The 125,089-nt window shown below is 44.8% G+C and overlaps 1 protein-coding gene across 1 annotated transcript; it reads right to left on the reverse strand.

The window, feature by feature from the left end:
• Positions 1–16,902: 16,902 nt before the first annotated feature.
• FRMPD2 (FERM and PDZ domain containing 2) lies at positions 16,903–84,923 on the reverse strand. Its single transcript, XM_055538236.1, has 28 exons — positions 84,782–84,923; positions 83,022–83,179; positions 79,424–79,615; positions 77,436–77,568; positions 76,617–76,704; positions 75,855–75,981; positions 73,736–73,807; positions 71,414–71,588; positions 70,255–70,405; positions 69,480–69,618; positions 60,970–61,122; positions 56,018–56,203; positions 47,864–48,008; positions 47,277–47,288; positions 43,663–43,873; positions 40,600–40,700; positions 38,934–39,026; positions 38,160–38,267; positions 37,951–38,067; positions 34,938–35,143; positions 32,615–32,719; positions 31,484–31,577; positions 30,641–30,726; positions 28,664–28,811; positions 26,836–27,050; positions 24,389–24,487; positions 20,640–20,983; positions 16,903–16,951 (listed from the first exon to the last, which is right to left on the reverse strand). The coding sequence occupies exons 1-28, from the start codon at positions 84,921–84,923 to the stop codon at positions 16,903–16,905; spliced, it is 3,849 nt and encodes a 1,282-aa protein (XP_055394211.1).
• Between the last annotated feature and the right edge of the window lie 40,166 nt (positions 84,924–125,089).

Genomic DNA, 125,089 nt, shown 5'->3' on the forward strand with positions numbered 1-125,089 from the left:
TTATGCCTTGCATTCAGTCTCCTGTTGTCCACCAGAAAACATCCTTTAGGACTTTCACTGGCCTCCTGTGCCAAGCCAGTGGCTTTAAGTCAGCAGATGAAGTGACACATCACAGTAGGTCTTGATGTTACAGATCTTTTCAGAACATGTTCATGGGGTACCCCTTGACCCAATCGTTTACCATACACTGTGCCCAGCGCTAGCTATATAGTCCATTGTCCCTTCTAACCAAACCCCTGTAAGAGGCTGCTGATCTGGTAAGGACAAAGTGGAATCACACTACTCCCTAAGCTTTATTTCCCTCTAAATGGTATTGCAATGCCAGGACAAATTAAATGAATATCACTGGTCAGATGAATCTGAATGAAATCAAAGTTGTTTTCTGCACTGAGAAGAAAACTGATATGTTTGCTTCCCTCAGAGAGGTCATAAAAGTAGGGAAAACAAAGATGATCCCTGAGTTAAGAGCATTTTCAAACTCAACCTAAATCCAGCAGCAGAAACCTCAGAAAATGATTTTAGGGGTGTCAGTCAGTACACACACCACCATGGCTGCACTACCAGGCATTAATTTAGGTTTATTAAGTATATTAATTCGTGTGATCCTCACAAGAACCCTATATGTAGGTATTATTTTTATTTCATGGATAAAAAGGAACAGAGGTTAAACATGAGTCTGAGTGAACTCCGGGAGTTGGTGATAGACAGGGAGGCCTGGTGTGCTGCGATGCATGGGGTTGCAAAGCGTTGGACATGACTGAGCGACTGAACTGAACTGAAAGGTTTATTTATGGATTAAGGACTTTTGTTAATTACATTGCAGTTTAAGTTGGCCTTTCCAGAGGAAGGTGTTGTGTCTGTTTTTGTTTCGTTGTTATAAAATTTAAAATACACATTTGTTCATAAAATATATATATATATATATTTTGCCCAAAGTCACATAGCTAGTGGGTGGCAGTTTCTGAATCCAGTCAACCTGCTTCAGTCCATTATCTTGTCTACTCCACTACTATGGTATAGATGAGTGATGCCTAAGTTCTTAGAAAAAAAAAAGTTGAAATCTGCAGCAGAAACTGGATATCAGACCATGTGTACCTAGGGCAAGTTACTTAACGCCTCTGAGCCTACTTTTGCATCTGAAAAATAGAGATAATAATAGTACCTGCCTCGTTGAGTTGAGGTGACAATTCAACAAGACTATGCATATAATGTGCTTCTAAACAGTGCCCGGCACTTTTAAGAGCTGTCAGGGTCAGCCATTATTATTATCTGTATCATAATACAGCCCAAGCAGTCAGGGAGAAATTACAACCTATGAGGCTGAACATTTTCCCTGCTGATCTTAGATCTGTGGATTCCCATTACAGCAGAGCCAATAAAACAAGTAATAATAGATAGTCACAAAATCTTAAACTGTCACTGAGGAAAACCCCCAGCCCCTCCAGTCCAAGGTTATGAGTTGGTCTGGAAATGGAAAGCTCTATTTGCTATAGTTTGGCTCTTTTTAGAAAAACATGCTCAAGTATCAAGTTGTATAAATGTAACCGCACCAGGAGCTAGACTTTCAAGTAGCTGCAGACTGTGGCGGACTTTGGTTAGAGAATATGTCACAGGAGAAGATTCCCCTCCGGTGGTAAATGTCGCTTTCCTCAGTCACATTTGTATAAACAAAAGAAAAACAAAGTAAGGATTCAAACAGGTAAGAGTCACCATATGCTTGCGACTGTACTAAACGTTTTCCATGTATTACCTCACCTAGTCTTCACTTTTCCCACCCACAGGAAGCCAACAACCCCACTGGGTTAATCTCACTTTTAAGTTCATGACTACACATCTCAAACAGGCACTCAGCGCTGCCTAGCAATCCAATTCTATTTCCCTTAGTTCACTTCCCCACTCTCCAGAAGGGCTATGTCACAGGTATCTCCTAACGCATCTTCTCCTCTCCCCTGCTGCCCTTACTCTCAGCCGGTGGCTGCCTTCATAGACAGATGGCGCCTCTGCCACCCGTCTGCATCTGTACTTTCCTCAGCTTCCCCTCTAGATACGATGGAATATATGTTCCTATTCATTTCAAACCCAACTGCTCACCAGCACTGGGGTCTCCTTTCTGAGGTATTCAAGTACTTCCCCTGAAACGTTCCTCTTTCTCATCCGCATCATTTTCCCCTTTCTATGAATTCAATCCCACTAGCACATAAACGCGGAGAAGGCGATGGCACTCCACTCCAGTACTCTTGCCTGGAAAATCCCATGGATGGAGGAGCCTGGAAGGCTGCAGTCCATGGGGTCACTAAGAGTTGGACACAACTGAACGACTTCACTTTCACTTTTCACTTGCCTACATTGGAGAAGGAAATGGCAACCCACTCCAGTGTTCTTGCCTGGAGAATCCCAGGGATGGCGGAGCCTGGTAGGCTGCAGTCCATGGAGTCACACAGAGTCGGACACGACTGAGCGACTTTCACTTTTCACTTTCATGCACTGGAGAAGGAAATGGCAACCCACTCCAGTGTTCTTGCCTGGAGAATCCCAGGGGCAGGGGAGCCTGGTGGGCTGCCGTCCATGGAGTCGCACAGAGTTGGACACGACTGAAGTGACTTAGCAGCAGCAGCAGCGGCACATAAATATATTCTAGTTTCCCCTATCTTAAAAGAAAATTCCACTTGACTTTAAGACCCCTCTATTCTACCAAAGTTTTTCTTCTTAAAATGATGAAAATCCTCTTAATTGCCAAACTATTCTTGCATATTCACCGTGGATGGCCACCATCTCCCTCCGGCTTCCCTTCCTCTTCTCTATGTACACTCCCAACCTAGGTGGTCTCACCTAGTCCTTTAATTTAAATCCCACCCATGTGGTAATGATTCCAAAGACCGATTCTAGCCCTAAAATCCCCTAGGACTTTAGACTCAAATTTCCAATGGCATATTTGACATACCACCTTAAAAATCAACTAAGTGGTTTATATTACATGTTTTACCACAATAAAAAAAAAATCTACCAGGTGATTGACAGAGTGACGGAGAGATGAAAAACAAGCATAGCTAAATATTAATAGTAGGGTCTAGGTGGTAAGCATATTCACTGTAAAATTCTTTCCAAGTATATTGTTCATATGTTGTATGTTGGGGGAAAACCTATTAGGAGTCTCAACATAATATATTCAAAACAATCTTTGATTCCATCCACCTACAGCGTTCTCCCATCTCATTAAATAGCAATGCAAAAGCCCCAAACTCAGCCTTGAGTGGCTCTCTCCCACCTGGAATATAATTCCATGAAGGCAAGGACGCTGCTCATCTAGAAAAGTCCTAGCACACAGGAGGTGTTCAAAAATATCTGTGGAATTAAATGCATTAATACTCTGTTTCTAAGTCCTACAAGCCTCACTAGTCCTTGCGTGAGAATGGAGCTCTTGGCCTCCAAACCTCCCCAGCCCAGGGAGCAGAAACTGTGTCCTAAGGCCCGATTATGGCTTCTTACCAATCATAGCAGTTCCGTGCTCGTCAGCCAGAGTTCAACGCCCTTCTTTACCACAGAACCAACGTGACTCCTGTCCCAAACCTGCGACACACAGGACCCATGACACATGTCACAGCACAGCTGGGCATCACACGGCCCAGGCTATCTTCCCCCAAGGATTCAGAGGACTCTGACCTCACTTTGCCCAGGGCCTGCCTGCCCGAATCCCGCCCAAAAGACCTCCCTGCCGTGACTGGGGCCACAGTCCACTCTTCAGTGGGCACCAGTGGCATCTTCCTCTCAAGACCATTGGCTGGACCCAAGTCCGCCCTCTCACGCTCCTGTGCAGCAGCCCCTCTGCCCTCCCCATGTCCCACCTGGCCCCCACCACCTGTCCTCACCTGGATCTACCCCGCCCAGCCTGGCCCCAACCGCCCCGCCCGCCCTCAGCCCCCTCCCTTGCCAGTTGGGTTCACGCGGGAGCTCTCAGGAGGGGAGAGAGCGGTGCCATCCAATCCTGGAGGCTCCCGTGGGCCTGCGCAGGGAGCCTCGCCCTGCTCCAGAGCCTCTGCTAGCGGTGCTTCCCTCTGCTGGCCTTCCGAAGCACTGCCGCGATCACCGCGGACCCGGTGGCAGATTTCCTGTGGTCCCCGGTCCACTGCCCTGTGTATGCTCCTTCCCAATGCCAGCAACTCTCTGAGCTATGCCCACATCCACTGAACCACTGACGACTGTGTTCTCTGGGGGTGACCGCCTGGTTTACATCTGCCCCTAAGCTTCCTACTGAGTTGGAGAGGAGCCAGGATAGGGTGCTGGTTTGCAGTGTCAGGATAAGGCAGGTGGGGTTTAGGCACTTCCGACAGGATAGACTATTGCAAAAGGAGTCACTAGCCTGTGCCAGAATGCGAGGTCATTTAGCTGCTAAGTCGAATGAGACAGTTTCAGCTAGGGTGGTCAGTGTAGGGGGAATTCAACATACAAGCCAGAATCGTTTTATCCTAACAGCACCTCTCTTCATTTGGTCCTGACCAGAGCCACTCTGGTGAACCTAGTTCCCTTAAGGCATGATGAGACCTGCCTCACTTAACCCACAGCCTGGTCCAGGGGAGCCATATCATTGAACTGAGCTGGGACTGAGTAAAACAGGTCACCCTCTGTCCAGGCATAGGGGTCAATTTCCTGCTTGGTGAGTCACAACAGCTACCTACTGCCCACCAGAGGCCTGTCCATCCCTCAGCAGCCAAGGCTTCCTCCAATCTCAGGAAAGGATTCCTCCTTAAAAGATGGGCTCCCGTTTGATGCTTCTGTTGTTTCTGATAGTGTCTAATGCCAAAGGCTGCGCATCATCACTGTTTCACTATTCCACAAATCTGAGCAGCACAGATGAATCAGAATGTTCTGTTGATGAGTTCCTACGTATTATGTGGCTGTCATGGGGAAACAGAGACAGGTGTCACCCATGGCGTAGGGAAATCACTGAATAGAGACTGAATGAACACTTGGTGGAAGTGGTCCCTGAGGTCTCATCCTGTCCCTCAGCTTTCTCTTAAACCATATCCTATTCCCAGTGGTTACATACCCAAGAGGCTGCTTCTGTTTTCACCAGTGAAAATTTTGAAGAATTATAAAGTTAGTTTTTCATCAAAATTTCTGCCATTCTTTGGCAGTCTTGCTATCACCATAGTACAAGGTACAAGTGCAGGCCAAGATTTAAGTCCCTCCTTTGCTACTGAGAAGTACCCTTTCTAGCCTGACTGAGGAGTAGCTTGGTTGTCCCCTCCCTGCTGCCCCCAGATACCACCTTTCCATATCCCGCTCGGTTCCAGGTCCACTGTGGATCCCTCGGAAGCTCAACGAGTGTAGCAGCAGTGACCAGCACAGAGGTGATGCAGATTCTGGAACCTCAGTCTGCATTCCTGACCCTGGTCTGAGCACCCGGCCTCCCTCAGGATGGACTCCGAGGGCCAGGCATACTTCTGCTCTCCATTGAGCTGAGACCCATCTGCTCCTTTCAAGTGCAAGAATTTACTGCCCAAATGGCCACTCATCTCAAGCTGTGAGTCTCCAGACACAGTCAGAGAGGACCCTTGAGGGCCTCCCAGATCCCAGTAAACAGCTTGCACCCAGAACCTCAGGACCCAAAGTCATGTCTTCACAGCCCCCAAGGCCCATGTTCAAGTTCAGGGTTTTCTAAACCTTTCTTGGGGACAGGGAAGAGCAGATAATTAAGAACAAGCAACGCTGACCAAAAAAAAAAAAATCATTTCAGCCACACTACCCTTCCACAGGCTCCATCGTGGTACAGACCTCTGCTTTACAGCCTGGTTTATTTTTGGATGGTGCTCTTCACACCCAGCACCAAGTGTGAGTCAATGGGGACTGTGAGCTTGGAAGAAGCTGTGGGCCTTTTCTGTGTGTTTCTTTCTCTCTGTTCAGTTTTGAGATACTTCACATAAAAGACTCTATAAAAATAAATTGTGGAAAGTACAAGGCCAGTAAAAATCCCAGGGAAGCTGAACACTAGTTTATTTAAAAAGCCGAAGAACACGCACTTACCTTGTTCTGGAGTCCCAGCTGCCTAGTTCCTGGGCCTGGCACATGGTCAATGCCCCATAAATATTAATTGATCAATCCATTAAGTTGGTTGCTCACCCATTTGCAGAGCAACAGTCTACCGCTCTGCTTGCACACAGACACAAGCCTAAGGAGAGAGTCCTTAGGCTATGATGGGAGAGTTGCTAAGTTGGCAGGGGAACTGCCACACTGCCCTGCCTTCTACTTCCAGCTCTGCTTATTAAGAGTCAAATAACGATGTGGCAGGAAGTGAATTGCAAACATTGCCAAATTCTAAGAGAGGAGCTGGACACATGCCTTTCAGGCCTCATGTATTTGGTCCTCTTGGTCTGTGCCAAGCCCTGTGCTTTGCAGCAAAAATCCAGATGCTGCCATCTTACTGTATCTTATTAGCTGGACAGAATAGGGTGCATGCAGAAGGCAACTTCTTTGTTCCTTTCTAATGTCTTTTGAACTCAGTGCTCACATGCAAAAACCTTGGGCAGGTCTAACTTTGAGCACCCAGAATAGTCCTTTTCAGTGTAAGACTCCTTCTGACTTCTTATCTAACTCCTGGGCTCTCTCTATCTTGAGGCCAGGACTGCTTTGGGCTAGAAATTGGCATGGGAAATGGGCACTTCAGTTTCTCCTTTCTTACCCAAATTCACACCCACATTCTACCCTCCAGACCCAGAATCTGACGCCTCTGCATCTGGAATCCAACACAGGGCCCTCTGCTGACTGTTTGTCCTGAGAAAATCCTAGGCTTTCCCTAAGAATTTCCCCAAGAATTCCTTTTTGAGATACCTCCAAGGGCAGCTCCGGGGCTTGGGTGATGTTGCCATTCGCCAGTTGTTTATTATGCCCTCCCTCTTTTCAAATGAAGAAAGGGCCACCTTCAGGTCATTCTGAAACTTCCTATAGAACACGCCCTGCCAATACATGAGCAGTCATGGCATGGTTGGAGCAGAGTAAAGAAGACCACTTTTCAAAATTAAACTTTTTTATTTTGAGATTATTGTAGATTCACATGCAGTTATATGAAACAATACAGATGATCTCCTTACTCTTCACTCAGCTTGCCCCAATGATAGCATCTCACAAAACTAGCAGGACATCACAACCAGGATATTGACATTGATGGATCCATCCTCTTGTTCAGATTTCTTTTGTTTTGTTTATGTGTGTATTTTAAGTTCTATAAAACTTAAAATTTACATACATAATACTGTACATCAGCTGTGTTTCAATTTTTTGAAAAAGCTCTACATAATTTTATCATAGGAGTAGGTTCGTGTTTCCACCACCACAGTCAAGATATGAAACACTCTATCACCGTCAGAATGGTGCCCCTTTATAACCACACCCACTTCCCTCCTACCTGCCCCTCCTCCCCGCTTCCTCCTAAATCTAGAGTAACCACAAATCTATTCCCCATTTCTATAACTTTGTCATTTTAAGAATACTATATAAATAGAATCATGCTGTGAAAACTTTTGCGATTGACTTTTTTTTTTTCAGCATAATTCTTTGGAGATGCATCCAAGCATGAATCAATAGTTTACTCTTCTTAGTGTGAATGTACAAAGTTTGTTTAACCATTCACCTGCTTGAAGGGCATCCAGATTATTTGCAGTTTTTGGCTATTACAAATAAAGTTGCTACAAACATTCATGTACAAGTTTTTGTGTGAATATGTTTTCATTTCTCTGAGATAAATGCCTAATATGCAGTTGCCTAGTCTTATGGTAATTGCATATTTATGTTTTTATAAGGAATTGCCAGTCTTCTAGCGTGACTGTACAATTTTATATTTCCACCAGCAATAACCAGTTTATCCATATCTTCACCAGCATTTGATATTGTAATTATTTTTTATTCAACCATTCTGATAGGTGTATAAAGATATCTGTGGTTTGACTTTGCATTTTTCTAATCACTAATGAGATTTAACATCTTTTCATATGCTTCCTTGTCATTTATATATAATCCTCAGTGAACTATCTGTTCATTTGCTATTTTCTAATTGGATTTTTTATATTCTACTGTTAACTTTTGAGAGTTACATTCTAGATACTAGTCTTTTGTTGGATACATAGCTTGCAAATAATTTCTCCCAGTTTACAGTTTGTCTTTTCATCCTCGTAATAGAAACTTTCACAGAGAAAAGGATAGATTTTTCATTTTTCCTTTTATGGACTGTGATTTTGATGTCAAGTGTAAGAACTCATTGCCTAGCCCTAGAACCCAATCCAGGGTTTCCCAGGTGGCACAGTGGTAAAGAATCTGCCTGCCAATTCAGGAGACACAAGGGATCCAGGTTTGATGCCTGGGTCAGGAAGATCCCCTGGAGGAGAAAATGGCAACCCATTCCAGTACTCTTGCCTGGAGAAGCCTATGGATGGAGGAACCTGGAGGGCTGCAGGCCATGAACTCGCAAAGAGTTGGACACGACTGAGTATGCATGCAACGCAACAACACAAGAACCCAATCCTTTCCTTTTATTCATCTAAAATTCTCATGGCTTTACATTTATATTTGAGTCTGTGATCCATTTTGAGTTTGTTTTTGTTTAAGGTGTAAAATCAATAGGGTTATCAATAGGGTTAATGGGGGATTTCTGTTGTTTTGTTGTGTTGTGGTTTTTTTTTTTTTTTTTTTTGGTCTATGTATGTTCATTTATTGAAAAGCCATTTTTTTCCCATTAAATTTCTTCTGTACCTTTGTCAAACATTAATTGGGAATACTTGTTCAGGGTTATTTCTGCATTCTTTATTCTGTCCCATTGAACTATATGTTTATCACTCTGATAGATTATACTGACAAAGTATAGATTATACTTCGATTATTGTGGATACATAGTTTAAGCCTTATTATTTAGTACAGTGATTCCTACTTCAGTCTACTTTTTCAAGATTATTTTAGCTGTTCTAGGGTTTGCACTTTTTCAGAACATTTTTAAAAATAAAAATATAAAATAAAATTTATAAAATGGATTTCAGAATAAGCCTATCTATGTCTACAAAATGCTTTCCTGGGAATCTGATAGGAATCACATTAGACCTGTAAATTAATTTGGAGAGAATTGACATCTTTACCATGTTGAGTTGGGAAGGCCATTTTTGCTCTGCAGTTTAGTGATTGAACGTGTGTATGTTTGAGCAACCTAATACAAATAGTGTGCTGGCAGATAATAGAAGCTTAATAAATATTTTTGGCAGAAAGGAAGGATGGGAGAGCCTGGCAAAATCTTGAAAAGCTTGCATCAGTGGTTCCCAAATTTGGCCACACATACAATCCTCTGCTGACAGTAAAAGTACAGATTTCTGGGTTTCACCTCAGCCTACCCTGCTGGTTCCGATTCTCCAGGGTCGAGGCCAGTGGACCTCTATTTTTAACACTATCTATAATTGATTCTCAGGTACAGTCAGGTTTGAGAACATACGATACAGAAACTAGACATGGAAGCAGTTTGCAGGCAATGAGCTGAGTCCCTTAGGACCACACTGTTCTTTTTGATATTTGCCCTAAAACAAAAGAAGTGGCAGCTGAAATCAAGTTCATTTAAGGCAAATGAACAAGACCTTCAAGAAATATGGCTCAAAATGAGTAAACAGCCCTGGAGGGAGGGGGAAGGTCCTTTCCTATAAGGAGAAAGATTAAATTCATTTTGAAACTGTAGCCACCCATTTCTTTTTCAAAGACAAAATAAGAAACCAGAGTTCAGAAGACTGCAAGCAGTTGCAAAGTTGTAAATACTGTTATTTATTCACTGCATTTCCTACTTGATTAATCCCCTAACCTTGAGGCCCATGAAACTGTGCATTAGGGCCCCCAGGGAGCTGACTCCAGCCCCCAGAGCATTGGAAACAAGACTGTTCAGATGCCTGCAAACTTCTTTCCAAATAACCTATCAGACTTTTCTATTATAAAAGAAAGTGAAAGTGAAGTCACTCAGTTGTTTCAGACTCTTTGTGACCCATGGACTGTAGTCGGCCAGGCTCCTCCGTCCATGGGATTCTCCAGGCAAGAATACTGGAGTGGGTTGCCATTTCCTTCTCCAGGGGATCTTTCTGATTGAACCTGGGCCTCCTCCTGCATTACAGGCAGATTCTTTACCTTCTGAGCCACAAGGAAATCCCTTCTCTTATAAAGAAAACAGGAAATTAGAAATAAAAGTACATAGAGAAGAGCTCATAAATTAAATTTTTAAGCACAGGCTTCTTTAAACCTTTGTCATTGTTTTTGTTTGTTCTTTCTCTCTGCTGCTTTCAATTTTTTTTTTCAGTGTAAAATTCATTACTTAAGTAATAAATATATACAAGTAAAGGAATTTTTAATAAAATATTCCCCTAATTCCATCACCCAAACACTGGGCGATTTCTACTAATATTCCATTGGTTCCCCTTCCCTGCTCTTCACTGTATTCCTCTGTGTGCGTACATGCTTTTCTGTTGCTTTTTATTCAGTTCAGTTTAGTTGTTCAGTCGTGTCCGACTCTTTGTGACCCCATGAACCCCAGCACACCAGGCCTCCCTGTCCATCACCAGCTCCCGGAGTTCACTCAGACTCACGTCCATCGAGTCGGTGATGCCATCCAGCCATCTCATCCTCTGTCGTCCCCTTCTCCTCCTGCCCACAATCCCTCCCAGCATCAGGGTCTTTTCCAATGAGTCAACTCTTCACATGAGGTGGCCAAAGTACTGGAGTTTCAGCCTCAGCATCAGTCCTTCCAATGAACACCCAGGACTGGTCTCCTTTAGGATGGACTGGTGGGATCTCCTTGCAGTCCAAGGGACTTGCAAGAGTCTTCTCCAACACCACAGTTCAAAAGCATCAATTCTTCAGCACTCAGCTTTCTTCACAGTCCAACTCTCACATCCATACATGACCACAGGAAAAACCATAGCCTTGACTAGATGGACCTTTGTTGGCAAAGTAATGTCTCTGCTTTTGAATATGCTATCTAGGTTGGTCATAACTTTTCTTCCAAGCAGTAAGCATCTTTTAATTTCATGACTGCAGTCACCATCTGCAGTGATTTTGGAGCCCAGAAAAATAAAGTCTGACACTGTTTCCACTGTTTCCCCATCTATTTCCCATGAAGTCATGGGACCGGATGCCATGATCTTAGTTTTCTGAATGTTGAGCTTTAAGCCAACTTTTTCACTCTCCTCTTTCCCTTTCATCAAGAGGCTTTTTAGTTCCTCTTCACTTTCTGCCATAAGGGTGGTGTCATCTGCTTTCAACTAGCATACAATTTGGAGTTCTTATGTCAAACATTTTCCTAAGTTGTGACTTTTCAGTATTTACTTTAATTGTTTGTTGGCTATATAATATTCAATAGTGCTAATATACCAGAACTGCTCTCTTTCACCATGTTGTCTTTAGTATTACCATATTTTATCCTATTACCATTTCTATTCTATTCTTTTTTTACCAAAAACAATTGTTTTTATATTATTACTGATATATTCTAAGGCATTCCACCCATTTTTAGTTTGTTGTTTTAATCAAGAATAATGAGATGAACATCTTAAACAGATATTTTCTTATTCTGAACTATTTCTTTGGGATAAATTCTCAGGAATATCATTGTTAGGTCATTGGGCATAAGTATCTTTATGGCTTTTGATATTTCTTAGAATACCAAAATCACCAAAATTTTGCCAAAATTGGATAGTATTTTTTAAATTTTGCAAATGCAGTGGATGCAAATGTATATATTGGCATTCATTATTTTTTATTAGAATGTGTCTGCCATTTGTATTTTTATCATATACATTGTCTATTTAAATACTTTATTACCTATTATAATGACCTTTCTATATATTATAGATATTAATCTGTATTCACAATTATGTAAATGTTTCCCTATCCACTGCTCCTATTTTTACATTAATTTTGTCATTGTTACTAAACAGAAGTTTTAACTTTTCCAATATTGTCAACTTTGCAATTCTTGTTTGTTATACGCCTTGTCTATTGTGGGCTACCAGAGAAAGTTACTATGTCTCTGTAGATCTGATAAAACCAGAGTCTATTTTCTACCAGTTTTCCTATGCTTTTTTTTAAACCAAACTGTATGTAGTTTTAGTGGATGAAGTGAACTTGGAATCTAAGTCATCTCTTCCAGCTGTTTCAGTTCTGCCTGTGGAGCTGGCCTCTTCCCCCGCCCTGAGGCACTGACTGCCGGAAGCCCCCTGTCACAGAGCACTCGGTGTTCCTTGGCTCACACTGTGGTCCACCAAGCCTGTTTCTTCTGTACACTTGATAGCTCCAAGTTTTAGGACTTTAGTTTTTGCTATGGTGGTGAGTATCTGGTAATAGTGGATCTGCCATTTCACTCTTCCTTTTTTCTTAGAGGGTCCCATCTTGTTTTTCTTTCCTATAATTTTTAGAATCAGAGCCCCAAAAGGAAAATGTTCTTAAAAGAATGTATAACTATTTGGAATTGCATGGGAAAAACACAGACAGATAACAAAACATATTACTCCCATGGCCTTTCAGCCAAGTCTGTCATCAGATTCCTTCAAGGAATCTGGGGGCACTTTGAATACCATGGAAATTCCTTCAACCAATGGAGAACCCAAAAGTACCAGCTGCAACAAAGCATGTGTCCCAGAAAGTGTGACCAGTGCACACTTGTGGTACAGTGAGAATGTACCCTTTACTGGTTTATCTTGATGTGAGAGGTTGATTCTCAAATTCTTTCACCAGAGGAAGTCCCACTTTGAGCTCGCAGGGGCACGTGCATGCACCTGCCTTCACACACATACACGCAGAGCTTTATTCAACATAAACCCCAGAACTAAAGAGGGCCACAATCACTATTCAAAACATGAGTTTCAGAAGTGACAGGCATGCTTTTTTTTTTGAAGTTACTTCTTAAGTGGGCCAGACCTTCCATCCCAGGTCACCTTCTTAGCTGGCCTCCTTCCTGATTGTAGAGTATGTGGGTACATTCTTTAGACCAACATCTGAGGCTCTTCCATGTGATCAGGGTCAGAAGGATGTCCAGGCAGAAACTCTTGGGTTCTGCCTCTGGAGATTGTCCTACTTTTTCTGTTCACCTAAAACAATAGCAGCTTTTATTGGATTGCTTTGCCATTTGGCCAGCAGCCTTCCCTAAACAGAACAGTTCAATTGTCTTTTTAATCTTACTGGACAGCAGTGGTTTTTTTAGCCTCGGAAGAGAGAAGCAGGAGGACGCATGACATGTGATGGAAAGACGTGTGTGTTATACAAGTCCACGTGGACAGGCACATTCTAGGGGAAATGTAAAAATGCACCAAAAGGGTAATCAGACAGCAGAGGTGTGAATCTGCCCCTCATGGCTGCATGATCTCAGACAAATTAAATAAACCTTCTAAGCTCCTTTTAAAAAAGAGGAATAAGAATACCACTCAAAGTTGAAGATTCAATGAAGTCATTTATAGAAAGTACCTATATACTATTACTGTCTTAATATCTAAAAGAACCAAATAAAATAATTTGTTACACAATTTGAAAGGATGCATGACTCCATCCATAAGCAAAGTCCCATTATACTCTCCAAAACGTCTCCGTACTTCCAAGATGAAAGAGAAAAATGTATACAACAGAGACCCTTAACCTTTGGGAGGTTTATTCTCCTGGAGAACTTGGAGAATGTTAAAAGTTACTTTTTCCAAAGATGCAGCAAGTCAACATTCTAACTGTAGAGCTCCCCACCTGCCTCGAAGCACACCTGTGGGCAGCTCCATGGAGCCCAGGCTGGGAACTCACGCCTTGAGCCTCACCGCCCACAGGCCCACCTTCTGTCAGCAGGGAGAATAAGTGACCACGACAGGACTCGGCTTAACTACATCCCAAGCCATCGTCCATCTGAGGGCTATTCAGTCACCCTGAATCTTGACATCTCTGCCATAAGCCAGCGCTTCTCCTCACCCCACCTCACACCCCATGCTCGGGCACAAGCTCTTTGTCTACAAGGGAAAAAAGACAGTGTATTGAATGCATTAATAAGGCTGCATCATCTCACTGCTGTAATTTCCTCCTTTATGATTAAAAGCAGCTAGCACTTTTTGAGTTCTTACTACCTGTCACACAGTGTGCTAAACACGTGACTCAAACTGTCATCTAACACTCCCAGGAACAGCATGCGGTGGATTTCATTATCTCCACGTGGCAGTCAGCTAGCTGCATCTTAGATGGTTTAAAGGGGCTTCCCTTGTGGCTCAGCTGGTAAAGAATCCACCTGCAATGCAGGAGACCCGGGCTCGATCCCTGGGTTGGGAAGATCCCCTGGAGAAGGGAAAGACTACCCACTCCAGTATTCTGGCCTAGAGAATTCCATGGACTCTACAGTCCATGGGGTTGCAAAGAGCTGGACGTGACTGAGCGACTTTCACTTCACTTCATTTCACTAGATGGTTTAAAGTCACTTGCTGCAGGGCATCTAGTCAGTGAGTGGCGGAGCCTAGCTTGGAGCTGTGTTCTCACGACTCTGATCTCTGCCTCCTCCCTTCAGGGCACTGCAGATCTCCTAGGACATTCCATAAGTACTGACACTTTCGGTCCTTAACTGTTTCCCCATGGATCACCAAAGCATTGCTCACCCTATTTTCTTTTAGCTCCCCAGCCCTAAAGAGCCCCCTCTAGGAAGATTGCCCTCCACGTATAAGCTGCTCTCTGCTTGCTTTACACTTTTGTGAACCCATAATGCATCACTCCTAAAGTTGTCAGAGTGTCCAACTTTCCCATAAATGGCATGCAGGGTCTTCAGAGCCTCAATGTCGTCCTCTCTATTAACGCATTGCTTCCTATTTCAGATAAGAGCCAGCCCATTTGTCATATTTGAATTTCAAATATCCACCCACCTTATCAGCTTGCCTGCCACTGTCCGTTGAGAGTCCAGTTCAGTCATTTGTGATGAAAATGTAGCTGGGACACAATATAAATGAAAGTGAGAGAGTGTGCTTCAATTACACCTAAATCTTCACAGCCAGTGCCTTGGTAAGTTTCAGTGTGTCATGAAAATGTGTTGATGCCAATGTTTCTTGAACATTCAGCATTTTTCAAATACTGGAACTACCTGTGTGGTAGGCACATGAACAGAACTCAAGAGTTTCTGTGACACTTACTCCTCCCGTGTCTTCATCAGTCTGATCTGACTCCTGCCTGGTCATCCCAGCTTCTGGTAGCAGTTCGTGTGAACAGTTTGGCTTTCTTGATCAAGAAAGAGCTCACTGTGTTAAAACCACAGGGGCTCTTGAGAGGGGCCACATCACATGTCACCAAGACTCTTCTCTGAAATACACTTAGCCCACGGGAAGGCATAAGCGCACAAAGCAACCCACCGAGAGACAGCGCTGAGGAGGGACAGTGGGCCTGGGCACGTGCTGCAGGCAGCAGAGGCCCGTGAAGGGGCCCTGAAGTGGGAGGCCTGGGGCTGGATTCTGACTCCATCACTTGCTTACTGATGACCCCGGGAGAGTCCTGAATGTGCCATCAGAATAGCGTGAAGTGTCAGGGCATAGGGCTGTCGCCTTGGAACATGGAATATGGTAAGTACCACAAAGAGGTGTGACCCCAGAGGGGAAGCAAGGGGAATGCTGTAATGCCCATGGACCATCACCCAGCCAAAGTAGAGACACGGACTCCCTCTAGAAGAATTTAGCCCAGTCCCATTCCACCCAGAGTGCTACCCACCTGAGGGGGCCATCATCTGCGTGCTCAGCCTCCTCGAAGTCTTCCCACTAGCTCTCACTCTCATGGGACACTTCTGGAGGCAAAGACTGTGAGAAAGTACTCCAGGAACAGAACTGTGGTAAGGGAATGGTCCCTGAATCTGCCTCCAAACATTCTCCACAGGGTAGCTGGTCTCCCAGTGAAGGGTTGATAGTAAGATACACTTCATCCTCCGAGGTAGGAGAAGGGGTCCCAGGTGGATGGTGCATGTCCCGTTCCTCATTATCACTCTACAGTTCAGGACTAGAAAACAGAAATCCACGTTTCTTCCAGGGTTGATCACAAATCCCGCTCCCCACCTTGCCTTGCCTTCAGGGTGCGGTCGTGACCTGTCACAGGCAACTGCCACAGGCTTCAGACAGCTGCTGCCAGAGCCTCCTCTGGGGCCAGGAGGTGAACAGTGAACCGGGTGCGGCCCTTGACCTTGAGGAGTCCGTGATTTAATGAGAAGAGTGAGCGGTGAGCAGACGTTACAATCAGGTAGTTAGTGCTACAGTACAGAATGTTATGAGGGTGGACAAGCTCCTTACTGAGTCCAGGAGATGGTGGGGGGACTCGCCAGAGGACACGGATCAAAGCAGAGCTCTGACCCACACTTCATATGGGAAGACAGTCAGACCTCAGGCAAGTTTATTAACTTCTCTAGAGCCTCAGTTTTTTCATCTGAAAAAATGGGAAAATCAAGAAACTTATGGGAGTGTTGGAATGCTTAAGTTAAATAATTCTGATACAGCCAGCCATGGCTCCTGGTACAGGGTTAGTTCTCGGTAAATGGAGGAGGCTGTGATCACTACTATGATTATAGTTCTTTCAACAGAAGAATTAGATGGAAAGGGCCAAAGCAAGAGGCTCAGAACAACTCCAGCAGGTGATCTTCAAAGCACTTTGTGCAAATATCAGGTCCTTTTCTGAGCATTGCAAAAGTGCTTATTTGGAGAGGCAGCTAGCTGGAGTGACATTTACTCCCTGCATGACATAGGAAGCAGGTGAATGGCGAGGCTCATTGGTAACAAAGATGCAGAAGCAATGGTGAAAGAATAAGTCTTCCAGGGGTTTCCAAAAGTCACCACACACTCCTTTTTGATTAGAAAGAGCAGTCCATGAAGATGACAGAGCATTTTGCACAGGGCTTCCAACATGCAAAGAAGGTGCTCAGAAAATGTCTGTAGACAGTCTGGTTAGAGAAGATGAGTAGGAAAATCTACAAGAAATGCAGACAGGTTGGTCTTTGTACCAAATACACAAGTCCTTGTTTATCAGCCTCTTTACCCACCCCCATATCAACAGGTTGGTTTTGTCAGTATCCCCTGCCCTCCCCTTCCCTTTCCTGCAATATGTCTTTCCCTTAAAATCAGTGCTGGCATCTCCCTATAGCCAAGAGCTCCCAAACACCCATACAGGTGGCCCTCCTTCCGGTACAGCCAGAGTAGCTGTCTCAACCTGAGTTTTGCTGTTAAAGAGACATCCATTCTGCTCATGAGAGATACAGGGTTCAAGTAAATGTGCATTTCATGTAAATATACAGACACATGCTTAAAAAGGGACTATATTCTGTAAGGACATTCACTTTAAGGAAATATTTTAAAATCCCTAAGCACTTGAAGAAATTGGTTTAAAACCTTAAGCTACTCAACCAAATTGTGTAGAAAACTGTGTTTCTTTGTAAGTATAGGGAGGGAACATCATGGAAGCTTTACCAAAGGGCAGGAAATCCAGCCTGGTGCCCAGGCCCACTCTGTCCCCTCCCCCAACCCCCTAGGCAGCCAACCTGTGCCACCTTCCCTGTGCCACCTTCCCTGTGCCACCTTCCCTGCGCCAGCTTCCCTGCCAAGAGGCAGGTGACAGCAGGGCCACGCCTGGCTGTCCACACTTCACCTCCCACGACTGTGCTCCTCCAATCTTTCTAATGATCTCCATGCTCTCCGGATTGGATCTGGGGCTCTCGCTGCTGGCCCCACCAGGAGAGAGATCCAGGGAAGCCATCAGCCTGAGGAGCAAGAGGCAAGGCTGCTGGGTGTCTGGAGAAGGGTTAGTGATTGTCAGGAAGCATTTAACAGGAGGCTTCCTGTGTGCTGTTTTGGATCTGTCAGGAATTCTCTGCTCCTTATTAATTCCTGAATATTCAGGAATTAAGAGGAGAGGCAAGCCTCTCCTGGGACTGAGGAATCCAGGCATTTCCTTCATTTGTTTTTCTATGCGGTGATAAGCACCCTCTTCCTTTTTATGAACCATATGGTAAAAGTGGTTATTTACAACTCTCTCTTTCATATGGATGTTGCTGAAAATAGCTATCCTGTAAGACAGTATAAATACCTACATAATGTTGAATAAAACACCTTTGCTCCATCAGAGCTCTGGTCCCCGTGTCTTTCTCTCTCTCTCTCTCTCTCTCTCTCTCTCTCTCTTTCTCTCTTTCAGGCTAATCCCCTGGAGCACAGAGGCTCTCTGAGTTCACTTTCCTGCCCAGGCTTCTAAGACCCTCTCGAGAAGGTGCTCTGCACCTTCACCCCATCGAGAGGGCGCCTGAGGCCTCCATGAACAAAGCAAGCCCCGTGCAGGGGCTTTATTGGCTTTCTGTGTAAACCAAGGAATATCAGCCTCTTTCTCTCCTTTACTTTCTTATCATCAACTCTGGACCACCAAGTTCTGGTACATTAAAGGAGCTCAACAAGTGATCTCCACGGTGACATTCTGGCCATTCTGGTGACATTCTTACCTCAGGGAGAATCACTGCCTTTCCATCCACCCTTCCACCCAGGCTCCCGACTGCTCCTGGAGCTCTGACCTGGGGTTTGCTTGTGGATGTGGGGAAAGAGAGGTGAGGCAAGAAGAGGCATAGGAAGTCAGATACTGTGTTGCTTTCTTACATGTTTTGCAGAGACCTACTACTATGTGGCAGCAGTATGTGTACAGTGTGGTAAAAGAAGAGAACAGGGCAAGAAAAGGAGAATTTCATCTTCTCCATGAACACTCTGGGTTTGCAAGGGTGCTGGCAGCCACTTGACTGTGGAAAGTAACCACCTGGTAGATGGTAAGATCTGGCAGTTTGCTGGGAATTTCAATTGATTGGGATCTGTCTTTAGCTGGAAATGGCTGAGGAAAGAGAAGGAAAACTGACTGGTGTTGAGTTCTGGTGTGCCAGGCTCTGGGCTAGCGCTCTGCATGTGTTATTTCTTTTGAAGGCCACAGCACACTTTGGAGTTACCGAGGTCTTCATTAACATTTGAGAAGCCTCAAGCTCAGAGAAATCAATTCGTCAGACACGCTAGTAAGTAGTAGAGCTGAAACTGAGGCTATATGATCAAGAAGTCAGTCATCTTTTTGATCTAAACCACTGAAAGAAAACTTCACTCATGGATGCCAGAAGCAAAGAGGCAGTTACCTGGAGCAGTCGCTTCAGAACTGAACTGCGGACATTCAAGGGAGATCCACAAAGAACCACAATCCCACCTTGGAATCCTAATTCTGACGCTGCCCAGGAGCTGGGGGAACTGTGTCCAGAGATTGCTGGTCGTGTGCCATGGCTTTCCTCCTGTAGGGGGAAGCCACTAACTATACGTGCTTTAAGTGCAAGCTAAGGTTCTCTTGGAGGAGAAGCTAACACAGTTGAATTTTGTTTGCCTGGCACAACACAGTATACTTTTAAAAAATTCTATCTGGATGCTTCTAGGAAACATGCCTGGCTTCTGTCTGTCACAGATCGAGCCCTGTCTAACTGCATTACCCCAGCTGCTTTATACTTCGTGTCACTACTAGTCCCTGTAGATTGGCCCTTATCAGCCTTCTAGGATGCCAACAGTTAAGAGCCACTTAATGTCAGTGGGTTTATAAAATGTCAAATATGAAACATTGTTCCCTGTTGTTTGGCTGCTTTGTGCCCGTGCATCTAACTAACAACATGCCTAGGAGCAATATCGTACCCTCTCTCCATATCCGTACCCCTCTCTTTGCTCCTGACAGGTTTCCAAGCACCTTGGATATGTGTAGTAAATACTCATCAAACTGAATGAAAGAGTTTGTTTTCCCTCAGAACAGGACTGAGAAGTGGAAATACTTAGGGGTGGATGAGCACAAAAATGCAGACTAAGTTAAAAACAAATGGCTATTAAAATGAACATCACAGGGCTTCCCTCATGGTCCAGTGTTAGGAATCTGTCTTGCAGTGCAAGGGATACCGGTTTGATCCCTGATAGGAAGATCCCACATGCCTCAGAGTAAACTACAAGCCAGCACTCTGGAGCCTGTGAGCTGCTACTACTGAGCCCATGTGCTGCAGCTACTGAAACCCAAGTGTCCAGAGCCCGTGCTCTGCATGAAGAGAAGCCACTGCAATGAGAAGCTCTGCATACCGCAGGAAAGAGTAGCCCCTGCCTCACTGCACTAAAGAAAGCCTGCGAACAGCAACAAAGATGCACCACAGCCAAAAAATACTATTAAATAAAGAAATCTTTTTTTAAAATGAAGGTTTCGGTCTGGTTTTGAAGATGTAGTTTTTTTTTTTTAAGCTTCTATTGATTATAAAGCATCATATTAGCTGTAGAAGTGATGATGCACACAAGGGAAACTCTTTCTTATCACAAAGCTTCAAGAGGCCATGAGGGACGCAGAACAAAGGTTTGTATGCGAGGAAGAAATCCCAAGGCCTGCCATCTGCAGTCCCCAAGGATACTGGAGGACCACTGGGTGGGGTTTGCTTTCCCAAAATCTCACAAGTTGTGATTACCTCAGCTCCAGATTTCATGTTTCTCTTCTTTCATCCTCCCCTCCAAATGCGCAGAACCCTCCTGGCCCAGCAAGCATCTGAGCCATGTTATTAATTGTTTGCTTGTAATTTCTAGCAATGACATGCATACAATTTACAATATGTCTGCAAATGGACTGAGCCTTACCTTCCAAGTCTCCTGATATCACAAACTGAATCACAGTTTTGCCTCAAATCCTTCTCCAAAGAGGTAGCCAATGTTGATGCCTCCATTTCTTGGTGAAGTCTGCATAGATGAGGGAAGGAATCCCGAGGATCAGTCAAGGAAGTGGCCCAGGGTTTCTCGGTGTCTTGGTCCCGTTGTGCCTCTTGGGTGGCTTGTTGGAAAGACTCTGGCTGGAGACCTACGCCCTCCCCTGTGTCTGGGGAGGCACTGTCCCTCCGGCTGTCCCCCTGATCCAGGCTGGGGCTCTGCTCCAAGTCAGCACATGCTGCCCTGGAGAATTCTTTGTCTGCTGCGAACACAGGTGTCTATTGAAAGAAATACTACGGATTATTGGATCCATGGTGCACATTGAGCAAAATCTAAATGTTGCTTTCGTACCAGTGGGTACCACAGTTGGTACCAATCCACCCCTTTTCCGTGCTCTTCAAATGAGTGCCTAGACTTGCTATTTCTGTGTCCACCTCTTCTTCCTTGCACCCACCCGAACCAGGCTTCTGACCCATCACTCAACTGAAAGATATCTAATTAGGATCTCTAGTTACCTACATCTTTCTAAAGCCAAAAGATAATTCTCTGTCTTCATCTCTAACTCTCAGCAATGTTCAACATAATTGGACCTTCCTCCTTCCTGAGAATGTCCTTTACTCGTTTACTCTACTTAAACACTGAGTTTACCCTAAGCTCCACCTTTATCCAAATCACCTCCAAGGCTCCTTCTCAGTCTCATGCGTTATCTCATTTCTTTGGGGTGTCGCGTCGCTCACTTCTCAGCCCTCTTCTTGACTTTTTTGGGATTCCTCCCCGAGAAGATCTCATCAAATTTACAGCTCTCAGTGGCATTATCTGCTGGTAATTTCGAATTCACATTTTCCAGCCCTAGCAGATATCTCCATTGAATGCTCGATAAACATTTGTTTGCAGGCTATTAAGAACTACTGTTTCTTTCCACATACCTTAAACTGCTCCCTCCAAGCACATCCTGTCTTGGTAAGTGGCACCACCATTCATTCAGTTACTTGAGCCAACTTCACTCCCGGTCTTCACACCAATGTCTTGTCCAAAAATCATCCCATGGGCTCTACCTCCCAGAGTATCCTCAATCTGACTGCTTCTTACAGCTATCTGGCTACAGCCTGAGCCTAAGACACCATATGTTATGTGAATCACTGCCAGATTACCTGCTCCACTCCATCTCTCCCGGCAACCTAAGTGACCTCTCCAAAGTGTGGGCCAGATGAGGCCACATTTCTGCTTCACCCTTCATCCTCCCACCTCCCCAGCCCAGTGGCTTCCCATGGCAGCCAGGATGGGATCAGCACATTACCAAAACCTACAAGCCCTACCTGATGCAGCTCCCAACCCCCTCTACAACTCCTCCCCCTCCACAGTTCCCTTTATTAACTACTGTCCAGGCACAATCCTTATCTTGTGTCCTTCAAAAATCTAGGTCTTTCCTGTCTCAGAGCCTTTGCACTTGCTATTCCTCCTGCCTGAAATGACCAACTCCAGATGTTTACAGAGCTGCCTCCTTCTCATAACTATTCTAGTTCTAAACCAAAGTCTCCCTTCCTTGGTCTTCAATCAGAGCTCTGGAACCAAGCGAATGAATGAAAATTCTTCTTCCTTGTGGCCCTCAGGTATGAGGAGAGAAGAAGCATGCCCACCATTCCTCGCCTCAAACCCTCTCCACTGGACACTTCTGGGTTCTCTGGTAGAAGTTCTTCTCCAGGACAGGACAACTGTTTCCCTGGCATTTACCAGATATCTGAACAAAGACACAGGGTACCAGCGCCTTGGCCTGATGGTCTTTCAGTGTGTGAAATGTGACCCTCTCCCACCCTGTTCACTCGCTTAACACAATTGCTATCATCTACCTTCTTTCCAAACTAGCAGCTCTCTGGTTTCCTTCCTATAGCTCTTGTCTCACCAAAGTTGGTATAAAATGCCTCTTAGAGTCCAAGCATCAAGAATACGTGGGTCACCAAGTCCCTGTGCTGTCTCTACCAACTGTCACCCTCGGTGAAAAGTGACTGGTTATGACCGATAAGTGACTGATCAGCCATGGACACGGCTTGTCCACGTCTCAGATGAGGAATCATGAGACCTAGAGGAGTTAGGCAAGTGCCCAAGGTCCTTGCAGCAAACAGAGCAGGTACAGATGATTCCGGGTGTCCACGCACACCCTCCTCCGTGAGCGAGGTCTGCTGGTTGCTGGTGGCTCGCAGCAAGCCCCTCCCCAGGAATTGTGTTCCGCTTAAGGGAACTGCCTCAGCCAGTTAGGCCCCTCCCTTGGGCAGCTCATACCCCAGTGCTGTTTGGTGCAGATAGCAAAGGTACAGGCTCTTCTGCTCCAGTGAAGGACAGCTCTGAGGGGCCATCTCAGCTTCAGAGTTCCCTCTGGGGCCAGCTGAAGCCCCTATTGCAGCTGAAGCTCATTTACTTCCCCTTCCGCCCAGCCCTGCTTCTCTCACCCTCACAAAGGTGTTCCCAAGAGCTGTCCCCATCCACCTCCAGCACTCCAGTCTCTGTCACAGACTCTGTGTCCTGGAAGCTCAGCAGGTGGAAATGTGATGGGTAACACTAAGTGTCATCCTGGCTAGAAAGTGAAAGTGAAGTCACTCAGTCGTGTCCGACTCTTTGCGACCCCATGGACTGCAGCCTACCAGGCTCCTCCATCCATGGGATTTTCCAGGCAAGAGTACTGGAGTGCATCGCCATTTCCTTCTCCAGGAGACTACCCAGATATTTGTTCAAATACAAATGTAGATGTGACTCTAAAGGTATTAAAGAGAGTTGTCTATAAATCAGTAGACTTTGAGTGACACAAATAACCTTCTATAATGTGAGAGAGCCTCCTTCTGTCAGTTGAAGGCCTTAGGAGAAAAATGACTGAGAGCCCCAAGAAAAATGAGTCCTGCCTCCAGACTGCCAAAAGATTCACACTGTGACATCAACTCTCTGCTAGATTTCCAGTCAGCCAGCCTATTCCACAGAATTTCGACTGGCCAGCCCCACGACAGGGAAGCCTGGTGTGCTGCAGTCCATGGGGTCACAAAGAGTCGGATACAACTGAGAGACTGAACTGAACTGAAGCCCCATGATTATCTGAGTCAGTTCCTTAATCTCTCTCTCTCTCTCCACACATGCACACACATATCCTATTTGTTATATTTCTCCCAAGAACCTAATACAGGCATCAACATAACAATCTGAACTTTCCAGATTCCAATGCCTGTCTTCTCTGCACCAGACTAAACATGCCTAATCCATGTTTTAGAAGGCTGGACTTAGATCCTTCCTATTTTCCCCTCCATTTCATTCTTCAGAATGGAAATTCTTACCTCCCCTTTGTCTGGTTTTATATGCATTCTCCTTGTTCCTGGTTTCCCCTTTCTGATGCCTGGCTGCCTCTGATGCCAGAGAACCCAGCTCTAGAAGTTTCACAGTCAAGATTTAAGTATGTAACCAACTATGCGAAGACCCAAATATTGGGAGAGACAGAAGCAGGGAGAGGAAGAGAGAAACAGGGCCTTATGAGCTTGTCACAGACTAACTGAGGTTAGGGTGGTGAGCTACGTTCCTGCCCCAATGAAATAAGACGGCATTGAACCCTATTGAAGGCAAAAGTCAAGCTTCTCAGGACCCACCAGACAGGAAAGGGGTGGCTGAACATGATGCATGTGGATAGAGCAGAGGGCAGCACCCCTTACCTGCCAGCCCTGGTCCATCTCAGGCAGGGCACCTGGAGGGGGTCGGCAAAGCAGGAGCGTGACTTCCTGTGAGGCGCCTTGAAGTAAATGGAGCACCTCCTACCAGAAAGCAAAACCTATGGTTAGTTATGGGGCTGGCCTGGCTGTGGGGGTGTCCTCCTCTGTGTTCTCCACTATCTCTCTGGCCCCTCCTCTCCCTACCTCGTTCTGTGTCTTGGCTGCAGAGAACTTTGGAGAGCACTGCTGTGGGCCTGACTTCCCCAAATGCATGGATCCAAGGCCACAAAGTGATGAGCCAATGCTGAGCTTTAAACGACCAAGGTCTGCTCAGGGCCTTTTCATAGCAGCATCTGCCAATACTGATGCCTCTTCTTCAGAGAAAAAGAGTGATTCTAGCAAATGACTCTTCAATGTTCATTGCTTCTCTACCCGACTCATATCAGGAGCTATCGGTCACATAAACACCACCACTCCAATCTCTAAAGCCTGACCCTCAGCCCCGAGCTTCTGCCCAGGCTCAGCTCAGGCCCTCGGACCCTCTCACCTGTGACACCGCAGTGACCTCCTCTCTGCTTCCTGGCTCCTCCACCCTCACCCACCTCCCTTCCTCCACATTGCTAATGTGCAATCGTTCCAAAATGCAGATGTCATCAGGTTCTTCTTCTGCCGAACCCCCTCTCTGGCTCATCTCACCCTCAGCATAAGCACACCACCCAGAACCTGGTCTTACCTGCTGTCTCTCTCCCACTTTCTCCTCCCTGCACCCACATCTGTAGCTCCCACCATAGTGAACCTCTTGCTCCAAGCCATCCTCTCACAGCCCCAAGCGTGAGGTTGCCTGAGGAGCTCTTCTTATCTAACTAGACCAGGACTTCTCAACATCTCAGCACTACTGGCACTTTGGGCTGAATAACTTTGTTGTGAGAGCTGTCCTGTGCATGGCAGGATGTTGAGCAGCATCTCTCTACCCACTAGACACCATTAGCTGTGACAACCACAAGTGTCTCTGGGCTTCACCAAATGTCCCAAGAGGCAACTTCACCCCTACCTGGGAACCGCTGATCTGGATCCTACTCAGTGCCCCCAGCTACAAAGGACTGCCACAGAGGGGGCTCCTTCCCACTCCCTGTGCAAGCAGTGGAGCGGGGCTTTTCTCTCTCATTTATTTCCCGCAGTGAGTGTTGTTCTTGTCTATCCCACCAGCCCCATGAGCTCTGAGACCCTACACACTGTCCGTCTGTGTGTTTCCAGTTCCTGTTGGAACTGTTGCTGGCCCAGCAGCAGTTCTCAGAGGACAGTTCCTGGATCAGATGAAGGATGCAGGGCGGATGGAGACATCCCCCCTCTAATCTTGTTCCGAGGATTCTCCACCCTTCCCCATCCCTCCTTCATGAGCCTTGCTCTGTGCCCTGGAGATGGACCTGCATCGTGGGCTACAGAGAAGCTTTCTGCTGGGTTCAGCCAACGAGTGGGTGAGCAGGGGTCAGATCTGAGGAAGAAGGGGACGTCCAGGTTGGCTTTCCTGCCCATGCAGTTATCATGGAATCATGATATCTCTCAGCTAATTTCATAGCTCATGTCAGCGAGTCTACTTCACCCAGCTCACTCAGTTTCTGCACTTTGGTAACTGCTTCTACCCACTCCCTCTGGACTTGGGGGAGAGGGTCGATAACTGCATCCTCTGCTCTCAGCCCCAGGGCTCTATACTTTCCCTTGAGTTTCCCAACAACCTCTACACCTTTATTAAGCTTTCTCAAATGGTCCAATTTCTGCCAGGACCTTGACTGATATGTACAATATTTCACTGAGCTATTATGCCATAAACATCATTGTTATTGTTCAGTCACTAAGTCGTGTCCAGCTGTTTGTGACCCTATGGGCTGCAGCACGTCAGGCTTCTCTGTCCTTCACTATGTCCTGGAGTTCACTCAGATTCATGTCCATTGAGTCCATGATGCCATCTGACCAGCTCATCCTCTGCTGCCCTCTTCTCCTTTAGTGTCCACTTTTTACTTTCTTTTTTATTATGTTTTTTTTATCATAAACACAACAACCTATACAACTCTACATGTTAAAGCTGTAAATTTAATAGAGAAATGGGAAAGAGCGCAGAAAAGGACCTACCGTGGCCCACTGAAACTTCACGCCCACCTCTGGGAGTGAGTGTTAGGAGACCTTTAGCACAGAAGTCGGAGTTTTATCTCGAGTTTCATTACAAACCTAACTCGAAACAAGGCTTACTCAAGGTCAGATTCTTCAGAATTGAGATGAAAATTTTAACATGAGGATGTTCTGCCAGTTTCTCTCTTTATGTGATTCAAGCTCAGACTCCAGATTGTGATCTCCAGGAGCCCACAGTATTCCTCACTGAGGGTGGGTGGCCCTGAAAGGAATGTCCCCACAAACCTTAGTCCACAAACAGGACTGCATCCCTCACGTCCTCCCACCTGGAAGTCCAGGCCTTCCGTGGACCTTCCATTCACAGCCAGGATAATGTCACCAACTGCGATGGCCCCGTTCTCCTCCGCCGGCTGCCCCGGGAAGAGCCGCTTAATCAGCACGAGATCACTCTTGAGGTGGCCGCAGTGCTCGCTCTCCATCTGCACAAAACTGAATCCCAAACCACTGGCATTCTTTTTTAGCTTGACTTCAAACTTGGGGCCTGTATCATGGGATGTGAATGAGATCCATCCTTCAGTAAATTACAGATGAAATTTGCCAGCCTCAAAATGCAAATTGTCAAATAGATGAATTATTTCTGTTTTCTGTTAAAAGATTTCACTTTGTTCACTTTTATACAGAGTCTATTATACATTTTATAGGTCAATGCCATCCAGTAGAAATATGTGAGCTGCATATGCAAACTACATATGTAATTTCAAAGTTTAACCCAACATATCTAACGTATTACCTTTTCAACATGCAATCAATGTGAAAAAAATTATTAATGAGGTATTTTACATTCTTCTTATGAACTAAATCTTTAAAACTGAGTATGTATTTTATCAATTTGGATTGGCCACACCTCAAGTATTCAATAGCCACATGGGCAAGTGGCTATCATATTGGACAGAGTAATTATAGATAGCCAACAAAGGTATATGTAAAGATACAGTGTATAGCCATCTACAATAGACCCATATCATTTAATAAAACTTGCATCTCATATATTCCTGCTACCCTTTTAGAACCCCAGTCATCTTTTAGTGTACTTGAAAAAAACTTTTGAAATAACTAGACCATGACAATAATTATGGCCAACTCTACGAAAATGTTTTTGCTGCCATTTTGTTTGGCCCTATGAACTGACCAGAGACAAAACAACTGCTTCTGGGCACCAAGGTGGACAAAGACTCAGGAACTTTCATAGTCTGGCAGCCAAAGAGGTCTCTAGGCCTCCCCTGGTCTGCCTGTACCACCCCAATAGAGGGACAGAGCACTAATTTATAAACTCGGATTTGGGGCAAGAATGAAAGTGTCTGAAGCAATTAGGTTCGGGTGTGTCACATGACCGATTTCAGCAGCATCGTCATCTGACCACTGTAGCTCACTCTGTAGTCAGTTTCTCAAAGGTCCTCCATGGAGTGAGCTGAGGAACGATGAAAGAACAAACGGGCTTGTTTTACGCACACGCCTCCCCCCTCGACCACGGGTATTCAACCTGACTTATGCCTTCAGAAAACTCTCCATAAAGGGGTTGAAGAGTGGTTAAGCTCCAAATCATGATATTTTAAGGGAATAAGTGTATTCCAGCAGTAAACAAAACCATAGGAAAGTCAGAAAGGCAACCCCTCAGAAGATGTGCTACAGTGTCCCCGTAAACTGATCGTGGGTTTGCTTTTTTAAATGCTAATAACTAGGCTAGGTTTCTGAGCACCTTCCTCTCCTCACCCACCTCCGCATTCCTCAGATTTTGCCACAAAAATCTTGGCTGAAATATGGACATTTGATCAGAAAAGGCATGACCCTTTCATTTCAATTTCAACCCCAAACACTTATACACAAGCATTCCAGCAGCTGATCAGAAAACCTCAGAAGGCTTTGGGGCAGAATTATACCTGGTCATCATATTTTGGACAATGAATTTTTTTCCCTAGAAATATTTCATTAGGTTGCCTTCCATCACATCAGAAAGTCGGCCCCATTATAACCACCACTGCTCATTATCTTTTGAGAACCCAGATGAAGCCTTCCTGCTTTCCCTTTGGAGATGACAATTCAAAAGCAGCGCAGGATGACATGACAATAGTACCACTCGACTCTCTCTCCTCTCACCATCTGTCGCCGAGACCCTGCTTGCGGGCCTTCCAGGCAAGACTGTTGCCAAGGAAACAGCCGTGCACTCCTCTCCCATCCTGTCATTAGCAGAAGGACACTGCTGTGCAATCCTGGGGCCTCTTCTCTCTAAGACCAGTCTTGCAACCTAGAAGTGTGGGTGGATGAACTCAATTTACACCTCATATGGAAACCAGGAGGCTCTCCCTCCACACTGCAAATGCTTCATAATTTTTTTGGTACTAGTAGCTGCCTCATTTGAATCTCAAATCAAAATCTCCAATCTAGCCTATTTGTTGGGGTCCAGAGCCACATTTCCAACTGTCTATTGGACAAATGATCCTGGGAGTAATGCATGTACTTCCATTTCAGTATATTCAAGTCCAAATCATCTTCTTTGTCTTGCTCTCCCTCCCTACCCCCTCCTCATTCTGCCTAAAACACTCCTATTCTTGCCTTTGCTCTCTCAGAACCCAGACCTGTCCCTCAGCTAACCTCCCAGGGGCCACTCTTGCAGTAGCCCAACTCTTTTCCCTCCACCTTCCAAATACACATCTGGCTTCCAAGGCTTGCATGTTCTCCACCAGAAACATCCCCCACAATGTTCCCTTCTCCATTCCCTCTCCTGTTGCCAATGGCCAGCTGAACTGGAGCAAGTGCCCTCCCACTTGATGTCCTGGACCCTATCTCCTCTTCCTTCAGTCCATTCCCCTCAAGGTTGTTGGTGGATTAAAATAAGACAAGAGTTGAACATGCAACACTCTTGATTAAAAGTCTCCAGTGTTTTCCATCACCTAAAATTCAACCCCTTGGGACAGTATCCCAGGTGGCTTATGTCCATCCAGCCTCCCCCTTTATTTCTGGTTCAGTTTCCCACCCTCCTCCCCGACACCATATGCTCCCATTACCCAGAGCATGACCCCATCACCTGGAAGCTCTTGATTCTAAGCTTCCACTCAGGGAACCCAACCCTGCCAACACCCTCCTGCAGCAATGGTCATTCAGCACCAAGCCTGTGACCCCAGAGTGACAGTTGCCACCTGTCATCACCGCTAGTAGGTTGGCCAAATACATTCTCTGAGCACGCCCATTAGCAAAGTTCCAAAGAATACAGAATACTAATAAATGATGACTCTGTTTTCAAGATATGTCAACCATGGTCACCAAGACAAGTAAATCTCATCACAAACTAGAAGAATGCTTTGGGCAAGTAAGCAGAAGGAGGCCCTTCCTTGCCTCTATTTGCCAGTGGGGGTCCTAGGGGTTCTCTGCATTTCTGCCAATTGCTCAGTTGCCAAGAGGGAGGCCCCAGTTCTCTAGCTTAGGACACTGTGGCAAGCAGAAGCTCCCACTCCCAGGTGGAGGATGGGACAGAGAACAATAACATCCAGATGCTGCCTGGATACTGCACAGAAAGAGAACTTTGAAGTTAATGCTCTGTGCATCCTGATTTCTACGTCATTGTCGTTAAAGGGCCCCCAGACAGTGTGTCCTATGATTACAGAAGATGATGGGACTGCCACGAACCTGGGGTGTGCTAGGGTGTCAGTGCATGCCAAGGCCAGTGGTGAGAGGCCCTGAGAGCAGATGGAGGCATTGGCCAGCTATGGCTGGAGCTGAGGGTATGAGAGGACGGCCGGAGCCAGGCAGGAGAAATCCCTTCACTTCATCAGCTCAGTCCATCTGTCTGATTCCAGACTCTAGGCAAGTGACAGTAAGATTTTCAGGGCTCTCTATGGGAGGTGAGCTTCCCTGCCTGGGAACATCTGCCTGCTCCCTCCTGACTTTGACACCTCCAGGGAAAAGTGCTGCTAAATGGTAGATGTGAAAGGAAAAAAAAAAAGCAAACAGAAAAGAAAGTCTCATTTGTTTCCTGCCTACCCCTCTCGCACCCAGAGGCAACTGCAGCTTCCGATGTTGCCAGGAAATCTCTGGAGGGATGGGAAGCTCCACAGTAACCAGCAACGCTGCACTCACCTGTCCAGAGCTCCTGAGGCACTGCACGGCCTGCTTGTGGGTGAGGCCGCGCAGACTCGCTCCATCCACCTGCAAGAGCCGGTCACCTGGGAGGGGGAAGACGTCATGTCCCCGAGCTCCTCAAGCTGCAGGAAGGACTCTGGGGAGACCCTGCCCAGCACCTCTCCATGCAGCCTCAAGGAGGAACAGGGAGCTAAGCTGGGAGGAGCCCCAACTAGGCCTGAGTACTGGCCCCTTGTGAACACCTCCACACTCAGTGGTCCAGAAACTTCTGTCATTGGCTCAGAGTAGTTAAGCCAACTAACAAGCATGGCCTTGTCCTTTTTCTCAACTTCCCATGAGACTATTTTTGAAAGTTTTTGCAAGTCTCTTACAGGTAACATTCATATCTCCAGGATATTTTTTATTTCAAAAAAAGGTCAGGGAGACCCAGTTGATGCCAGGGACACTGAAATTCTAGTGGAAATGTATGTAGGTAAGATCTCAGTGCATTTTTTAGCTCCATTCTGGCCATTTTGGAGAGCAGTGAAAACTCTCCCCCTTCCTTCAGAGCAATGGGCTTGAGGAAGGGCAGATAGGAGGCTTGCTGGAGCACTACTCCCATGAAAGCCAAATGGCCACAAGCTTATTTAAAAATCTCATATTTTTAAATCATCTGTGTTTCCCAAGTATTTTGAGCCCCATGTTACATGTCAGGTAGGTGGGCTTTTCCAGGTGAAGAGGCTGAGCGCTAGAGAAACAATCATTTGCACAGGAGAAAGAGTGAGAGTTGGGCAAGCCTTGCAGGCTGCAACCCCCAGGCCAGGGATCCTCACACCACAGAATGCAGAGCCCATCCCTCACCCTGCAGGATCCGCCCTTCCTTGGCAGCTGGCCCTCCGGGAACGATGGATTTCACGTAGATACCTCCACAGAACACACTTGTGTTAATTCCTCCCTGGAAAATAGAATAAGAAAAAAACACACCAGCCATTTGCTCCCCTCCTAAAGGGGCTTCCCCAACCTCCCTGACTCAGAGAGCCCCCATCTGCCGTGCAACTCTACCTATCACGTCCTATTTATGTGACACCATCTTATATATTCACTTGTTCGTTTAGGCTATATTATCCCGTGAGCAGGAAGGTGAGATGCTCATAAGAAGTATAACAATATGAGCTGGATGAGAGATTTGTGCTGTATCCAGCCCAGCACTGGCCCATGGAAGATGCTCAGAAATGAATCATATCAATGTACCACTTTGTGTCTCCATAAGCAGAGAACAGCAAAAGTGGATACAGCTATGATCCAAAAGGCTGGTGCCTGGCCTGTCCCATATGCTTGTGTGTTGATCTGTGTATGCAAAGGTAGAATTCAACTACACAGCGTTCTGCAATTTACTGTTTTTTTAACTTAACAATAGATCACTAAGGTCCATACCAACACTAGACAAAGATCTAACCCTTTTTCTTCTAGTTTTTCCATGCATGTATGTACTTACATATAAAGATTCAGTGGGGTTATATCATTTATGTACAATTTTATCCTCACTCCTCCAGGGTCCGCCAGATGGAGCTCAGGAATCAAATGCAGTGTCCATCCTGAATAGAAGTCTTGCCAACCTGACTTTGTCTTGACCTTGGACATAGGAGCATGAGGCCCCTGCTGTGGATGACTGGAGACAACCCCACCCATCTTTGGCTTGTGTCCCTGAATCCCACCCTGCCACCCTCTCCTTATTGTCCAGAGTAACCTTAATTCCAACCGTGCTCCTTGGAGTGTCTGCTCATCCCAAGTTTGTCATTAGTCCCCCAGTTTCACCTTCCTATTCCTCACTGAGGCTCCCACAGATTTCCTTGGTTCATCACTTCTGGTATACTGCTTGTACCCAATGGGCACTGGGTTATTAGAGATTGGCATATGAGTGCAATGCCCACCAAGGCTCCAGATGAACATCTTTCAACTATTTACTTTTCAAACTCTCTTAGAAATTCTTACAGTCACGCTGAATCCAAGTGTCCCATCTTCTTTAACCAGCTCCACAAAGTAAATTTCACTGGCATTAGTTTCTGAAGGTGATGGAGGACAGGAAGAACAAGCACCCTGCCACAAACAAACAGAAAGAGAGAAGGTGTTAAGACACTGGCCCTGCCTAAGCAGATGGCATCTCTTACCCTCACTCTCAGGAGATAGAGAAAAAAAAATTGTACACTAAAAAAATCGTAAGTTTCAGGGTTGGGCCAACAGAGGATTCCTTACATGAAACTTGGACTTGTCTCCTGGTCTCTCCAGCCTGTTTCCCAACCCACAAGACTGGAATGAGAGATCTCCTTCTAACAGTGAGTATGAATGATGCCTGACACCTAACAAGGACTCAGTCGATTCCCTTCTGTTTCTACTTGAGATGCAAATATTGTTATGAGAACTGAAGTCATTCAGACACTTCCTACACACACGACACCATTCAAGTGAGGGCATGCTGGATACCAGACACATAGCAGCTGCCCCAGCAGAAGAAAACCTCAGCAGGATCTTCAGCCATCTCGAGCGAGAGTAGCTGCATGGGTCTCTACTCTACAGTGAGTGAACGCGTGAGGGAAGGACAGAAGAGAAAATCATCGACCTCATCCCAGGCATTCTGCTCTCTGCTGTGACAGGCATGATATGTTGAGTCACCCTTCCAATCATAACCTTCATTGAGCACCCACTGTATGCCAGGTACTGTAAAAGTTGGGGAAGTGGCAGTGATGAGACACGCCTGCCCATATTGAACAGTTCTAATGGGGAAGGATCTTCCAAGGAGCTGTGCCAAGAAGATGGGGCCACATACTCCCAGCCTTTTGTCCTATCTGCCTCCTTGACTTAGCTTCTTCTTGGTCTGCCTTGTCAGAAAATACAATCAGCACATAGAAAATAAACAGGCTGAAGTTAGCTAGAAAAAATCTTTGATACTAATATTTGGTCTTTGATTTTAGTTCCTGACACAGAGCTCTCAAATCGCTTGGAATTTTCTGGGTGAGGAGAATGTCTTTGGTTCTAAAGAGTGGACTCTGGCTTCCTGTACAGTTTCAGGATGGGGACTGGTGACCAGAAAATCAAACCATGATTAGAAGCTTGGAACTTTCCACTCCACCCAACTCCCCGTCCTCTGGGGAGGCAAGAGGAGCTGGAGGTTGAGCTAAAGACCCATCATGTCTGTGTGCTGAAGCCTCCATAAACATTTTAAAATTATGGGATTCATAGTTGCTGTGCTGATAAACCCATCTACACAGGAAGTATGGCACACCCACACTCCAGAGGGACAGCAGATCGTGCTCTCAGGACCCATCTAGACTCCATCCTGTACATCTCTTCATGTGCCCGTTTCCATTAAAAACATCCTTTACAGTAAATCAGCAATGGCTGATTTCCATTTGAAACTGAACCGTTTCTGAATGAAACTCTTTTCCTGGGTTCTGTGAGTTGTTCTAGGAAATTAACAAACCCAAGGAGGTGGTTACAGAGAACTCCAGTTTGCAGCCACGTCGGACAGGAGTGTGGGTAACCTGGGGACCAACGACTTGACTGTGGTCTGAAGTGGAGCCATTTCAAGGAACTAGTCCTTCACCTGTGGGATCTGGTGCTAATTCCAGCCCATTAGTAACAGAATTGCTCGATGTGGAAAATCCACAAAACTGGGGTCACGGTGTGTGAGATAAAGGAGAACAGAGTTTCATTCTAGACGCAGGGCTTTGAGGTGGAGTGAGCCAGAAGACACACAGCTGACACCACTCCACGGGGCCCAGAGCAAAAGGGAAAGAGATCTGTGGGGCAAGGAGCCCTTTCCGTCAGTGAAGCACAGCTGGAGGGTGGTGGCCCGGGAACTAAGGCAGACAGTTCTCTGCACCCCGAAGCCAGCCTTTGTCTTCTTCCTCCTTGGTGTGTTGTCAAGAGCAAAGCCAGTGAGTTGCAGCTTGAGGGCCAACTAGAGGCCAACAGTGCGAGAGGTCTGATTGTCCCTCCATTGGCCTTAGCAGCAGCCAGTCATTACCAGCCGCCGTTTTAATTAGTGGCTGGGGCCACTGAAACCTCAAACACTGAGCCCTGGCACTGCATGCGAAGTTTTCCCTTTTCCCTTTTATATTTTTCTCAACAACCATGTACTGTGAGCATTTATTTCCACTTTGAAGATGAGAAAACTGAGGGTCAGAGAGGTTAAGTAACCTCTATCTGCCTGACGTGGCAAATAGAGAACAAAGAAGAACTTTTGAGCCAAGGCCATTGGGCTCCACAGCCTGTTCTCTTTACTCCGGGCTCTAGAGTGAAGCAAGAGGATGATTACCTTTAACGGCAGAGCAGACAGCTGAGGGCTCAACCCGGGCATTATGCTCTGAGTCTGAGCCATTTCCAGTTCTTCGATATTTCTCTCCCGGTCTTGTGTGTGTGATGAAAGACTTCCCTGGTGCCCATTGCTCAGGCTGTCTGTAGAGCATACCCCTGAATTGGCTGTGCTGTTCTTCTCCTCGCTTGAGGTATTGCCACAAACACCTAGAAAAACAAGCCAAGGGGAAATTGACAGCCTGGAAAAAGGCTGGTGTCTCGGTGGCATTTCTATGTGGGGCACCGTGTTTTCCTCCAATGATGGAGAGGTCTTTCATAGCAGCTGGGAGCCGGGTGAGTTTAGCACCTCACAAAAGATGATGCACTTAGAGTAGAGGAAGGGAGGATTCTGGATGTGTTCTAGAAGCTTAGATAGAGCTCGTGTGACCCAATTATGAAAATGCAGGAGCCACGGACAGTTATAATGGCAGTTCCCCCTAACTAAGCTCTTGTCATGCAATGAGCACCAAACCCACACATACATATGTATCTTTCCATCTGTTTTACATGCCCGCCAGGAAGGTGTGACCCCAGCTCAAACATAAAAAAGCAAAGTGAAAAGGATTAAATCTTGCCCAAGACCCTGCCATGCGGCAGCACTCTTAAAGCTGGCCTCTTCCAGGGTCCCTGCTGATCGCACCTGTAATCACCCTATGATCCAAAGACCAAAGTGTCCAGTCACTGGGAGCAGCTTTGTACTAACTGATGGTGGACTCCTTTCGGGTGAAGACTGGGCCACTGATGCCCTTTTACCCCATGTCTTACCCGTGAGCTGACATATAGCAGAGGAAAGAACCTGAAGAATCAATAGGCAAAACCCTGGGCAAGGTGATTCACATTTCTGGACCTCAACCTCCTTCTATCTAAAATAGAAATAATATCAACTACTTCACAGGGTTGGTGAGGCTTAGAGATTAAATACAGAGAAAGATGTTTACATATGGAGAGAGAGGGGGAGAGAGATATTACAGCTTAGTACTTGGTACTAAGAGCCTGGATACATGTATTTACTATTCATACATTAGTATCAGTGATTCAACTAGATCCCCGTATATAGGAGGAAGGAACACAGTTAGATTTTCTTTAAATCTGGATATATAGACACATAAGTAAGCTTACGACTTTTGATACAGACTCATTACCACCCAAGAAAGTGCCCAAATCCAGTGAATGAACTTAATTTAATGAATTAGATTAGAAGTTGTTCAATCCTAAAGGTATTCGGTAGAGAGTGCTGGAGCCACCATTCAGTAATGCCTTATTTCTGGCCATTTTATTCAGATTCTACTGCCATTGTCCTCCGGCAACGTTGGCAGCATCTGTTCATTTTCTCCTGTACCCTTGACAAGAGATGAGGACAGGACTTATAATTGTATTAAAATGTCAAGCTGTGCAACGTATGTCCTGCCTAATGGAAATACAAGCTAGGAGACCTACGGTAATTAAAACTCATTTTATTGTAGATGGCGATGACTGCTCCTGAGGGAATGATATCTGTCTTGTTCCTGACCTCCAATCTAGAGCACCTCCCCCAGTAGCACCTCAATCACATAGAAACTCCTGGCGATCAAGCCTCTGCCCACAGTGACCAGCTGGAGTCTCTGTGAAAACATCTTCCTCCAACAAAGGTAGCAGCTGTGTCGAGGATCTCCAGCTGTGACCAGGCAGAGTTACTAACAGGTGACAGGTTCCCAGGATGAGAGTACATGTAATTCAGAGGCACTGTGGCTGCTCTATCATCTAAAATTCTGAGACTGTGATTTTGAGCCTCACAGATTTGGGGTGCCACTTTTGGTCACCCTCCAATCCTAGCTGGCACCCTTGTCACAAATGACCCCAGCTCAACTGCATTATGTTTCTCAATTTAAGAAAAGGATGGTTTGATTTCTCCTTTCTGTCCTTCCTGTGGAACGTGTAGAGGGAAACCAAGGACCTCTAAAGTAATGTGGGGAGGACAGTGACCCTATACAAAAGCCAATACAGCAGTGAGCTGCGGCTGGTATTTGGGGAGGGCTGGGCAGGCTCCTGGGTCAGCTCTAAACACAGGGTGAAAGGCACATGTCTGCGGCCCCAGCTTTGCCCCCTCTCCCACTCCCCGTAGCTGCTGGGCCGGGGTTGCTGCGGCCCCGGGAAAGCCATCTGGTGATGATGTGCACACATGCAGGAATGAGAGAGATTTTTCAGTGGGCAAGGCAAAGGGGCAACGACATTTAAGACATAGCATTGCTGGCTGGTGTGGCTTGAAGCATTGCTATAGATGAGAAGGAATTATACAAAGCTCCTCGAGTGTGAGCCTTGCTTTGTAGGCAGTCTGCTGGCAAACAGGATCATCCAACCAAAAAGCAGTGGAGGGCCTAGGTGACTGGGAGGGAAAGAGATGTTAATATCACCCCATTACTTCCATCAAGCCCCCACTAAATCTGCCCCAGATAAACATAGTAATATCCTTTTTTGATAGTAGATAGTCGTATAGTTATCTAAAGGATGAATAAAAACATCTTAAAAAGAGAAAAACAAACCTTTACTCTCTTGATTGATCTGTAACATGCTAAGCCTTGGTGAAGTAAGAACAGAATGCTTGTTATGTGAGTAGCCCCCACCCCCGTCTCCTTCCCTTTTGATTGCCACACCTATGCCCCCAGCTATGCAGAAACCCCGCAGCAGCAACTTTCAATAAGGACTTGAGTGACAGAAAGCAGATCCTCCCTGTCATGCAAGAAAACTGGCACCGAAACACACAACGGCTGCATCTGATAAAGAAACAAGGCAGGCTTCTCCCGTTCAGCAGGACAAGCAACGGTAGAGCCTGTGCTGGCCCTGAAATTGCGGAGTTTATTGATTTGTGCCAAAGCCATTACCACGGGGAAAGTAATGAACAAGACCTCCATGACTTAAAATCCCAGTCCCAGAAGGTAAAGATGCACTCCTGAGAATAAAGAAGACTCTCCAGCTTCTGAAAGCAGATGAAGACATACCTTTTGACTGAGAAATGATTAATTCTATGTTGTCAGGAGAATTCTGAATCATTCTAACAGCCATATCGAATGTGAAGCCCTCCAGACTGATGCGATTCAGGGCTAGTATCTGCCCTCCTGGAAGAATAAGACATCTCACTCATCCCATCAAGAAAATGAAAAAGAGCAATTCCTTAAAGCAGCATCTCTGGCAATTTAAAAAGACATACCTGGTTTGATCTTTTTGGCTTTTTCAGCTGGTCCCCCAGGTATAATAGAAGATATAAAGATGCCAGGATCGACTTTGCCTACATCTTCCCCCTCATTAATCACAAAACCTGTAGTCCAATTATATTAAAGAAGATGATGATGATTTTGCAGCTCAGAGAGGTTGGGTTATTTACTTGAGATTATGCAGCTGATATTTGTACCTAGGCCCTCTGATCTTCAAACAGCTCTTTCTACTCTGCCATGACGCATGGAGAAAAGTAGATGGTCTCCCTTTCAGAAGCACAGCTAAAGCCCATCAATGTACATGGATTTTGCTCCAGTACATAATCAGAGATAAGAAAAAGATGGTTTTTAATCAAGTACTTTCTCTCAGTGCCTTATTTCTTGTAAGGTTATAATAAGGTTCTTAGGGGTCTTCAAATGTGGTAAATGGTAAGAGGTGAAAGATATTGTCTATTCTTCTCCATCACTAAGAATTTCAATATACTAAGATATGGTGTGAGGTGAAAAATTGTTTTTCTACCTTGTTCTTAGATTTTCAAGATACGCACTCCAAAATCTTATAGGATCTAAAAAGAAACTTTTGTCCCCAAAGTCCCATTACTCATTAGGGATATTTAAAGGGAAGAAAAAGAAGTGATCACTGAAAACAGGCAAATTGGAAAAGGACAGGCAGGAAAAGGGAGTAGGAAAGTCTAAAGGGAAGATGGTACACACCTCCTTTCTGCCCAGAGAGAGAGAGACTGGGACTCCTCTACCGGGGGCCCTCTTACCAAAACCACGGTGTGGGTCCCGGCTCAGAGTCACATGCACAATTTCTCCATCTGGTTCAGCTATAAAGCTCCTTCTCCTGTTATTTCGTGATCCTAGATATGGAAACAAAGCCACACATTGTGCTTTTCCCCAAAATTTCTGAGAGGTAATGTGAAGGGTGTGAACAGCATTTCACACCCACATGCGTGTGCGTGAGCATAATACTGGGCACAGACCACGGGACACGCACCAGATGAGCTCCCTGGGCCAGCGGCGGCTCATCCAAAGCAGAGGCAGGCAGGTGGGCCATGCGCTTGTCCTGCACGACTTATTACAGCTGTTCTTTTTCTGCACTGGTCTTAGGATAAGACAGAATTTGAGCAGAGGTGACTTTGCTGACAGGGCTTCCCAGGGAGTACAATGGTAAAGAATCTGCCTCCTGATGCAGGAGATGCAGGAGACATAGGTTTGATCCCTGGGCCGAGAAGATCCCCTGCAGGAGAAAATGGTGACCCACTCCAGTATTTTTGTCTGGATAATCCCATGAACAGTGGAGCCTGGAAGACTACAGTCTGTGGGGTCACAAAGAGTCGGAAACGGCTGAGCAACTGAGCCTGTACAACCTTGCTGACGATGAAAGCTAAAACTAAAGTTGGAGCACAGAGATGACACAGCAAAGCCTTCCTCTTGTTGGCCCCTCACCACCAGGGGTGATGTGGCCTCAAAGTCCAGCGGAGGCACCCTGCAAGTTAGCCCCCAGCTTGGGTCTTGCAGGGGACTCAAGACAGAGCCTTAAGGGGCATTCCAATGCTGACCACAGAACACATGGAAAAATCCCCAAACGGTAACCCACCCCTCAACAATTTCCACATCACTCCCTCCCACAGGGCACCATAATGGGACTGGAACACAGGTCATGTAAAGAGCCTCCTGGTGGTATTCCAGATCCAGCCCCCAGGCTTAATGCTCATAAATAATATAAATATTAATATTTATTAATATGTATATTAATATCTTCATAACATAAATATCTTCTCTGACTCAGGAATCTTTATGTCCCACTGGGGACCTTCCTAGAGGATATATGACAAAGAGGGAGGCCGCCTGCCCTGTGTATGTTTTCTGATAAGAGAAAGTGAAAGTGAGAGTTGCTCAGTTTGACTCTTTGCAACCCCCTGGACTGTAGCCCACCAGGCTCCTCGGTCCATGGACTTTTCCAGCCAAGAATACTGGACCGGGTTGCCATTTTCTTCTCCAAGGAATTTTCCAGGGATTGAGCCCAGGTCCCCCACACTGTGGGCAAATTCTTTACCATCTGAGCCCCCAGGGAATCCCCTTTCTGGTAAGTAGTGGGAGATGATATTCTGGGACTGCATGAAGAGTTGTAACAAAAATGAATGAAGTATTTTTCTAACCATGCCTCTCCATGGCAGGTATTCCTCACACTGGACCAGAGTGCTCAGAATCTTGGCCAGTGCTCACACATTTCAGATCAATGTGCCCAGCCCAAGCCAAAGGTGGACAACAAGGGCTCTTCTCAACCATAAGTAGTTATGAGATTAATGGAAAAGCAAAAAGACTGTGAACATTGTTGGAGAAGCAAAATGAAGTGATGGCAAAAGACTGAAAGCAAGCTTAATGTGTAAGGCTTCCTTTACCCCTGCTTGGCCGATGGTTGGCCTGTACCTGTACACATGCTCTGAGCAGGCTGCCTAGAGAGAGGGTCACAAGTTGTTGACTTCTGAATCAAACAGAGGCGATCCAGCTGCTCGCGGCCAAGGCAGGGGCTGTGGGAAAAGACAACAAGTTTAGACAAGAGGCCCCTGGGAGGCAACTTCCCACCATTCAGAGTATGTGTGGTGGTCCCATGCTCTATCGGTCAGCAGATCTATAGATGCCATCAAAGGCTAATCTGGTTATTCCCTTTTTATGGAAAGTTATCAGTAACCTCTGATGAAAGAGATGGGAATACCAGACAACCTGACCTGCCTCTTGAGAAACCTGTATGCAGGTCAGGAAGCAACAATTAGAACTGGACATGGAACAACAGACTGGTTCCAAATAGGAAAAGCAGTACATCAAGGCTGTATATTGTCACCCTGCTTATTTAACTTATATGCAGAGTACATCATGAGAAACACTGGGCTGGAAGAAGCACAAGCTGGAATCAAGATTGCCAGGAGAAGTATCAATAACCTCAGATATGCAGATGACACCATCCTTACAGCAGAAAGTGAAGAAAAACTAAAGAGCCTCTTGATGAAAGTGAAAAAGGAGAGTGAAAAAGTAGGCTTAAAGCGCAACATTCAGAAAATGAAGATCATGGCATCCAGTCCTATCAGTTCATAGCAAATAGATGGGGAAACGGTGGAAACAGTGTCAGACTTTATTTTTGGGGGCTCCAAAATCATTGCAAATGGTGACTGCAGCCATGAAATTAAAAGACACTTACTCCTTGGAAGGAAAGTTATGACCAACCTAGACAGCATATTAAAAATCAGAGACATTACTTTGTCAACAAAGGTTCGTCTAGTCAAGGCTATGGTTTTTCCAGTGGTCATGTATGGATGTAAGAGTTGGACTATAAAGAAAGCTGAGCATCGAAGAATTGATGCTTTTGAACTGTGGTGTTGGAGAAGACTCTTGAGAGTCCCTTGGACTGCAAGGAGATCCAACCAGTCCATCCTAAAGGAAATCAATCCTGGGTGTTCATTGGAAGGACTGATGTTGAAGCTGAAACTCCAATTCTTTGGCCACCTCATGCAAAGAGCTGACTCATCTGAAAAGACCCTGATGCTTGGAAAGATTGAAGGCAGGAGAAGAAGGGGACGACAGAGGATGAGATGGTTGAATGGCGTCACTGACTCAATGGACATGAGTTTGGGTAAACTTCGGGAGTTGGTGATGGACAGGGAGGCCTGGCGTGCTGCATTTCATGGGGTCACAAAGAGTCGAACACGACTGAGCAACTGAACTGACTGACTGACTGATGTGAGTCATTAAGGGTTGTGAAAACCTGGCATTCATAAACTAAAAGTAGAGGAGATTACTGAGGACTCTGATTCAGCTTTCGATTGAGAAGGCCAGCTGCCATGCAATGTTGGCAGTCCCCTCATGGGCATGTCCACTAGTGAGAGAGTCAGTTCCTAGGCAGGTTGATAAGGAGTCTAGGGGTCCCCAAGGAGAGAGGGGTCTGGAATTCTCAAGGAGGAAGAAAAGACAAACTTTTTTTCTTTCTCCACATTCCTTAGGATTATATAACAATAATGTATCCTGCCTGAGGACAGTCTCTGGATTAAACCTTCTGACTAATTCTGTTATCTTAAAATGTAAATTATGGGAGGTCTTTACAACCTCCAGACATTCTTTGGATTATATAACTTCATTGTTAACACTAGCAAGCGGGTACTCTTTCTGCCCCCTTCTGATGCCTATGTCAGAAGCTTTCTCTATCTCCTTTATACTTTAATAAAACTTTATTACACAAAAGCTCTGAGTAATCAAGCCTAGTCTCTGGCCCCAGATTGAATTCTTCTCCTCCAGGGGCCAAGAATCCCAGTGTATTCACGTGATTCAACAACAACCTTTCACTAGCAGGTCACTGGAAGGGTATCTTGCAGTCAAAGCATTCTCAGATGGCTTCAAGTCAGTCATGGCTTCTTTGAGCTTTTAATCTATCAGATGAGCTGAGCTCACCGTCCCAGTCATCCCCAGCAGCGGGCTGGGCATGTAAATAACACAGTCTTGGAGGCGTCAGACCAGTCCAGATGAGTACCATCAAGAGGAGAAGAATCAGCCAGCCAAGCCCTGCCTTAAATTTGTAACCCAGAAAAGTGTGAAATAGAATAACACAATGCTTGTTATTTTAAGCCACTGTGCTTTGGAGTTGTTCGTTACACAGTAATAGATAGTTTGGCTTCATCATTACTGACTGGGTTTGCAGTATATGGTGATGCATATTTGCATCAACAGATTGGGAGCCATAATTTTCTATGAATTGCTTTAAGATATAATATATGCATCACAATCCAAATCAACCACCCTTTCCTCTTGCTGAAACAGATGTATAACTCATTCCAAAGAACAGCTCCTGTAACATCTTCATTGCTCCTATAACATCACATGCTGCCTGTGAATCTGTGCTATTTTTATTGCACCATGTTAGTGCAATCCAGCTGATAGGCTATTTTAAAATTTATGGATCATTGTGTTATACTGTAGAGTTATGTTGATAAGCTCATTATTTTGCAAATTAAATCACAAGTGATTCATCAACAAAGAAAGCAGCGGTAGTGTAGCAGTTAGGAGTGCAGATTCCGGGGCCAGTTGTGTGTGTTCAAGTCCCCAAATGGGAGAAAATAGAAACTACTTTGTAGGGTTGTGAAGGCTAAAGTCTTTGATGGGTACAGTGTTTAGAACAGTACCTGGTTCATGACAAACCCGAAAAGGCTACTACAACTTGTTTATTTTGTCCTCATCAATTTCGTATCATCACCTAGCTCTTTCTCCGCCAAAAGATAGAGCAGCATAGCAGGGGGACACGGGATATCGGCCTTAGAGTGTTTAGCATAGATTTGGCCCGCAGACAGCCTTCGGGAAATCTCTGTGGAATTAATTGGTAATTACCCAATGAACGCGTACTTCCCTGAGACATCTGACCTCCTTTAAACAAGGTCTTCACGTAGGGATTGCTCCAGAGCACCAAGTACACGGCGGTTCAGGCCCAGAGAGCAGACGTGTCAAACCCACCTGCCTCTGAGTCCTTGGGCCCTTGTCCCCTTGCTGGTGTCCATGGTGAAGTTATCCAGTGACCTGCGCAGCAGGCCCCCCGCGGCATCCTCCAGCCCGGGTATGAACAGCGCATTTTCTGAGCACGACAGTCTCTGAATCCAAGTGAGTTGGTTGGACTGGGCCAGGTGTGCAAGACTCAGACTGGCCATTTGCACACACTTATCGAAGTCTGAAATGTGGCAGAAACAGATAAACATAAATACCCACAAGAATGATGCTGGTTCCATCACTCTCATGGCAGCAACACATCACAGGCCCCAGGTGCTATCCTGGCTTTACTTTGTCTGCAGGGAGGGACCTATTTTTCCTCATGCTGGCTCGTGGAGCTGCTGTGATGAGCCCTGAGAATGCCAAGTCTGCCTAGTTAGCACTCACTAAGGAAAGAAAACTCAGACGCACAGGTAGGAAGAGACGGGATGCCCTCCCTGCCCCGGCAGCTGAAGGACTTTGAGGCACAGTTCACAGCAGCGTCACAGCGCCAGCAGAGCCTTGTGTAAAATTAACTGCCGCCACCCGTTCTGCTCGCTGCCTTTACAAACCATCCTCCAAACGTTAACAAATAGGTCTGCAGATTACCTGAGCTCGCAAGATTCCTCTCTGCCCTGTGGAACATAATCTTTCATCTCTACACAGCTTAGTTTCCTTACTACTAAGATTTAAGATCCGATTTCCTGAAATATGAATAGATCAGATGTGTTGTCTTCCAGTTTTAACAACGCCCTCCCTCCCTTCTTACAGAAAGAGGTAACAAATGATTTTGATGAAATCCCTAACGTGAGCCCAGGAATGTGAGTGACTCTCACCACTTCGTTCGTAAGAAACTGGATTTGATAGATAGATTCCTTAACTTAACTAGGATTTATACAAAGCCCAGTTTGTAATTTGAAAAAAGAAAATGATGACTATGTTCTGACTATCAACCGATGGCACGACCCTGTTACGACCCAGAAGAAAAGAATGCTCAGCACGTGGCGCCGGTGTGGCTCCAGCTGTGTGTGAGCGTGTGCCTGCACGCATATCTAAAGCAGTGAGGTGCCTTCAGGGAGAGCTTGTCCGTGGGCATTTATTTCCTCTGGTGGACAATCCCCCTAACGCACAAGGGCCCGGTTCATTGTCAGTACTGCACCCACTGAAAAAGGCAGCTCTTTTTTTTTTTTTGGCCTCGCAACATGGCATGTGGGATCTTAATTCCCTGACCAGGGATCAATCTTGCACCACCTGCAGGAATCTTAACCACTGGACTGCCAGAGAAGTCCCAATGTAGCCTTTAAAAGATATTTTGGGGGAACATTCTGTGTCTAGGAGGCATTCAGTACCATCATTCACGTACAGTAGGCAAGGGAATTGGAGAAGGAAATGGCAACCCACTCCAGTATTCTTGCCTGGGAAGTCCCATGGGCAGATGGGGTTGCAAAAGAGTCAGACACGACTTAGCGACTGAACAACAACAGGCAAGGAAGAAAAGAAGACTAAACGCAATTTGAATATGATATAGCAGCAATGATAGTAATATCCACACTAGCAGCCTACCCATCCTGTGTGCTTATCACATGCCAGGCACAGTGGTAAGCATGTTATCTGTATTGTCTCATTTAATCCTCACAAGAACCCTGTGGGTTAGATATTACTATACCCACTTTATAGATGAGGAAAAGTGAGTCTAAGAGAGAGTTGACAATTTGCTCAAGGTCCCCAGGGCTTGTAGGTGGTAGAGCAAGACTCACTCAGCTGACTTTACAGCCCATACCAGAAAATGGATGTACCGAGGACGTGGAGATAAAAACAACATGGGAGATTCATCTGAGGCGTGTCCAGCCCCCTCTGATTGCCAAGGTCTAAGGGGAGAGTGACCGTAGCCTTAATTATGGTGGATGTTTAATACTCACAGGGAGACACTGTAGAGAAAGAAAGTGATGACAGGGACTCAGCTCAAAAAGGTTTTGTGGATTTCAAAGAACCCTACGTACAGAGGTTGGCGGTACAGGAAGAAGAGGTGTGCCCAAGAGAGGAAGGCTCCAGAAGGTAGCAGAGGAGTACACGAAGGGCCTGGATTCCCAGCAGAGTTCTGTCCCCAGCAGAAGATGGAGAGCATTGGTGCACCAGAGAGGAAGCCACAAGGAAATGGAGAAGGGAACTAGGGCAGGACGGCGGCTGGTCACTGCAGGTCTGTGGAGTCTGACAGCCACAAGCTTGTGGAAGGGCCACAGGTACCCCTGAAGCTTTCGGCCATCTGTCTGAAAGGACGAGAAAAGGCCTGTGGTCCCCCTCTGCGATGCTGACAGATTCTCTCTGATTTAATCCTGAATTTATGCACTTGTAGAGGCTCGGTGATTTTTCTCTCGCCCCAGGGACTCAAATATAACTATTAAGTAATATGCTTGTTGAGACAATTCACAGAAGAATGACTAAGAAACATTTGGAAAATGTCCAACTTCCCAACAGTCAAAGAAATGCCAAGTGAAACAACACCAAGGAATCATCTCTCCCCATAAATGAGCAAAGATAAACATGAAGATATCTCTTCCAGCAAAGATGCAATGAAACAGGCACAGTGATACTGGGCATGGGAATGGTGCTCAGAAAACCCGCAGAAGCCCTAAAAGTGCCCCTGCCTTTGTATCCCAGATTTAAATGAAATCTAGCTTAAAGAAATAATACAAGATACAAAAAAGTTTTTCTTCCACTGATGTTTGCTGCAATATTATTTATGATATTGGAAACTGAAAACCAAATATAAAATCAAAATAGAGGCACAATTAATTAAATGATTGTATTTCCACACCAATTATCCATCCATTCATTCAAAAAACGTGTGTTAATATTAACCGTCTCACTTGATACACCTCTGTTTCATGTTGGAACAGTAAAGGCGGGGACCCTCTCCCTACCGTCTGGGAACTCCCAGCTCACTGAAAAGTGGAGGCAGACACATCCACAAATCCAAGGGGCTGAACACCACACGTGAGAAGGTGGAGCCTGCACGAAAGAAGGAGCAGTCATCTCCATCTGGGAAGGGAGCACAGAGGCAGTTAACTGGCAAGGACTGCAAGGAGCGGATTGTCCTTGAACTTATTCTTGGAGAATCAGACTTATCGTGGTTGTCTGAGCCTGGAAGAGCATGGCAAGTAGAGGCCATGCAAATATTAGATTCCCCAAAATTCCTATTATGGTCAAATCTGTAGTTTGAGAAAACAATGTATTATGAGCAAGACAGGCTTAAAAGGACTAATTTTGCTAGTAAGCCCATGGAGTCTTTATAAATATTTTATGTTCATTGATATCAAGCAATAAAATAGATATGGATGATGTCTCACACTTTATTTTAGCAATAGCAGGTAAAACGTAATTTACATTCATTATTTCTAGCTCCCTGGAAACATCATAGAAATGCTAGTCTGTGACTTCAAAGACATATTTATATATTTGTTTGGTTTTGCTGAAAATAATAGGCCACTTTTATTTTCTGTATTTGGTTCTGCATCTGAATGCTCAACAATTTTGTTTCCTATTTGATCCCCAAGCCCGGGATGCCAGGACCCAATGATGCAGCTCCCCTGTGAATTGACCGGTGCCAAACAAAACCCCTTGGCATGCTGAAGTCTATGGGGTCACAGAGAGTCGGACACGACTGAGCGACTGAACAACAAACAAAACCCCCACAAGCAAGAGCTGCCATAACAAGTCACGTGGAGCCATGAACATCCGACATTCATTCTAGATGAGTGAGAACAGCATGGCCTGTCCTGTTGGGGCACAGCACGAACCTGCTGGATGGGCAGTTGCTCAGTTGAGGACACCGAGGCCCAGAAGGGCAAGTGAGTGTTCAAAGTCACGCAGCTAGTAACTGGCATAGCTCTGAGTCTGCTGGACTCCAGGGTCCACATTCCAAGCCTGGGGTTCATCTGCGTCCAGATCACCTGGGTTCTTTTACAAGGGCAGATTCTGATTTGGGGGCCTGAGACTCTGCCTTCCTAGCTGGCTCCCAGGTGATGCACACACAGAGACCACTCTGGGAATACGAATGGTGAAAGCACTACATTATATTGCTCCCTTTTATAAATGAATAGGAAATAATGGTGAGAGCTCAACAGTAAACATGATACACCCAGCCTTCAAGCCCAGCTAGCTTTAGGTTGAGAACGCAGTGTGTACTCACCACTCGTAACTCCAGGAGAACTCATCTGAGCATTAAAGCCATGCTGGGCGCAGCACAGGCCCAGCAGATATTTACAGGTCTTGACTGAATCAGTGACAAATGTGTGCTTTTTCCCAGTGATGCTGCTTGTGATGATGAACTTCTTTCGCTGCGGGGAACAAACGCGAACTTTAATACATTGACCATTCTCACCCATCCATCGAAGCACAACTATCCAGAAAATAACCAAATTCAGGAGGTGTCAGTTGGATACCAATGTAGGCATCCAGAAGGGTATGGCAGATGTTGTCTGCCTATGGCCCAATATTTTTTCTTAGTTTAAATACAATCCCTCTTTCTTTCCCCCTTCATTCATAAATCAAATGTTTCTTTATTGAGCAATTGCTATCTGCCAAGGACTGTGCTAGGTGAAAAGAATATGAAATGAGTTCAGTACAGGCATTTCGCTCAGCAAGAAGTGAATATAATTTCCACGTGCATTGGGAAAGGCCATTAAATATACTTATAGTTTGCATTGTCCAAACTCTCGGACTTGGAAGGCAAAATCTCACCTAGCAGGTTTATAGAAAAGATAAAATCACATCAGTAATCTCATGTTTTCATGCTGTTATGTGCCAGGTTCTGCTCTAAATCCTCTCTGTGTCTTAATTCATTTCATCCTAGAAGCTACAGAATGAGAGCAGTCCCATCATTATCGTTACTCTACAGATGAGGAAGCAGACGGAGACTCCTCAGAATACAGCAGGAACTGAGGTCATATCACCAAGAAACACTTCCTCAACATTTATACCTTCAAGGCCCATGCACAAAGGGATAATTTTTGTAGCGTTCACTGAGATAAACTGGAGAGGAATATCTATATGGGGTTATCTATATGGAGCTTCCATGAAAAGATCCTTAAATGTTTGCAATATATAACTCTAATAAGAACAATGAAATATACAGTAATAGAAATGCTATTAAATACAAATTTATATATAACTTCCAAATAAAATCTCTATTCTAGATATTTCATAAGAACCTTGAGCTTGCTCCTATAAAGATAACTTTATAAATACAGGTTTTATGCTTGAAAGGGCATTCTGAAACTCCTGAACTCCTTTAAGGCTGCTGCTGCTGCTGCTGCTAAGCCGCTTCAGTCATGTCCGACTCTGTGCGACCCCAGAGACGGCAGCCCACCAGGCTCCCCCGTCCCTGGGATTCTCCAGGCCAGAACACTGGAGTGGGTTGCCATTTCCTTCTCCAATGCATGAAAGTGAAACGTGAAAGTGAAGTCACTCAGTCGTGTCCGACTCTTCGCGACCCCATGGACTGCAGCCCACCAGGCTCCTCCATCCATGGGATTTTCCAGGCAAGAGTACTGGAGTGGGGTGCCATTGCCTTCTCCGTCTTTAAGGCTAATCCCTTTTAATTTTTGATAATTGCCATTCCCAAGAACCTCCATCCACGCAATCAAATATGAACAGAGGGTGACAAGTGTTCATGCTTCCCCTTTAAAAACGCTTTTTTACCATTAACCTAATTTCAGATACTTTAAGCATTCTCTAGATATCCTTTACTTTTATTAACAAATTAATGTTGAATCTATACTAATGTGAATGGATTTTGAATTCAAGTGAATTATACCTAGTATTTTTTATTTAATGCATTTTCTCAAACATTAATAGATGCTATCTAACTATTCTTACTAATTTTTTCCTCCGTATTCAAATTATAATGTCTAAACTCCACTGGCTGATCATTTTATCCACACTTTTCCAAAGTTGAATATGTGCTTAGAATCCCATCTACTTTGTCAATATGCATTGACATGCTTATATACAGTCATGACAATTTTATATTAAATTCACTCAGGTATTAAAAATCTTAGATAAGTCATTTTCTAAAATTGAATAATTCTTCTTTAACAAATCTAAAAAAAAAGAGAGAACTGTTCACACGGGCACACATATATACCACATCTTTCTTTCAGACCATAAACACTTGCCAAACTATCGTACTTTTGGACCCCAGTGCCCGAAGGTATTAAACACCCCAGAGAGTAGAATTGCTATCTCATTTCTTGGCATGAAGCTGAAAATAGTCTTGACTGTAGTGGTTTACATTTTTTTTTTCCCACTTTGATAACATCATTTAATGGGAAATCCATATCTTCAAGCCAACTTTCACACAAGCAAACTGCTCTATGAATAAGATGATGTGTAACTTGAATCTCAGGGTTTTCAGCACAAACACCAAAAGTGTATTTACATCTGTGTTGTTACAGAATAAAAATACTTGGTGTTTCTGTAACATCATGTTTGTTTCAAAGCATGTTTTATCATTTCAAATATTTCTTCCCTGGTAATTTTATTGTTCTTCCTTTGCAGGCTCATTTATTTGTTTGGCTTGACACATCTTTGCAGGATAAGATTCTCTCAGACAGAGGCAGATGTGCCCAGCTAAGGAAGTTGAAACTCCAGACCCCTACTTGGGAAGGCCATTTCCTGGAAGGGGCCCAGCAACAGCTTCCTGTGTTTTTATAAAATGTAGAAAGAAAGATGCTTTCACCACAATCAATTAAAATCACTGACTCTTCTTTCCACTGGAACTCAGTCTTATTTTTCTCACCAGAGATAACACTGCATGATTTTTTTTTTTTTTTTTTTTTTTTTTTAGAATCAAGCCAGCAGGTGTTTATTTTCACGCTATAAATAGAGTTCCCTCTTACTTCCCATTTTCTTACATGATACATGAGATACAGAGAACCCAAATTTCATTTGATAAAAAAATCAACTGTGGAGTCTTAAGTGGCAGTGAAAGAATAAGCAGGACCAGGCACCGAATCCAAGGCCGACAGCGACAGTCCACTAGGAAGGTACTTCAGTTACAGAACCACGACACATCCTCTGACGGTGCATTGTCTTGGGACAGTCTGGCTCGACAGTTAAGCTTCACCCAAGCACCAGGGCCAGACGCTGTTCTGGTTTCTTTGCGCCTCCTTTGGCCTAGCGCCCAGATCGGTTTCCCCAGGAGGCCTCGATGGCAAGTCATCTGAGCTGGAATCCGGAGGGCTGTGAATGCAGGTGGCGGCCCCCGGGGGCTGGGGCTTTGCTGAATGGAGCCCTCCTTGCCTTGAGTTTCCCCGGCTGGGGTGTGGAGGCCAGTGCGGTGCGGAGCAGGCTGGCCCATGGGGCTGCTGCCTGTCTTGTGCTTTAGTGGTAGACGTCAGTGCTTCCAGGTGTCCCAGGGGGAGTCTGCTGATAGAGGAGTGTAGGAGAGGCGGGGAGGAAGACGGGCACTGCAGGCGAGAACGATCGGGGGACAAGTGGGTCGCTGTCCAGGCTGAGGGACAGACAGCTCAGCGGGGGCCAGTCCCACCTGTGCTTGGGCCCAGCAGCTGGTGGTGGCACACGGGGCTCTGAGCAGACTGGGAGCTGTGCGGGGGCCCGGGAGAGACGACCCGGGGGAGCGTTCCGGGCAGGGCGAGCCAGCGGCAGCTTCCCCAGGGGCGGGGGCGGGCCTACTGCTGCCCCGACACCAGGACGGCCAGCTCCTGGATGGACATGCTCTTGTTGACGTAGCGGTCATACTGCGCGGGGGTCAGCCGCCCGCTCTGCAGGGCCTCTTCAATGGAGAACTTCCTGCCGGACTTCCTGTCATGGATCACGGAGGACTCGCCTCCGGGGCCCTTGACGGAGATCTCCTCCCAGTCGCATTCCTGGCTCCTGAGCTTCACAAACATGTTCCAGTCGATGAGGCCGGCGCGGTGGGCCTCCTCGGGGGACAGCTCGCGGCCCGAGTCAGGGTCGATGACCACGATGGAGCGCCGCAGGTGGTTCTCCCTCTGCTCCCGCTTGACGGCCCCCCTAAAGAAGCAGACCCCACTAAGGAGAAGCGGAAATGAATGGGGCTGCTTTCAATGTACAGTTAATGGGATTTATTTACGTGATTTACAGTCTCTTCTGCAACAGTTTATTGCCAGCCATCCCAGAATACTCCTTCCATTGGACCAAGTCACCCAAAATCTCAGCATAAAGACAGGACCAGTAATCATGTAAAATTGACCATGCCCTACAATAACCAGCCTCAGAAGTATGTGACGTCAGCCCCAGAGAGGAATAAGATTTGAAATGCAGAGCCAGAGGCCAGTCTGCAGGAAACATTTTCAATCATCAGAAATGAAAACCTGTAATTTAATTCTCAAAAACATCGAATTAAGTGGAATTTTTATCCTATCAGGAATGTACTTTGTAATTGTACATATACTGCCTTATCAATACAGTGCACATTTTTTTCTTTTTGTTTTCTTGATGGGAATCACACAATATGAAATTTATTTGATTTTCCTGTGTTGGTAGCCTAGAAACCTGCAGTGGCGCTTCAAAGAGCAAGAATGTCTGTCGCAAAGCTGCATGTTTTATGGATCTTATCAACAATAAAAACAACTTTCAATCAGATGTGCTAGATTTCTCTTCTCTCTAGAAAAAAAGATATTACAAAAGTATCATCCTACGGAAAAGTACAAAGTGTGTGCCACCAAAACTTTGAAAGAGAAAGAAAAGAATTATAGAGTTTATCCAGAAATTCGTTAATAAGAATATTAACTTTTTTACTTTGGGGATTTTGCAGTAGTTGATCTTTTAAAATTCAAGAGTTGTGGTGATTAATTTTCTCATTCTACATAAGCAGTCACTTTAAAACCTTGTTTGTTTTGGAAATTTGTGTCCTTGTTTTTAAAGAGAGCCCTACAAATGCTGTATCCTCCCAGGCTTCGCGCATTTCTCTCCAGACATTTTTAACTACTATTAATATCCAAGAACAGTTATTAGCATGGGTAAGTTCATTATTTAACAATGAATGCTTTCGTGATTGAATAATCTTTTGAATCGATGTCTCTGTCACAGGCGGGCTGCCAATGTACCTACAAATCATATTCATTGTAAAAATGGCATTTTTTTTCTATTTCCTTGGCTACCTCTCTTCAGGATGACAAAACAAATGTTAGCAATTGTCTGAAGCATTCTGGCTTCCTCTAGTAATTAAGCTAATTTGAAAATAGTTTCCTAAGTTGTAGCATGAACAGCTCAAGTCATTTTCTGTGTAAGATGCTGGGTTTGTGGCAAGCAGCTGGTGATGTTACTTCCCATGATGACTTTTCCATAAAAAAGGATATTTATGTTGAGGAAGAGACTGGTCATCAGAACATGGAAATCCTAATTAGTGACTGGGTGTTTTTAAGCTACAACGTTTGTTTTGTGAACCAGATGACTTTCCAGCTTTAAACAAGAAATTCTTTGTGGTCATGGGGAAAATAAATATCTGTAAAAGTTAAACCAACTTAAATATAAAATACTTCAGGGGGCTGTTAAATTTATGGTTTCAAAAATTCTAGTTTTCAAAATTACTTGGTAGGTTGTCTGCACTTCTACAAATGTTTTAAAAGAAATTACACTGAGAATTGAGAATTTTGAACAATCAAATATGAGATAGAGAAAATAGGAAGTAATAACAGTATTGAATATTCAATAATCACAACCCCACTGTGGCCTGCCAGTCTCCTCTGTCCATGAAATTCTCCAGGAAAGAAAACCGGAATGGGTAGCCATTCCCTTCTTCAGAGGATCTTCCTCACCCAGGGATCAAAGCCTGGTCTCCTGCATTGCAGGCAGATTCTTTATCATCTGAGCTGCCAAGGAAGCCCTCATTGTGAGTCAGCTGTTCACATCAGGTGGCCAAAGTATTGGAGTTTCAGCTTTAGCATCAGTCCTTCCAGTGAACATTCAGGACTGATTTCCTTTAGGATGGACTGGTTGGATCTCCTCACAGTCCAAGGGACTCTCAAGAGTCTTCTCCAACACCACAGTTCAAAAGCATCAATTCTTCAGTGCTCAGCTTTCTTTATAGTCCAACTCTCATATCCATACACAACCACTGAAAAAACCATAGCCTTGACTAGACAGACCTTTGTTGGCAAAGTAGTGCCTCTGCTTTTTAATATGCTGTCTAGGTTGGTCATAACTTTTCTTCCAAGGAGCAAGGGTCTTTTAATTTCATGGCTGCAGACACCATCTGTAGTGATTTTGGAGCCCAAGAAATAAAGTCTGTCACTGTTTCCACTGTTTCCCCATCTATTTCCCATGAAGTGATGGGACCAGATGCCATGATCTTAGTTTTCTGAATGTTGAGCTTTAAGCCTACATTTTCATCAAGAAGCTCTTTAGTTCTTATTTGCTTTCTGCCATAAGGATGGTGTCATCTGCATAGCTGAGGTTATTGATATTTCTTCCAGCAATCTTGATTCCAGCTTGTGCTTCACCCAGTCTGACATTTCACATGATGTACTCTGCATATAAGTTAAATAAGCAGGGTGACAATATACAACTTTGATATACTACTTTCCCTATTTGGAACCAGTCTGTTGTTCCATGTCCAGTTCTAACTGTTTCTTCCTGACCTGAATACAGATTTCTCAAGAGGCAGGTCAGGTGGTCTGGTATTCCCATTTCTTTAAGAATTTTCCACAGTTTGTTGTGATCCACACAGTCAAAGAATTTGACACAGTCAATAAAGCAAAAGTAGATGTTTTTCTGGAACTCTCTTGCTTTTTTGATGATCCAGCAGAGGTTGGCAATTTGATCTCTGGTTCCTCTGCCTTTTCTAAATCCACCTTGAACATCTGGAAGTTCATGGTTCACGTTCTGTTGAAGCCTGGCTTAAAGAATTTTGAGCACTACTTTACTAGCGTGTGAGATGAGTGCAATTGTGTGGTAGTTTGAGCATTCTTTGGCATTGCCTTTCTTTGGGATTGGAATGAAAACTGACCTGTGGAGGTACGGGTCAGCAGTGGCCTGCTGCAGGGGCTCTGGGTGCAGCAGACCTGGGTATGGCATAAGCCCTCTTGGAGGAGGTCACCATTAACCCACCCATAGAACCACCAGAACTTACACAGGACTGGGAAAACAGGCTCTTGGAGGGCACAAACAAAACCTTGTGTGCACCAGGACCCAGGAGAAAGGAGCGGTGACCCCACAAGAAACTAACCCAGACACGGCCATGAGTGTCCAGGACTCTCCCGCAGAGGGGTGGGGCGTCAGTGGCCCGCTTCAGGGTGGCCTGCTTCAGGCTGCACTCGGGAGGCACCGAGCGCAGCAGTGCATCATGGGACCTTTTGAAGGAGGTTGCCATCATCTTCATTACCTCCACCATCGTTTGGCCTCAGGTCAAGCAACAGGGAGGGAACACAGCCCCGCCCATCAACAGAAAATTGGATTAAAGATTTACTGAACATGGCCCCGCCCATCAGAACAAGACCCAGTTTCCCCCTCAGTCAGGCTCTCCCATCAGGAAGCTTCCATAAGCCTCTTATCCTTCTCCATCAGAGGACAGGCAGAATGAAAACCACAATCACAGAAAACTAACCAAACTTATCACATGGACCACAGCCTTGTCTAGCTCAATGAAACTATGAGCCATGCTGTGTAGGGCCACCCAAGATGGACAGGTCATTGGGGAGAATTCTGACAAAACATGGTCCACTGGTGAAGAGAAGGTCAAACTGCTTCAGTATTCTTGCCTTGAGAACCCCATGAGCAGTGTGAAAATTAATTGTAACTAAATTCAAATAAATGATGTTCAAATGTTATTTCAAAAACTGTACATTTAATAGGTATGTTGTTATTGTAATTTTTTTTTTAATGACTGACAAATGTTTTCACATCTGTAGTCCATGGGAGACAGGCCAGATGCCTCCCCACCATGTGTGCAAAGGGAAAATTAAAATACAAGGAAAATGTTTCAAAAGCATGCAGACTCCATTGCACCTACTTCAAACTCTCCTTCCCCATCTGCCACTCCCAGCCTTGCCACTCCCAAAATCAATAGATTCCCCAAACTAAAAGAACTTCACCCAGAGGGAAGGTGGAGTCCTTTAGGCTAGTGGCTGCCTGTGGAGGTGACAGGGGCCTGGGTGGAGGATGGCAGAAGAAATGGCCTCCAGGGGACTCAAATCCCCTGGTAGACTTCTCCCAAACATGCCATAGTCAACGGAGTACAGGTTAGCTGACAGGCTGTGAGCTTAATTTCTTAGGAGAAGATCATCTGACCTATTGTTCCTTTAAAGGGGTAAGAAATCAAAGGAAAACAAAGCCAGGGTCATATCAACTGAGTGACACTCACATAAGCCAAAATCTTTTCAATTTCTCTCCACTGAAACCTTAAAGTTGCAATTCGGCTGTTGTTTCTCACTTCGTATACGATGACACCCTTGGCACAGATCCCCAGGGCCATTTCCCCTTCCGGCCGTGTCTTCTCTGGGAGAACTTGGTAAACCAGCACACCATATTCCGGGAGCTGCTGAGCGACCTAGAATGAGAACAAGGCCAGTTAAGAAGAGACAGGCACACTGGTCTAAAATAATGGATTTCAAACCATTCCGTGAGAAAAAAAAAAAAAAACCTTAACAGATGTTCTGAAAAAAAGAGTAAGATTGCCAAATAAGTTTCGGAAGCACTAAGCTAAACATATCTCCTTACTACAGCATTTCTCTGCACCTCTAATATGATGGTGTTGTTATATTTTATTAATAGAACGAAGGAATCCTTCCCTAATGAAGTACCTTGAGACACTAGGAACACTGATATTAATTATGAAAGGGATACCAGAAAATAATAATATCTTGAACAAGGTTGTAGAACTCAGACTCTTCTGAATCATCTCACAGGGATTTCTTTTTCTAAAGCCTACTGCAGTCCTATCTGATACAACCCCTTCATTTTACAGGTGGAAAAACTGAGGCCCAGGCACAGAAAGCAGCCTTCCAAATGATCAGCAGCACTATTAAAACAAGATAACATCCTGCAGAAAAAAAGGAGCAATCACTGGCATTTCTCACCATGTGGCAGTGATTTGGTGGGGTCCCCACAGCCCAAGATCTATCTTCAGTTTTCCAGTTTAGGAGACAGAATTTTGTCAGGAACCTGAGGGTCAGTCAGAGCTGGGAACTGCATCAGGCTAACCAAAATCTTCTGAGACTGGTGTATAAACCTAATCCAGATATTTTTTTTTATGTCTGAATGGTAATCACGTCTCTGTTCTGGTCTCTGCCATCTTCATCCTCACCTGGTAGACTCCAGTTGTTACTAGAAGACTGATGCACCCGGGCTCAAGGAAGGTGGGCTCAGAATGTGTGGATGTGTTCTCCACACATTTGAAACTCTCTCAGAAGGGTTTCAGGGGTGAAATCCGGTGCTCATCTCTACCCCACAGCAGAGGGGACAAAATCCTGCCCAATCTCTCTCATCCCCACAAAAATGAGGACAAATTATGGCTTTGGAGAGCTCCTTTCTCGGGCCCTTTTCTGTCTTTTCTCCCTGTACTGATAAGTAATCTGTGCAGATAGGTCACACTGCCTACAAAACCTACAGCCTTTTGCATGATCTTGATTACATTTCTAGAGCCAGAATCTCGCTGTTTCTTTCAACTTTGGAAAGAGCCTGTCATCGTCACTATCACCATCATCGTCATCATCATCTAGAACAGTATTACTGGACATCAGTGCTGAAATATCCAACGGCCAGACTGAGCATGTACCTAAAGTACAAAGCAGGGCCAACCCAAAACAATTGCATAAATTCGTTTAAAGAATTTGATGTGATATTTCTAAAAAAAAAATTAAAGCACTAAAATAGTCATCATTAGAATAGAATCAATAGAATAATAGAATATTCGATAGAATAGAATTCTATCGAATATTCATCATCAGTAGAAGATTCTATTCATCAATAGAATAGCCTCTATTAGACTTTCTTTTATTTTTTAAATTGTTTAGTGTTTATTTTAATTTTTAATTTTTTAATTATATAGAAAGGGATATGATATTGAAGTACTTGGAGCCACAAAATTTTTAAAATGGTTCAGTGCTATTCTGTAACAGAGCAGGACCCTACGGGGCTTTCCTGGGACAGACTTCCTTATCCAATCTCTTTCGCCTGCTTCTCGTTTGTAGAAAACCTTTATCTTCCTAGGCCTTCCCTTCTTTGACCTATCATTGCACTTCCGGGAATCTGTCCTAAGAAAATATACCAAATGACCAAGATCAAAACCCTTTGATCAGAGTGATGTTTGGTGCAGACTTCCAGAGTTGGGTTGAGAAAACTAGTTCCTTGCAATAAATGTTCCTAAAGGCCCCGCCTTATAGAGTACTTGGAGAAGGAAATGGCAACCCACTCCAGTATTCTTGCCTGGAGAATCCCACAGGCAGAGGAGCCTGGCTAGCTAGTTACAGCCCGTGGGGTTGCAAGAGTTGGACACGACTTAGTGACTAAACCACCACCTATAGGATCCTACCTAAAAGGTATCACCTAAAGGTAAGGGAAGCCGGTGGCTCAGAGGTAAAGACTCTGCCTGCAGTGCAGGAGACGCAAGAGATATCGGTTTGATCCCTGGGTCTGGAAGATCCCCTGGAGAAGGAAATGGCAACCCACTCCAGTATTCTTGCTCAGAAAAATCCCTTGGATGGAGGAACCTGGTCCAGAGGATCACAAAGAGTAGTACATGACTGAACAACTAAACACAAAGGTACCACCTTAAAAGGGAATATTGGGCAAGCTTTGCAAAGGATATTTACAAAGCATTTGTATTTGTCTGGGGAATGCATAGGTTATAATGCTAAGTGGGAAAAAATACAAGGTACAATCAGTATGACTTCAACAACAAAAAGAAAATATTTTAACAGCATATGGCAATCCCTAGTTATGTGGGGAAATGGCTCCATGGTTGAAGAAGTTTGGAAAACACCAAGTTAACCTTGAACAAGTTGTTCTGAGATTAATATGCTAATATAGGCGTGAATCTTGCCAGCAGCAGTACCCAAACTGGACTCTCGCCAAATCTGATGAACTAGCAGCATTAGTCATCAGTGAAGCATAGGCCAATAGGTGTCATCTGACGATGGAAAAGGGAGCCACAAGGAGCTATAATTAAATAATCCAGGAAATGTTTATTGGAGTAACTGGTCTCTGTGCTGAGTTCTGGGGATCCAAGGCCCTCTGGACATTTACAACCTAGAAGAAGGGACAAGAAATGAACAGAGATGTCTGTGATGTAGACTGTCAGCAATATATGCCAACAATGTATAAAATGTTCCTAACCTTTGATCCTGTGATTCTACTCATGAGAGTCTATCCTTAAGAAATTAAGCAGAAATGCAGCTAAAGACATATGCAGAAAAAAATATGAATCTCAGTGTTGTTTAAAATAGTCCCATATTTAAAATAATTTATGTGCCAAATAACAGGATACTGAGAAAAAATTTGGGGTACCTCATGTGTTGATTCAAAAGAAAGTTTCAATAGTGAGATGAGATTTAAAAACAGCCCACAAAACTGACTATATAATATAAATCCAATTTTAAACATAAATGCATGTACACATGTGAATGCACAGACAAAAGAGGGAAGGATGAATATATACAAATGGATTGTGCTGTCTCAATGGGGAAGAATGAAGTGAAAAGTGAATGTACTATTCACTCAGTTGTGTCTGACTGCAACCCCATGGACTGTGCCCGACAGGCTTCTCTGTCCATGAAATTCTCCAGGCTAGTATACAGGGGTGGATACCCATTCCCTTCTCCAGAGGATCTTTGTGATCCCAGGATCCAACCCAGGTCTCCTGCACTGCAGATGGATTCTTTACTGTCTGAGGCATGAGGGAAGCCTATTTGCGTGTGTGTGTGTGTGTATGTTAGTCGCTGAGACATGTCTGACTCTTTGCAACCCCATGGACTGTAGCCCACCAGGCTCCTCTGTCCATGGGATTATCCCAGCAAGGATACTGGAGTGGGTTGTCATATATATATATATATATATATATATATATATATATATATATCTCACTTTGCTGTATATACTTGAAATTAATGAAGTATTGTAAATCAACTAATTTGAAAAAGATATCCCCCAAAAAAGTTTCCACATTTTTCCTTGAGTTGGTGGCTTCCTTTACAACTACTGGTCATCGTTCAATGAGAGGAAGAAGGGACACAACGAGCCAGGCACACTAAGCCAGGGCTGCGCAGAGGCCTGCAGACCCAAATCCTTGGCTTCTCTGCTGGCTCTGTGGTCCTGCACCCTCTCTCCACCAGAGGTGCGCTCATGGCTTTGAAGTCCTCACTTGTTCATTGTCAAGGGAAGGCTGCATCCACTTAGCAAGGAACCGGAACAAAGGCTGGATTAGGGAACACACTGAGCGCCTTTCTCCCGGAGCTGCTCAAATGAAACACTCAAGTGTTCATATTGTACTAAGTGCTGCAGAAAGTTCCAAGTGACTGACCAAAAAAAAGCCCTCACCTCAGTCGTTCTGCTTTCAAAAGAGTATCTCTATCAAAAGCTAGAAAACACAGAATATTTTTGTCTCAGGAGACATTGTAAAAAGAAATATAAAAGCCCTGGAGTTCCCTTTTGAAACTGCTCCCCAACTCTAGAAGCCCCACCAGGGACATCACCCTGGGGATGCTCGGGGGCCTCCTCCCACATGTCTCTCCCCCACCCCCGGCTCTATCTGCACTGGCAGAGCGGCCAGCCCCTCCCGTCCTGAAGTACAGTAACTGGTACTGTTTCTGTTCTCACTGGGCAGCTATCAGCTCTCACAGTGCTGCAAGCCTCTGGGTCCCCTTCTGTGCTCTCTGCAAAACTTAAACTCCCCAGAGGCAGAAAGCACGTCCTTCATGTCTCTGTTTTCTGTAGTGCCTGGTCCACTGCGGGTGTTAAGTTGTGAACTGAGCAAAAGCTATTCACTGGAGGCTCTGTGCACCAACATAAGAGACTTTGCTTTTGGCTCACACTCAAGTTTGTGCTTCAGATGTCAAAAATGTCTCTACAAGAAATGTGGCCTGCCCCCACTCACAGAATATTGACCGTGTGAGCTCCAAGGTTGAAGAAACGGCCTGCCATGCCCACTCTGGTCCAGTAAATCCTGCTCATTTGGGGGATCATTTCCAATGCCATCTACTTCCAAAAGTCTCGAGCCCTGTGCTTGTACCTCCCTGTGGCTCTGAGCACACCCAGCCCCAGGGAAATCTCTGGAGGGATTGCTGACTACGTGCCCCCTCAAGAGTCCAAAGGCCTTACCCTCAAGAACTCCAACTCAGCATCCTCTCCCCAAAGCACGGGGCTCAGACGGTGCATCTCTGAGACTTCGACTTGGACCCGGAGAGCCGTCATCCTCTCAATGAGACTTGCGGGGATATAATCTTCAACTCGAAAATAGGCTTTGTTCTCTACCTGCTGGAAAGATGCAGAAAAAAAGGGACACAGCCAAGACAGCTTCTATAAGACTCTGAGCAGAACAGAAGCCTGTCTGCAGTAGCAACTCAGTTAGGGCCCCCGGGAAAAGATGCTCTTTTGAAGTGCCCACTGGATATCATATTCTACCATATTAGAGACTGAGCCAAACCACATAACAGAAACAGAAGGGAAAGGGGAAAGAAGCCACCTGTTTTTGACCCACTCTTGTATGTCTGAGGTCCCCAGAACATAGTAGCTCTTTCTATCCTCAAGGTAATCGTAAGAGGACAGTACCGTTATTGTCATTGCCAAGATGAGCCAAATGAACAAGAAAGAAAGGCATTTAACAGAGCTAAGTTCACACCATTTGGAAGTGACAGAAACAAAGCCCTCACCCCTTCCGCAATGTCACGCCACTTCCCCAATGGCACAGTGAAACCCTGGCTCTAAAGCTGTGTTCCTATATATTCACTCAGCACTTCTATCTGCATGCGCTACCAGCACGCCCCCTCTCACAAGGGAGGCCTTGTCTATGGCACCATCTCTTCACAACAAGGTGATCAAGAAGCGTCCCCCGAACAAGAGAAGATCTGGCACCAACAGCCCGCCCAGGCCTGAGCCTTCAGCGTCTACTCTTCTGGAAACCTGAGGCTGCAGCCCCACTGGCCGCTGCAGGAAGATCACTATGGCTCGTCGTCACTCACTGCCCAATACTGAGTTCCCTGGTACAGACTCTGGGGCACGGAGAGCTACACAGACTTTTGGAGGAGTGGTCTCAAGGTTCACAGTAAGGAGTGAGGAAGGTAGAGCTTGGCAGATAGAGAAGCTGGCCCTTCCCTGGTATTCTTGAATCAGTCCATCCTAGTCTCAGGAAGCCAATACCAGCCTAATCTTGGGCAAGACACAAGCTGAGGGCAACTGTCCATGTGGGAGGCAACTGGAAACTGGGAGCATCTGGCCACTGGGAGCATCTGGCCTTCTCGGGGCTGGGAATGGGTACATCGGTCTGATGACGGGGTCTGACAGGAACAGCACAGCATCCACTACATCCCCATGTTCCTGATCTGGCACAGGAGTCCCCATGTGGCTGGAGACAGAATCCTCCAGCCTAGGGCTGGCCCATGCCAGTTCTGAGCTCAGCTCAGAGACACTGAGGGGAAGAAATTGCTTGGTAATCCAGTACACAAAAAAGCATTCAGAATGCTGTTAGAATGGCCCCAACCCAGAAACTGACACCAAATGCTGGCAAGATGTGGAAGAGCAGGAACTCATTCAGTTACTGGCGGGAGTGCAAGATGGTTAAGCCTCTTTGGGAAGACAGTTCTTCAATTTTTTATGGAACTAAACAAATTTGTACAGTATGATCCGGTAATCATCTCTTTGGTATTTACCCAAAGGAGCTGGAAATGTACGTCCACACAGAGATCTGCACATGGGTGTTCACAGCAGTTTCATTCACAGCTGCCAAAACTCTGAAGCAAAAGAGGCCCTTCAGTTGGCGAGTGAATAAATAAACTCTGGTACACCCAGACAATGGAATATTATTCAGCACTAAAAAGAAATAAGTTATCAAGCTGAAAAGACATGGAGGAAACCTACATGCATATTACTAAGTGAAAGAGGCCATTTTGAAAAGGCTACATACTGTATGATTCCAATGATATGACATTTTGGAAGTGGCAGAACTACAGAGACTGTGAAAAGATCAGCCATTGCCAGGGGTAGGGGAGCAGGAGGGGGGAGCACGGAGGAGTTTCAAGGCAATGAAATTACTCTAGGGAATTCCCTGGTGGTCCAGTGGTTAGGCCACTGCCAGGGCCCAGGTTCAGTCCCTGGTAGGGGATCTAAGATACTGTAAGCCACGTGGTGTGGCAAACAAACAAACAAACCACTACTCTGTATGATTCTGTAAGAGTAGATATCTGTCATTATCAATTTGTTCAAATGTATAGAATGCACAACACTAAGAGTGAACTCTAATATTAACTGTGAACTCTGGAAGATAAGGATACATCAGTGTGTAGGCTTATCAACTGCAATAAATTGGAATTGATAGTAGGAGACTATGGTAGTGGGAGAAGCATATGTGGGGCAAAAGGGCACGTAGGGAATCTCTGCATCTTCCACCCAGTTTTGCTACGAACCTCGTTCTAAAACAGAAGTCTATCAAACATTTTTAAAAATTGCTTAGGACATATTAAACATTTTTTAAAAATTTAGGACCTTTGACCCAGCATCCCTTTGCTAGAACTAGAGAAGTCAGATCAACAGAAGTCAGCATGAAACTAAAAAAGCTCCAGCACAAGTATTTCCTTCTTTGTCATTTATTTGAAAAAGAAAATTTAGAAGCAACTGGAACAATAATAGTAGTAGTTATGAGCACTTCCATGGCGCCTCTAGGTGATGCCCCCGAGTGAGAAAACAAATAAGAAAGCCAAGTTCCGGCCCTAGTGAGGCATGCCACGTGGTTATCCCAAAAGCTCATTAGGAAGGCCAAGGGAAGACATACTATTGAGTGAGAAAGCAGAATGCAAATCAAATGTGGCAACGTTTACAACTGCATAAAATCCCCGTGTGTGATCAAAGGCTGGAAGAGAATGCACCCAGAGGAAATTTGTTCCGCTGCAATGATGTGATTAAGGAGATTTATTTTTGTACCAAACTGTCTTTGTCTCCCTTTTTAAAATGCAAATGTAATCATGTTACTTACTTCCCAGCTTACAATTCATCAGTGCCTCCAGTCTTTCACTGCAGTGGTTTCCAAATCATGTTTTTTTCCCCAGCACCACAACCATTTATCAGACAAAATATCCACCCCTTAGAAGGGCACACGAGGTTCCTTCCTGGATCTGCCTGGCAGCGCTGCCCAACCTCGAGGCCCATTAACTAAGGCTGCCGTGAAATCCTTGCAGCTCCGGACGGGCCAGCCTCCTCCTCCTGCTCACTCAGTGACCCAGATATAAGGAGTGACCCAGATATAGGGAGAGGCCTGCACTCTGAGACCTCCTTATGCCCTTTGATGTGCCCACCGCAGTGCTGGCACATAGTATAGCAAGGCCCTAGAAGTGAGTCCCAACTGTGCTCTCACTAGCTTACCTAACCTCACAGAGGCACGATTCTTCAATCTGCCTGCCAATGCCCAAGACACACTTTCTATCCCTGATCCAGGAAGATCCCACATGCCTCGGAGCAACTAAGCTCGTGCACCACAACTACTGAGCCTGTGCCCTAGACCCCGGGGGCCGCCACTACTGAGACCACGCGCCAAAGCTACTGAAGCCCTCGTGCCCTAGAGCCCGTGATTTGCATCAAGAAAAGCCACCGCAGTGAGAAACCTGTGCGCTAGAGAGTAACCCCTACTCACCACAACTAGAGAAAAGCCTGCACAGCAGCTAAGACTCAGGAGAGTCAAAAACAAACAAATAAAATTATTTTTAAAAATTTAAATAAAATGCAATGGAAATAACACCAACTTTGCAGGGTTGACACAGGCTTAGATGATGCAAGCAAGGAGCAAGCCCTCCATAAATTAGGGTTGAGTGAGTAGATGCTCAAATGAACAGGTATGTGTAATCCGTTGCTTTCACACACACACATGCATGCACACAGGCGTGCAAGAAAGGGGAAACGTCTGCCTTTAGGGGCCACATGGGGGCAGCAGAGAATATCTTGGAACCACACTGGTGGCCAGAACAGATGCAGAGGTGGAGGTGAGACAGGATCTCAAGTAGAAGCTGAAGGTGAAGGATGAGATCCAGGCTGAGGCAGAAACTAGGTGAGGCCAGTCAGAAACCGGGCAGCTGATGGGCACAAGGGGCACCAGAATGGGGTGCCCAGGGTGAGATCTGGGCCCGGATTGCAGAACGTGTGGGAGGGTCTGGGCCTGTGTGCTCCCGGCTGCCTTCAGTGGACCTGGTCTACTGTTTCTGTCAACTCTCAGCATTAGATCCAGGGTATCAGGTTGAAAACTGTATGTCTGAATCCAGAGACTGAAAGCTGGTCTTCGTTCTCCAGCAGAGCCCTCCTGAGTCCGGGGCGGGGCGGGAAATCTCCAGCAGAGTGCTCCTGAGTCTGGGGCGGGGCAGGAAAACTTGCGAGCAGCAGCTGCGACATGCGGGGCCTCAGCATGCATCACCACCTTCCACCCTTGCAGTAGTTCTGACCTACTCTTATCTCCTATTTCCATTTTGCAGATTAAGAGCTGAGACAGAGAAATAATGTCTAATGCCACGTGGCTACTTAACAAAAGAGGCAGGGTTTGGACCTCATTCTGTCTGACTCAAAAACTCCTTCAGTCTATGGAGCCTGCTAAGGTCAGCCCAACACTGGCCTGGGAGGCCACACTTCGTGTCTGTGGGAGCCATCACAGGGCTGGACTAGAGGCTGCAACAAGGATGGTGCTGTCGCCAGGGCTCCCGTGGCTTACAGCACCCTCCATGAGCCTGCGCCGTTCTCCTCCCAAGACCCCCTCAAAGTAGCAGCACAAGGGCAAGAGTGAGCAGGCCCAGGCGTGGATGGCACTCCAGCTCTGGAGGCGAGGAGACACGAAGGGGCTCCAAGCAGTAACAGGCCTGGAGTTTTGCCAAAGGGGCAGGGAGGGGCTATGTGGGCTAGGCTGGCCCTGGGAGACTGCCTGCCCAGGCAGGGGGTAGGGTGGGGATGTGCCAAGACAGAAAAGTGAGGTCTCAGTCCCTGTAGATGAAGTGGGAGCAGGAAAGTGAGGGTCAGAGAAGGGTAGGGTGTTGGGAACTGAACTACATTTCCCTGACAAGCAAGGTGCTGACTTTCCTGATGGATGACTTTATCTACAGTGTTATCCAGCCAAGAGCCTGTACTCGGTTCATTCACCCACTCCTCAGATCAGTTGGTCTTGAGCAAACTCCCCATGTTTGAGGCTCTGCTTTAGTGTGAGGGAAACAGCAGAACAAAACAAACAAAATCTTTACCATCTGGTAGATTCCATTCTAATGGAGAGACTGACAGCAAGACTTATAAGGAAATGGATACTCCATACCAGATGGTGAAAAATGCAAGGGGATAAAGAGGGACTTAGACGGCTCCAGACATAGAGGCAACTTCTGAAGATGTGCTGGGAAGACAGCGAGATATTGGTGAAGCCTGAAAAATGGTTTTCAAACTGCTGCCTGTAATCCATGGGTGACCTGTGAGTGCTTCATACCAGCACTTATAACTTAACTAGACTATAATCGGAAATACCAGTATGTATCACATAAGTGCATCTTATTTCCTAAACTTTTGCCTCACTTCTGTTACATGGACACATGTGTACAGGTTGAGTTATAATGTTTGTCTTTTTTTTTAACTGGGGTCATGGCACAAAACATCTGAAAGCCAGTGATGATGAGCCCAATAAATTAGTACATTACTGGTTGTAGGCAAGACTTTAGATTAGAACTACCTTACAATGTATAAACTTGACCTGTTCATTTTTGTATCCCCCAGAGCCCAGCAAAGAACACTTGATGGATATTTGTTGGATGGATAGGTGGATGGATGGATGGGTGGGTGGGTGGCAGTTGAATGCAGATCAGATCAGTTGCTCAGTCGTGTCCGACTCTTTGTGACCCCATGAATCGCAGCATGCCAGGCCTCCAAGTTCATCACCAACTCCCGGAGTTCACTCAGACTCACGTCCATCAAGTCAGTGATGCCATACAGCCATCTCATCCTCTGTCGTCCCCTTCTCCTCCTGCCCCCAATCCCTCCCAGCATCAGAGTCTTTTCCAATGAGTCAACTCTTTGCATGAGGTGGCCAAAGTAGTGGAGTTTCAGCTTTAGCATCATTCCCTCCAAAGAAATCCCAGGGCTGATCTCCTTCAGAATGGACTGGTTGGATCTCCTTGCAGTCCAAGGGACTCTCAAGAGTCTTCTCCAACACCACAGTTCAAAAGCATCAATTCTTCAGCGCTCAGCCTTCTTCACAGTCCAACTCTCACATCCATACATGACCACAGGAAAAACCATAGCCTTGACTAGACGAACCTTTGTTGGTAAAGTAATGTCTCTGCTTTTGAATATGCTATCTAGGTTGGTCATAACTTTCCTTCCAAGGAGTAAGCGTCTTTTAATTTCATGGCTGCAGCATTACTTTACCAGCGTGTGAGATGAGTGCAATTGTGCAGTAGTTTGAGCATTCTTTGGCATTGCCTTTCTTTGGGATTGGAATGAAAACTGACCTTTTCCAGTCCTGTGGCCACTGCTGAGTTTCCCAAATTTGCTGGCATATTGAGTGCAGCACTTTCACAGCATCATCCTTCAGGATTTGGAATAGCTCAACTGGAATTCCATCACCTCCACTAGCTTTGTTCATAGTGATGCTTTCTAAGGCCCACTTGACTTCACATTCCAGGATGTCTGGCTCTAGGTCAGTGATCACACCATCGTGATTATCTGGGTCATGAAGATCTGTTTTGTACAGTTCTTCTGTGTATTCTTGCCAACTCTTCTTCATATCTTCTGCTTCTGTTAGGTCCATACCATTTCTGTCCTTTATCGAGCTTATCTTTGCATGAAATGTTCCTTTGGTATGTCTGATTTTCTTGAAGAGATCCCTAGTCTTTCCCATTCTGTTGTTTTCCTCTATTTCTTTGCATTAATTGATGAAGAAGGCTTTCTTATCTCCTCTTGCTATTCTTTGGAACTCTGCATTCAGATGTTTATATCTTTCCTTTTCTCCTTTGCTTTTCGCTTCTCTTCTTTTCACAGCTATTTGTAAGGCCTCCCCTGACAGCCATTTTGCTTTTTTGCATTTCTTTTCTATGGGAATGGTCTTGATCCCTGTCTCCTGTACAATGTCACAAACCTCATTCCATAGTTCATCAAGCACTCTATCTATCAGATCTAGGCCCTTAAATCTATTTCTCACTTCCACTGTATAGTCATAAGGGATTTCATTTAGGTCATCCCTGAATGGTCTAGTGGTTTTCCCTACTTTTTTCAATTTAAGTCTGAATTTGGTAATAAGGAGTTCATGGTCTGAGCCACAGTCAGCTCCTGGTCTTGTTTTTGCTGACTGTATAGAGCTTCTCCATCTTTGGCTGCAAAGAATATAATCAATCTGATTTCGGTGTTGACCATCTGGTGATGTCCATGTGTAGAGTCTTCTCTTGTGTTGTTGGAAGAGGGTGTTTGTTATGACCAGTGCATTTTCTTGGCAAAACTCTATCAGTCTTTGCCCTGCTTCATTCCGTATCCCAAGGCCAAATTTGCCTGTTACTCCAGGTGTTTCTTGACTTCCTACTTTTGCATTCCAGTCCCCTATAATGAAAAGGACATCTTTTTGGGGTGTTAGTTCTAAAAGGTCTTGTAGGTCTTCATAGAACCGTTCAACTTCAGTTTCTTCAGTGTTACTGGTTGGGGCATAGACTTGGATTACTGTGATATTGAATGGTTTGCCTTGGAAACGAACAGAGATCATTCTGTCGTTTTTGAGATTGCATCCAAGTACTGCATTTCGGACTCTTTTGTTGACCATGATGGCCACTCCATTTCTTCTGAGGGATTCCTGCCCGCAGTAGTAGATATAATGGTCATCTGAGTTAAATTCACCCATTCCAGTCCATTTCAGCCCGCTGATTCCTAGAATGTTGACATTCAGTCTTGCCATCTCTTGTTTGACCACTTCCAATTTGCCTTGATTCATGGACCTGACATTCCAGGTTCCTATGCAATATTGCTCTTTACAGCATCGGACCTTGCTTCTATCACCAGTCACACCCACAGCTGGGTATTGTTTTTACTTTGGCTCCATCCCTTCATTCTTTCTGAAGTTATTTCTCCACTGATTTCCAGTAGCATATTGGGCACCTACTGACCTGGGGAGTTTCTCTTTCAGTATCCTATCATTTTGCCTTTTCATACTGTTCACGGGGTTCTCAAGGCAAGAATACTGAAGTGGTTTGCCATTCCCTTCTCCAGTGGACCACATTCTGTCAAATCTCTCCACCATGACCTGCCCGTCTTGGGTTGCCCCACGGGCATGGCTTAGTTTCATTGAATTAGACAAGGCTGTGGTCCTAGTGTGATTAGATTGACTAGTTTTCTGTGAGTATGTTTTTAGTATGTTTGCCCTCTGCTGCCCTCTTGCGACGCCTACCATCTTACTTGGGTTTCTCTTACCTTGGGCGTGGGGTATCTCTTCACGGCTGCTCCAGCAAAGCGCAGCCAATGCTCCTTAACTTGGACGAGGGGTATTGGGTGGATGCAGTTTACCCCAATCTCAGTGGTAGGTACTAAGAACACAGGCTCAGTCTTCACATTTACAACAGTTCCCCAGTGTCCCATAACTGCCTCTCTAGTGACCCCACCCAAGGGCCCCTGATCGCCACGCCTACCTCCTCTGGGTAACTGCCAAATTCAGCCTGCAGAGCAAGGACCCCCAGCTGCAACAGCGTCTCATCGCTGCAATACAGCTTCTCCTCCAGGATGTCTTTCCGAAGTTGCAGGTAAAATTGATGCCTTGTCCAGCTGTGCCTGCCAAAGAGATGCAGGAATAAAGGTTACTAGAATGCTGAGGGCAAAGGAGAGCACTAAAGCCAGAGGGTTTCCTCAGTCTGCGAAGCAGAAAAAGGAGAGAAGATGGGATACAAGTCAGTAGAACCCAGAGGGCAATGCCAGTAACACAAGGGTGAGCTTGTCTATCCATACCGTGCCTCCTGTCACTTGTTGAGGGCTATTCTGTGCCCAAGACACAGGGTTACTCACTTCCCACAATATCCATGGAGATGTTTGTTTTTGTGGCTCAAGTAAGAAAACCAATACTTAGTCAGATGGTATGTCTAATAAGCAAAGGAATAGAGAGAGTGATCCAGTCCCAAAGCCGTGACCCTCTCCTCCCATCCTCATCACTGAGCTGCCGGAAGGTGGGGCGTGTTGGGGTCAGGGGAGAGAGAACTTGACCTTGACTGGCATATGTTTGAAACAAAAGGGTAAAGTTTTCATTTTGACCAGGGCTTGTCCCCAAACACTGACTTTTTCCCCTTTTCTGTCATATTGGAATCCAGTAAAAAGAAGACCAGACACAGCAACTGTTGTAATGTGTGCACACGTTAACTTGCCAGGCACTTGCCTACCCATTGTCTCTAATGCCAAGAAGTTTGCAGCACTCACTGCAGCAGTCCGTGGTGACTCACGAAGAACTTTATCCTTAGAAAGAGCACAAAGGCATTTGGGGAGCTCTTCTTCTGGGGCTGCTCACTCCAGCCTTCAGGGGCTATTTTGCACAACCTGGTTTCAGCATCCAAGAAAAAGAACTCTTTACCTGAAATGGAAGTAGAGCGCATTTAGAGGGAAAAGCAGCCGGGCAGGCACCACGCATTAGACTCACAGCCCTGAGCTGTGCCAAAGGGTGAGACAAGAGCCGACTGAGTATAGGAGAGAGCAGGAAGCAGGTTGTCTGGATTTAGCGCACAGGACCTCTGTCGGGTCCATGAGGGGCCAAGAAGAGGGAACAAAGACGAGAGTGCCAGTGAAAAGAAACTTAGCACCCAGAAAAGAAAGTATGAATGTTTATCTCAGAGGAGATATCACTTATCTGCCTCCCAGTGACCACCTTATCGGAGAAGGCAATGGCATCCCACTCCAGTACTCCTGCCTGGAAAATCCCATGGACAGAGGAGCCTGGAAGGCTGCAGTCCATGGGGTCGCTAAGGGTCAGACACGACTGAGCGACTTCACTTTCACTTTTCACTTTCATGCATTGGAGAAGGAAATGGCAACCCACTCCAGTGTTCTTGCCTGGAGAATCCCAGGGACGGGGGAGCCTGGTGGGCTGCCATCTATGGGGTCACACAGAGTCGGACACGACTGAAGTGACTTAGCAGCAGTAGCAGCAGACCACCTTATAAAAATAAAATTAGAAAGCACGGAGCTGAGCATTTATCCCATTTCTGTCGCAGGCGGGCGCTCTGTATCTAGCTGTGCAAGTGCAGCGTCTTAGTCTTAGGCAGTTTTGTTAGAGGGAACAGATCTCGGGGACCTAGACATTGGGCTTCCCAGGTGGCACAGCGGTAAAGAATCAACCTGCCCATACAGGAGACCAGGGTTCAATCCCTGGGTCAGGAAGACCTTCTGGAGTAGGAAATGGCAACCTGCTCCAATACTCTTGCCTGGAAAATTCCATGGACAGAGGAGCCTGGTGGGCTACAGTCCATGAGGTCACAAAAAGTCGGAACAAATGTGTGACTGAGCACACTTACCACACACACACCGAGACACCAGGGCTGCCTGAAGCATCAGGCCAGCTGTGGGCTACCTGGGAGCCACTTACCTTTCATGTAAGCCAAGCCAAAGTAGGTGAGCTCCCCGAGGTTGGCAAAGGATGCAATGGCACTAAAGACAGCTCCCACTGTTGATGTGATGTCACATTTCACCTCCAGGCACTGCCCGCTCAGCAGCACCACACAGAGGCCCCTGAGAGCCAAGTAGGACTTTGCTTTTTTGGTCTGAAAACAAGAACAGTATAAACTGTAACAGTAACTAAAAGACATGGAGTCTTTACCACAGGCTAGCGACTGTGCTTGGAGAAGGCGATGGCACCCCACTCCAGTGCTCTTGCCTGGAGAGTCCCAGGGACGGGGGAGCCTGGTGGGCTACAGTCCATGGGGTCGCGAAGAGTCGGACACGACTGAGCAACTTAGCAGCAGCAGCAGCGGCAGCAGCTACCGTGCTAACCACTTTATGCATATTTTTTCATTTAACTGACAAACAACCTAAGAGACAAGTATGTTTATGATTCCTGTTCAACAGATTAGAAACAAGGTTCAGAGACTGTAAGGGACCAGCCCAGAGTTGCGCAGTTAGCAAAAGGCGGAACTGGACTCAAATCCCTGCTCTTGGCCAGGCTCTGCAGGGCCCAGGAAGGCTGGGGGGCCTCATGTAGCAGATGTCTCTCCCCTGCAAAAATCCCTGGGGCTCCACTTCCCAAGAGGACTGCCTGGGGCCACAACGGTGAGCCATACACCCCCAGAGTAGTGACCAATGCAGTACTGACCCCAGGTCAACACAGAGCACAACAGAGAGACCCTGGGCGGGCACCTGTCCAAGGAGGAGGGAGGGCTAGAGCTTAGCGGATTGCTGTGAACCGAGCAGTTGATCGGCAGAGGTGCATCCAAAGATGTGGAGCAGCGTCAGCCTTCTGTCCCTCGCCCTGCTCAGATTAATTCCAGATGCATCCGCCTCTGTAGCCCCACCCCAACCACTGTCACCTCCGCCGAGCCCATCGGTCCGCACCGTATCTCTGCACACAGCCCACTGCCCCTGGTGCCCTCCCCTCCATCCTCTCATGCCAGTTCCTACCAGGTTTCCAGGTCGGGCTCAGGACCTCTCGTCTGCAAGCTGGAGGGTTGAGCTACCCACTCCCTTCTCTGGTCCCCTGGTTCCTAGTGCTCAGGGGCCCTGCTCCCTAAGGATGAGGGCTAAGCATCCCCTGTGCCCCAAGCCTAGCCTGAGGCCTGGCCCAGACCTCCTCAGAATGTCTTCATTAAAAGACAGTCATGGATGGACACTGCGGATGGCTTTAGCTCCATTGAGACCAAGCCTGCCACCACACCATGACCCTCCCACACCCAGCGGCAGCTCCACTCCCCAGCACTGGACTGGGGACCCTGTGAGAGTGGTATTCCCCGTGACCCCAGGCGGGGACGGCCGCAGGGCGCACTCTAAGCCACTCTGGTTCCTGCTCATCCACACCTGTGTGTCCTGGTTGTTGTGTTACACACATGCCCATGCTTGAATTTAATGCTTTGCAGTTGCCCTCTTGAAACTTGTAATGATTGTATGTTTGAATGTGCGTTTTCTAAATGACATCCCATTATGCACAAAGAGCGTGGATCCACAGCGGCCCTGCCTGCCCACCTCTGGTAACGGGTTTTGGCTGCAGCTTCTCTGTTCCCTGGTGTCCAGGCCCCTTCCAGTTTCCTCCTCCCCTCCCTACCCTGCAACCTCTGCCAACCTTCACTCAGGGCAGCTATCCGCTTATATATTCCAATATCTCTCCCCTCCTCCCCGGAGTGCTGGTTCAGGAAGGGTCCCAGTCAAACATCTCAGAGCAAGGCAGGCAGTGGCTGTGCCCACAATGGACTAACAACACCAAAGCTCTTTCCTTGAGCCTCGGGAGTGACAGCCTGTCACTCACCCCCAATCCAGGTCTGCCTGGGTTGAGCCAGCAGACCAAGGTGAGGGAGATTGACTTTTCCTCTCCAGAAAATAAATGCATAATTCTGGGACACAGACTCCGTGTGAAAAGGAATATCTGTTTGTTTTTGTTTTTTTTTTTCATATCAAGAGATCTGGGGTGTGGAGCGTTGCCTGGCACCTACTAGATGCTTCAACAATATTTCCTGAATAAATAGGAAGATGAAAACAGGGCTTGTCTGGAAGGACAAGCAGGACTTGGTGAGAAGTCACAGAGGTTTCTTCCAAAAGGGGAAGAGGATGCTAAAGGATGGATGTCAAGTAGCAGTGTGACTTGGCAAGGGCTGGCAGGCTCCTGGAGGAGAGGGTAAGCCCCTCAGAACTTGATCAGCCTCGGGTACTGCTCAGCTGGCCGCTCACCACCCTTCAGCCCATCCCAGTCTAACCCAGCGGTTACCACAATTGATCCAGGCAAATACAAGGTCACCGGGGCCTCTCCAGCCATCAGGGCAAACTCCGGCCTGGAGAACTGAGGAAACAGGCAGAGTTACTCTCAGTAAAGAAGAGAAATCAAAGTCAAGTTCCACAGGGCTGGACCCCCAGCTTCAGAACTAAGCTTCTCCCATGGTTTCACCTCCTGCTACCCACTATCAGCCTTCCCTTCCCCAAAAGCAGCAGGAAGCAAGTTCCAATGAGATAGGGTCAACTGCGCTGAGGCCCTAGCTAGGCTAGGCATCTTGGAGCAGATGTCTTAAACAGGTGCGGCTTTGGTGATGTTCTGGCTCTTCATTTGAGTGTCCACTTCATTTTAAGTGTCGTAATTCATGCATCATCATATCATCTTTTATATGTCTCAAAATTATACAACACGTTGTATATATAAATATATGCAACGAGAGTTTTTGAAAACAAAAATACTTTGAGATTTAGATTCAAAGTAGACATTTCACCTTGTTCTGGATGTTGGATCGGTAGTGTGCCTGAGTATTCATTCTCAGTATCACAGTACTTCATGTTCCTAGCACACCTGTGACCCAGGAAATGCCTTGATGCCGTTATTATTTATACCCAGCCATCATCCTGTGGGGTGCACATTCTCAGCCCCTTTTGCAAGAAGTGGAGGTTCCAAAAGATTAAGAAATTCACCCAAACTAACACCAGTGAATCACAGGATTGGGTGGGCCTTTTTCTTTAAGATTTTTTTTTTAATGTGGATCATTTTTAAAGTCTTTATTGAATTTGTTACAATGTTGTTTCAGTTTTATGTTTTACTTTTTTGGCGACAAGGCATGTGGGATCTTAGCTCCCCAACCAGGGATCAAACCCACATCCTCTGCATTGGAAGGTAAAGTGTTAACCACTGGACCTCCAGGGACGCCCCCAGGTGGGCCTTCTAATGTGTCCCCCAAGGGTACCCATCAGGACTCCTGTCTCAAGAGGCCAAAAGTGCAGCCATGGGGTAATGCATGTCCTGAGAGAGTTGCTAGTATTATAGAAGCATTCGACCCCCATCCCTCCAAGCTCATGAGGACCTGAGAGTGGTCTTGGAGGGCAGCAGGGGCTGGAGCGGAATACGGCGCTCATTGCCACACAGGAGAGGATATCCTGAGGCTATGCCAGGCTCCGCTCATCCCTAATTAGTTGAGCACATCAGGAAAATCTCTCTACAACATACAGACAGGCAGACAAAGCCTGCTGGGGGCTTCAGGGTCTGACATTCCCAAAGGGCTCTTGATGCTCAAACAGAAGGCCATGCAGAGGCGGCCTCATCCATGAACAGCCTGCTCTGGAGGGCCTGTCACAGATCCAGGGGTGCCTATCCCCATGGCCACTGTGGCCTTGTGTGGTCAGTTTTTCAGCTAATGCCAGTATCACTCATGGAGGAAGGGGTGCTTTGTATCTAAACACTGAGAGTGGCTCTGACTGCTGGCGCCAGGGCACCAGGCAGAAGGCACACCCGGGGCCACGCCTGAGCTGACCCTCCAGCACAGGTGTACCAAGCTGGCCCCTCAGCAGAGACCAGACTGCCTGCCAGGAGTCTCGGGTCCCCGGAGCCATGAGCAGCGGCCCCCGACATGGTCTCTCCTGTCAGCCTGGACTTCCCAGCAGGGCAAGCCGGCCTGCCACTCTTGAGCCCCAGCTCCCCACACTCATCCAAACTCCCCTGCTCTTGTGCCAACCAGCCTGGAGAATCTCTCTCCCGAACTATCCCACCCACTCCTTTGCTTCCACATATCACCTGTTCAGAAGGCCCTTCCAAGCACGTTCAGCCCCGTCAGCTCTCTTACCACCTCCTTTGTTCTGTCCCCACCGCACATCAACAGCTGTGAACTTCCTGAACGGTGGGACCTGGCACCTTCAACTTGCTATCCTACAGAGTTTATAGCAAGGCCACTCCATAACACTTATCGCCCTGGATTGCCAGGTTGGAGGTTACTTCAGCCCAGCTCTGTAAGTCTCAGCCCGGGGAGGCTGGCCCTCAGCAGGATCCTGCGCATTTTCACTTGCTGTGCCAGCCGCACACGGCTCCTCTCTCACACCGCCTGTGGCAGTGCCCTTCCATCCTCTTTGCTCACCTTTCCCTTTCTCTGCAAAAATCCCCTTTGGGAAGGAGTTGCGGGCCGTGAGTTTTCTGGGAGAGCAGAACCGGAGCTGAATCGTCGGCCTTCCTGAAGGTCTGGGGGAACTGGAACTGGAAGGGCGCTGGCCAGCAGTCAGAGAAGAAGCAACAGTTACCGGTGGAAACAGCTTCCCTCTAGGCTGAACAGAGCCTAAATTTCTAACATGGAATCAAAAGCTAAATAAATCATTGTTTTTAACACTGTGTTTTGTGGCTGTCGTGCAGCTCATGTAACGTAGACAGTCTCTACGTAACAGCATGCTGTTTCCAAACTGAGCCTAACTTGGTTCCTAGAGGACAGAGAACACCCTAATGGGACAACTGCCCTCAGGCCCCTCGTCACCCTGAATCCAAATCTGCTTAAACGTGGCTTCCTCACCTGCCACTGGAATAGGGTCGGGTTGTCTTTGAAAAGCAAGAGACTTCTCATTAATAATCAAAAAGCCCCGGTGGCTCAGATGGTAAAGCATTTGCCTACAATGCAGGAGACCCAGGTTCAATCCCTGGGTCGGAAAGATACTCTAGAGAAGGAAATGGCAACCCACTCCAGTACTCTTGCCCACTCCAGTACTCTTGCATGGATGGACAGTCCCAAAGAGTTGGACACGACTGAGCAACTTCACTTTCACTTTTCTCATTAATAATCAAAAAGAGAAGAAGCAGGGTTCAGCCGCTCCCACGCCAATACTCCACCCCAAGCTCACAGCACTGTGCCTACCTGTTCACAGCGATGCTACAGCGACCGTGTGCTGAGGTGTTCAGTCCGGGCTCCAGGGAGCTCTGGGTCTCTGTGCTTCTCTCTGAAACTAACCAGACATCATAGTGAAAGGCGCAGGCGGAAGCAAATAGCACAGTTTTCCTGCATTAAGCAACTTAGGGTACGGATATCAGCATCACGACTTGATAGCCGTGTGATGTTGACAGAGTTGCTTGAACTTTCTGTTTCCTCGTGCAAGAAACGTAAACAGAAATAGCAGTCACAGCGGATTGGGGGAGTTTGGGAGAGATAAAGGCTAACAAGAAAGAGCACTTTGTTTTAAGGACAACAGACAGCAGCATCATTTTCTTTTTCAAATCTCACATTCAGTTGAAAAGTAGAGAACAGTAGAAGATTTGAAGATTATTCTAAAAGCCATTCTTCCAACACACTTAGAGCAACAATAAAAACAATCTTTACAAATTGTTTCTCCTTTCATTCTGCCTAGAAATCAATTAAAGGAAAAAATTTTTCTTTCATGATGTTTGCTTAAATTTGTTTTTATCAACTCGGACAGTTAAAACTCAATATAAAGAGAGTCTACATTGGCTATAAATAACTCAGCTAAATTATATCTCCAAGTGAAGCTTTCCTCAGGACACAGGAGGAGTCCTAAGCTCAGTCCCTTCTCTTCAGGGGCAACCTGGAAGAATGGGGCTTGCCCGGGCTTTCTCTGAGCCCACAGCATGGACGTCAGGCCATGAAACAACAAAAGGAGCAGGAAACGATACAGTGGATATCATCGGCCCACCCAGGGAAGGCTCAGGGTGCTGCACCCACCTCTGCAGCGATGCGCACACCCCAGAGCCCACGCCGCCCGGCTCTCACAGCTCGCTTGATGCAGCCTGTTCCTGAGCAGGTGGCTTCTGTCTCGCTGCCCAGAGGAGCATTCCTCCACGGCCCTCCTCTCCACCTGATGGCCAAGTGCATCACGCATCCACATCCCAAGGTCAAGAGGGGCACTTACATAAAGACGTACAGCCTGGCCGCCAAGTGCATCACACATCCACATCCCAAGGTCAAGGGGGACACTTACAGAAAGACATACAGCCTGGCCGCCAAGTGCATCACACATCCACATCCCAAGGTCAAGGGGGACACTTACAGAAAGACATACAGCCTGGCCGCCAAGTGCATCACACATCCACATCCCAAGGTCAAGGGGGACACTTACAGAAAGACGTACAGCCTGGCCATCAGCTTGAGTCAACGTGGAAGAGTCTGTCCTTCACACTGGGAGTCCAGCAAGGAGAACAGTAGCCACCAGGGCGGGCTCACCCACACACTCGCCCACCAACCACACACTCGCCCCCACCCCCCAAAACCTGCCCACTCACGCACACCTGTGCCTTGGCTCACGCGCCCCCACCACAGGCCAGGGTCTCCCTGATGATCGCCCCTGTGCTTCCAAGACTCAGAGCTACATCGTCTCCACCTCTAATCCTCTCCGCCTCTGGCCTCTCCGTAACCACTGATACGAATGTCTTCTCATCGCCTCCCTCAGCACTTTGCTCACATCTGCCTCTATTACACCACGTTGCAACAAACTCACTTGCTTGGCTGCCGCCTGCGACCTCACTATGTGCTTCACACACCCCTGTAGCTCAGCTAGCTCAGTGTCCCAGTTAGAGCTGAATAAGTGATCAAAATCACTTTACAATGTTCTGGTGACAATGCTGAGCATCATCAGGGCACAATGGCACACTGATGGGAGGCACGCTGTAGTGTTTTTCAAATAAAAAAGCCCCTCCTTCCGCACTGAATCCTGCGGCTCAGTGGACAGGAGTAACGTGTTTACACGCCAAGAGAGAAGTTCAAAACAGGAGGACAGGTTGGGAGAGGCAGTTTCTGACTCTCTGTGGGCGGCTTCCCCAGCTACTCCCTGCTCTCCACCCACACGGCTTCTTGTTAGTCTTGGTCTCAATTCTGCAGCAAGCCCCCTGATAAAAGGGCAGCCCTGCCCAGCTGGCACCTCACTTGCCCCACCTGAGTCCCAGCTCTGACCTGGCCTCGAGGGGAACCAAGGCTGGTCCGCTTCCTGCTCTGGAGCTACCCGTGACACCAGGCTGAGGCCGTCTCCACCTGAGACCACCACCTTACTCAGCTTGACCCCCCCACACATCCTTCCATCACTCCCTCTCCTAGGAGCACCTCCCCAATAACTGACTTGCACAAAAATGCCCTGACTTTGCTTCAAGGTAACCCAGCCTAAGCCAAATGCTTAGTATGTGCCAGACCCCTTGTTAGGTGCTGGAGAACACACAAAGGGTGCAACCACACGACGTGGCAAGCAGCACAACGAGACAACCACAGCAGGGAGACCCTCTGCAGGCATAAGATGGCAGAGGAGAGGGAGGGACCAGGGACCACGTAGGCACAGGCAGGGGAGGGTTTCTCGTGTCAGGCCTAGATTTGAATTTTGACAAGAGAGCTAACTCATGGGTCATAAATATAATCATTTTAATGCAAAGAGGCTCTTTTAAAGATCCCAGAGGTCTTGGCCACATTAGAAATCTAGGCTCCCCCAAAGGTCTTCACCAGCGCTGCCCAACAGAACTGCAATAACAGGAAAGTTCTGGATCCTCCCTGTCCAGCATGGCCCTCGCCAGCTGCAAGTGGCTAATGAGCACTGAAGTGTGGTAGGTGTGACTGAGGAATTGAATGTTGTATTTCCTTCTGATGAACTATAACGTAGCTCATTTGAATTTTAACAGCCGCACATGGCCAGGGAAAGGCCCCAAGGTTGAAAAGCACAGCTCCACACTGACCTCAGAGATGGTGCCCAGGACCAAGCCGACCAGCTGTCTGACGTGGAGATTGGCAGAAGTTGGGTGGACAGCCGCTTCTTCCCAATGAATCTGACAAGCTTCCAGGACAGACTGCAGTGGCAGCCTCCTGCCAGGCTGGTCTTCGCACATGGTCAGCAAGATGGAGTGCAGGGGCTGGCAAAGCTGCAGGGGCTGGAGAGCGGGGCAGCCCTGTGAGAGGCTGACAGAGCTGCAGCCACTGAGGGCGATATCCTGTTAGGCACGCCCGGGGACCAGCAAGAACGGATGTTCTCATTAACTAGACAGATGCCCACTCCTTCTTCGTGGCTTAGGGGGGGACACAGGCTACTTCACCGAGACCACAAAATGCAGAGCAATTATCTCTGCACCAGCTGTGTGCAGTTTGCCGCTCTCTAATCTGGAACGCCCTTTGGTGCTTGGGGAGCCCAAACACATGCTTAAAATCCCTACGAAAAACAGGTGCTTGACAAAGTGGATTTCTGCCTATGCAAGGACCCAGATCAAACCAGGATCAGCCTTTAACTCACATTCACCTGGGCAGCCTATCATTTTCTCAAATTATTTAGGTGGTTCTCACTGGGTCTTTCCCCTAGAATGTCAGCTCCAAGACCATAAGCACTGTGGCTTTTTCACTTTGGAATCACCAGTGGTAAGCATAAAGTCAATAATTGTTGATTGAACTTCATGTCACACGAACTCATCAGGCAAAAGGAAAAATGGATATTTTATTAAACACTTTCCTCATGCATTTAAATGGCCACCATTTATATGGAAAGGGTGTCAAATTCAGACTCACAATCAGATGTTTTTCTAACGCTCATCCACACTGCAAGTCATTTTTCAGATGAAGGCTGTTCTAGCATTTCCTGCCATGGAGCATCGGCTGTGAGTTTCTATCTTCACATGTATGCAGACTGCTGACTCCTACACTCATACAGCACATCCGAGGGCCTCTAACGTGCCTAGACTGCACAGCTGCTTGAGATACAAGGCGGAAGACAGTCCCTGTCTTCAGGAGGTTCAAACTCTAACCGAGAAGATGGTCACTCAAAGATACAAGCACAGTACAGGGTGACAAGGGCTTTGATCTTGGGAAGTACAAGACAAGGTCATAACACAGAGGAAGGCACTTGGCCCATCCTGGGGAGGGAGGAGGGAGATGGGGAAGCAACTTGAACGAAACATCAAAAAGCACACTTGGGTTGACTGGGAGAAAGGTGGGAGGTGAGCCACAGATGGAGGAAGCAGTGGGGGCAAAGGCTGGCACGTGTCTGGAAGGAAGGGGACCACGGGCAGAACCAGGCCCAGGGCAAAAGGACAATGCCCTTGTTCAAACGGCTCAGAACTTTAATGCAGAGCATTAAATCAAGTGTGGGGCCCTTGCAAGTGCAGTGTGCTATTATGTAGGCCACACACTCGGTGCTGAGGAGTGAAATGCAGCCCCCTGGGGAGTGGAGAGCCGTGAATAATTCCACAGAAGAGGACGGTGGCCAGGTCTCTGGGAGCACCGGAGACACTAGAATGTTGAATTGGAGAAGACAAGGGTGAGATGGAAAAAAGGAAGGGAGGAAGAGAGAAGCCAAACAGACTGGATAGAGTTTTCCAACGTGTATTCCCATTACACTAGTTTCCACAAAATAGTCATAGTGTCAGATGAATATTTACACATACAAGCAGACACGTATGCATTCTGTAGTCAAAGTCTTTATAAAATGCTATGATAAAGCTTAAAAGTTTCTGCACGTTAAGCCTTCTCAGAGTCTTTAATAAACTACTCTGATAAATCTTCAAGAAGAAGACATTGTAGGGAACATTTTCCCAGATGGATTAAGCACAGAACCCTTTTCCATGGAAGCATATCACTTCAGTAAGGGCTGCTTTAAGACCTTTTCTATAAATTGGTATCTTCAGCAACCATAAAATTCTCTAGCTTCCTACTTCCCCTGGACTAGAGTGGCATATAAGCCTTATCTTGCTTGCCAATCCCAAATTGTGGCTGCCTGGAGTGCCATGTTGAGTAGGATTCTGAGGTTCTTTCTGGACTCAGCAAAAGCAGTTCTTTAAAATCAATTGGCAATCCTTCCTAGAACCCAGGAGGACAGAGTGGTGGTGCATAGCTCAACAGATGTGGTCCCTGCCCTGGGGAAATAGACTAAATAAATCCAAAGACATCACCTGGCAAGACTTTGGGAATCCTGTTCACAGACCTGATTTGGTGGAACGTGAAACCCTGCCGACCAGTAGAGAGTCATTCCCAAAGAATAGACATGCATCTATCCAAGAGAAAAAGCACGTGATTAGATTTGTCATTTCTGTTATTCCATGGTCCTGTAAATGAAATATAATCTATTTTCATGTGTGGCAGACACTGTTGGCTGCCTAGCCCAACAACCATCTGCAACTCCTTTAAACATTGCTGCATCTTACTCTAGAGACTAAAAGTCTCAGTGACCATGACACTCATTTTTTGTGAAAGACATGAAGTAGGGGGATTCTGAAAAAGTTTGTTCTTTACTGTCAACAGGAACACGTGCATCTGGTCCCATTCTTTCCCCCCTTGTTTCTGTCTTGAACACTGATGTGATACATGGAATCATGGCAGCCATGATGTGACCATGAGGCAACAAGCATAAAGCCAAATAGTCAAGAGCTATGGAACATAGAATGAAAATATACAGCTTTAGTAAATGCTGACATTCACTAAAGCTGATGACCAATCTCTTGACTTCTTGTTACCTAAATAACTCATCTGTGGTTCCAGCCACTATATTTTAGGCTTTTTGTTTCTTGTAGCCAAAACTGTCTCTACATGACATACTATGATTCAACCTGATTAAGAAGCATCATATGTTGTCAGAAAGCAGCATGGTATAACATCTCCACGGAAAAACAAAAATCACCACTGATTTGACATCCAGAAATAATCGATGCAGACATTTATTTTTAGAACCTTGGGCGTGTGTGTGTGTGTGTATACACAACTAAGATCACATACATGTAAATATATATACATGTAATATAAATTATACTATATATATATTTAATTAGTTTTCAAGTCATTAAGCTTCTACAGTTTCATTGTAATGCTGTCTTGTTTCATCTCCACTCTCGCTGGACATTTAGTTTGTTTCCAGTTTATCACTAATGTCAACAATACAGATAAACATTGGTGCAGCTACATCAGTCTTTACTCAAGCCTGGGATACATTCCATTTGGGGATTTGTTGGGTCCTTTTAGGGTTTTTGCTACCTACTGCAAGACCACTTACCTATAGTTCTTCCAGCATTTCTTTTTGAGTATTCATAATAAGCTGATTGATTAGGTCATACTACTCCTACTTTACAGATATAGAACCTGGGGCTCAGAGAAGTTGACTTGTTCTCACCTAAGAGCTAATAAATTACTGGCAAGACAGCCTGGGAATTTTTAAAAAATCATTTAAAATTCATTAAAAAATTTGTTAAATCCATTCTGCTTCAGTACTCCTTGGGGCTGAGCTGGGAGCAGGGGATGACCAGGACCAGGCCTTTCCCAGAGGACAGGCCCAAGATGCTGCAGAGACACCATGCGCCTTACCTGAGATGCATCAAGCTGCTCATCATCGCTCTGTCCCTGTAGCAGTTCAGGGGCCTTGAAAGGAGCTGCCTCTATATGGGAAACATGGTCTTGGAAGGAAAGACTTCCGGTTGCAGAAAGCAAGACTGACCAGGGGCAGACCACATAGTTCGAGGAATCTGAAACCAAGGCAGTGATGGGGGTGTAGAGATAGGGCCACCATCTGGAGCACCATCTGTGGGAGTGTGCCCAGCAGGTGTCTTCCAAAACCCTCTCTGAGATGAACTGTAAGCAAGACCCAGGGAGTGGAGAGAATTCAACCCTGACACGTGCAGGCACAGGAGCATGTGTCACAAAATGTGGCCGCAGCAGTGGCTGGGAAACTAGTAAGCACATCCAAGTTCACAGGTGGCCCAAGAGTCTCAAGGCAAAAGGTGAAGAGCGATCAAATCGACTTGGAAATTAGCACAAGTCTTATTTCTCTGGAGTCAATTTAGAAACCAAGGCAGCTGGTCTTCTGAACGTAGGGTAGCTGTTCATTAAAGCCTCCAGGGCAGGGAAGAGGAGTGAAGACTAGGAGGAAGATGTAGCCGTAAATACAGGCGCACAGCCTCCCTTCATACAGCACAGCCAGGGTCCTCACCCTGATTGCGTATGTGTGATCTCCCACATGGGGAAACTCCACCGCGGACTGGCACGACATCTGAGTGTGAGCACTCAATTGTTTGTCCCAGTTATCAATTCAGTGCCTGGAAACTGCAAATCCATGTTTCAATACCTGCTCCCTCCTTTGACTGCAAGAGTTCTCGCTTTCACTGCGAGAGTAATGTACAGCTTTCTCAGTAGAGGGCGCTGGAGAGACATTACGGGAGGCGGGCTCTCCTGCTGTTTCTTTGGGGTTAGCGGTGTATGCGTGAAGAGTGACCCTCTGCTCCTGCACACGCCCTGGACTCTGGGTCCCTAGGCCACCCCTCGGTCTGACCTTGTGAAGTGATCGCTTCGCAACCCTATCTCCAGAGACAGCAGGTTCCGGGCCTCCTGCAGGCATTAGCTCCTGGAGCTGTGGCTCATCTCTGCCTGCCCACATCCAGGGAGTCACCCTGCCCCTGTAGGCGATGCCTGTACCGTGAGTGTCCCGTGGCTGCAGACACCCATAGCCAGGTAGAGCAGAGAACTTCTCTATCATCGTGGTCTGCAAGCACAGCTCCTCCAGCAGATCTGAACCCCAACTTGGAGAGGGGGCTTCCCTTCAAAGTTTGTCCCTCACTGGGTATGCCCTCAGTCCTAGGAAACCATGTCAAGTTTTCTCATATCTGACGGTTACTCCTCTATCTTAGTTTAACAATTCTTCATATTAACCTCCGCAGTTTAGACCACTGAGTGTGTGGGTTCTATCTACTAACGGTTGCAGCATCTGACAGGGGATGATGTGGGAATGCCAGCCATCCCGGTGATTGCCCCGTGCCTCCTGTCTCTGGTTCTGCCCAGGCTGCCCAGGTATTGGGAGAGCCCCATAGAGCTCCCAGCCTCTCTCTCCCTAAACACCATGCCTGGAAAGGCTACCGTACCAAAGCAAAAAGACTTTCTTCCAACTCTGTGGCATTCCATGGGTCCAAGAGACAGAGCTGCCCTCCCAGAGCAGCTTCATGGGGGTGGGGTGGGGGTGTCCCGTGCCTGCTCAGTCTGACACCTCGGACTGATGACAGACACATCAGTAAGCTGTTTGGGAGGCTTCACATTCAACTCCCTGTGACTCAACTGCCCCAGACATACGCTCTTACCATCACAAAGGTCCTCCAGGAGCCGCTCAGCTGCCAGGGACAGGAGGGACCAGATTTCCTCCTCAGATAGAGCTTCACCCCGGACCTGGAGGGCACTGGCCAGAGTCACAGAGGCCGAGCTCATACCTGCAAAGACACACATGTGGCAGAGCCCTGGCATAGTTCAGGAGCATATGTGGCCATGCCAGCCTGTGCAGAGTCCAACCCCTCTGCAGCACAGCCCCATGTTTTGTCACGTATCCCCAGGGCTGGGTGCAGGGCCAGGCACACGGGAGAAGCTAAAGAAATGTTCACTGGGAGACTGGCTGGCTTTGGCTGGTTCTCAGGAAATGAGCACATCAGTAAATAAATAAACTCCCAATTAAGGGTTAAGTCAATAAATGAATGAATGAACAAACCATGAGAATGGCTCCCGCTGAGCTGGGCATGCGCTGTCACAGAGAGCTTCCTGCTGGGGAATGTCTCTCGCCCGCTCCCCTCTCTGTCTGGGAAAGTGGGTTAACAACCTTTTTTGCCTCCAATACGTGATTCATGTCTGTTCCTCACTGGCTGCCACATGCGGGGTTGGATTTGGCTCCAGTAGCAGCCCTGTCTCTAACGATCACTAGCACCTGCCCGAAGGGCGAGAATCACTAGAAAGAATACTAAGCCCTGTGTTTCGAAAAGGTGCAGACTCACAAGAAAGCACGGGACTGATTTGCTGGAGGAGGAGGTAAGGAAGGAGGGTCTCCTCTTCCCTCTCTCCTTAAATATACTCCTAAAGCTGACATTTAAATGTCTGTCCCCCTGACAAAGCTGCCACCCACTTATCTCCAACGTGGAGAACCCCAGGTGCCGTGGCAGTGGGAAGAGGCCAGGCAGGCTTTCCCTAATCCATTTACGTCACTGATCTCTTCCACAGCTGAGCTCGGAGGGCGGATGTGCAGAGTTGGGGGTGGGGTGGGGAGCACATTATGGCCCCGCCATCCCTCTATCCAACATGCTAATCCAAGCTCTCCACTTGCCAGCTGCTCAGCTCTCTACATATGCCTCTAAGACCAGCCTCCTGCAGCCTCAGGAAGAGAGATGGTTTCCCAGAAGAAAGTCTGGCTTGTCCATCTATCTATCCCCTGGGGCGAGAAGGGCACTGCAGCGGGACCTAGACGTTTTCTGTATGTGAAGTTATCACAAGGAATCTGTGAAGAGGAACTATTGATCCCATTTACAGGCAGAAAAACAATCCAAGGGAACCCAAGAAAAAAATGATGGAATCAAAGCTGAAATCCAGGCCCTCTCTTGTCTTTCTTTTCTTTTTTCTTCCTCCGACTTCTTTCACACTTTTCTTAGGATTCATGGACTAGGTATTCTCACCGTGCCACATTTTTCTAAATCTTTATAACCACAATGAAAGGCTGCTTAGTAAAGGAAAACCAATGGGACAAGACATTGATTCTCAAATAGGAAACGAGGCCTCTGAATATCAAAATCAAACATCTCACACAAATATCAAATATGGTTTTTTCAAGTTATTTTACGACTAGAAGAAAATTGCATTAAATGTATAGAAAGGCTGCAGTATTAGTTAATACCATCTTTTCAATATCGTAATTGAATGGAGGAAGGGCAGACTTTCCAACAAACAGTACTGGATCCATCATGAAAAAAACTCACACATTATACAAAAATTAACACTAAGTGGATTATAGATTAATGTAGAACATCAAACTGTATGTTTTTAGAAAAAATACAGATAATATTTGGATTATATAAGGCAATGGGTTCTTAGACTTGATACCAAAAGCACAAGTGATAAAAGAAAAAATTGATACATTGGGCCTCATCAAAATTCAAAACTTTTGCTCTCAGAACACTGTTGTCAAGAGAATGAAAAGACAAGCTAAAGACTGGGTGGAAATATTTGAAATATGTGTGAGGTGGTGAATGTCGCCATGTCTGCTTATTCAGTAGATATATCCTGTGGCAAAACTCTAATATCACCTTTTGAATAGCTGCAATTGAGCAGAAGAACAATATTTTGCCCATCACAGGTTTTTGTTCAGGGTTTTAAAATAAGGAGACTGAAAGTGGGGACTTAGTGATTATTGCACATAATGTAGACAACACTTTCCAACACATGTGAATAGGAGGAGCTAAATATATATGCTGTGTGTATCCACATTTTCAATTTACTACAAACCAAGCAGAGACAAATGAAAAAATGCACACACTATGTAAAAGAGGGTAGGGTAGGGACTTTCCTGGTTGTCCGATGGTTGAGAATCCGCCTTCCAATGTAGGGGATGTGGGTTCAATCCCTGGCCAGGGAACCATGATCCCATATGCCACAGAACAACTAAGCTCGTGCTGCAACTACAGAGGCCTGTATGTCATAGCAAAGACCCAGGGCAGCCAAAATAAAAATAAATACATTAAAAAAAAAATTAAACGGGGGTAGGATAGTGCCTAGCACAAATAGGCACTATATGCATAAGTATTAACTTTTAGGATTATTACTGGGCAGCACCAATGCAATATTCATAGGGAATTAATACACTGCATGGAAATATTACAAAAGTTATTATAGATGTTCTTCAGATCAGATCAGATCAGTTGCTCAGTCATGTCCGACCCTTTGCAACCCCATGAATCGCAGCACGCCAGGCCTCCCTGTCCATCACCAACTCCCAGAGTTCACTCAGACTCACATCCATCGAGTCAGTGATGCCATCCAGCCATCTCATCCTCTGTCATCCCCTTCTCCTCCTGCCCCCAATCCCTCCCAGCATCAGAGTCTTTTCCAATGAGTCAACTCTTCGCATGAGGTGGCCAAAGTACTGGAGTTTCAGCTTTAGCATCATTCCTTCCAAAGAAATCCCAGGGCTGATCTCCTTCAGAGTGGACTGGTTGGATCTCTTTGCAGTCCAAGGGACTCTCAAGAGTCTTCTCCAACACCACACTTCAAAAGCATCGATTCTTCGGCGCTCAGCCTTCTTCACAGTCCAACTCTCACATCCATACATGACCACAGGAAAAACCATAGCCTTGACTAGATGAAACTTTGTTGGCAAAGTAATGTCTCTGCTTTTGAACATGCTATCTAGGTTGGTCATAACTTTCCTTCCAAGGAGTAAGTGTCTTTTAATTTCGTGGCTGCAGTCACCATCTGCAGTGATTTTGGAAAATCAGAAAAATAAAGTCTGACACTGTTTCCACTGTTTCCCCATCTATTTCCCATGAAGTGGTGGGACCGGATGCCATGATCTTTGTTTTCTGAATGTTGAGCTTTAAGCCAACTTTTTCACTCTCCACTTTCACTTTCATCAAGAGGCTTTTGAGTTCCTCTTCACTTTCTGCCATAAGGGTGGTGTCATCTGCATATCTGAGGTTATTGATATTTCTCCCGGCAATCTTGATTCCAGTTTGTGTTTCTTCCAGTCCAGCGTTTCTCATGATGTACTCTGCATATAAGTTAAACAAACAGGGTGACAATATACAGCCTTGACGAACTCCTTTTCCTTTTTGGAACCAGTCTGTTGTTCCATGTCCAGTTCTAACTGTTGCTTCCTGACCTGCATACACATTTCTCAAGAGGCAGATCAGGTCGTCTGGTATTTCCATCTCTTTCAGAATTTTCCACAGTTTATTGTGATCCACACAGTCAAAAGCTTTGGCATAGTCAATAAAGCTGAAATAGATGTTTTTCTGGAACTCTCTTGCTTTTTCTATGATCCAGCAGATGTTGGCAATTTGATCTCTGGTTCCTCTGCCTTTTCTAAAACCAGCTTGAACATCAGGAAGTTCACGGTTCACATATTGCTGAAGCCTGGCTTGGAGAATTTTGAGCATTACTTTACTAGTGTGTGAGATGAGTGCAATTGTGCGGTAGTTTGAGCACTCTTTGGCGTTGCCTCTCTTTGGGATTGGAATGAAAACTGACCTTTTCCAGTCCTGTGGCCACTGCTGAGTTTTCCAAATTTGCTGGCATATAGATGTTCTTAGATCCTAACAATTCTATATTAAACAAAGCAACACACTGAAATTTTCCAATGTGTTAGCTGGCTGTCCCAATAGCCAGCTAAGAGGGTTTAGGCATCATTGAATGAGAGTTCTGCTCCTATTTTAATTTTGGAGCTTCCCTCATAGCTCAATTGGTAAAGAATCCACTCGCAATGCAGGAGACCCCGGTTCAATTCCTGGGTCAGGAAGATCCACTGGAGAAGGGATAGGCTACCTGTTCCGGTATTCTTGGACTTCCCTGGTGGCTCAGGTGGTAAAGAATCTACCTGCAATGTGGGAGACCTGGGTTAGGTCCCTGGGTTGGGAAGACCCCCTGGAGAAGGGAAAGGCTACCCACTCCAGTATTCTGTCCTGGAGAATTCCATGGATGGAAATGTATTTACTATCCTGTCTGAAAGTAAATTTGTTCACATGGTAGGTTTGCCCTACAAATTCATACATTGTGTCTCCCACAGAAGGAACACAGCACCCGCTATAGTCTTACAAAGGGCTTAAACCTGAGTCAGGTCAGGTCTCTGTATCTGACTGCCATCTTATGACCTTTAGAGGGTAAAGAAGATATTGAGCTACACAGAGAGTATGCCATCACAAGATCCATACTTGGGAAGCTCGGCCAGTCAAACTATCTGGGTTCTTCAGTAAATAAATTATGTAAAAAAGAAGGAAAAAAAGAAGGGAGAGAGGAAGGGAGAAAAAGAAAGGAGAAAAGGAGGTAATGGAGTGGCAAAGTTAAAAACCTCCACAATCCCTCTCCTCCATAAAAGCAGTGAAGAAACACGCAGCCTCATAGACATCATGAGGGTCAAAGCATAGCTGTAAGCTCTTTCAAAGCCCCATAACCAGAGAGTTATCATTATCTGACCCGTCTGGCAGTTCTTTGGAAAGCCCCTCTCACGATGTCTGCTTTTACTTGACCCAATTCAGAGTTTGCCCCACGCAAGCAGACTTTTCCCAGGGGACATTTCTCAAAAACAGTCGACAACAATTGTTTAACGTTGTACCTGCTGGAGGTAGCAATAACAGTTGGGCAAACAGCAAGCTAATTAAAAAAAGTCTTGAAGAAACTGGGAGGACTTCTCTGACATTTCAATGGCTAAGAATCCATGCTTTCACCATACTGGGTGTGGGTTCCATCCCTGATCAGGGAACTAAGATCCTGCATGCCATGCCGTGCCACAAAAAAAAAAAAAAGAAAAAATCTAAAACTGGGAAATGCGGAGACCTTATTTATCTTTGAAAAGCTGCAAAATATCCTTAGAGGCTAAAGGTCATATGTGTAGATAGGGCTGTGTACATGGCCAAGGTTGTAAGACATGAAAAGGCCCTAAACACCCACCTCCGGCTGACCATGAGACTCTGAGCAAGTCTAAAGTGAGCTAAGGCAGAGTGTCTATGCCTGACTGAGTGTTGAAGGCACGTTCTCACATCAAACAAAGCCCTTCAGTGAAGACTGGGAGAATTATTGGTTACGAGCCCTTAGAGAAATCCTTGTCCAGTCATTAGGTACCCTCTAAATTAACTTAGTCAGACACAACTGAAGCGACTTAGCAGCAGCAAATTAACTGAGTGGAGACTTCAGCAGCCACACAGAACAAAGAGTAGAGACTTACAAAATTAATTCAGGAAAGTAACTAAACTAAACAGCAGACGGGCTATGAAACAGTCATCGTCAGCCTTTCGCCAGCATGCTGTGATGCCTCTGGGCTTCTCTCCAAGTTTTTCTAAATGGTCTGGTGGGCGAGTCCATGCTACTGTTGTATCATGGACCAAAAAGGGGACTGTTAACTGTAAAAAGGATGGAGGGATCCAGCCATACAGATAAGCCTACTCCCCCCATGAGTGAAGATGCTTGGAGAAAGTGTCTAGCCAATGGGCATGCCCTTGGGGGGAGTTCCATGACTGCACCCTCATCTCTCAAGCAGCTTGCTAAATCTCACCTCCACTGCCTGAGTCGTCTGTATCCACTCTATTCTCTGAAGACTTCTGTGGTCGTGTAATAACCTAAAAGTCTCTTTTTCCACCCGAAAACCCGTTGCCTGTTCAGAAGTTTCCTAGGGCTCCCTTCCATAAGTTCTCACGCTGTAGTGCATCCCTCCTGCCACCTTCCAGCAGTCTCACACTGGGTCTAGCTTAGCACAGAAGTGCCATCCATGACTTTGCTCTTTAGTGCTTCTTCTGCCCTCTCACATGGGTGGCGGCAACCCTGAACTTCATCTATGATGTTGTTCCCACACCCTTGCCTCAGCCATCCCTTTACTTAACAAATATTTATATAAGCCCTGGCAACAAATAGAATAGTAGGTCTGATAGAACATCCTACCCTCCTGAGGCTTATATCCTAGGGAGGACGGGGTGGGGCGGGGGAGCAGACAATGAATAAGTAAACAGATAAAATTATTCCACAGAGAGAAGACTAGACAGAACAAATAGACAAGGGGATGCTCTACAGCATGCCTTTGGTGTGGGGACACCTGCTGTTCAGTCACTAAGTCGTGTCCAATTCTTTGTGACCCCGTAGACTGCAGCACTCCAGGCTTCCCTGTCCTTCACCATCTCTCTGAACTTGCTCAAACTCGTGTCCATCAAATCGGTGATGCCATCCAACCATCTCATCCTCTGTTGTCCACTTCTCCTCCTGTCTTCAATCTTTCCTGGCATCAGGGTCTTTTCCAATGAGTCAGCTCTTAGCATCAGGTGGCCAAAGTATTGGAGCTTCAGCTTTAGCATCAGTCCTTCCAATGAATATTCAGGGCTGATTTCCTTTAGGATGGACTGGTTTGATTTCCTTGCTGCCCAAGGGACTCTCAAAAGACTTTTCCAACACCACAGTTCAAAATTATCAATATTTATTTAATAGCTTGCAGCAGAAATGCAACCCAAGCTGCTGAGTATGGATGGAGCTGAGGGAGTGACAGTGCCTGGGGGCTAGAGTCTAACACCTTATCTTCTTGAAGCCCCCACGCAGAGATGGCTTTTCTCAAGGGCAAGGCTCACATCTGCCTCCCACCCCCTCAGGAAGAATCATGTCCGAGTCACCTAGACAGCTGCTGAATGACAGTCACCTAGTGCCAGCTGGCAGATCAAGGCAGCTACCTGAGGGTGTGCCTTGCTAATTTGTTGCCATGATATTTTACAGTGTTTATAAAGTGCTGGCTTCTAAGGAACTAAGGATCTCTACTAATCTTAATCACAGACTGACTGTGTAATGGCTTTTGAGCTATGGGATTTTAATCACGTTCCAATATCCTGGGCTCATTTCCCTCCGCTCCCTCACCCTCTGCCAAGGCACCAGTGATGATCTCTGACCTTGAAACATGTATAGTTGGTATCATTCACAACCCTCTGCGATGCCCTAGAAGACACCCCTGTATTGGGACAGAACTTGGACCAAGGTGTATGGAGTTTCAAAAACTACAGCCTAGGAATAGAGGGCATAAATGTGGACGTGAGGGCAGCAGAGGAGACCTGTCCAGTGGGGACAAAGCACAGCCTCTGGTCTCACGGGGACAAGCCAGTGGGGGAATACAGCCTCCAGGAAACTCTCCTTGTTACTTCAGATTCCTGGTTCCCCCTAACTTCCTCAGCATTCTTTCTCCTTCTCACTGTCCCTGAAATGCTGTCCTTTATGACTCTATCTCAGATCCTCTAAGAAACTGTGGCTGTAATGATAAGTTACTACAAACTTGGTGGTCTGTAGAAATTATTATCTCAGAGAAACCAGTTTCACGGGGCTAATACCAGTGTGGGCAGGGCCACACTCCCCCTAGAGGCTCTCAGGGCTCTCTGCTCCTTGTCTCGTCCAGTGTCTGTGGCTGCCAGCATTCTTTGGCTTGTGGCCACATCACCCCAGTCTCTGTCTCTGTAGTCACCTTACCATCTCCTCTTCTGTCTGTTTTGAATTTCCCTTTGCTTGACTCTTAAAAGGATATATGGGATTAGGGTCCACCTGGATAATCCAGAAAAATCTCCCCATCTCAACACCCTTCAACTTCATCACATCTGCAGAGTCTTTTTGCCTTGTAAGGTAATATTCACAGGTTCCACAGACCGGGATGTGGCTATCTTTGGGGCATTGTGGGTGGAGGGAGGCATTATTCAGCCTGTTGCTGCTGCAGGTTTCATGCAACACCTTCTATCTGTTGAGTTCGGGGAGGTTGAATCTCCAGCCAGGATATTGTGCTATGTGAGCTTGGGCACAGAGCACATGTGTAGCTTCTCTGAGCCTCAGTTTTGTCATTGGGGTAACAGGGTTAATCATGGCAGCTCCCTCATGCAACTGTTGGGGAGATTCTACCAAAGTGCTCTGTATGCAAAAAGTGCTGAACCCATCTTATTTCCCTTCTCTTTTTATCTCTGCTCCAACCACCCAGAGAGGAATTTTAAGCATCGGGCTGCTGAGCAGCTTCCAACTATGAGAGTTTTAAGCTATGGTGTTAATTGTTTCCATCTGTCTGCCAGGATTGAAGCACTATAAACTTCCCATTTTCAACCTTCACAAAAAGCCTAAAATATTTCAGTGTCCCCAAAATGACACCCCAGGGAGGGACCAGAGAAGGATGTGGGGCTCCCAAAGAATCAAAGCTTTCAGAATGATCCTTGTTTCCTCCTTTTGTTCCATGTGTCTCCCTTCATTCCTCTTCCTTTGAATGCTCATTAAAAACTATCTACCTGCATTCAGGCCAAAATCTGAGCAAAACTTTGCAGAAGGTAAATGCCATCTTCCCCTGCAGAAGGAAAAGACAGATTCTGCTTCATCTGGGCTCTGTTTAAGAGGTAAAGGTCAGGGTTCTTAACCTTCCAGAAGTCTCCGAAAGTGAGCTAACCTGACCTCACAGACCCTGGCCTCCTCCCTGATCTAAATACTGGCTGAAGCACCCATGCAGTATGACCATGAATAAGTTGATTCTCAAAATCTTGTTCCCCTTATCCATGAAAGAAAGATGATGCTTCCTACCTTACAAGGTGGCTGTGAGAAACAGAACAAACAAATGGAAAAATCCAACTAGTAGGTGGCGTACCTTTTCCAGTGCTCCGAGGTAGAGTCTTGCCTTTCTAGACAAGAGAATGGATATCAATGTCCAGAAAAACTTTCAGAGCATTTTAAAGTAGTGCTACACCCATCTTCCACTTTTACATACCATTTCCCCAGTATCTGCCACATTCCCATGTTATCTGTCTTAATGAGACAAGTGTTTTGTTTTTGGTTTTGTGTTTTTTAACTTCATAACGTTTGTTTTATACTCCCTTCCCTGGTGGCTCAGATGGTAAAGAATCTGCCTGCAATGCAGGAGACCCAGGTTCAATCCCTGGGTCAGGAAGATGGAGAAGGGCATGGCAACCCACTCCGGTATTCCTGCCTGGAGAATTCCACGGACAGAGGAGCCTGCTGGGCTACAGTCCATTGGGTCACAAAGAGTCAGACATGACTAAACGACTAACACTTTTGTTCTCCAGGAAAATCTTTCCAACCCAGGAATCGAATCCTATTTCCTGCACTGCAGGCAGATTCTTGTACCGTCTGAGCCATCATGGAAGCCCCATTTTAGAAAGAAAATGTATAATATACTTAAAAGAAGTGAAACATTAGTATTATTGGACATAGAAGGTAATTATAACTAATTTTTTAAATCATTGAATGCTTGCTAGATAATATTGCCTTCCAAATTCTCTGAGCCCAAGGCTTGATCTTTCACTGTAAAAGAAGCAGTTTGTTCAGGAAATGTGAAAGGCCTTTCATTCTGAACAGACTCTCTTCTTGACAGAATCTGAAGAATCAAAGTGAAATGCCAAAAACATAATTCAACATTATTAACGCAGCTTGTGTTCCACCTCTGCTCTTTGCTCCTGTGTATCCTTTGGACCCTCTGTTACCCTTTTATACAGCCTCAGGACCAGTTATAATGCAATCAGTACTCAGAGGACACCAATTTTAAATACTTACCGTGAGAAGTATTAAATACTTAAATCTGAGAAGATTTAGATTCTTAAATCATCTTCTCAGTGTTGGTATTCTGCCAGTTGCTGAGTATACCTATTCCAATTACATATTTCAAAACTGGGTAAACAAGCACAGGATGGATTAGGGTACCACATCCACCAAACACTTTCACAGCAACACCCAGATTAGTATTTGATTGAGTAACTGGGTAATATAGCCTAGCCAAGTTGACACATCATAAAGTAACCATATACCCATGATTAACATATTGCGTGCTGTGCTTCATCCTTCAGTCACGTCCAAAACTGTGACCCCATGGACAGAGGAACCTGGCAGGCTACAGTCCATGGGGATTCTCCAAGCAAGAATAATGGAGTGGGTTGCCATACCCTCCTTCAGGGGATCTTCCGGATTCAGGGATCATACCCAAGCCTCCGGCATTGCAGGTGGATTCTTTAGCATCAGAGCCACCAGGGAAACCTAAGAATACTGGAGTGGGTAGCCTATCCCTTCTCCAGGGGATCTTCCCTGCCCAGGAATCGATCTGGGTCTCCTGCATTGTGGGCGGATTCTTAACCAAGTGAGCTACCAGGGAAGGCAGATCAACATATTAAATACTCCTAAAAAATTAACTCTGTTTTCAAAATTAGTTAATTAAATTCCTTTGAACATTGGAACTGCATTTTAAACTTTAATACTTTTAATTAGGCCAAAGTAAATTTATAAACCTATCAGTCCAAGTCTTTTATATATATATATATATATGTATATATATATATATATATATGTCCTATAAATGTAATGAATATAGGTAGAATATCAAATAAGTTTTATTAAACATTTCATAATTTTTTGCTGCTGATGCAATTGATATTATGTTTATAATTTCAAATTCTAGTCATCAAAGAACAGTTGACTATTTTTGAATTGTGTCTCCCTTAAATTTCCACACATAAACACCATATATAAACTTAACTAGTTACATTCATATAATTTCATATTAAACCAAGTTTGTTGAGTGTTCTCTTATACATCATATTTTCTTAGATATTTAAAATATCTTAAATATGTAAATATATTTCTTCATGATTACAAGGCTTATCCCTAACAGAACATTACAAGTATTAATGCTCTTTGTCTTTCCAAACGTTTTTTCACTTCCCCAGTGAAGGCGGCTAGGTCTAAATATTTAATTTATGTATGAGTTATAGACAGAACATGTGTCAAGTTTTCGCAGAATAACTGGCTGAACCTATAGCTTTGGGGCTTTTCTATTCTACAACACAACCTCTTAAAACTGGAAGTGAACACTTTTTCATGATGTTTGTTGCATCAGTTGGATTCCTCAATGGCTCATTCTGACTCTAAGTGCTTTATCATCCAAGTTACACCATTAAAACACTATGCTATCTTTATAAAGCTTCCTTATCTACCTCCTGTATCTATTTTATCAACTACTTCTCCACAGTTTTTTAACTTCCTACAGGTGGCTGAGAATACTCAAACAGCCCACCCTTGTCCTAACAGGCCTGTGCTTCTCAGGGCACATTCACTGCCATGCAAAGTGAAAGCAAAGAGAAGAAGAAGACCCCATGTGACCATAGTCAGGCCATGTTTGAACTCAGCCCTTATGGCACTTTGGCACTTTTTTTGGAAAGTGCCTTCTATTTATTTGGAAATTGTTTACATTCTATGACAATTTCACAGCATATGAAAGAAAATTCGGCTTTGGTGGACTCTCTCTCATAATCAGCTTACTGAGTAGAAGAAAGCTCAAGACTAGAGTTTCTGTCCACAGAAATGCAGTGCCTTTAATAGTCATGGCTACATATTCCAGAGAAAGGAGGACAAATCGTGCTATGATAAGTAAGTAGTTGTGTTAACACCATTCCTCTGCCCTCGGCAGCTCCCTGTGAGCATTGCCCTCCTGGCTGAGAGCTTGATGTAGGTGAGCAGGAAAGAGGGTCAGTGACAATAACTTACTCTTGTCCTCCAGGCCACAGATTAACAATAACAATAATAATGGCTACACATATCAACCCTGTAGCAAGAATTATAAACAGACATGCACACATAAACATTTACCAATAAGTAACTACGTGCATGTATGTGGGTGGGTGGTCAGTTGTGTCTAACTCTTTGCAACCCCGTGGACTGTAGCCTGCCAGGCTCTACTGTCTATATTTTCCAGGCAAAAATACTGGAGTGCATTGCCATTTCCTTCTTTGGGAGATCTTCCCAACCCAGGGATCAAACCCACATCTCCTGCATCTCTTGCATTGGCAGGCAGATTCTTTACCACTGAACCACCTGGGAAGCCCTATACATATATGTTCATGCATTTATAATTTCATTTAACCCACCTAGCAATCCCCTATAAGGTAGTTATTAATATCAGCATTTTTTCCTATTAAGAATCCAAAACTCAGAGAACTGAAGTAACATACTTAAATGCTCACAGTTGGTACATGAAAAAAAAAATTTAAATCAGGTCATTGAAGTCTAGTTAATGATATTCATGTTGAAGTGTTTAATGTCTGTAACTTTCTTCAAAATGCATCAAAAAATAAGAAGAATTGATGGATTATAGAAGGAAGATTGGAGAAGGCAATGGCAACCCACTCCAGTACTCTTGCCTGGAAAATCCCATGGATGGAGGGGCCTGGTGGGATGCAGTCCATGGGGTCTCTAGGAGTCGGACATGACTGAGCAACTTTACTTTATTTTTTCACTTTCATGCATTGGAGAAGGAAATGGCAACCCACTCCAGTGTTCTTGCCTGGAGAATCCCAGGGATGGGGGAGCCTGGTGGGCTGCCATCTATGAGGTCGCACAGAGTAGGACACAACTGAAGCAACTTAGCAGCAGCAGCAGCAGCAGAAGGAAGATTAAAGGACTACCCAATATCAAACCAACCCCCTACCAAAATAACTGAAAATACTGGGTAACGGTTTTAAAATATATTTGAAGACATCAAAGAGCTAATGGTACAATAAGGACTTGAGAATGGCAAAAATTAAAAATAATTTCCAGAGTTGGTGAGAATGTTGATTTACTGGAAGCTGGTACAATCACATTAGAATATTTATTTTAATGATCTACTAAATAAACACATGAGCTATGACCTTCTGATGCTTATCTGAAATATATGTGTGTGTACCAAATGGTGTGTACAAGCACGTCCATGGCAGCACTATTTATAATAACCCCAAATGGAAACTATAGAGTTAGCCATCAACTATACAGTGGGTCAAATGTCACCTCTAACAATAAAATACTAGGCAGCAAAGAAAATAAACGATTTCTATAGCATACACCATGGAGAAGGAAATGGCAGCCCACTCCAGTGTTCCTGCCTGGAGAATCCCATGGACAGAGGAGCCTGGTGGGCTACAGTCGGTGGGGTCGCAAAGAGTCAGACACAATTAAAGCAACTTAGCATCATAGCATACAAGAACGTGGATAAGTATCATAGATATATTTAAAGGAAATGATCTGAGTGAAAAATAATACAAGATTCTATTTACATAAAGCTCACAAAGTAATCTCAGTGTTAGAAGTCAAAATTATGGTTATTTTTAGGGAGAGGAGCATACTGATTAGAAAGAAAAAGGAAGGGAGACTCCTGAAGTACTGTTAATGTCCCCTGCTGAGCAGGATGGTGGTTACATGGGTGTGCTTACAGTACGTTATGTTTTAACTAAAAGTTATTAAAATATCAGGAGAATTTTAAATCTAGCATTGCTGTTTCATTCATTCAGTCCATGAACATTGATTACATGCCAGTTACATGAAAGGCACTGGGGATATAGCAAATTCCTTTCTTCATGAAGTTTATGTTCTAGTGAGGAAGAAAAATTAAATAAATGACTAAAGAAACAACAAACTATAAAAATAGAGGTTGGTAAGTGTTCTGCAAAGATAAAAACATGAAAGAGACTAAACAGCTAGTTTTTTTAGAGAGAGATTTCTCTAAGGAGGTAATAGTCAACCTGAGGTCTGAACAACAATAAAGAAGTTAGCCCTGCAAAGATGGCAGAGGAGAACTGCTGACGGAAAACCTCAGGGCAGTAATGAATTGGAACTGTTGAGGAGGGGGTATAATATCTTAATACAACCTTACTAAAAATTTCTGTTGAAATCATGATAATGTTAATGGTGCTTAATAAAAGATTTCAAATAAACAAATTGTTGACCCAGTGTTTGAAATCTCGAGGTTAGAAAGATAAGGGAGGAGACAAGTGATTTGCCTATGAGGTATTGCAAAATTTAAGTTAAATTTATATTTATGCTGCCGCTGCTAACTGCTGCTAAGTCGCCTCAGTCGTGTCCGACACTGTGCGACCCCATAGATAGCAGCCCACCAGGCTCCCCCGTCCCTGGGATTCTCCAGGCAAGAACATTGGAGTGGGTTGCCATTTCCTTCTCCAAAGCATGAAAGTGAAAAGTGAAAGTGAAGTCGCTCAGTCGTGTCCAACTTGACTCTTCACGACCCCATGGACTGCAGCCTACCGGGCTCCTCCGTCCATGGGATTTTCCAGGCAAGAGGACTGGAGTGGGGTGCCACTGCCTTCTCCAATATTTATGCTATAGCTTATTAAAAGGGAAGTTCTGAATAAGTACTTGTTTATTTGCTTTTATAGTTAGTCTATAATCTCTGTGACTTCTAACCTTGAAACTATGTATGCTTGGAAATTAAATCACAGTTGTTTGAAGGTTTGCATAGAGAAGCATGTTTGTTTCGCCCAAAAATAACAACAGTGTTTGCAATAGGAAGTTAGGTATGTCCAGTCCTATAATAACTGATTCACTATAGTGAATAACTAATTCACTGAGACCTCTTTACACTGTCTGTAATATCTATTAAAAATACATAGCCAAAGATGCTCTTAAAGGTAAAAATGTATATTAAAGCATTTGTGTTTGTGAAATTTAGGAATTTATTTGCTTTTATGGTTAGTCTATAATCTCTATGACTTCTAACCTTGAAACTAAGTGTGCTTGGAAATGTCTTTGTGAAATTTTGGAGATAATACAAGAGATTTTTAAAATGGACTTTAAAATACTATGCAATACCTTATTCCTTCACAGATCTCTAAGATGTGTGCGGGTGGTGTTTCCAAGACCATCCCTAGGTTCCATGATTCAGGAGGAGGATTCTAAGACTCTGCATATAGTCCTCATCATGTTATTATTTAATGCAGAGAAAGAATACAAAGCAAAATCAGTGAAAACAAAAGGTACATAAGGCAAATCCTGGGGGGGAAAAGGCACAAAATTTCCAGAGTCCTTTTCCAGTTGTTAGAAAGGATGTGCCAACAATGAGTTGTAATGACATGAGTGAAATATTGTCAACCACAGAAGCTCATCACCCAAGGTTTTTACCGGGGAATGATCCCATATGCACCCTCGCATAGTATGTACCAAAATTCCAAAGTCCCAGAAGGAAAGCATGTTCTCGGCACAAATCATATTGTTTGCACCATCCAAGAACAGATAACCACTCTGATCAGTTAGGGTGGTGGAGACTTTCCTGAAAACTAAATTCCCAGACATCAGTTAAGGGCTAAACTTATAAGCAGGCTTTTCAAAGAATAGCAATCAGTCGTGCTTGTTGTCTTTTGTGTACATGAGGCTAATCTGGTTAGTGTACAACAGAGGAGAGCCAGAGTGACACAAGATGAGATTGAGGAGGTAAACAGAGGTCACATCACAGAGGAGTATTCAGGCCATGCTAAGGCATTTGGAATTTTTCCAAATAAAATGGTAAATTAATGAGGAGTACATCTGTCAGAGATCATGCAGGATAACAAAAAATTAGGTTTCTCAAAAGGAAAAAAGTTAATACAAAAAATTGACTGTATAGGTAATTGAAGAGCTAGAAAGTCCAGAGGGTGGTTGGGAAAACTTCCAGCACAGACAGCTGCAAATATGACCAACATAATAGAATTCATACTTTTGAAAGATCACAGTAGCTGCAGGGTATGTGGTACAATTGGAAGGCTCCAGCATTTTTCTAGTGTAAGTTCCAGAAGGAAATGGAAGGAGAAGAGAGGAGGACTATTTGAAGAAATAAATGAATTGCTGAAGATTCTCCAGAGTTTAAGAAATACGAGTCCTTAGACGCAAATGGATAAATCAAAATAAAATCACAGCTAGACACATTGCAGCAGCAGTATAGAACATCAAAGCCTCTGTTATCAGATATAAAGGTAGATCATTTCTAAAGCAATTATACTTGCCCTAGAAATTATCTAAACACTAGCATATAAAGCTAAAAAAAAAAAAAAAAACTTTAGGGTAATCATCTCAAAAATAGAAATCCAATCAATAGTTTCCAAATAGCAGAGGATTATAAAAAAATACAAAAAAGTTTATCAATCCAACAGAAAGCAGAAAAAGGAAAAAACAGGATAAATAATGATAAGTAAATAAAACACAAAATAGGGCCAAATACATCCGTAAAAATCAGAAATCAGTACATGTAAAAAGGTCAAATGTACCTACTAAAAGGCTGGTACATTTACTCTGTTTAGCAAAAAACACCATTAAAGAGTAAAATGATAATTTAGAGGGGGAGATGGTATCTAGAATACATATATCAAAAAAAGCAATTTTATCCAGAATGTATTTTTAAAACTATCACAAATCAGTTTTTAAAAAACAGACCAAATAGAGAAAAAAAGGACAAAACTTGAGCAAGCAGATCACAAAAGAGGATACACAAAAATGGCCAGTAAACATATTAAAAAATGCTCAACTTTATCAATCATCAGAGAATTACAATTAGAATCACAATGAGATACCACTATACAAGAAGTGTCAGAAAAAATAAATGAAAAAGACATAAAATACCAAGGGTTGATGAATATATAGAAGAACTAGGACTCTCATACCTCATTGGCAGAGATATAAATTAGTGCTGAGTGCTCAGTTGCTAAGTTGTGTCTGACTCTTTACAACTCCATGGACTGTAGCCCTCTGGCTAGGCTCCGCTGTCCATGGGGTTTCCCAGGCAAGAATACTCGAGTGGGTTTGCCATTTCTTTCTCCAGGGGATCTTCCCAATTCAGGGACTTAACCCACATCTCCTGTATTGGCAGGCAGGTTTTTTACCGCTGAGCCACCAGGGAAGCCCCATAAATTAGTACAACAATTTAAAAAAACTATCTGGCAGGGTCCACAAAAGCTACATATCCATGAAGTCAAATTTCTACTCTTCATATATACATGGTCGAAAGGCAAGCAGTGAATAGACATAGCAACAGTATTCATAGTACCACCAAGCTGGAAACTACTCAAATGCCTACAAGCAACAGGATAGATAAATCTTAGTGTATATACCACATAATAAAATACTCAACGGCAAAGAGACTAACAAACTACAACTAAATGTACCTGATAAATAGAATGGTGATCAAAATAAGCTGTGCACAAGAGTACATTACCCGACTCAATCTATAGTTATTTAAAAAGAGGGCTAAGGGGAGGTCAGTTATCAGTTAGAGTGGTGGAGACTTTCCTGAAAACTAAATTCCCAGAAACCAGCCAAGGGCTAAACTTGTAAGCAGGCTTTTCAAAGAATAGCAATCAGTCATGCTTGTTGTCTTTTGTGTACAGAAGGCTAATTTGGCTAACGTACAATGTAGGAGAGGTAGAATGGAACAAGATGAGGTTGAGGAGATAAACAGAGGTCATGTCCTAGAGGAATGCTCAGGCCATGGAAAGGCATTTGGAGTTTTTCCAAATAAAATGGTAAATTAATGAAGAATACATCTGTCAGAGTTCATTCAGGATAACAAAAAACCATGAGAAGTCAGGATAGAGGTTACCTGGGATAGGGATCATGTTGGAAGAGGCACAAGGAAGGGTTCTGGCAACACTCCATTTATTGATCTGGGTGTTGGTTACTCAAGTTTGCTCAGTTTGTGAAAATGCATCAAGATGAGCACTTATGATTTTTGTACTTTATTTATCTTTAATATCAAAAAGAAGCTTTACTAAAAACTGAGTTTATCAGATTAGAGGAAAAAGAAAACTCTGCTAAAATTGTTTAAAGGAAGCTATCTAAAATAGAAAAGTGGAAAAGATAGAATTAAGTATAGTAGTTCTGTGGAAGCACCAACCAAAATAAAGCTATTAATAGCATAGCAATATTAATAAAGGACAGAAGCCAAATTTTTGTCAAACTTATGACCAAGAAAATCCTTAAAAAAATACCAATCATGGATTTAAATGTATCAAAAATACAACCAGAAAATCTAAAAAGAAAATATTGACAACATTATGCAGAGAAATTTAGAAATTGACAGTCATAGGAAGAGATAATAACATTTTTCTTAGAAATTTGTTAAGATAAAATAATAAAAATATTGAAGATAAACAATAACATGAACATGTTTCTTCTAATACACTCCAATCAGCAAATATGTCTCTATTATAAAAATAACATGATTGGTAAATCGGGGAAATAAAGTCAATGTTATGTGGAAATAAGATTGAAAAACACTTCACTAGTCTTTTTCCTAGAGATATTTCATACTGGCAACTAATAACAAAGAACGTTAAGTAAAAGAACTGAATTCAGCAAGCTGATAGGCTACTGAGCCCCTATCCCCACTCCTATCCTGTACTTCATCTTCACTCACTGCGCTCTTTTACTCTGCTTCGGAAGTATTCTGTCTCCAAGTTTTCTCTGATCTTTGTGCAACATTAGCCAAATGTTGAATGCTAAACATTAAGCATGCAAAGTGGTTTGAAAGTGTCACAGAACCATGCTGTGACATATTTATTCTGGCAAGTGTAAGAGAAGACAAGTTTTAACAATAAAAAAAAAAAAGCATGAAATTCTAAATCATTTTTAAAAATTAAAGAACATAGGACATCCCTTGAGCTACTGAGTCAAGGGCATTAACATTGTTGCGCACAATTAGAGACAGTGTTAAAATAAAAGAAAGTTACCTAGCTGGAACAACTGATTGTTTTTTGCTCAAATAAAAATCTAAATGAAGATGAGAAGAATAATAAAGGCAATGGAGAGACCAAAGATCAAACGCAGATGTCATCAAGGGAAAACTCCACAATTAAAGAAAAATCCTCAGCAACATATGAAGACCTTTTCATTAAAGCTAAAATATTGCAGGTATATTATCCTTTAAGTTCACAGTGGCTGATTTAGTGGCTTCAAACCTGGTATGTTCTCCACAATGCTAGGCTCCCTGGTGAAGCTGAAAGTGCAAAATAAGGAGCTGCAGAGACTTTTTACTCAGTGTTAAAACAAAGAATAGTTGTATTATAAAACCCCTTTGAATAAAACAGTGTGGTATTCACATATGAACAGAGTAACAAAATATAAAATAAACCAAGTTGAATAAGAAAATTTACTCATTTAAACCAATGAGGAAAGATGTACTGACTAATGAACTGACTGAGTTCAGTCGCTCAGTCATGTCCGACTCTTTGCGACCCCATGAATCGCAGCACGCCAGGCCTCCCTGTCCATCACCAACTCCTGGAGTTCACTCAAACTTATGTCCATCGAGTCGGTGATGCCATCCAACCATCTCATTCTCTGTCGTCCCCTTCTCCTCCTGACTTCAATCTTTCCCAACATCAAAGTCTTTTCCAATGAGTCAGCTCTTCGCATCAGGTTGCCAAAATATTGGAGTTTCAGCTTCAACATCAATCCTTTCAATGAACACCCAGGACTGATTTCCTTTAGGATGGACTGGTTGGATCTCCTTGCAGTCCCAGGGACTCTCAAGAATCTTCTCCAACACCACAGTTCAAAAGCATCAATTCTTCTGCACTCAGCTTTCTTTATAGTCCAATGAACTGACTATTCAGTGGCTAATTAATAATATTAGGATAATAGTTGTTCATTTGGCAAAAATAAATTTAGATTCATACTTCATATCACACACAATATTTAAAATTAATTAAAGTACTAAATATTATATATCTATATAGGAAAGAGAAAGAAAAGAGGGGAAGAAAGGGAGAGATTTAGAATATAATAATACTGAATTTATAAATGAAATGGTGAAATTCTTTCTTAAACAAGATAAAAAATTCAAAATCCATGAAACACGAGTGATATATTGGACTACATTTTTTAAAAAATCAAGCTTTGGTATGGCATTTACATGAATTAAGTCTTAAAATATGCAACAGGCAGTCTTCCAGTTTCTGCTCCAGCATGTGACGAGCTTGGAAGTCATCACTCCCATTCTCACAATAAGAAAAAAAAGTGTCTGGAATCAGTACCAGGAAGGGAAACAGACTATAATTGACATGCTGCATAGGCTTAGGGTAGACTAGCTATCTTGACAGTTAAAAATTCTGCAGAGCCCCATCTTAGAGGAACCTCACATTTTGTGAGTTTTATCTCCAGGAGTCCCACCAGATTCTCGTGAGGAATATGAGAAAATCCTCTTATGCTTTCCAGCAGGAGAAGGAAAAACATAACTATTTAAAAAGAGGCCAAAAGCGTTCTGATCTCCTCCTCAAGGAAAACTACTTTACGAGTCTAACCAAGGTAAGGGAAGGGAAATACCCAAATCCAGTGCCTCCAGCCTGCCTGTCTCACCGCAGGGGAGAAGGAAGCTAAGAAGAACGTGTGAAGGTCGGAGCCCAGTGGAGCAACAGTTACTGAGACTGAGCCCTAATCGCAGGATTATGGAGCATAACCCGCCTTCTGCTTTTCAGCACCTGGGCCCCCAGCTGGGACTGTGCTGAAGAGCCTGCCAGTGCAGGACGCACAGGAGGCGTGGGTTCGATCCGTGGGTCATGAAGATAACCCTGGCGTAGGAAGTGGCAGCCCACTCCAGTATTCTTGCTTGGAAAATTCCATGGACAGAGAAGCTTGGCAGGCTACAGTCTATGGGGTCGCAGAGTCAGACATGACTGAGCAACTACCATTACACTTCACCCCCACATCAACAGGCTCCGGTACAAAACAGAAGATGACAGCAAAAGGCTTGTGTTTAAGAAGTCATTTTAGAGAAACCCAAAAACAACTGGGGAAACAAAAGCAAAGATGCTAGAAGTTGAAGCCTTAGACACCTATGGCCACATCAAATGGTAAAAACAATGTAAATCCTGGCCAGATTAATGTACGTGCTCACACTAATGGCCTGTGCATCTCAGTTCCTATTACTCAATACATCGTGTCTGGGTCTCAACAAAAAATCGCCAAGTCATATATAAAAGCAAGAAAAAATCAGTCTAAAGAAATAAAGCAAGTGATAGAACCAGGCTCAGGTAAGACAGAGCTCTTGAAATTACCATACCAGGAATGACATCGTATTATAATGAAAGAGTCAATATTCCAAGAAGACATGACCATCCTTAATACATATGTACGTCACAAGGGAGCATTCAGAATGATATTAGAATGGCCAATATCCAGAAGACCAACAGCCTCAAACGCTGACAAAGATGTGGAGAAACAGAAATGCTCATTCATTGCTGATGGGAATGCAAATGGTACAGCCACTTTGAAAGACAGTTTGGGGATTTCTTACAAAACGAAACATACTCTTACTATGTGACCCAGCAAGTACTTATCCAAAGAAGTTGAAAACTCACGTCAGTATAAAAACCAGCACACGAATATTTATAAAAGCTTAATTTATTATTGCTAAAACCTGGAAGCAACCAAGATGTCCTTCAGTAGGTGAGTAGATAAATAAAACCATGGTACTTCCAGACACTGGAGTATTATTCAGGGCTAAGGACAAGTGGGAATACCAGACCACCTGACCTGCCTCTTGAGAAATCTGTATGCAGGTCAGGAAGCAACAGTTAGAACTGGACATGGAACAACAGACTGGTTCCAAATAGGAAAAGGAGTACGTCAAGGCTGTATATTGTCACCCTGCTTATTTAACTTATATGCAGAGTACATCATGAGAAACACTGGGCTGGAAGAAACACAAGCTAGAATCAAGATTGCCGGGAGAAATATCAATAACCTCAGATATGCAGATGACACCACCCTTATGGCAGAAAGTGAAGAGGAACTCAAAAGCCTCTTGATGAAAGTGAAAGTGGAGAGTGAAAAACTTGGCTTAAAGCTCAACATTCAGAAAACGAAGATCATGGCATCTGGTCCCATCACTTCATGGGAAATAGATGGGGAAACAGTGGAAACAGTGTCAGACTTTATTTTTCTGGGCTCTAAAATCACTACAGATGGTGACTGCAGCCATGAAATTAAAAGACGCTTACTCCTTGGAAGGAAAGTTATGACCAACCTAGATAGCATATTCAAAAGCAGAGACATTACTTGGCCAACAAAGGTTCGTCTAGTCAAGGCTATGGTTTTTCCTGTGGTCATGTATGGATGTGAGAGTTGGACTGTGAAGAAGGCTGAGCACCGAAGAATTGATGCTTTTGAACTGTAGTGTTGGAGAAGACTCTTGAGAGTCCCTTGGACCGCAAGGAGATCCAACCAGTCCATTCTGAAGGAGATCAGCCCTGGGATTTCTTTGGAAGGAATGATGCTAAAGCTGAAACTCCAGTACTTTGGCCACCTCATGCGAAGAGTTGACTCATTGGAAAAGAGTCTGATGCTGGGAGGAATTGGGGGCAGGAGGAGAAGGGGACAACAGAGGATGAGATGGCTGGATGGCATCACTGACTCGATGGGCGTGAGTCTGGGTGAACTCCGGGAGTTGGTGATGGACAGGGAGGCCTGGCGTGCTGCGATTTATGGGGTCGCAAAGAGTCGGACATGACTGAGCGACTGATCTGATCTGATCTGATATTCATTATAAAAATTATGACACCAAAGGTAATTAATATGAAATAATATCAAATTACATCAGCAAAAATGCAATCATTTTTGTAATTTGTAGGTTTATGCTGTTACTCATGAATCATTATTGTTGTGGTGGGGCAGTCACTAAGTGGTGTCCAACTCTTTGAGACCCTGTGGACTGCAGCATGCCAGGCTCCTCTATCCTCCATTAACCCTTGGAGTTTGCTCAAATTCATGTCCATTGAGTTGGTGATGCTATGTAATCATCTCACCCTCTGCCACACCCTTCTCCTCTCACCTTCAGTCTTTCCCAGCATCAGGATCTTTTCCAAGGAGTCTGCTCTTCCCAACAGGTGGCCAAAGTATTGGAACTCAACTTCAACAACAGTCCTCCCAGTGAATATTCAGGATTGATTTCCTTTAGGATCGACTACCTTGATGTCCTTGAAGTCCAAGGGACTCTCAAGAGTCTTCTACAGCATCACAATTTGGTAAGTAGTAAAATACTTTAAAGGGAAAAATTTTGTATTTTAGTACCTTTGATCAGAGAAGGCGATGGCACCCCACTCCAGTACTCTTGCCTGGGAAACCCCATGGACCGAGGAGCCTGGTGGGCTGCAGTCCATGGGGTCGCTAGAGTCGGACACGACTGAGGGACTTCACTTTCACTTTTCACTTTCATGCACTGGAGAAGGAAATGGCAACCCACTTCAATGTTCTTGCCTGGAGAATCCCAGGGAGGGCGGAGCGTGGTGGGCGGCCGTCTACGGGGTCGCACAGAGTCGGACACGACTGAAGCAACTTAGCAGCAGCAGCAGCAGCACCTTTAATGATGGGCTTCCCTGGTGGCTCAGTCCATAGAGATTCTGCCTGCAGTGCAGTAGACCGGGTGGGCTACAGTCCATGGGGTCACAAGCGTCGGACACGACTTAGCAGCTAAACTATCACCACCACCTTTAATGATGTATTTTTTTCCTGCTTTTTGAAAAAGGGGCCTCCTGTTCTCATTTTGTACTGGCAATTATATAGTTGGCCCTGACTTGGGCATTGAATTTACCCAGACTGATTATATTATATGGCATAGAAACATTTCCAAATACCTCGTGAATGTCAGGAAATATGGAAAGAGCAGAAGGAAGGCTTGGCAAAGAAATAGTAGACCTCTCAAAACAGGAGGGCTTGGGCCATGAGGAATAAGAGATGGCTGGATGGCATTACTGACTCGATGGACGAGAGTCTGAGTGAATTCCGAGAGTTGGTGATGGACAGGGAGGCCTGGCGTGCTGCGATTCATGGGGTCAAAAAGAGTCGGACATGACTGAGAGACTGAACTGAACTGAACTGAAGGAGAAGTGAACTATCAAACCATTAAAATACATGGAAGAAACAAATGCATATTGCTCAACTAAGTGGAATAAAATCTGAAGAGGTTACATACAGTGTCATTCCAATTACATGACATTCTGGAAAAGGCAAAACAATGGAGACAGTAAAACTACCAGTGGTTACCAAGGATTAGGGAGGAGGGTGGGATGAACAGGTGGAATAAAGATGATGTTTAGGGTCGTGAAACTATTCTGTATGACATTGTCATGATGAATACATGTCATTTTACATCTGTTCAAGTCTATGGAACATGTAGCACCAAGTGACTCCTAATGTATACTATGGATTTTGGGTGATGATAAGTCAGTGAATATTCATTTGTTGTTACAAATCTACCACTCTGGTGGGGAATGTTGATAATGGGGAAGCCTATGCATGAGTGGCTTCCCTGGTGGCTCAGCTGGTAAAGAATCCGCCCACAATGCAGGAGACCTGGGTTTGATCCCTGGGTTGGGAAGATACCCTGGAGAAGGGAAAGGCTAACCACTCCAGTATTCCAGCCTGGAGAATTCCATCGACTGTATAGTCCATGGGATCTCAAAGAGTTGGACACGACTGAGCAACTTTCACTTCTTGCATGAGTGAGGGGCCCGACAATGGGCCCCACAGAGGGGAATTCAAGATAGAGAAAAACAGGTTACTGACTTTAGATAGTTAAGATGCAAATCAAAGGAATAATTTCAAGGAGCCCAGATGAAGATGTATCTTGCATCTTCACATACATAGGTGCAAGGAAAATCTCTGTATCTTCTGCTCAGTTTTATGTGAACCTAAAATTTCTCTAGAAAATGTCTATTTTGTTCAGTTTTATTTATTTTACTTTACAATATTTTATTGGTTTTGCCATACATTGACATGGATTCGCCAGTTTAATGAGCAAAAAACAAGAAGAGACACTTTAAGAAGTAGATACATACACAGTGAACAAGCACATGGAAAGCTCACCAGTTCAACATCATTCGCCACAAGAGGAAGGAAAATTAAGACTATAACAATGTATCACTATCTACCTGTTAGTAGAGGAAAAAGTGATAATACTAAATGCTAGTGAAGATACACAGAAAAAATAAAAACTATCGGCAACCATAATGTCCTTCTTCTGGTGAAGGATTAAGCAAACTGTGGTGTGGCTACCCCACATAATGCTGTTCAGCAGTGGAAAGCGGTCTGTTGATATCTGCGACCCCTCGGATGGACCTCAAGGGCTTTATGCTGAGTGCTCCGAAAGGAAAGTCTATTAAAATAAAACAATAAAATAGGAAAGTAAAACTCAATTAAATTTAAAAAATAAAATAAATATTGTGACAAAGTTCTTGGAATGGGCATTAACGAGTCAGGTTTCTGGTCCTCGTTCTCCAGATGTTCACTTCGGTCTGTAAAAAGGAACGAGGCTTTATATCTAAACGCAACCATTTCTGCCTGACAGCCGAAGACAAAGAGTGATTCCTTTTGCTAATTGCATTACTCTGTGGGAGAGAGAAAATGTGAAACAGAGAGAGGTTAAGTGTGTTGGGGGCAATGATCTGTGAATACCAGCTAGCTAGATGGAGTCTGCTGCCTCCAGAGGGGTCCAGGAGCCAGACAAGTCTAGAAAGGTCCCTCTTCACAGAGACCTTAGTCCCCTCTTGTCTCAAAGTGACAACTAGATCAACCTCTGATGGACAGAACTCAGGCAGAACAGGGACTTTAGTGGGCTCCCAACTTAAGCTGAGAGGAGACTCACCCTGTCACAAACTGCAAAATGAATACTTTGTTTTAAATATTCTTTGGGGGGTAAAGATACATCCTTCAGCCAAATTTATCCATCCAGAACACACCATTAAAAATAACAGCCAGAGAGACTTCCCTGGTGGTCCAGTGGTTAAGACTTTGTGCTGTCAATGCAGGGGACATGGGTTCAGTCCCTGGTTTGGGAACTAAGATCCTACACGCCATGCAGCGTGGCCAAAAGATTTCTAAAAAATAACAGTTGGAAAGGAAACAGTCCTTAACTCTTGAGAGTCCCTTGGACTCCAAGGAGATCAAACCAGTCAATCCTAAAGGAAATCAATCCTGAATATTCATTGGAAGGACTGGTGCTGAAGCTGAAGCTCCAATACTTTGGCCACCTGATGCAAAGAGACAACTCACTGGAATAGATCTTGATGCTAAAAAAGATTGAGGACAGGAGGAGAAGGAGGCGACAGAGGATGAGATGGTTGGATAGCGTCATTGACTCAATGGACATGAATTTGAGCAAACTCAGGGAAATAGTGAAGGACAGGGAAACCTGGGGTGTTTCAATCTATGGAGTCACAAAGAGTCGGACAAAACTTAGTGACTGAACCACAACAATTTATGGAAAAGTAAGTTCTAATGACTTGGTCTCAAAATCTTCCCCTTGAAGGACACCAACCCACCATGAACTGGTACTTTTCTAACATTCTATAAATCTCCTTTCTGCTTCCTTTCACTACCTATTCACTTTTCTTCACTACCTACTCTATTTCCAATAATGTTAGGCTATTACAACCATTTAAACTCAAGGAAATATAAGCAGAAGGTCTACAACCAAGGCAAGAAAAGTAAGGGCAATTAGCTATACAGCTGCCTGTGACCAAGAATAAAATGAAAACCAAGTCTGGGGAAGGAGAGTTAGCCAGTCTCAGGAAGAAGAGTTTTGGGAGGAGAGCAACTAAAAACACTAACTTCAGGGCCAAAAAACTCAGAAGGAAAACTGGAATAGCAAATCATAGTGGCTGAGAGGGCAGGTTCAAAAGTCAGAGTTGGACTGACCATTGTCTGCCTTGGGCAGTTAATTTTCTCTGTGCGTGCATGCATGCTAAGTCGCTTCAGTCATGTCTGACTCTTTGTGACCCTATGGACTGTAACCTCCAGGCTCCTCTGTCCATGGGACTCTCTAGGCAATAATACTGGAGTAGGTTGCCATGCTGTCCTCCAGGGGATCTTCCTGACCCTGGGACTGAACCCACATCTCTTACGCTTCCTTCATTGGCAGGTGGGCTCTTCACCACTGATGCCACCTGGGAAGCTGTGTGATGTTGGTTATTGTATCCGACACACAGTATCATCTCAAGAAATGGGAGCTGTTTATATTATTAACTGTGAGTAAACACTGATGGCAAGGGATAAAGTAGGGACAAACCCACAAAACTAACACTTGAGAACAGACGTAGCTCCATCAGTGGGGCTACAGGGGCCGTTGGCCTAAGCTGTACACCCCATTTCTTGCAGCTCAAAGCATGGTCTCTCAGATTAACAATATTGGCATCAACGGGGAGCTTGTTATAAACAGACTCAGGCCCTCCTCTAGTCTCCTGAGTCAGAATCTGCATTTTAACAAAATCACCAAAGATCACTGGGTGGTTTACAGCACATCACAAGCCTTAAGCCCTGCTTGTTCCATCAGCTTGTTTGGAAGAACCAGTGACAAGCAGGCAATGGCTGCAGTCAACTAAAATGTGGAGGTATAATTGCTGTGTTAAGTAACCAAAGAGACCCCCCAACTAGGGCTGGTCAATGTTCTGGTGACTTGGGTAACTACTTTCTCAAATCAAAGAGAAGGAATTTGGTGAAGGACTTAACAGAGGATAAGCTGAGGCCATGAACCAGGACCAGATGCTCAATGTCAATTAGGCTTCTGTGAACGCAAAAGGTAGGCTTCTGAAGACAAAAGCTGTGGGTAAAAGAGACTTGCCAAAAAGGATAAAGGGGGGAGGGGTGAGTGACCACCAGGGCCAGAGACTAGGGGGGTTGAGAAGGGGAAAAATGGTCAACAGGGCTGTTTTCATTCATATTCCCATACACGCTGTGTGCCCTGCGCACACTTCCCTGGCCCAGCAGCAGCACTTTCTCGGGTCAGCAGGTCCTTCTAAGCCAGCCCTCTCCTTCCTCCATAACCTTAACTTCAACGAGCAAGACTGACAGAGAGGCAGCATGAGTGATGGACTGTCCAAGAGTCTTTCCGGGGAGGTTTACATTGCTTTCCAGGTATTTTTAGGCTAAAAACAAGAGTAGCATTACATTCATTTTATAGCAGGGCAAAGTAAACACTCCATTAAAAAGTAAAAGGATTAATGCACAACAACTTGGCCAAATAAACTCCACTGAATGATGAGCCAGGTCTGGGGGTTTAGATGCAGGGAATTCAAATAGGATCCCACCAGGGGAGTGAGCACCGTGCCTCTAGGCATCTGAAGAAGTCCAGTGACATTTCTTGAAGGCTGTAAACATTCCCCATCCTTCTCTGTTCTATATTTAAATCATAGTCCTCTTTCCATATTGGTCTTTCCAAAGAGTTCAGCCTTGACTTGCACCCCTGAATCCATTCCTGTATTTCCTGTTTTGATGAGTGAGGTATTTGCCCGTAGAGAGAAGCAGGTATTCTTCTTAATTCCTGTCTTTGTCTCTCCTTCTATCCCTACTAATCATATTTCGCTCCCCATGGATTGTGCCTCTTTAAAACTTCCTTTAAAAATTTTTATTTAATTCTCTTTTAAGATTTGGTTTTTTTGATGTAGATCTTTTAAAAGTCTTTATTGAATTTGTTAAAATATTGCTTCTGTTTTATGTTTTGTTTTTTTGGCTGGGAGGCATGTGGGATCTTAGTTTCTAGTTCAGTTCAGTCATTCAGTCACATCTGACTCTTTGCAATCCCATGGACTGCAGCACGCCAGGCTTCCCTGTCCATCACCAACTCCCGGAGTTTACTCAAACTCATGTCCATTGAGTCAGTGATGCCGTCCAACCATCTCATCCTCTGTCATCCCCATTGCCTCCCGCCTTCAATCTTTCCCAGCATCAGAGTCTTTTCCAATGAGTTGGTTCTTCACATCAGGTGGCCAAAGTACTGGAGTTTCAGCTTTAGCATCAGTCCTTCCAATGAATGTTCAGGACTGATTTCCTTTAGCTTCCAGACCAGGAAACAAACCTGCACCCCCTAATTGAAAGGCAAACTCTCACCCACTGGACCACCAGGCAAGTTCCTCCTTAAAACTTGCTTGGATCCTGTGATGTGCTGAAGAATGTTCCTACCGACTAGTGAGAGCTAGCTATTAAATCTCCAGAAATTTTGCAAGCTGGTTGTTAACCATAGATATTACAAAAAATTAAGTTATAGGAACTTCCAATTAAATAAATTATATTAATAATATGCTCAAACCCACCATTTCCTAATTATTTTACTATATACTATACTGCAGTCTCTGCTCTTGGGCTTATTTAAATCACCTCCACGTATATGATAGAAATTACACACGATGGTGTACTAGTACATATCTCTTCCAACTTTCTGTCCAGAGATAGAGCATTGGAAACTTAGAATTGGCCACAGTGGGGATATTTACACCAAAGAAATTAACAAAGGCTGCAAATCAGGACTTGGTTTGTTGTTTTGTTGATTGTCTACACTGTTGACAAAAATAAAATTCCAGTAAACAATGAATGTTGCCCACCGCTGCAGCCACCCCAACAATGGGCCCCGCAGCGTGGAGTTCAAGATAGAGAAAAACAGGCTACTGACTTTAGATAGTTTAGATGCAAATCAAAGAAGTAATTTCAAGGAGCCCAGAATCTTGCATCTTCACATACATAGAAAGGCACTAAAATCATTAACTTGAGATGTCTGATTTTTGTGTTTAGCAGTAATCTTTCGATGCTCAATTACATGAGTGTTTCTTATTTTCTTTTCAGCAAAAACTCCTACGTGTCCTAGCTCCTCCCTTACCTCTTTGGAATAGCCCCCAAGAGCTATCTGAGAGGCTACCTTCCCAGGCGACAGTCCTAAATAATGCCCTAAGATAAAATACAAGGCTCAACTTTTAGGTTGTGCTTTTTTTTTCAGTCAACAAGACTTAAGAAAGTGATAAAAAAAATTAACAATGCATATTAAAGCTAAAAGTATGTCATATCTGTAGTTATTATCTTGAAAATAGAACAAAATTTGGGGAAATAGTCTTCCAGAATGCAAAACTGTTGTCCAATTCAGCACAAAAGTCATTTATGTCATTGACAATGAGTAGCCGGAGAAGGCAATGGCACCCCACTCCAGTACTCTTGCTTGGAAAATCCCATGGATGGAGGAGCCTGGTAGGCTGCAATCCATGGGGTCGCTAAGAGTCAGACACGACTGAGAGACTTCCCTTTCACTTTTCACTTTCATGCATTGGAGAAGGAAATAGCAACCGACTCCAATGTTCTTGCCTGGAGAATCCCAGGGACGGGGGAGCCTGGTGGGCTGCCGTCTATGGGGTCGCACAGAGTCGGACACGACTGAAGCAACTTAGCAGCAGCAGCAGTATATATATATATATATATATATATATATAGACACACACACATATATGCATGATTGGTTTTTTCACAGTGTTAGCACCTGCTTGGAGGTTCTCAACATCCCCTTTCTTGTTGCCTTAGGTTAGGCTGAAAGTCGCTCAGTTGTGTCTGACTCTTTACAACCCCATGGACTATACAGTCCTTGGAATTCTCCAGGCTAGAATACTGGAGTGGGTAACCTTTCCTTTCTCCAGGGAATCTTACCAACCCAGGGATCGAACCCAGGTCTCCAGCATTGCAGGTGAATTCTTTACCAGTTGAGCCACAAGGGAAGCCATCGTTATTCCAGGGTCACTCTTCCCATACCCATATCACTACCAGAATAATCTTTCTAATATTTGTATGCAGTCATGACATCCCCCTCATTAAAATCACTAATGACTCTGTAGGACCTTCTGAATGAAAGACAAGCTACAGAAGGCCTTTCTTGATCTGCCCTGTTCACCTCTGCAGCCTTCTCTCTTATCAGATGCCCACACTCACACTTTACTCAAGTTATTCCAACCTGTTTGCTGTTCCCAGAATGTGCTTAGCTTATTCATGCCACTGGACTTTTACATCAGCTTCAGGCTTCCCAGGTGGTGTTAGTGATAAAGAACTTCCTGCCAATGCAGGAGATGTAAGAGACGATGGTTTGATCCCTGGGTAGGGAGGATCCCGTGGAAGAGGGCATGGCAACACACTCCAGTATTCTTGCCTGGAGACTCCTCTGGACAGAGGAGCCTGGCGGATGTAGTCTGTGGGGTCACACAGAGTTGGACACGACTGAAGCGATTTAGCATGCACGCACAGGCCTTTACACGAGGTTTGCTTTGCCTAAGATGCCTTTCCCCAACTCCTGCCCTCCCATCTCTCGCTAGTTCTCACCTAGAATTCAAACAGTGCTCAGTCAGCACCTCTTCCAGGAGCCCTCGCCTCTTCAGCACTTGCTACCACCACAAGCTATTCTGCAGGTAACCGTGCTGGCTCCTCCACTCACCTGGAAGATCTTCTGAGCAGAGAGAGGTATTCCCGACACCCTAGAACCTAGCATGGCACCCAGGAGACATGAGTAAGTGCTTCTTAAATTGATAAGGTCATAGCTTAGTTTCAGCTAATAGCCTATAGCAAACTGTGGGATTTAGCCAGGAGATACTCATCTCTGATTTCAGTTGTTGCTTTAACAACAAAGGTTGTTTAAAGTGTCAAAAAACTCAAAACTGAGTGTTTTTCTTTCCTTTAAGCATACATATTATATTAGATGAATTATTGACATTTTTTTCTTTTGTTCATTGTTTCCTGGATGTTACATAGACATGACTTGAGACTCTTTACCTTAAACCACTGACCTCCTGTAAGGAATCCTGCAACACTCATTCCTAGAAGATAGGGAGAGTTAGCATATATTGGGTTACTCTTATCCTCCAAGCACCTGCCTTCCATATAGCACCTCAGGGATCTTCAACATTGCAACAAAGTGTGTACTATCATCACCAGTTAACAGGTGAGGAAACTGAGTCTCAGCAAAGTTAAAGCGTTTGTTTCAGTTTGAACAGATGTTGAGTAGCAAAGTGGTGATTCAAACAAGGGTTGGTCTGACTCTAAACTAAATTCTCCATTGAGCCCACTCTTTATTTATTAGAAACAAATGTACCTTCACTTGTTTTTGAATGAGTCCATGCCAGTAACCTGAAACAAGTAATACTCCAAACAATACTGCGAAGAGCCTTTGACACAAGGCCTAGCCCTGCTGAGCTCTCCTTATTCCCCACGGGTTTACCCTTCCCCTGATGCAGACTGATAGGAGAAAAGCAAATGATGTCAAGAAGTACCTGCGTGCTGTGTCAAAGGCTGCGTCCAGAAAGTCTCCGTGACCGTCTAGGCCTTCATCGTGGCCCACTATCCAAGGAGCAGGGGTGCTGTTTCTCAAAGGAGCAGGGGTGCTGTCTCTCCCCTAAGCTGCTTCTGTCGCCTGGGCTTCTGCCTTTGTTTACTGTTTGTTACTAAGCACTCGGTGGCCCAGGAGGTAAGTCAACAAGGCCCCTTCCCTTTCCAGCGGCTTGGTCTCTGCCCTGAGCCCCGAGCAGCCTCTGGCCTGTTAGCAGGCAGAGCCACCCCAGCAGTCTGTGCCCTCAAAGCCAGTGATCCGAGAGAGCCTCTAAGAGCTCAACTGGATTAGATGCCACTGAAGGCGATGGGATTGTGGCTCAGCGGGAGCTTTGACCATGATGTCACCTTATCTCCCAGTCCAATCAAAAAATGGAGCCCTGCCAGGAACCGGGGGCCGGCCAAGAACGGAGTCTTAGTTTCACTAACTCCACCATTCTCCATGCCCTTTGGACCTGCACCAAAAGAACAGAGAAACATCCAAGAACAATGAGAAATAACCTGGAGCTGCCAGTTAGAAGGCAAGAGAAATGTGTCTGTGATCCTCAGATACACACACATAATAATAACAACAGGACAGTGGAGATGATGGATATGGTTACGGCATGGATTGTGGCGATGTTTTCATGGGTGTACAATGATCTCTACATGCTTCCAGTTGTGTGTGTTAAATACAGACTGCTGTTTGTGCGTCAACCAGCCCTCAATAAAATGTTTATTTTTTTTAAAGGAGGACTACAGTTGGAGAAAAGGAATTCTCACACTCTCTGGTTGCTGCTGCTGCTGCTAAGTCGCTTCAGTCGTGTCTGACTCTGTGCGACCCCATAGACAGCAGCCCACCAGGCTCCCCCATCCCTGGGATTCTCCAGGCAAGAACACTGGAGTGGGTTGCCATTTCCTTCTCCAGTGCATGAAAGTGAAAAGTGAAAGGGAAGTCGCTCAGCCATGTCCGACCCTCAGCGACCCCATGGACTGCAGCCTTCCAGGCTCCTCGGTCCATGGGATTTTCCAGGCAAGAGTACTGGAGTGGGGTGCTATTGCCTTCTCCACACTCTCTGGTACTTAGGTTCAAAAAGGAGCCAGTAGACAGAGGGGAACAGCAAGAATTGGTGTGACGTTAGCTCTGTAAAGGTAAAGGTGAGAGAGTAGACTGTCGGAGCCCTTCAAATAAAAGGCAGTTTCAAAAAGGAGAGACTAAAAAAAAAGGAAACCATGCATTTTACTTCATATAAAGACCAAAGCATATAAAAATGACATCAGATGAAACCCAGGGCTAGGTGAGGGCATGCCTGGTGAGCAGTCCCATATGCCAGGAGTGGGAATGTAGGTTAGTGCAACCTCTCAGTGGGGCATTGAGTGATATTTATTAAAACTGTGAATGCACATGTCATTCATAAACACAGCTGCAAGGAACTAACCTCATGAATCATTCTGTAAACGTTCACTCAAGCATATAAAAAAGGATGCTCATCACAATGTTTTTTGTAATAGTGAAAAACTAAAAGCCACCAAAATGTCAATCAATAGTGGACAGCTAAATAAATTGGAGTTCATACACAGTGGAAAATCAACTACACAGCAATGTCAAGGAGGCAGGTATATCTATACGCACTGGCATTCAAAACTTGCCAAGATCTGTTAAAAAACAAAAGGTGTGGAATAGGCCTGTATTATTCCTCTTATTGTAAATATGTACATAATACATATAAATATAAAATATATTATTTATATATAGTGCCATTTATGTTATGAAATGAGATGGCTGGGTGGCATCACCAACTCAATAGACATGAGTTTGAGCAAGCTCCAGGAGTTGGTGATGGACAGGGAAGCCTGGCATGCTGCAGTCCATGGGGTCGCAAAGAGTCGGGCACAACTGAGCAACTGAGCTGAACTGATGTATGTTATGTATATTATGTACTCATATATATATGTGTATATATATATATATGTATGTGTATATATATATATATACACTCTAGAAGGAGTCACTAGAAACTTAACAGTGGTTGCTTTGGGGTGTTTTGAGTTGTTATCATTTAGTCATTAGTTATTACTTATTCAGGGAAATTATTGTCCATTTCTGGGATTTTTTCCCCTTGTACCTCCTTGTGTTCTATTGCTCTAAAAAAACTAATAAATATTATATAATGTTTTACAGAATTCATCTTCTTCCTGCTCAAGGCTACTCGTTTTCCACACTAGCTAGTAAAGCACGGTACAATGCTGCTTCTCCCAAATTTGTTTGTTTCCCAAATTTGTTTGTTTCCCAAATTTATTTCCCCCAAATTCATCATTTGCCACCATCTTGTGCTGTTTCTCCCAAATTTGTCAACTCATCAGATTTAAATTAGAACCTGATGAAATGTAGCTCTCCCAACCCCTCCCCAGACCTGCTGAACCCTAATCTCTAGGGGAGAGCCAGGGGCATCTGTATTGTAGCTAGCCCTAGGTAATTTTTATTTAGTAATTTATTCGGGTCAACCATGTACAGTTGAAGAAACTGAGGCTCAGAAAGAGAACATGAACTGCTCCAGGCACGTGGCTGTTTCACAGTAGAGCAGACAGCCGCACGGAATCACGGATGCCCAGGTGTGGGCTGGTCTGCTTCAAGCCGCCACCACATTCACCTTTTTTGTTACCGGTGTTAGCACTCAGCAGTAATCCCTTTCTACAATTATCTCTGTTAAGATTTCACTCATTCACATTAGAGCAAGAAAAAAATCCTAATTCAGTATTGAAATTTTTGAACTGGCATATCTTTAAAAATTCAGTTGTTTCACTTTTAAGAACCATGTTAATCCATATTTATCTACCGTTCTTCAGAGCAAGGTATACAATCAAGTAGAATTCAATACTAAAACTGATCCCCAGTTATGCTTTTTATGCTTTTTATCAAGGCTATGTCCAAAGTTTAAATTAATTAAATATAAAATAATAAAGTTGTATTATTCTGAACAGAATCCAGGACCTCACACACATTGCTACTGAGAATATAAAAATGGCACGGCCACCCAGAAAAACAGTTTGGCAGTTTCTTTTTTTGGAAAAAAAAAAAAAACAACAACAACAAAAAGCTAAACATATCTTTGCCAGTAACTAAACTGTTAGGCATTTATCCTAGAGAAATTATAACTTCTATCCACATAGAAACGTGCAAATGATTGTTTGTCAGCTTTATTTACAACAGTCAGAAACTGTTAACAGCCGAAATGTCCTACAGTACATGAACAGTTAACAAACTGTGGTCCACGGAGTCCTGTGTGCCCGGCAGTCATGTCTGGTCCACCGAGTCCTGTGTGCCCGGCAGTCATGTCCCATTCTGCAGCCCCATGGACTGTATGCAGCCCACCAGGCTCCTATGTCCATGGACTTTTCCAGGCAAGAATACTGAAGTGGCTGCACCGTGGAATCTTACTCAGCAGTAAAAATGAATGAATCACTGGTAGGAGCAACACGCAAATGAATCTCAAAGGCATTATGCTGAGTGGGAAAAGCCAATTTCAAACAGTCACATACAGTATGATTCTACATATATGACATTCTTGAAATGACAGAATTATAGAGATGGCAGTCAAGTTAGTGGTGGCTAAAGGTCAGGGATAGGGTGAGTGGTTATAAAGGGATGGCATGAGGGAGATCTTTGTAGTGATGGAATAGTTCTGCATCTTGCTTAAGGTGGTGGTTCTGCAAAGGATGTGCAGCTCTGCCCATCCTGAACCCCTAGCTGGGATCTATCTCTGTAGCCTTGACTCACCCAACTGCCTCCAAAGGGTCCAGGAGGCATCTTGCTTGCTTCTCCAACTACTTGTCTTAGCTCTTCCTTCCAAAACCTGAGTATCTTTGAGATACATGGCAAGATGTCCTGTCACCCTTCCTGCCACCATCTATCTACTCCTAAGAAGTCTCCCACTCAGACTTAGACAAGAAGACCCACTCCACCCTTCTCTGAAGGCACCTCTCCCCAGTAAGTGCGAAGTTCATGGGCCAAGGGTTCATATGGATCAGCCCCTGAGATGAAGGAAAAAAGGAGTATGTGTCTCTTGGGTGAAAACCGAAGAATTTCTGCCACAATGCTGCACCTCCAGCACCCAGATCAAGACTGTGTCTCATAACAGATGGTCACTAAATACATACTGATTGGATGAATATTTGGAATATTTGTGCCCTTAAAGACTAACGTGACAGACACAGGACCCAGACAGTACTCATGATGACACCGTAGAGATATGCTCTCCTTGGTTTAGTTTCACTACCCTGTGAGGTCAATGCTTTTTTGCTGTTTTTCCAAAAGATGATTAAATCTCAGAGAGACTAAATGAATTGGGTAAGGTCACCTAGCCGGGAAACAGATAAAGTGATCAAATGCGTGGAGAATTCCTAAAGTGGCAGAAACTGCATTCAAAGGCATGGGAATGACTGATGACGAGAGGTCTTACAGAGGCGCAGGACCAGAAACCACTTGCTTTAACGAAAGTCAGCTGTGTGTCAAGGCTTTTTATCACATACACATCCTGTATGATTCCATATGCACACACCTTAGGATGTGAGGAGTGTTATCTCCATTTCACAGATTAGGAAACTGAGGCTCTGAGAATTAAAATAGTTTGCCCAAGGACACATAACTATAAACGATGAATTAGAATTTGAACCCAAAATAGACTTCAAAACCTGTGTACCTCCCACTGGAAGCACCCACACAAGACACTGGAAGCACCCACACAAGAGAAAGCCTTGGAGAGGTGGAGAGGTCGTTGTTTCTTTAAGGAAGAAGAGATGAGTAGATGAGATGAGGGGAGAGATGAGAGGAAGAAGAGATGAGATGAGAAAGGATGAGTGAAAGGGCATAGAAATGTTGAGGCCAACGGGGAGAATTTGAAAAATCTCGTGTCAGATGGCCTCAGTCCTTCCAGGAAAGCACCTTCCATGTTCTTTCTTCTCATGGCAACGCATTCCAGTTGTTGACAAAGTGGCAGGAAGACACAAATAACCCCTTGAGAGCCCAAGTCAAAAAGGAAATCCAAATCAGAAAAGGGGCCCATTCTTTGGTAGTCTCTCTGCACTCAGTAGGTGAGGAGCAGAAGTTCCCCTAGGTTCGTTCATCAAGAAAGGGGCCAGGCACACTCTTCCCATCATTTCTTGCTTGAATATTTTCGTTGATAGATGAGACAGCTGTAATCCATAAATGGCCCGCCCACTCAAATATGGGGAGGAGGCCATAAAGAAAAAAAGAGTAGGGGATATTTTCTGAGGTGCTTTTCTTTGTCCCTGTCAAGTTGCTAAAAAGAAAGTTTTTCCAAGAGTAGTGACAAGGCAGTCCCACATTGAACAAGACAGACCCAGCAGGCAGTATCCCACCTGTGACCACGACACCTACTGGTCATCACTGGAACTACAACCGCCTCAGTCATGAAATGCCAGCTGACCTTAATGGCTGCTTGGCAGGTAACACACTCTAATTAATGCAATTATATTTTAGAATTAAAGAACCTCCCTCCATCTGCCCAAGGACTGATAATGAATTTGATAGGGCCAGGGACTGGAAAGGTCACGGTGGTCAGAGAGATGGCAATGAGGTAGCAGATTGTGAGGGGTGCTGGAGAGGAGAGGAATCTCCTTTGTGAAAAGGAGGTGGTACTTTAAAGGTATTTAAGATGCTTTGTTTGAAAACAGTGTTGGAGAGAGAGTAACAGAAGAATGGAAGGATTCTTTCCAAGGCCAAGTCAAAATATGGGGCTCTAGAGAAGGCAATGGCACCCCACTCCAGTATTTTGCCTGGAAAATCCCATGGATGGAGGAGCCTGGTGGGCTGCAGTCCATGGGATCGCTAGAGTCGGACACGACTGAGCGACTTCACTTTCACTTTTCACTTTCATGCACTGGAGAAGGAAATGGCAACCCACTCCAGTGTTCTTGCCTGGAGAATCTCAGGGATGGGGGAGCCTGGTGGGCTGCCCTCTCTGGGGTCGCACAGAGTTGGCCACTGACTGAAGTGACTTAGCAGCAGCAGCAGCAGCAGCAGCAGCAGGGAGAATTGGCAACTTTGCAACAGAGTCTTCCAATTCACAAACACAGTGTATCTCTCCACATATTTATAGGTCTTTTTTAATGCCTTTAGTTAAGTTTTATAATTTTTTTATAGAGGTCTTGCAAAATTTGTTAGATTTATATCTGTGTACTCCATATTTTTTATACAAATTTAAAGTATCTTTTAACTCATTTAGTATTTATTTTATTATGTTTGTTGTTGGCATGTAGAAAAACATAATTAATTTTTAAATGTTGATTACTTTGCCAAACTTGTCTATTAATCATAATAATTAATCTGTAGAGTCTCTTGAATTATCTATATATATATATTATACTTCCTTAACAATAACAGTTTGAATTATTCATTACCAATTCTTTTACCTTTTACTTCTTATCTTGCTTTATTATATTAGAACATACATTCCAAATAGGAAAAGGAGTATGTCAAGGCTGTATATTGTCACGCTGTTTATTTAACTTATATGCAGAGTACATCATGAGAAATGGTGGGCTGGAAGAAGCACAAGCTGGAATCAAGATTGCCGGGAGAAATATCAATAACCTCAGCTGCAGATGACACCACCCTTCTGGGAGAAAGTGAAGAAGAACTAAAGAGTCTCTTGATTAAAGTCAAAGAGTGCCGGGGTCCAGCCCCGGTGGATCCAGGGAATTCGAAGCGGGGACGGCGTCGGCAAGGATCGGGAAATAACTGCTTAATTAAACGTTAATTAAGGATATAAAGAGTGGTGAAATAAGGATAGCTCAGCGAAGAAATTCAGTGAAGAAAAGAGGCTGAATAAAATTCCAAAGCAGGGAATTTACGTCACCTACGAAGGCCGCAGGTGTCCTCCCGTTCTCCCGAAGGAGAGGAGACACTAAGGCCTCCCTGGTCAGATCTTAGAAGCCCAGGCAAAATTAGTAGGCTTGACGAGATTCCCCGCCTCAGAGGAAAAAATACAGCCAGAAGGAGAAAGAAAGAACGACATGGGGAGACTAAGTTTCAATGAACAAGGCCCGCACTTTATTTTCCAAAGTAGTTTTTATACCTTAAGTTATGCATAGAGGATAATGGGGGAAGGGGTAGAGTCATGCAGCAAGCCAGGCTTTCTTCCTGCAAACTCATCATATGCAAAAGTTTAGGTGATTTGCAACATCTTCTGGCCCGGAGGCTGTTAACATTTTAAGACCCTTTCTTCAGAAAACTTATTTTTCTCTAAAGGTAATTAGTCAGGCACCACCCTCCAAAAGCATTAGATAAAGTTGCATTCCTACAGAGCAAAGGTGTGGTGGGCTATAACAAGAAAAAGAATTAACTCAAGGGTCCCAGGTTACAAACATTAAAGCTACTACTTACACCAATTATATTAATCAATACACTGCCAGGGACACAGCAGGTAAGGGATATGGAGACTTAGCAGCAAACATTGGCCCAACAAGTGAAAAACCCCTCACCAATACAATTTCTAATCAATCTTTTAACTGCTCAAAGGAATCTGTATTCAGACAGTTTAGAACATCTCATGCCTCTCACAGCTGGGAGGCTCTGAGCAATCACAAGTGGCCGGAAAAATCTATTCAGGCAGGCTAGAGGACTTCCAAAGGAGTCTGTAGGTTGAAACACTATCACACCCAGGAACTTTATTAACTGGAGCTGTAAGCTAACTCTTTTTTCAGAGAAAGGTAGTGCGGGACAGCCCCCGTAAAGTCAGAGGTGTAGGTGAAAGCACAAAGCAGAAAGTAGGCAGACTCTGGTTTTGGGGGTAGTTGCTCGAGAATTTCCAGGGGGACTCCTGAGGCTCGATCCCGCCTTTGCGCATGCCGAGCCTCCTTCCTCATGACCTTTGCCACAGGCGGAGCTCGCTCCCGGCAAAAGAGGAGAGTGAAAAATTTGGCTTAAAGCTCAACATTCGGAAAACTAAGATCATGGCATCCAGTCCAATCACTTCATGGGAAATAGATGGGGAAACAGTGGCTGACTTTAATTTTCTGGGCTCCAA

Source organism: Bubalus kerabau, chromosome 1 (genome assembly GCF_029407905.1).
Source record: "Bubalus kerabau isolate K-KA32 ecotype Philippines breed swamp buffalo chromosome 1, PCC_UOA_SB_1v2, whole genome shotgun sequence".
Taxonomy (NCBI): domain Eukaryota; kingdom Metazoa; phylum Chordata; class Mammalia; order Artiodactyla; family Bovidae; genus Bubalus; species Bubalus kerabau.

Excerpts from the sequence above, each read along its gene's own strand:
- FRMPD2 (XM_055538236.1), bottom strand. The coding sequence starts at position 84,923 with ATGTGTGTCTTTGCAGGTATGAGCTCGGCCTCTGTGACTCTGGCCAGT. Across the intron at positions 40,701-43,662 it reads GCCCAAGGACTCAGAGGCAG|CCCCTGCCTTGGCCGCGAGC; the intron begins GTGGGTTTGACA and ends CTTTTCCCACAG. Across the intron at positions 38,068-38,159 it reads AGCCAAAAAGATCAAACCAG|GAGGGCAGATACTAGCCCTG; the intron begins GTATGTCTTTTT and ends TTATTCTTCCAG.